At 36.2% G+C, this 144,179-nt stretch overlaps 2 protein-coding genes across 2 annotated transcripts in view; both read right to left on the bottom strand.

Annotated features, from left to right (window-relative positions):
* The window catches only part of RNF128 (ring finger protein 128), a 95,067-nt gene extending 86,671 nt beyond the window's left edge, over positions 1 to 8,396 (bottom strand). The window contains exon 1 of the mRNA XM_033201497.1: positions 7,976 to 8,396. Within this exon, the coding sequence (XP_033057388.1) occupies positions 7,976 to 8,381 (406 nt within the window). The 5' untranslated portion in view covers positions 8,382 to 8,396. The remainder of the gene's footprint in view (positions 1 to 7,975) is intronic.
* A 16,701-nt stretch (positions 8,397 to 25,097) lies between these two features.
* On the bottom strand, positions 25,098 to 105,150 carry RADX (RPA1 related single stranded DNA binding protein, X-linked). Its single transcript, XM_033201373.1, is given in 19 exon segments — positions 25,098 to 26,377; positions 35,066 to 35,233; positions 42,024 to 42,313; positions 62,036 to 62,113; positions 68,537 to 68,660; positions 75,993 to 76,075; positions 76,077 to 76,156; positions 77,025 to 77,185; positions 78,482 to 78,646; positions 79,762 to 79,866; positions 83,155 to 83,277; positions 83,384 to 83,475; positions 83,676 to 83,784; positions 91,407 to 91,599; positions 92,845 to 92,860; positions 94,314 to 94,440; positions 104,395 to 104,496; positions 104,499 to 104,906; positions 104,909 to 105,150. Coding segments are annotated over 19 exon segments (2,682 nt in total). The 5' UTR covers positions 105,036 to 105,150; the 3' UTR covers positions 25,098 to 26,246.
* Between the last annotated feature and the right edge of the window lie 39,029 nt (positions 105,151 to 144,179).

The raw sequence follows: 144,179 nt of genomic DNA on the forward strand, positions 1-144,179 counted from the left end.
GCCAAGAGTTAAGCAAAGGATATGTTAATGAACAAATAGCACATGTTGAGATGCTTTCAAAATGTTCTTTGATTTTAAAATTGAGAAAAGGGAGACGAAATGTACTTGAAAGGGCTCACAGTAAATTTACTCATTTTGTTTTTATCTGGCAACTGGTGCCCAGAGGTACTATATCTTGATTTCCTTATAAACATACATTTTTATGCATTTATGTTTGTATGTGCCTATACCCAGGGGAGGGGGGGACCTGGGCATTTGTGTGAAAGCATAAAAGAGGTACTAAAATCATTTGTTATTGTAAGTCAGGTAAAAAAAGAAAAAAAAAACTTACGATGTTTTCAGAGATTCATGAATTCCAAGCATAGCTGAGTTATTTTCCAGGCCTAACATGTTATATACTGACTAATACATCCCGTGATCATGTCAATTTTTAAAATAACTCTGTAATTCTTTAGTTGACTTGTGGTACAATGTAGTTGTCAAATATTTTGCTTACAAACCTGTCTTTTTTGCCCATATATTTCTATTTTATGTCTGTCTCTACATTTATTATTCTTTACTATTCACCATGGTACTTCATCTTGTTTTTAATAAATAATTTTCCTAATTTGTCAAGATGCTTTTACTGTTTGTTTGTGTCTTACAACTTGACACTCAACTTGGAATTATATGTAAACGCAATGAAATTTCTTTTTCAATTGTCCAGGGCACTAATAAAATTATATTTGGAAAATAACCCCAAATTGTCCCTTTTACCTATTGTTTCTTCTTTCCATACCTAATTTATGGAGATCATCTATTGTTTCTGTATATCACTTTATTATTTCTCCCAAGCTAACAGTAAACTATTGGAATTCCTTTTGGGCATATCCTACAATGGTGACTATATCTCTATCTACACACAAACATATATTCATATATACATATATTCACATTCTAGTTTACCCATAAGAATAACAAAATTCAAAAATCTTACTGAAGTCCTGAACCTTGATAAAGACTGTCTCCCAGAAGCTTCTATCAAATAACATACTCAGTGATAGAGCACCTTTTAGTAAAGTCAAGAACAAGTCAAGAATGTATACTGTTACCACTATTGTAGCCCTAGACAATGGAATAAGACCACTGGAAAAATTAAGAGGTAGAATTAGTATAAAAGAAGAAGTCAAACTTTCTAGAGAAAATGATCACTTATCTTGAAAATTCAAGAGAATCAATGGATGAATTATTAAAATTAATAGGAGTTCAACAAGGTGGTCAGATGCAAGGCCGACAATAGTGATACAAGATCAATATCAATAGCTTTCTTATGTAGCAGCAATAATTATGTTAACTGAAGTATTGTTTGTAAAAGAGCAGCACTGAAAACAACCCAAATGGCCACTACTAGGGAACTGGTTAAATAAATTATGTTTGCATATGCAATATTAATATAATGCAATAGTTAAAAGAATGAATTTGATTTAAATACAAATTTAATGACATGAACATAACTCCAGTTCCTATTGTTGAGTAGCTAAAGCAAGCTACAGAATAACTTTGTTAATATTAAAAATAAAACACAAATTGACTATGTGTTTTCTGTACGTATATGTGGAAAAATGAATAGAAAAAGTCTGAAAGGTTACATACTGAATGAATAGCAATAGTTATCTCTTGGAAGGGTGCTGGAATTGGGGGTGGTAGTCAAGGGGAGACTTTAATTATATTGTTAGTATTTTTTATAGGAGAAACTACTCATTTATTATTTGTATCAGTAAAAATAAAAACAATTTTAAAAATGCAATAGTTTGCCGAATTTACCAAACTTCATTTAAACTTCTCCATCTTTTCATATATAAAAGATAATTGCTTTGTAGTTTCTTAAACTTTTATTCATTGAGCAAATAGTGAAGGCCATGCACTATGCTCAGTACAATGGATACAATGGCAAACATGACAGACGCAGTCTCTGTCCTCCTGGAACTTAAAATCTAGTGGGAGACACAAATAATAAACAAGTAAGAAAATAATTAGGCCAAGTGTGATGGCTCACGACTATAATCCCAGTACTTTGGGATGTCAAGGCAGAAGGATTGCTTGAGACTAGGAGTTCGAGACCAGCCTGGGCAACACAGTGAGACCCCTGTATCTAAAAAAATAAAATAAAATTGTCTGGTGTGATGACACATGCCTGGGGTCCCAGCTACTTGGGAGGCTGAGATGGGAGGACTGCTTGAACCCAGGGAGTTTGAGGCTTCAGTGAGCTTTGTTTGTGTCACTGCACTCCAGCCTGGGTAACAGAGCAAGACCCGTCTCAAAAAGAAAAAAAAAAAATTAAATTAAATAAATAAATTTTAAAAATAGATTTAAAAAGAAAATACACATTAAAATAAATTTAAACAAGAAAGAGCTGAAGGTTTTGATAGAAAATATTATGAATAGGGTCAAGGGAGACCCGTTAGAAGAAACATTTAAACTGGAATATGGAGTACCTGTTATGTGTGATAATGATGGTGGTGAGAGAGATCAAAGCAAGTAAAAAGCATCCCACGTGGAAAAAGCTCCACATGTTGGAGAAAATGTCCAAAGATCAGAGTGGTTGAAGTATTGTGAGGGAGAGGGAAAGAGTAGACTGTTACGTTGGAGAGATAGGCAGAGACCAGATCATGCAACTCCTTTTAGGCCTGATAAAATTTAGACTTTATTTGAAGAACAATGGAAAGTCACTGGGGAGCTTTGAGAAGAGGAGTGATGTGATCGACCTGTATTTTTAGATCACTCTGGCTTCTGTGTAGAGGATATATGGGGTAGGTTGAGCAGAAGCAGGGAGCCCAGTTTGGAGGCTATTTGCAGTAGTCAGTATGAGAGCTGGCAGTAGCCTGCACTAGACCAGTGGTAGTAGATAGACATGGTTATATTTTGGAGGCAGTGTTATGTGAAAAAAAAAAAAAAATGAAGGAGAAGTGACTCAGGCAGAGAAGGCAGCAAGTACAAAAGTTTGCGCTTATTTCTCTTAGCTAAAAAAGAGAGAGAATATCAGAGTGGCTGAGGCATGGTAATACAGGGGGAAGGGCATAGGATAAGGTCTGGTTGTACATGATTAGCATCAAACCTTGTAGGTCTAGGCTCAAGGCCTGGATTTCATTCTAACTGAGGTGGAATTACATTTTCCACATGATCACTCTGGCTGCTATGTGCTACAGAGGGACGAGAATAGCAAGGGAGAACACTTAAGAAGCTATTGCAGTGGTCCAGGTGAGAGATGATTTTGGCCTGGGCTTAGATGGAGGCAGCAGAGGAGAAAAAGTGAATGGACTTAAGAAATGCTTGGAGGTAGGATCAAGAGAACTTTATGTTTAATGAGATGTGGGAGCAAAGATGAGGGAGGTATCAAGGCTTACTTTCGGGTTGTCTGGCAGGGAAATGTTTAGTGGAATTGAGGCATTGAAAGGAGTCCAGTGTGGCAAGAGTTCAGGGAGTAGGAGAGGAGGGAATGAGAGGAAATGAAGTCACAGCAGTAGGCCATATGACTCAGAGCTGGATAAAGTCTTGGAAAGAAGTTTGAATTTACCCTGTGTGTCATGGGAAGCCACGGAAGGATTTTAAACAGAGTGAGATTTATTTTCTCTAAAAAGCCACTTTGGCTTACAGTCTGGGGATTTGGCTTGGAAGGGGACAAGAGTGGCAGGGAAATCAATTAGAAAGCTATTGTAGAGGTCTAAGATAGAGTGAGTGGTGTCTTGGAGATGCACAGAACTAGACAGATTTGTGGCTCACTTGAAATGGAACTGATTAGTTTTCTTGAATTAAGCTCTTCTTTATGTACATATCTGAGTTAGTCTTACTGAAGGTTTTATCATCTTCTCACTTCATTTATATACCAGGCTTTTATTTCCCCTTTTACTTCTAGAAAAACATTTTTATAAAGGATGTGAGTTTGCTGCTATAATTAAACCCTTCCTTTTCATGCACTTCACTACTCTGGAATTGGTGAGTTTGGGGGATTCTGAATGCTGTACACTTCACTCTAATCCACTTCCCTGGACACAGCTGAAATGATAAAATGTAAAAACCATTTCATTCCTCCCAAATTACTGACCTTGTTGATATAAACTACATCCAAATCTAAGCATTTCTCAAGACATTTTACCTAAAAATAGCATATTTAATTTCCAAAGCTGTCTGCTCAGCAAGCAAGTACTTAACATGTTATGCATCTTCTGCTTGGATAACTCAGGAATCCTGAATTTTCTCGCATCTCTAGAATAGAACTGAAAGGCCATGTCTGCAGTGTTTGGAAAAGATTGTTAGGAAGTTACATACTTACTTAAGAACATGGTAAGCATATCTTTTTATTTCCCACCTCATCAAAATGCCAAGTCAAAATCCCATTCTTCTTTCTGGTAAGCTAGAATATGAAAATATATGTATATATACATATATGTTTGTGTGTAGATAGATACAGATATATTTACCAATGTAGAAAATAACCCAAAGAGAAATCCAAGAGCAAATTAGGAAACTGCTACTGGACACAGCACAATGGGAAACTGAGTTTGAAGTTTACCCCCAAGTATTAGGCTATACACTATTCTTCCTCAGTGGAAGCTATTCTCAGACTGAAATGATCCCCTTCAGAAAAAGAACACTCTTAGTAGGGAGGCTGTAAATAGCCTGGACTCAGGAGTAAGGACATTCTGCATTTAAATCATGAAACCATGCGAGGCAAAGGGTGTGGAAGCATCCCTTAGACTTACCGCGTCCCTTGAAGGCAACCTATAGGGGATGGGGAGGCACAGAAATGTGAAAGGACATGGGGGAAGAGAATATATTTGCACAACAGTACGAGGGTGGATGAAGTAGACTGTCAGTGAGAAAGAGACAAATTGCCCCTGATATTTAGGACTTAGCCTGGCACTCTCAATTAAGCCTTGATATTTTCTTGTTGAACATAAACCATCTCACAGAACATCAACATTAGAGAAGGTCAATCTGTGACTATGAAGGATCAAAACAAACAAAAAAACAAACAAACAAACAAAAAACCACTCCATAATCAGGTCTGAACACAGACAAAATATGGACAGTGTCCACACCACAAAAATTACCAAATATCCCTCTATTCTGGCTAAAAAGGGTAACTACCAAATATCTCTCTATTCTGGCTAATAAGGGTAACTATTTCTTCTTTACCAATTACAGCTTTAGCCATGGGCTAGTCTTCCCCACTTATAAAAAAGGTTTGTTTAGAAACCTAAACACAGAATTACCTCAACTTACTGGCAGCCTCCAAGTTCAGAACAAAGCCAGCTAGGGTGGCCAACTTGTCACAGTTTTCCCAGGAGTTTCCTGGTTTAACATTGAGAGTCCCACATCCCAAGAAACCTTCAATCTCAAGCAAACTAGAATGGTTGGTTAACAGCCACATTCCTTCAACTCTCCCCCAAAACACCTAAAGCAAGCCCAAATCCTGCAAGTCCTTTTTAACACCTTCTTACTAGAATGCCCCATGGTTTTCCATGGTGTGTGCTCTTCCAGTTGCTGCAACAAGTAATAAATCTAGCTTTTTAAACTATGGGTCTATTGCTAGTGGTCTTTGGCTGGAGAGCATTGACATTAGAAAGAAGTAAAGAGACACAACATTGTGGAAGTGCTTAGTAAGACCTAGTACAGGAAAATGGGACTGAAGGAATGAAGAGGTAGGGGGAGCCAGGGAAGAGTAGAAGGGTATAAGGGCCTGAGGGGGCTACAGTGTGATTTTCTGAAAAGGTGGTTTTTAGAGGGTAATACAAGATGAGATGACAGAAGGTGAAACTGTGAGTTTTATTATGGGAGGATTTCCCCCACCCTCTGTGTCAAAATAAAACAAAACACGAATGAAAAGACAGGAAGAACAAACAAAATGTTGGCATAAAATAAGGACAGTCTTTAATGATCTAGTGTCTGGTCATCTAGTGTTCATATTCACACTTGATTCCCTGTGTTTGTCAACAGCATCACTGAATAGTTTTTATATAAGGGAAATTTCTAGGAAGGAAAAAATCCAACGGCACACTAGTTGGCAGGTCTTAAAAAGGCAAAATTCCACTAAATTTAGTTTTACTTCTTTGGGGTTGATATCATCATATGTTATAAAACAATGTTCATTAAATAAAATAAACATGCTATAACAGTGCCTGAAACATAATAAATGCCAATAAATGTTAACCGACACAGCTATGATCATTATGCTATCTTTTTCAATGTGTTTATTTTAAAACAGGTGCAATACTGTAGCTTTAAAAATATTTTTGATCATGTGTCTTTGGCTATATTGGAGGTATATATTGAATGATAAGTCTAGCTGCCTCCTTTTTAAAACTCTGTTCAGAGTCACATATTCAAATGATTATGCACATGTTTCTTTTGGAGAGATTTACTGTGAGTGATCTTTGGTAAATATTTCAAATTTACTGGCAGGGTACCTACATTCTACTAGATATTGGTCCCTAATGCAGATTGCAAAGAAAGTTTTGAAAACAGGACTACTGTTTAGTTTGATACCGTTTGTATTTTAAAAATAGCAGGAGAGTGAATAAGTAGAATGTGTGCATGCAAAAGGAAACCCAGAGTATTCAGGATCTCTAAGTTTAAATGTATAGCAAGTTGGTTCCTTAGGACAGATTTAATTCCTAAGTTTTATCAGAAAATGGCATTGGTTTCTTTCTACAAAAATGAAAGTCACTCGTAAAAACATAGGACCAGGCAGGGAATGCTTATGAAATGCTCTTAGCTAGAAAATAATATAAAATGTGAATGCCCGAGCTCTTGCAATGTCCAGGATGTGTCACAAAAGGTAGTACATGGAGTTTTGTTACATCTACAATAACTTTATACTGCTGAAGTTCATCTTACCTGTTTCTTTGATGCTCAGCGAAATAAGCAGTTTGGTTTTCAAATGTTAGTACTAAACTGCCATATTGTATGTGTAAAACTTGGAACGTTCCAAGCACCATATTATTCTTAAGTTTGATTTTCTCCTTTTCATAATTCTAAAATCTATTTAATTTAATTTGCATTAATTTTCTTAGAGGCTAAATTTGGCAGTGATAACACCAATTATCAAAATTTTGTATTCATTTACTGTCAGCTCTTGCCTTGATTGAAATTATTCCTTTTTTTAAAGACCAAGTCTGATCTGGGAAAAAACACACATACCTATCCACAGTGAACAAAATGGGATTCAGAAGTTTACTTCTTCATTGGTTTAAAACTCTATTTACTTGGAAACTTTTCTTTTTTAAAAATAAATAAAATAAAAACCAGTAATTTTCAGAAGTAACTCCTTAAAAAGTTAATAAATTAGAAGATTCTATTTACTTAAGAAGCCATTAGTAACTATTTCTAAGGGAAATCTTTATTTTCTTTGTGAATTACAGTGTTATCCTATTTCTGCCATACAATTTTCAATGGATAACATTTTTTGCAGAGTAGTTTCATATGTATTAGTCCTGCAAAAAGATTCAAATCTTACAAGCATGCAGTAGAGTCAAGTTCTCATTTCTATAACATTTTACACACTTACAATACGCTATTGTTTAATCATAATGAGAGTGTTTTGCATTTTAACATACTTGAAAACATACAATCCCTTTTGCAGGATAAAATAAACTGAAAAGTACAAATTAATAATGAAATTAAATTTTTTAATGTTTAGAGGTAAAGGTACAGTTTATTAAAAAGCAATTCATGATATAATGCCCACTGAGGAAACTTACATTGCTAAGAAAACATGAAAGAAAATAGGAATCACTTCATGAATTGCTACTGTCTTTGGAACAAATTAATTAAAATATTAACTAATAATAAAGTAATTGCAAGTCTTGCCAGGCAAGAAAATTTAAAGTAAAATTATTTTACAACCTTGTTGCCAGATCCTAGAGCAGTTCTAGATGGAAATACCATTCTAAGATAAACAGACACTAATGCTCTTTGTGAATCAATTATTACTTACCAAAATTTGCCATCTGTATCGTCTGATTGCCAGTATCTGGAGCATTGTAAATCACAACAGCATCAGCATTTCTTCTGCCCGCTGTTTGAATTTTTTCTGAAAATGTACAATTACCTCTTTCTATCAGCGCAATCCAGGGCTTCTTAGTATTACTAAACTCAGTGTTGTGGTCACAAGCTTGGTAGTCATTATTCTTAGGGATGCCTACCACCCCCATAGCATTAGCCACTGGTGAAGCTAATCCATAAACACCACATTCACATGTCTCTATTGCAGTGTAGTTGCTGGTTTCATTGTAATAAGTCACAGTCACATAGGCGTTCATTGAAAAAGATGCTGCAATTTTAAGTAAAAAGGTAAAAATTACAAGGAGCCAAAAAAAACTGGACCTATTCTCCTGGTTCATTGCTCATTCATTTGAGCATAAAATTTAAGATGTTTGCTGATATTTCCAACTGTCAGTCACCATTGTCCACTCACGTCCCTGCTAAACAGAAGTTTGAAATTTCAGTTGCACGTAGGTAACTGATCTCACCTCTAGCAACATAACCTCTGAATACATCAGCTCTATTTCACTTTAGTTATCTACATTCCCCTTTGCCTGCCCCTCCTCCAACTGTACACACATGTAACCCTTAACCAGGACTACCTTAGTAATAAATAACACCATCAACTTTATTCTACATGTCAACTTATTAGGACTGGACGACTTCCTGCAGTACATATTTTTTTCTTCTTACTGTTCCAGCTAATGCACTTTCATAAACATGGAGTGGATTGGAATGAGGAACTGGACTCTGGGGAATCCCACGTGACAAGGCTGAAAGTTACCTCTCTCAGAATATCTAAAACACTAAACTGGTTTTCCAAGCCCTGCTGAGACATGCTATCAACTAGTTCAGCAGCGAGTAAGTTAAGATCCATAAGTTTAATTGCTATGGCATTAGTAGAATGAATTTTACTGCTTTTTTCTCTTCTAATTTCTGTGTGTGTGTGTGTGTATGTGTGTGTGTGTGTGTGTGTGTGTGTGTGTGTGTGTGTTTTCTTAGCAGGCTCCCCAAGGGATATCCTCTGTTACCTTGTTTATTCTTTGGAAAGCAAACATATTTCGGTGGCTAGAAATCCTTTCCTTTCAAGTATAGTGCCTTGCCCATGGCAGGCACTCAAATATTTGTTGATTGATACCTGTGAGTTGCTGCATTCCATTAATTTTTGTGCCCCATGTGTTATACTCTAAAAAAGATGGTTTAAGGTTTAATTTTTAACATTTATAGTTTTTAAATTTTTAGTTCTCCCAGATGTATAGACAACTTTATTTATTTCATTGCTTCCTTTAGTTCAAGCTCTGTTTTTGTTCAGGAGCACACTGGACACTAACAGCATTAGGACACACACACTACGGGGTCAACTGGTCTGTGAAAATTGCTGGGATGGGCAGATTGCAGCGTGTGCCAAGGATTGGTGAAGGAATAGATGAACGAACAAGACAAACAGATATATCAGGAGTCTGACTGGGCCAAGAGTCAGCAAACTAGACAAACAGGCATCAGGCTGCCAGGGAAGCAAAAAGCTACCAGGTCAAAAGGAAGGTAGGCACAATGGTAGTCCAAGGTACAAGTCAGGTAATCTAGAATCAGGAAGGTTTACTAGAGTCAAGGGGACAGGACAACCGAAAATAAAAAAAAAATAGGAGACGTTGTTGATGGAGGCGGTCAATGAAGTTGTTTCTTCTCCCTATTGCTTGTCTGCTTTTAAACATCTGAAATATCAGTGTTGGAGTGGACCCTGCAGGTGAGAATTAACAGTTCACACCATCCAGCAGAGGGAAGGAGTTCAGGGAATCAGCAGCAGAACTTGCTGAACAAATCCCAGCAGATGTATAACACAAATATGAACCCTGCTATTATGTCATACCTGCCAATTACTCATTAGCATACCCTCCCATAGTACTTGGGATTACTAGCATCATACACATATTAATAACCTGGTAATTCATATAATTGAACTGAAAAGATTAAAGGTCTTGTGTATTAGCTTATGGTCAATTTAAGAGTAAATACAGGCCGGGCGCGGTGGCTCAAGCCTGTAATCCCAGCACTTTGGGAGGCCGAGACGGGTGGATCACGAGGTCAGGAGATCGAGACCATCCTGGCTAACACTGTGAAACCCCGTCTCTACTAAAAAAAAATACAAAAAATTAGCCGGGCGAGATGGCGGGCGCCTGTAGTCCCAGCTACTCGGGAGGCTGAGGCGAGAGAATGGCGTAAACCCAGGAGGCGGAGCTTGCAATGAGCTGAGATCCGGCCACTGCACTCCAGCCTGGGCGACAGAGCGAGACTCCGTCTCAAAAAAAAAAAAAAAAAAAAAAAAAAGAGTAAATACAAATAGTTCATTATTTTGCTACTAGCCCTATCATTTTGATGTGTTTTTAAGATCACAATAAAGCCTGTATTCAGCAGAGAAAATTATCAGACTAAAAACAGAAATGCTATTATTGTTATTACAAATGTTGTCAAAACCATTAGCTTAGAGATTGCTGATGGACGGCCTTTTGTGATAAATTCAACATCAACATTCAACGTTTAAATAATTAGTAAAATCCCAGAAATTTGATTTATCCTTTTCTGCCAGTTATTGAATTACTCCTTAAAAAAACTTCTCACGAAAAAATTTAAAAGCGGATTAGTGAGAAGTTACCTAAATCCATTAGAAGTTAAATGTTTAAAAAAATTTCTTTGTTTATCTTAACATTTATTTTCATTATTTTGTGTAGGGATTTTTTTCTTAGTTACATAATCATATTTATATATTTTTAATTTAGTTTTTCATTTAATATCTCGGTCATTATACATTTTATCCTATAATCTTTGTAGATGATGCTTTGTTGGATAAATGATATTCCATTAATGGAAATACCTCAGTTTACAGAGTCATCCCATTTTTGTTTGGTCAAAATTTTAAATAATGTTTTTGCTATTATCATTTTGTTATAATAGCTTTTACTCTATTTAAGATTATATCCTAACGGATTGATTCTCAGTGGATTTAATAGGTTGAAGTTTTGAACATTTAAAAAATCTTAACACATTTTACATATTCAGGAAACAATTCAGGATAAAAATATACTAAGGAAAAGCTCTCCTGCCTCATTCCTCCTCCCATGTCTCCAAAGTAGTTACCAGAGGCTGGGAAGGAAGGAGGAGGGAGGGATGAAGAGAAGTTGGTTAATGGGTACAAGAATACAGTTAGCTAGAGGAAGAAGTTCTAGTATTTGATAGTACAGAAGGGTGAATATAGTTAGCAACAGTGTATGGTATATGTAAAAACAGCTAGAAGAGAAAAATTGTAATGATTCCAACATAAAGAAAAGATAAATGTTTGGGGTGATGGATATCCCAATTACCCTGATTTTATCAATATACATTGTATGCATCAATATATCACATGTACCCCATAAATATGCACAACTATAATCTATCAATACAAATACAAAAAGGCCAGGCGCTGTGGCTCATGCTTGTAATCTCAGCATTTTGGGAGGCAGAGGCGGGCAGATTGCTTCAACTCTGGAGTTTGAGACCACCCTGGGCAACATGGTGAAACCCCATCTCTACCAAAAAAAAAAAAAAAAAAGCCGGTGTGGTGGTGTGCATCTGTGGTCCCAGCTACTTGGGAGGCTGAGGCAGGAGGATCGCTTGAGCCTGGGCGGTCGAGGCTGCAGTGAGCTGAGATTGCGCCACTGCACTTCAGCCTGGGTGACAGAGTGACTGTCTCAAAAAACAAAACAAGACAAAACAAAACAACCCAAAAAGGCACCATTCAATAAAGGGTGATGGGACAATTGGCTAGTCAGTTAAAGAAGGAAAGTCATCAGTTTGCTCCTCATTTCCTCCTCACGAAGCACCCAAATAAATTACAGTTGGATTAAGTAGTAATGTTTTTTGAAAAATTAAGAATTTTTTAAAACCAGCATACAGAGACCTGGGTATTTATTAAACCTTGTGAAAGGGAAAAGACTGTCATATCAGTGGAAAAAATTAAAGTGGAACATCTGCCCACTCAACAATGTTAAAACTATTTTAAATGGGCAGTGATACATTGGGGAAATATTTGTAGCAAATGCCCCACAGGTATTTTATTACATGTTATTAAAGATCTTATACCCATGGAAAGTAAAGCAAATTAAAGAATAATATGCATGCTATGAATTTCTTTTGGTACTAAAACCAAGCCTTCTTTGTATCTTTAAAAAGAAGTGCAATTGTATGCACAAACAAGGAGAAAGGTAGGAAGGCACAACCAGGCCCTTACCACTGACTCCTTGTTAAATAATCTGAACATACTAGTTTCAAATCTTGACATATTTTTGCACAAGTTAAATCATTAAGTTCTGAAAACAGGACAACTTGGCTGGGTGCAGTGGCTCACGCCTGTAATCCCAGCACTTTGGGAAACTGAGGCTGGCGGATTGCTTGAGCTCAGGAGTTCGAGACCAGCCTGGGCAACATGACAAAACCCCGTCTCTCTATATATATTAAAAAAATAAATACAAATAAAATAAATTTTAAACAGTGACAACTTTCCCATAACATATTGTGCCAGTTTGATGTAATAAGAGAACATTCCTAAACTATTTTGTTAAATTGCACTGGAGGTTGAAGTACATAACTTAAACTTAAAAAAATTTATTTGTGTGTGTAGGTAGGAGTATATAATTATGGGGAGCATGAGATATTTGAATACAGGCATGCAATGTATAGTAATCACATCAGGGCAAATGGGATATCCATCACCTCAAGCATTTATCTTCACTTTGTGTTATAAACAACCCAATTATACTCTTCTGGTTATTTGTAAATGTACAACAAATTGTTCCTCTGTTGTGCCATCAAATACTAGATCTTGTTCATTCTATCTAACTATATTTTTGTACCCAACAACCATCCCTGCTTCTCCCCTCCACACTCCTCTTCCAGGCCTTGTAACCATCCTTTTTCTTTCTATATCCATGAATTCAATTGTTTTAATTTTTATCTTCCACAAATAAGTGAGAACATGCAAAATGTATCTTTTTGTGCCTGGCTTATTTCACTTAACGTGATGATCTCCAGTTCTACCTATGTTGTTGCAAATGACAGAATCTTATTCTTTTTTATGGCCAAATAGTGCTCTATTATGTATATGTACCACATTTTCTTTATTCATTCGTCTGTTAATGGACGCTTAAGTTACTTCCAAATCATAGTTATTGTGAATAGTGATGCAATAAACATAGGGGTAAAGATATATCTTCGATATATTGAGTTTCTTTCTTTTGTATATAGACCTAACAGTGGGATTGCTGGATCATATGGCAGTTCTATTTTAGTTTTTTGAGGAACCTCCAAACTGTTCTCAATAGTAGTTGTACTAGTTTACATTTCCAACAACATTATATGAGAGTTCTCTTCTCTCCACCTCCTCACCAGTATTAATTATTGCCTGTCTTTTGGGTAAAAGCCATTTTAACTGGGGTAAGATGACATCTCATTGTAGTTTTGATTTGCATTTCTCTGATGATCAGTAACGTTGATTACATTTATCATGAATCTGCCATTCGTATGTCTTCTTTTGAGAAATTTTTTATCAGATCTTTTGCCCATTTTGATTGGATAATTAGATTTTGTCCTATAAGTTGCTTGTGTTCCTTATATATTTTGGTTATTAATTCCTTGTCAGACGAATAGTTGCAAATATTTTCTCCCATTTTGTGAACTGTCTCTTCACTTTGTTGACTGTTTCCTTCACTGTGTGGAAGATTTTTAACTTGATGTGAACTCATTTGTCCATTTTTGATTTGATTGCCTGTGCTTGTAGAGTATTACTCAAGAAATCTTTGCCCCGTCCAATGACCTGGAGAGTTTCCTCAATGCTTTCTTGTAGTAGTTTCAGAGTTTAGAAGTCTTAGATTTAAGTCTTCAATTGATTTTGATTTGATTTTTGTATATGGTGAGAGATAGGGTCTAGTTTTATTCCTCTGCATATGGATATACAGTTTTCCCATCACCATTTATTGAAGATGCTGTCCATTCCCCAATGTATGTTCTTGGCATATTAGTTGAAAATGAGTTCACTTTAGATGTATGGACCTATTTCTGATTTCTCTATTCTGTTCCATTGGTCTCTGTGTCTGTTTTCATCCAGTCCCGCATGCTCTTCTGGTTACTAGAGATGTGTAGTACAATTTGAAGTCAGGTAATGTGATTCCACCAGTTTTGTTCTTTTTGTTCAGGATCACTTTGGCTATTCTGAATCTTTTGGGGTTTTTACATAGATATTAGGAATTTTCATTTTCTCTTTGTGAAGAATGTCATTGGTATTTTAGTAGGGATTGTGTTGAATCCCATAGATTGCTTTGGGTATTGTGGACATTTTAACAATATTGGTTCTTCCAATCCATAAACATGGACTATCTTTTCTTTTTGTTTTTCTTTTTTTTTTTTTTTGTTTGTTTCTTCAATTTCTTTTTTTTTTTTGTTTCTTCAATTTCTTAAGTCAATGTTTTATAGTTTTCATTTTAGAGGTATTTTATTTCTTTGATTAAGTTTACTCCTCTGTATTTTATTTTGTTTTTAGCTTTGGTAAGTGGAATTAAGTTTTTGATCTCCTTTTCAGATTGTTTGCTATCAGCATATAGAAATGCTGCTAACGTTTTTTATGTTGATTTCGTATCCTGCAACTTTACTGAATTTATTTATCTGTTCTAATAGTTTTCGGTGGAATCTTTAGATTTTCCTACTACAAGATCATATCATCAGCAAAGAAGGATAATTTGACTTTTTCCTTGCCAATTTAAATGTCCTTTATTTCTTTCTCTTGTCTGAGTGTTCTAGGTAGGATTCTCAGTACAATGTTGAATAATAGTGGTGAAAGTGGGCATCCTTGTCATGTTCCAGATCTTAGAGGAAATACTCTCAGTTTTTTCCCATTCAACATGATACTTGCAATGAGTCTGTTACATACAGCTTTTATTGTGTTGAGGTATGTTCTTTCTATACTCAGTTTTTTGAGGGTTTTTATCATGAAGGGGTGTTGAACTCTATCATAATGCTTTTTCAGCATCAGTTGAAATGATCGTTTGGTTTTTGTCCTTTATTCTGTTGATATGATGTAGCACATTGATTGACTTTTGTATGTTGAGTCATCCTTGCATCCTTGGGATAAATCCCACTTAGTCATGATGAGTGAACTTTTTAATGTGTTGTTGAATTTGGTTTGCTAGTATTTTGTTGAGGATTTTTGCATCAACGTATATCAGGGATATGGCCTGTAGTTTTCTTTTTGTTGAGTTATCTTTTTCTGGTTTTGGTATCAAGGTAATACTGGTCTCATAGGAGTTTGGAAGTCTTCCCTCCTTCTCTGTTTTATGGAATAATTTGAGTAGAATTGGTATTAGTTCTTCTTAAATATTTGGTAGAACTCAGCAGTGAAAACATTTGGTCTCCTGTTTTCCTTTACTGGGAAACTTTTTATTATGACTTAGATCTTGTTACTTGTTATTGGCCTGTTCAGATTTTGGATTTCTTCATGGTTCAATCTTGGAAGGTTGTATGAGTCTAGGAATTTATCCATTTCTTCTAAGTTTTTCAATTTATTGACATATAGCTGCTCATAGCAGCCTTAAATGATCCTTCAGATTCTGTAGTATCAGTTGAAACATCTTTTTCACCTCTGATTTTATTTATTTGTATCTTCCCTCTTTTTTGTCCTTAGCTAGTTTAGCTAAAGGTTTGTCAATTTTATTTATCTTTTGAAAAAAACGAGGTTTTGTTTCATTGATGTTTTGTATTTTTTAAAAATTTCAATTTCATTTATTTCTGCTCTGATCTTTATTACTTTTCTTGTACCAATTTCAGATTTTGTTTGCTCTTGCTTTTCTAGTTCTTTAAGATGTGTTGTTAGGTTGTTTATTTGAAGTTTTTCTACTTTTAAAATGTAGGTGCTTATTGCTATAAACTTTCATTTTAGCACTGCTTTTGCTGTATCTGATACATTTTGATATGTTGTATATCCATTATCATTTGTTTCAATAAATTTTGTAGTTTTGTTCTTAGTTTCTTCATTGACCCACGGGTCATTTAGGGGCATATTATTTAATTTCTATATGATTGTATAGTTTCAAAAATTCCTCTTGTTATTGATATCTAGTTTTATTCCATTGTGGGCAGAAAAGGTATTTGATATAATTTCATTATTTTTTGAACTTTAAAAACTTGTTTTGTGGACTAATATATGGTCTATCATTGAGAATGATCCATGTGGTGAGGAGAATAATGTGTATTCTGCAGCCATTGGATGAAATGTCCTGCAAGTATCTATTAAGTCCATTTGGTCTATAGTGCAGATTAAGTTCAATGGTTTTTTGTTGATTTTCTGTCTGGAATATCTGTCTAATGCTGAATGTAGGGTGTTGAGGCCTCCAGCTATTACTTTTTGGGGTCTCTCTGTCTGTCTCTAGCTCTAATAATATTTACTTTATATATTTAGATACTCCAGTGTTGGGTGCATATATGTTTACGATTGTTATATCCTCTTGCTGAATTGACCCCTTTGTCATTATGTAACGATCTCTGTCTCTTCTTATAACTTTTGTCTTGAAATATGTTTTGTCTAATGTAAGGATAGCTACTCCTGCTCTTTTTTGATTTCCTTTGGCATGGAATATCTTTTTCTATCCCTTTATTTTCAGTCTATATGTGTCTTTATAGGTAAAGTGTGTTTTTCATAGACAGCAAGTAGTTGGGTCTCGTTTTTTGTTTCTTCCATTCAGCCATTGTCTATCTCTTGATTGGAAAGTTCAGTTCGTTTATATTCAGTCTTATTATTGATAAGTAAGGGCTTACTCTTGACACTTAGTTATTTGTTTTCTGATTGTTTTGTGATTTTCTCTTCCTTTTTTCCTTCATTGCTGTCTTCCCTTTAGTAAAGGTGATTTTCTCTGGTGTTATGGTTTCTTGATTTTTATTTTTTTGTGTGTGTATTTGTTGTAGGTTTTTTGATTTGAGGTTCCCATGAGGCTTGCAAATATTTTATAACTGATTATTTTAAACTGATAACTACTTAACACTGATTGCATAAATAAACCAGCAAACAAGCAAAGAGAAAACTAATAAAACTCTGTACTTTAACTTCATCCTCCCATGTTTAACTTTTTTGTTTTTTCTATTTATATTTTATTATACTATCTTTCTTGAAAAGTTGTAGTTTTTATTTTTGATAGGTTCATTTCTTAGTCTTTCTACTTAAGAGATATGTAGTTTAGATACCACAAATACAGTGTTATAATATTTTGTGTTTTTCTGTGTACTTACTATTACCAGTGAGTTTTGTCTCTTCAGATGATTTCTTATGACTCATTAACATCCTTTTCTTTTGGATTGAAGAACTCCCTGTAGCATTTTTCATAGGACAAGTCTGGTGTCGATGAAGTCCCTTAGCTTCTGTTTGTTTGGGAAAGTCTTTATTTCTCCTTCATACTTTGAGAATATTGGCCGGGCGCGGTGGCTCAAGCCTGTAATCCCAGCACTTTGGGAGGCCGAGACGGGCGGATCACGAGGTCAGGAGATTGAGACCATCCTGGCTAACACAGTGAAACCCCATCTCTGCTAAAAAATACAAAAAACTAGCCGGCGCGCGGGGGCGGGTGCCTGTAGTCCCAGCTACTCAGGAGGCTGAGGCAGGAGAATGGCGTGAACCCGGGAGGCGGAGCTTGCAGTGAGCTGAGATCCGGCCACTGCACTCCAGCCTGGGCGGCAGAGTGAGACTCCCTCTCAAAAAAAAAAAAAAAAAAGAATATTTCATCTGGATAGTCTATTCTAGGATGAAAGCTTCTTTCCTTCAATACTTTCAATACGTCACGCTACTCTCTCCTGGCCTGTAAGGTTTCCACTGAAAAGTCTGCTGCCAGGCATATTGGAGCTCCTTGGTAAGTTAGTTGTTTATTTTCTCTTGCTGCTTGTAGGATCCTTTCTTTATCCTTGGCCTTTGGAAATTTATTATTTAATGCCTTGAAGTCTTCTTTGGGTTAAATCTGGTTGGTGTTCTATAACTTTCTTGTACTTGAATATTCATATCTTTCTCTAGGTATGGGAAGTTCTCTGTTATTATTCCTTTGAACAAACTTTCTACCCTGATCTCTCTACTTCCTTTTTAAGACCTATAACTCTTAGATTTGCCCTTCTGATGCTATTTTCTAGATCTTGTAGGTGTTTCTCACTCTTTTTTATTCTTTCTTTCTTTTCTATTCTCTTTGTATTTTCAAATAGGCTGTCTTCAAGCTCACTAATTCTTTCTTTTGCTTGGTCTTTTTTTTGTTGTTGAGAGACTCTGACGCATCCTTCAGTATGTCAGTTGGATTTTTCAGCTCCAGAATTTCAGCTTCTTTTAAAATTATTTCAATCTCTTTGTTAAATTTATCTTACAGGATTCTGAAATCCTTCTCCATGTTACTTTGAATTTCATTGAGCTTCCTCAAAACAGCTCATTTGAGTTCTTTGCTTGAAATATTACATATCTCTGTCTCTTCAGGATTGATCACTGGTGCCTTGTTTAGTTCATTTGGTGAGGTCATATTTGCTTGGATGGCCTTGATGCTTGTGGACTTTGGACATTGAAGGGATAGGTACTTATTATAGTCTTCACTGTCTCGGCTTGTTTGTACCCATGCTGCTTAAGGAAGCTTTCCAAGTTTTTGAAGGGACTTAGGTATTATGGTCTAAGTCTTTGGTCACTACAGCCATATCTTCATTAGGGGACACTCCAAACCCAGTAATTCTGTGTCTCTTGTAGACACACAGAATAACTGCCTTGGTGGTCTTGGGTAAGATCTAAAAGAATTCCCTGGATTACCAGGCAGAGACTCTTGTTGTCTGCCCTTACTTTCCCCCAAAACAAACAGAATCTCTCTCTCTGTGCTGAACTTCCTGGAGCTGAGTGAGGGTTGATACAAGTACCCCTGTTCCCACCACCATTGCAACTATGCTGGGTCAGATCTGAAGCAAACACAGCACTGGATTTTGCCCAAGACCCATGGTGACCATTCCTGGCAACCACCTATGTTTACTCAAGGCCCTAGGGCTTTATAATTAACAAGTGGCAAATGCAGCCAGGCTTATGTCCTTCCCTTCCAAGTGGCAAGTTCTTCACCCAATCCTGGGAGGGTCCAGAGATGCTATCCAGGAACCAAGGGCTGGGGTTGGGACCTTAGGAGTCTACCTGGTGCTCTATTCTACTGAAGCTGATGTGGTACCCAAGTTGCAAGACCAAATATTTTTTACCCTTTCCTCCTCTTTTCTCAAACCGAGGAGTCTTTTCCTGTAGCCATCACCACCCCAGGCTGTGGCAAGTACTGCCTGGCTATCACTAATGGTTAACAGCCAAGGACTCTTCTGTCAGCCTGTGGTGAATGCTTCCAGGTCTGGATCTCTCCCTTAAGGGCACTGGCTCCCCTCTGGTCCAGGGAAGGTCCAGAAATACTATCCAGGAGCAAAGGCCTGGTATCAGGAACTCTAGGAGCCTGCTTGGTGCTCTACCCCAATGTGACTGAGCTGGTGCCCAAGCTGCAAGACAAAGTCCCTTTACTCTTCCCTCTCCTTTCCTCAAGCAGAGTCTCTCCCTGTAGCCACCACAGCTGGGAACGTGCTGGGTCACACCTGAAGCCAGCATGTCTCTGAGTCTCACCCATGACCCACAGTGAGTACTGCCTGGCTACCACTGCTGATTATTCAGGACCCAAGGCCTCTTTAGTCAGCAGGTGATAAATCCTGCTAGTACAGTGTCTTTTCCTTCTAGGCAGCAGGTTACCTTCTGGCCCAGAGTGTGTCTAGAGATGTCATCTGGTAGCTGAGACCTGGAATGGAAGCGTCAACACTCTGCCCGGTGCCTTATGCTACTGTGACTGAACTAGTATCAAAGTTGCAAGACAAAGTCCTCTTTACTCTCCCCTCTCCTATCCTCAAGCAGAAGGAAGGGGTCTCTCCTGGAGCTGTAAGCAGCACTGCCTAAGGTTGGGGAAGGGGTGATGCAAGCACTCCCTTGGCTGCCTTTGCCAGTGTCTCACTGCCTGTGAGCCCTGCACAGCACTGTTGCTTGCCCAGGAATTGCAGTCCTTGTGGCGTAGACTGCCTTTCGTTTATTTAGGACTCCAGAGAACTTCAGCCTGTGGTGGTGGAGCCTGCTGGAACTCAGGTTCTTACCACTGGGATGGAGGATTCGCCCTGACTAGGGCTGTTCTAAATGCTCCCTCTGTGAGCACTGGCTGAATTCTGCCCTGTGTTGCTTTCTTCTGTGACAGGGCAGCACTGAGTTCCGATGCAAAGTCCCACAATCACTGCACTCTCCCTCCCCCATGCACACAGATTCTCTGTCCACACCACGTGGTTGCTGCTGGTGGATGGGTGGTGCAGACAATTCAAGACTGTCTTTTCTACCCTCTTCAGTGTCTCCTTCCTTAATATGTTAAAATCAGGTACTGTGATCACTCGCCTGATTTTTGGTTCCTATAAAGGTGTTTTTGTGTGGATAGTTGTTCAATTTTTGTGTTACTGTTGTGCGTACAACTGGTGGAGTCTTCTTTTTGACCATCATCCTATGCTTCCCCCTGAAGTACATGACGTTATGGTAACCATCATCATATATGGTGCACACAAGTGCTTTTACATTTTCCTTTTATGGTTTTCAGAGAGTCATAACTTGCAAATATAATTTTAAATTGTTTTTAAAAATTTGTGGTTGAGTAGAATTAGTCCTAAAATAATAAACACCCATCAATATAATTTTCTCTCTTTTTTTTAACTCTTAAGGTAATTTGCTGGAAGGAGAATGGTCTAAATTCTTATTCAGTGTTTTTGGTTTGTCTGTGGAACACCTACATTAGGATCCCTTGGAAGCTTACTAAAATGAAGGTTCTTAGGTCCCACCCTCCATCATCTTGAATCAAAATCTGAGGGGAAACCTAGGAACTTGCTTTTTAAATAAGCTCTCCAGGTAATTTCTATGCACTTTAAGAACTATAGATCATACAACTTCTACATGATGTATAGTAACTGGATCTAGTTCTGGTTTTGACAAATGAGTTGCTGTCATTTCATTTTATTTATTTATTTATTTATTTATGTTTTATTATACTTTATGTTCTAGGGTACATGTGCACAATGTGCAGGTTTGTTACATATGTATACATGTGCCATGTTGGTGTGCTGCACCCGTTAACTCATCATTTACATTAGGTATATCTCCTAATGCTATCCCTCCCCACTTCTCCCACCCCACAGCAGGCCTCGGTGTGTGATGTTCCCTTTCCTGTGTCCAAGTGTTCTCATTGTTCAATTCCCAGCTATGAGTGAGAACATGCAGCGTTTGGTTTTCTGTTCTTGCGATAGTTTGCTAAGAATGATGGTTTCCAGCTGCATCCATGTCCCTATAAAGGACATGAACTCATCCTTGCACCTCAACTCCCAATCTATAAATGTTTGATGTTTATTTTTACTTTAGGTGGTACTCTGAACATTTATGGAGCATCTCACAACCCAAAACTTTCCACAAGTGCCAACTGTGCAATAACTAGTATCATATCCTTGGGAAAATAAAAATCTGTCTGGGTTGTTTTCTTCATTTGCACAATAAGCAAGGTTAGACTAGGATTTATCTATAAGGTCTTTTCCAAATGAAACACACTAGAACTCTGTGAAAAAGTTGTTTACAAATGACCAATTTCTAATGTTTTCCTTCCCAGCAGCACAATTCATAAGAAAGCTGCATTAAGAGTACATGAAATTACAGCGCCTAAATAGGAGGTCAGTTCAAAGCATTGTGTGATGCTTGAGCTCTAATAAAACTAACAAATACTTGAAACGGTACTATATACCAATGGTTTGCAAAGTTATTTGCACATTAAAATCACCTGGGGATCTTTTAACTACTCCAGTGCCCAGGCCACACCCCAATTAGAGGTGCATCTCAGGCACAGTAATTATGAAGTTTTCCAGGTGATACCAATATGCAGCTAAGTTTTAGAACCACTATTATATATTGCTGTCAAAATTTAACATTACTAGACTTTTTCAACCACGTGTACTTAATATTAAGTACCTTAATGAAAGTACTTATTACTTTTAAAATCTGTATTTTAACTGTAGCAATAAAATCTTCATTTAATGTTACCTTTAAAATTTATATTGAATAGATCTACCTCTCTCAATATTATTTGTTACCTAGCTGGTCTCCTTGCTTTCACCTTTGCCTCCTGCATTTGTAGAATACAGGCTTAACTTCTGTTCAGATATTCAAAATAGTAGTGCCTTAAAGAGAATAGAGGTTTATTTTTTGTCTCATGTAACAGCCAAAACTGTGGTAAGCAGTGTACAAAGCTGGTATGGCAGCTCCACAATGACAGGGACCTCGGCTCCTAATAGCTGGTTGCTCTGCCATCCCTAGGGTGTTGCTCTTCTCTGCATGATCCACAATGTCTCATGATTTTGCTCACTTTATAGCTAGCAGGAAGTGGGGGGCGGATGGAAATAAAGCATTCCCTGTTAACCTTTGAGGGAAAGGTTCCAAAACTATACATATCACATATGCTCACTCCCATTGGTCAGGACTTGGTCATATGGCCTACTTAGCTTCAAAGGAAGCAGAGAAAGGTATTCTTTATTCTAGGTAGCTTTGTTCCCAGATAAATATTGGGAGATCTAGAAGAAGAGAACAGGTATTAGGGTACATCTATTATAGCAGTCTCTGCCAACCTCCTTATAATCCGTTCTCCTTCCAGCAGACAGTGATCATTCTAAAACAGGAATTGAATCATGGCATATACTAGCCACAAATCTTTCAATGGCTTCCCAGTGCTTTAAAGATACAAACCCTAGAAGAAAACCTAGGTAGTACCATTCAGGACATAGGCATGGGCAAGGACTTCATGTCTAAAACACCAAAAGCAACAGCAGCAAAAGCCAAAATTGACAAATGGGATCTAATTAAACTAAAGAGCTTCTGCACAGCAAAAGAAACTACCATCAGAGTGAACAGGCAACCTACAGAATGGGAGAAAATTTTTGCAATCTACTCATCTGACAAAGGGCTAATATCCAGATCTACAAAGAACTCAAACAAATTTACAAGAAAAAAACAAACAACCCCATCAAAAAGTGGGCAAAGGATATGAACAGACATTTCTCAAAAGAAGACATTCATACAGCCAACAGACACATGAAAAAATGCTCATCATCACTGGCCATCAGAGAAATGCAAGTCAAAACCACAATGAGATACCATCTCACACCAGTTAGAATGGCAATCATTCAAAAGTCAGGAAACAACAGGTGTTGGAGAGGATGTGGAGAAATAGGAACACTTTTACACTGTTGGTGGGATTGTAAACTAGTTCAACCATTATGGAAAACAGTATGGCAATTCCTCAAGGATCTAGAACTAGATGTACCATATGACCCAGCCATCCCACTACTGGGTATATGCCCAAAGGATTATAAATCACGCTGCTATAAAGACACATGCACACGTATGTTTATTGCGGCACTATTCGCAATAGAAAGACTTGGAATCAACCCAAATGTCCATCTGTGACAGACTGGATTAAGAAAATGTGGCACATATACACCATGGAATACTATGCAGCCATAAAAAAGGATGAGTTTGTGTCCTTTGTAGGGACATGGATGCAGCTGGAAACCATCATTCTCAGTAAACTATCACAAGAACAGAAAACCAACACCGCATGTTCTCACTCATAGGTGGGAACTGAACAATGAGATCACTGGACTCGGGAAGGGGAACATCACACATCGGGGCCTATCATGGGGAGGGGGGAGAGGGGAGGGATTGCGTTGGGAGTTATACCTGATATAAATGATGAATTGATGGGTGCTGACGAGTTGATGGGTGCAGCACACCAACATGGCACAAGTATACATATGTAACAAACCTGCACGTTATGCACATGTACCCTAGAACTTAAAGTATAATAAAAAATAAAAATAAAAAAAAATAAATAAAGATACAAACTTAAACTCAAGTCTTTGCCATGGCCTATAAGACGGTATAGTCTGTAAAAGCCCTTATCTATCTGCTTGTCTCATCTTGTATCTCACTTTCTGCACTCCAGCCATATCAGTCATTATTCAATTCTCAAACATATCTTTTGCTGCATGTCCTTTATACCTCAAGTTCACTTCCTCAGGAAAAACTTTCCTAGTGCCCCCCACTTTGTTAAAAAGCTCTAATACAAATCACATGTTTCCATTGACACATTTGTCTCACTTATTTGTGCAATTATTTGGATGTGTTTCTCCTCCATGAGACTTTCAAGTTCCATGAGAATAGGTGCCTTGTTTATTTTTGCTTGTATTGTATTGTGTTCAGTGCTAGGCATGGAGTGGACACTCAAAGATTTCAATATAAGCTGCAATAATTTAGCTCATTATTTCATGAGCCCCATGGCATAGAATTTATCGTGTAGTGATCTAATATACTAATAGAAATTGTATTATTATTTAAACATTTTACTTTTTCTATTTTCTAGATACAGGGGTCTTACCATGTTGTCCAGGCTGGTCTCGAACTTCTAAGCTCAAGCAATCCACTCATCTTGGCCTCCCAAAGTGCTGGGATTACAAGCGTGAGCCACCATGCCCAGCCTCAAACATTTTACTTTTTGCTCGAATTAGAATTTAAAGAAATAGACTTTGGAATATAATCTTGACCTTACCATTAAATTGTCTTTACTAATTTACATTAAGTCATTTAGTCTTTTTCTCTTTCAGTTTCCCATCTACAAAACAGATATTAAAACCTTGTTAGGGGCAACTTCTAGATCTGAAGCTACTAGAAGTCAGGTACAATAACCTTAGAATAACATCAGAGGTACTTGAGTTCTTTTAGGGATATTGCTTGATTTTCAAAAATATGCATATATTTTTTCGAAAAACTAATATAGTTCAGATTTGTTTGACAACAGTCTTTAAACCCATATGGAAGAATCATCTTGGCTCATTTACTAAGTATATATTTTGGCCAAAAATATGAAGGAAACACATCAAATTCATTCAAAATGAGACAGAAGACCAAAAAGTTATTGCATTTTAACTTCTTTAATAATTCACTCAAAACTGTAACACGAGAGGAATCCACTATTTTAATTAACATTATACAGAATTATAAAGAATAAAAGACTGAACACATTTATGAACAAACTGCAGTATGTCTTTAGGTTCATAGGCTGCCCAACACATTTAAAGCATATAGCAAATGAAGTCACAGAACTATAGGGCTACAAGGAAATTCCACAAGTTTATAGCTTAACTGGAATCAGATTTATCTTGATACAGAATAATCTATAAACTCATTTAGTGGTCATTTTGTCTCATCTAACAAATCACACAGATGTCAACCACAGGGCCTTGCAAATGCAGAGTGGCCATTTACCTTTAAAATAAAGTATTATAGACAACCAGAATAAAATATTTACTATTTTCCATTTTCAATATGAGCATTTGGAATTTCACTATTTAAACTCGCATTACATATACTGAAACTACAAATGAATACAGCAAGAATATAGACATACTGCAGCCTTTGACTTTGACATCAACACGCTGGTTAAAATACTGAGAAATTCGAACCACACAAAGTCACAAAATGAAGTGGAAAAACCTTAAGACAATTTAATTTAGCACGCTTATTTTGCAGCTGAGCAAGCTAAGGACCAGGGGCAACTAGATCCTAATAATGTGTACTTTTGAAAATGATACAAATACCTTGGTTGTGAGAAGTGCAGGTTGACCACTTTAGGAGAATAGTCTTCAAACTGACAATTCAAAATTTCCCATTACATGTGAATAAAATTGGAAGGATGTTAAATCTCCATGGAAAGTTACTCTTGTAAGTTAGGATGCCTTATACTGAGGCTTTAGAATGAAAGTACACTTCACAGATGGAATAGTGAACATAAATTATTACAAGTCAAGATAATAGTCATATTAGTAAGTAAGCAAGGTAAATTTCCTTATACACAAAAATTATTTTGATGACCTTTTTCAATAATGAATCTAAAATGAAGTGTTTTAGCTCCCTAAACACAAGACGAACATAAAACTGCTTAATAACTTTAGAGCTCATGTAATATTCTTGCTGAAAACTGTTACTGAAATTACCAGCAAAATGACAGAATATCTTTAAAGCAGTACACTTGCATAATCTGTAATAATTCCTTCGCTAACTTTTAAGAAGTATTCTCTGGACTATAAATTTTGTGCAAATAGACTTCCACTTTATTATTACCCAAATTACAGATATCCAAGATACCGACAATATGCACTCTATCCAGTTCAGTTGCCGCTTTTATAATATCACCTAAAAGTAAAAAGCAGATGGTAAGTACTGTAAAGTAGTTAAATATTTACTTGACTTTAGTATCACATAAGCTGTTAATTTTTTCTTATAATATTAACACCGTGCCTCATCCTTTCCCTCTTCCCTCCAATTTATTACATGCATTTACCAAAATTATATGGCAACTTCTGCAGATAAAGGTGAACACATCAAACAGATATAGCAACAATGTCAAGGGATGAACTGGTATTCAAAAGCCATATTTAGTTTTTGGGTTTTTGTTTTGTTCTTGGTGAAGCAAAATAAATCCACATATCTTCAAGGTCATTTATAAGGTTCCAAATAAATAGCTTATTGGTATACTTCAAATAAATGCAAAGACAAAGTTTTCTATTTTGAAATTCAATTATAAATATTTTTGTAAATCTATAAGCCATAAAGCAAAACTGTATTTACATTATATATTTTAATTGCGTAAATATATGTGTAACTGATGCATCTTTTAAAGTGTATTTCCTTTAAAATGGCTTTATTAATTAAAACTTAACTTTGGATACCCTTGAGAAACTCTATGAAAAATGGATCAGGTCTCCAGTAAGACAATTCGCTTCTCAGAAAAAAAAAAAAGAAAAATGGATCAGGTGAGTGACATGGCAGAGTAACGAGTTCCAGGGCTCTGTCCTTCTGTAAAGCATCTTATAAACTGACAAAAACTCTTAGAATCAATTTTTGCAGAACTCTAGAATCTAGACAAAAATTTAGAGCAACTAGGGAAAAATTAATAAAGAAAGAAACTGCTACATGGTGGGTAGAGGGTGCTGTGGTGTTTTAAATTGCCTGCCTACCACTCCTCACTCCGCAGATAAGGGGCAGCCATGAAAATGGCTGCTTGCACTTCTGCCGCAGGTTGCTAGTACCAAAGGGGGCAATGAAGACCTTATTCTCCAAGATGTGGTCATGTGTTCTCATCTTTACAGTAGCTCCCTCAAGGACAGATGCAAGGGTCTACTTTTGTTTTACCCAGTTTGGAGCATTCCCACAGCTGGGATGGCTTTTCTGGTGGTGACATTGCTGAACACATTTAAAGACAAAAATACTAGCCAGTGCAGCTGGGCAGGTTATAAAGTTGGAACAAGCAATAAGCAAACCAAAAAATTCTGGGCAGGAAGAAGCTGAGAAACGATGTATATGGTAGAATGTGGGCTTTAAAAGCTCCTGTGTACAATGGAAAATCAAGAAGGCCACATGCATACCCAGGGTAGATATATGGTCAAAAAAAGGCCGAGAATACTCATCATTCATCTGTGGCTGACCTTCATGCTCTGAGCGAGCAGGAAGTGAAGGCTAAGGCAGAATTGTAAATGGCCTGGCTAAATGTCGAAGGAGTGCCACCACTCCGGGTCAATCTGCAAAAACTGGGAGAACATATTTTTTCTTTTTCATTTCTTGGCTCCAGGTGTTTAAGAAAACTGTCAAAACACTAGCTGACTACCACTAAGATAATGCATAACAGACTTTAGTGGCTACACATAAAAATACTTTATTTTCAATACAAGAAAATGAAAACATTTGGAGGTTAAGTAACAAGCAAAGCCACATGGTGATTCTTATCCAGACAAGCTGGCATGAAGGTATATGCTTTTAACCTTTTATGCTAGAGCTACATCTCTAAAATACTGTGCTAAAATATAGTAGTAGATCCAGGTTTTGTGAGAACCCAAGGGTATACTATTTGGGGGCACTTTTTAATGAAAAAATACAAGATATGTAAGAATGCCAAATGGGTTATATAAGGGATTTGTGCAAATTTAGGCTACATTAGCATCACAGTAAATTCATCTCTGCTAGACTTATCAAAAGATCTAATTAATGATTTAAAATTGTGTAAGTTCACTTAATCATAATGATTACAACTGATAGTACTATATAATTTTCTTTTGCCTTGAATGGGGTGGACTTTAATCCAGATGCTTTGGAAAGATTTCAAGATCTTGAGATCTGATGCTAACAGTAACAACCTAAACCTTGATCATTCTAACTGTTACCATATTTTGACTTTTATGAACAATGACTTACTCCTATCCACAACATGAAATATAAATAAGTCTTCTGTTCAGGTAATTCTGCCTAGTTGTGTATGACAACTTCTAGTTGTGAATGACAACTTCTCTATGCCTCAATTTGCTTATCTAGTACCTACATCATAGGGTGTTTTGAGGATTAAATACACATAAAGCATTTAGAATGGTAGTTGACAAATAGCAAGCATTCAATTAAATATTAGCAGTGATCATTTTTACTTAAGGAAACCTATTATGAAATTAGGATAGTATTTATATCATAAAAATTCTTTAAAAAGGGCTATAGATTTTACCTATAAAATGAGCTTCTCTTCAGTTCATTTTAATTGCTAGAATTACAAAAACTGTACATTTTAGGAACTTTACAAATGCATAAGGTAAGTGTGACAAAGGCAACACTATGTGTTCTCCACTCCGTTTCCTCTCTTTGGTCACAGGAAAAAAACAAAGTGTCCTGGCTTCCCTTATAGCTAGGCTGGGATCATGTAACTTAGTTCATGCAAATGAGAATGCAAGTAGAAGTAATGTGTCAATTCTGGTCCAGTGTAATTAAAAGCCTTCATCTTTTTCTTCTGCCCTGACAACCCTAGAAGCCATTTCTTCCTGCTTGGGCAGCAACAAGATGGAAGCAGACTGGATTCCTGAATTGCTGCTGGGAAGAGAGCTGATGACTGATTGCATCAGACTTGAGCAAGAAATAAACTTCTTGAGTTAAAGTCCCTGTGACTTTAGAGTTTCTTTGTAATTGAGCATAGTCCAATAGATATTGTAATACAGTGTGGTATTCCTGTCTCTGAAACTAATAAGGGAAACCTTGATTACCTAGAGAATAATAAAATTGTTTTCTTTGATGTGTTAAAACACTTCCATATTATGCTGTATTTCTAAAATGATATCCTTGGACTTCAAAGTTAAAGATGACACCAAGTAGGATATCACATCAGTAATCAGTATTCAATAAATGACTTGGGATAAATGGCTATTTGGAAAAAAAAATATGAAGCTGGATCCCTATCTCATTTATTTATTTATTTATTTATTTATTTATTTATTTATTTGAGATGGAGTCACGCTCTGTTGCCAGGCTGGAGTGCAGCGGTGAGATCTTGGCTCACTGCAACCTCCACCTCCTGGGTTCAAGCGATTCTCCTGCCTCAGCCTCCCGAGTAGCTGGGACTACAGGCATGCACCCCCACTCCTGGCTAAATTTGTATTTTTAGTAGAGATGGGGCTTCACCATGTTGGCCAGGATGGTCTTGATCTCTTGACCTTGTGATCCGCCCAACTCGGCCTCCCAAAGTGCTGGGACTACAGGCGTGAGCCACCACACCTGGCCAAGGATCCCTATCTCATTCTTTACACAAAAATAAATTCCAAATGGATTAAAAGTTTAAGTTGTAAAGATGAAGCCATATCAACACCCCCCAAATTGAATTCAGAAATGGGCAAAGCATTTGAATAGATATTTCTCCAAAGAAGACAAACGAATGACCAATAAGCACATGAAAAGATGCTTAACACATCATTAGTAATTAGGGAAAAACAAATCAAAACCACAATGAGATACCATTTCACATCCATTAGGATCACTGTTGTCAAAACAACAACAACAACAACAAAACAAAACAAAACAAAACAAGTGCTGGTGAAGATGTGGAGAAATTGGAATCCTCATGCATTGCTGATGGGAATGTAAAATAGTGCAGCTGCTATGGGAAAGCTTGGCAGTTCCTCAAAAAGTTAAACATAGAATAACTGTTTAATCCAGCAATTCCTTTACTGGGTATGTATCCAAAGGAAATGAAATCAAGTTGAGGGATTGGAGGCAGAGAAGGAGGGTGGAATAGAAGACTCCACCAATTGTCCCCTACCCCTCCCCTGGCAAGGACATTAATTTAACAATTATCTACACACACAAACAAGCACCTTCATGTGAATCAAAAATCAGGTGAGCACTCACAGTACCTGGTTTTAACCTCATATCACTGAAAGAGTCACTTAAGAGGTAGAAAAAACACTCCTGAATCACTAATACCTACAGCAGAAAGCAAAACTGGACCAAAATCAGCTGATGCCTGCTCATGGATGGAGCATTGAAACCAGCTCTAGCCAGAGGGGAATCACTAATCCCAGCGGTCCACAAGCCTCACCACCATGGCCTAAAGTATTCTGAGGTCCTAAATAAACCGGGAAGGCAGTTTAGGCTACAAGGACTGCAACTACTAGGAGAGTCCTAGTGCTGAACTGGGCTCAGAGATAGTGTACCAGGGGTGGGGTGTGTGTGTGTGTGTGTGCGCTGGGGGGCGGAGAGGGGAGACACAACCTACTGAGACATCAGCCAGGGTGGCTAAGGAAGTGCTGGCATCACCCCTCCCTTAGCCCCAGGCTGCACAGCTCATGGCTCCAAAAGAGGCCCCTTCCTTCTGCTTGAGGAGATGAGAGGGAAGAAATGGGCAAAGCATTTGACAGATATTTCTCCAAAGAAGACACAGCAAGATAGGGTACAGCAGGATAGGGCACCAGTAAGAGTAGTAAGAGTCATGAAGACCTCATTTCGGGCCTTAGCTCCCAGATGTTATTTCTAGACACACTCTAGGCCAGGAGGGAACCCAATGGCTTGAAGGAAAGGATCCAATCTTGGCAGTATTCATCACCTGCTAACTGAAGAGCCCTGGGCCCTGAATAACCTGCAGTGATACCTCAAGTACTATGTCAGGGATCTTGGGTGAGACTCTGAGACTGGCTGGCTTCAGGTGAGACTCAGCACATTCTCAGTTGTGGTGGCTTTGGGTTGAGACTCCATTTACTTGCGAAAAGCGGAGGGAAAAGTAAAGGGGACTTTGTCTTGCATGTTAGATACCAGCGCGGCCACAGGGAGGTACTTGGGGTTCCTGATTCCAGGACTTGGCTCTTAGATGGTACTTTTGGACCTGCCCTGGGCCAGAGGGGAGCCCACTGCCCTGAAGGGTGAGTCCCAGGCCAGGCAGCATTCACCGCAAGCTGACTGAAGAGCTTATAGGTCTTAAGCAAATATTGGTGGAGGTCTGGCAGTGCTCCCCATAGGCCTGTGGTGGTGATAGCCATGGATAAGGTACCTCCTGCCTTTGGAAAGGGAAGCGAAGAGTGGGAAGGACTGTGTCTTGTTTGAAAGTCAGCTCAGCTACAGTACAATACAATACCATGTAGACGTCTAAGATTTTTGACTCTAGTCACTGGCTCCTGGATGTCACCTCTGGACCTGCTTGTGAACTAGAGGAACTAGCTGCACTGAAGGGATTGTCACAGGCCTGTCTGGCTTTGCCACCACCTGACTATAGAGCCCTAGGGCATGAGGCAAACATAGGTGGTAGCCAGGGAGTGGTTACAGCGGGCCTTGGGCCAGACCCAGAGTGGTGCTGGCTTCAGGTCTGACCCAGTGCAGTCATAGTGGTGGTGGCTACAGGGCAGCTTGTGTCACTCCAGTCCCAGCTTCAAGTGGCTCAGAAAAGAGAGAGAGACTATCTTTGGGAGAAAGTCAGGAAGAAAACAAGAGTTTCTGCCTGGTAGTTCAGATAATTCTCCTGGATCTTGTCCAAGACCATCACTCAGCCATAGCCATAAAAAGGAATGAAAAACAGGCAAATTTCTAAAGACAGAAAGTGGAATAGCTGTTACCCAGGGATCAGGAGAGGGGAGAATAAGGAGTTACTGTTTAATGGGTGCAGAGTTTCTGTTTGGGATGATTAAAACGTTTTGGAAATGAATAGTGGTGATGGTTGCACAACATTGTAAATGTACTTAGTGTCATTGAATAGTAAATATAAAATGGTTAAAATAGTAAATTTTGATCTGTATGCTTTATCACAATAAAAATGTATCAGTATATATGGGTGAAGCTCTAAAAGTGCTGGAAAAAGACAGTGAATTTAAAAAACGTAGTCTTGACCAGAGTGATGCCTGAGTATGACATAAAACCAGCAGCCACAAGATAAAAAATCTAGTGTATTTGAGTACATATGAGTAAAATTACTTAAACAACCAAAACATCCCATTGAAACAATGTCAAACTGGGTAAAAGTCTTTGTAACACACGATAAAAGGTTAATTTCTTTAATAAGCAAAGAGAAGTTACAAATTATTAAGGAAAAATAGAGACAAATGAAAGGTAAAATTAGCATAGAAAGTATATAGAAAGAAAAAAATATAAATGGCCAACAAATGTATTAAGATTTTAAAGCTCAGAAATAATTGATAAATGCAAATCAAAATAATAATATATATTTTTGCCTATCTATCTGCCATAGATTAGTAAGACCAATATCTAGTTTTTACAAGGGCATTAGTAAAGTGGCACTCTTGCTTTTGGTTCTAGTGTAAATTAGTATAACCACTTTAGAGAACCATTTGACAGTATCTACCAAAATTACATATCTCTTGTATAAGTATGCCCTGTGGAATACTATTTAGCCATAAAAAGAATGAAATTATGTCTTTTTTAGGAACATGGGTGGAACATTATCTTAAGTGAAACAAGTGTAAAGATTTTATTGACACACACACATACACATAATGGATGTTCATGCAGTACTGTTTGTTAATAGCAAAAACATTTGGAAACAATCTAAATGTCTACCAGTAGGAGACTGGTCAAATAAATTTTGGCACATCCACATAGTGGAATACTTTGTAGTTATTGAAAAGAACGAGGTAGCTTTCTATATACTAATATGAAATATGTCAAAGATATACTGTCAAAGGGAAAAAGCTGGCTATAGAACCATATGTTTACTAATTCCATTTTTGTGTATTTATTTGAGAAAGAGAGCAATAGAATACATACTTTCATATGCAAAAATCATTTCTTAAAGAGTTCAAATAATACTGGTTATCTCCTGAGAATAGGTGAGTGAGCTGGTGGAAAGGGCTGGACCTGGGAAGGCAAGGAGGGGAGCTTTCATTTTTACCTGGTAGCTTTCTGTACTATTTGAATTTTTAAATTATTAATGTGTATAGCTTTTGTAATAAAAAAGAAACTACTTTATAAAGAATGTTTGAAAGATGACACTAGTATTATACCATGAGACACTGCATTATATCATTTTGTAACTATTTTTATCTTTCAGTTTAGAATAATGAAAGGAAAGAAAAAGTTTGGAATTGGATCAGGTTTCAAAATCTAGCTTACTCATGCTAGTGAATCTCTCTGATTTTCAGTCCAGTTATCTATAAATAGGGGATAATAAGGTTCACCTTGTGAGATTCTTATTAGGATTAGTTGTACCATATAAAATGCCCAGGCACAGTGCTTGGTACAGAATTTAATGGACACTATTATTATTATTATTATTATTATTATTATACATATTACTAATGCTATGTCATGAAAAACATGGTATTCCTCTCAAAATGAACCACTTTGTTTGTGATTACCAATTAATTTTTCTTCCCTAGTGATTCGTGTCCTTCACATCTCAAATATTACCTGCGTTAGCAGAAGGGTACCAGGTATTTTTCATATAACCATGTTAGTGACTACTGGAAGAATACTGGCACTAGCACCAAGCAGTTAGCTGAGAATGCTGAACTGGCATTTTATATCAATAATAGTGTAGACATATAGCAGAAGACATGTGACATAAGACATGAAACATGAGCATACATGAGTGCACAAATATTTAAGCTGCATGTTAGGGCACTAATTAAGAAATGTGAAGTTACTGAAAGTCTAAGGAGCTCCAATGTAGAAAGTAATACTGCAAGTGTACATCATCTCTAAAATGGACTGTGGGAAAAATTTTTAAAAAATCAGCTCTTATAAAATTAGGTACCCAAGTTCAATTTGTAGCAACTGTTACTGCCTCAAATTACTTTGTCATCAGGCACAGCTCATAAGACTTGTTCAAAAACAACATACACTCAAGAGTTTCATCAGCTTAGAAAGACCCGCCAGAAAATCCCAAGATAATAAGGCCTTTCTTAAAAGCCATTTTAAATGTAATATCCCGATAAGCTCAATGAAAACTGCTAGAAACTTTACCACATGCTTAGGAATTAGAAATACAGAAAAACATGAATGGGGTAATTATAACTGGACAGATAATTTTATAGGTATGTAGAAACAATTTAGAGTTCAGTATATTATGCAGCAACCTAAACAATTAGCTGGTTGAAGAGTTTCACTATTGGGAATACATATGCTCCTAGCAGTTCTCAAGAAATTTATTGCATAGCACTGGAATAACTACACATTTATAAGAGAGAACAATTTTACTGTATTATACTACAGAGGTATTGTAATTTCAGGCAATTACAAGGTGAAAGGACAAATCGTGTCGCCTGAGAAAAAGGAAGAGGAGAGTAGCATTTGTGCTGTTCCATGTGCATACTACTTATGTCTGATGAAATAATTATACTTGGAATTGTATTATAAGATAATATTCTTAATGCTTGCCTAGAGTAGAAACAGCTATTCAATTTATTTAAAAGACATTCTCATTTATGAGTCTTGGGGAACATTTACCAAATAACCCTTTAATTAAAACTACATTAAATTTTAAGGCTAGAACTGTTTACATAATAAAATCTTAAGGTTAGGGCTGTTTATAATTTTTTTTTTTTCTGAATGAAAAGAACACTGAGATTGTTTTACCTGCAACTGCTCTTGGACCTGGCAATCGGTCATTTCCAGTTGTGTCCTGTGGATATGCACAGCTGTAATTCATGGAGGTCAACAGTGTGTCTATTTGAGATGTTCGAATATCTTCTGGACAATACATGGGTAGGAATGCAACATCGATTGCTATCTCATGGTTCAGACCTGTTAAAGAAAATTCATATGTTATTAAAAGTTCAGTGGGTTAGCATGTGGTACTGATGCCAAGTTTGCTGGTTTGATCCCAAAATGTTCCAGAGAGCTTTAGATCTGAAAAAAAAATGTGTTTGAAAACTGGAGACTAAACTCTTAGTATTGCAATTTATGAATACATGGTATTTGTTGAAAGAGTAGACACTCCAGTGCAACCTTTCACCACTGCTGGAAATAACAGTTCAAAAGGTTTCCCCTACTGATGGAAGATTGGAATCTACTATCCAGAGGACAGCATGGTCACATAAATGACATATAGAGTGTTTCCTTGGTCATTTAGGACAGGTGCTATTCCGGGGCAGGGGAATTTGGAGATGACTATTGGTTCCCTTATTGCCATTTGGACTCAAGGATATCTGACTAATGCAAGGTCAGGGATGACATAGTAGCTACATCTCATCTGTCCTCAAATATACAAGACATGGTTCACACACTCACCATTAGGGCCATGAAAGGTTGTGCTAGAAAAAGGGCTAAGGGGGAACAACTAAAGTGAATTCTGACCTTTGACTGTCATCTTTTTATGTGGGTCAATGTCAGTTGGGGTAGATAAAAAAGACTTCCTAGAGGACGAAAAGAATTCTAGCTACGTACTAAAGGATGGATAGCATTTAAATAAACAGAGAAGAGGGCATTTTAGGCATGGCAGGGAACAGCACAAGCCAAAGGTGTAGACCAGAGTAAAAGACCATCTTGGCTAGAGTAAGGGTAAACAATCACACAGAGCACAGCTTTGAAACTGTGAATTCCATTTAGTGACACAAATCAGAAACCTGAGAGTTATCCTTAACTCCTCCTTTTCGGTCTTTCCCAGATATTTAGTCAGCTAGATTATATGACCTTAATATTTATCTGATTCATCCCTTATAGTGATTCTTAAGTACTGAGTACAGGCAATGATGGGTAACCAAATCCTTCTCGTTAAGCTGCAAACCAATCCAGAAATGCAAGTTCTTTGCTTTTGATGGGGAGATGACATTAAATCTCATATATTTAACTTAACATACAGCTAAAGGCCACTTAGAGCTTTCTAAGGATTACTAAAATTTGATAGCCATAAATTGAAATAATCGCGTTATCTAGAATTTTCCAAGAATTCTAATTTAGTATTATAAGGAGCATAGCCATGTTACAGCTCCTAGCAATGCTGCAAGACTCATATGAATGTGCACATGCTGGTATCTTATATCCTTGATTCTAAGACTAAATTTAACTCATATATATATCATTAATCTTATTTTTTAATAAAAAGAAAACACTGCATTAAATGTACCGTTGACTATTTCAACTTGCAAACAAAAAAGGAAGGATGCCTTAAAACTGAGAAACTATCAGAATTTGGAAATCTTGATATTTTCAAGAAAGTAGACATATTAGTGTGTTATTGATATTATTTTGAGTTGCTTTCTAAATTATAAAATATTGGGAGTAGAGCTTCAGCATTATCAGTGAATTTTTTACTGAGCTGTTTGATTAAAACTAGAGTTCTGGTCAGGTGTGGTGGCTCATGCCTGTAATTCCAGCACTTTGGGAGGCCGAGGTGGGCGGATTGATTGAGTCCAGGAGTTCGAGACCAGCCTGGGCAACATGGTGATACCCCGTCTCTACCAAAAATACAATAATAATAATAATAATAAACTGGGTGTGGTGGTGTGCGCCTGTGGTCCCAGCTACTTGGGCAGAGGTTGCAGTGAGCCAAGATTGTACCACTGTACTCCAGCCTGGGCAACAGAGTGATACCCTGTTTCAAAAACAAACAAACAATCTACTAGAGTTCAAAGTACAGACGTTTAAGTCAATAGGCCTCAGGGCTTTTGTGCTTGCTGCCTTTGTGCCTAGAATGTTTTTTCCCCAGATAACCACATCTCTACCAGGTTTCTGAAATGTTCCTTACTCCAGGAGACCTCTGCTATTTAAAATTTAACCCTTTCCTACTACAACACTCTCCAGCAACTGTTTTTTCTTAGCACTTATCACCATCTCACTCTACTACAAGCTCTCATAGGGCAGGGTTTTTATCTGTTGTGTTCACTAATGTGACTTTAGCACTTAGAAGAGTGCTAGGCACACAGTAGATGCCCAATAAATATTTCTTAAATTGAGTAAATAAATATACATGTGTGCATTTTACCTATAATTTTTCAATAATAGAATTTAAGACATTTGTGCAAGAGTATTCAAATATAAATTCATCCATATTCCCATTACCAATAAGTGAACACAAATACCCTGTACAAACCCCAAGAAAAATGGCTATGATGTAAGGAGAGCGGTTAAAATAATCTTTTCTAGATTTTTTTGTCAAAGTATTTTTTGGAAAAATTTGTCACGTGGTTTGTTCTTTTCCTTTACTGTAAAATGCATTTAAAAGATAATTTCAAATTTTAATAACATTGTGACATCAAGGTAATTTAATATACTACAGTTACACTGAAATACTAAGGCTTCACTCATCTTTATATTTTCTTTTATTAAAGCAGCCAAACAGACCAATATAATTTTTCCCTCCTTGGTATTAGCCTGTGGGCTCAGGATCAATTATTTGTACCTCTAGGGTATGCCACCTTCCTTGCTGAAAGCCTATTTGAAAGATTAGCTGAGTAGCACTGGGTTCCCTCAATGTTGATTCCCTCACCAATTAATACTATTATTGGGGTTTATATCTTTTGACTTTTAAAAGACAAATAGGCAGCCTTCAGCAACTTGGAAAGGCTAGCTGGATTATGTTCCTAATTATCTAAGTCAAATGAAAATTGAGGAGATGACTTTTAAACTTTGACTCATCAGATTTCATGGGTAAACAAATTAGTGTTAGTAGAGCCAAAGATACACTATAACACCTGTAAGTTCAATTAAAACTTTTGAAAGCTGTGTTCTTATATTTAAGGTGAGAAATAATTCTTAAAATTGAGAAAGACTGACTAACATATTTTACATTTTGTACTTGGGCTAAGGGCACTGAAAATCTAATTTGTTACTTCATCTCAGCATATTCTATTTAAAGTGTGTGATCTTACATGGTAGGCAATGGGCTGAGGTTTTAATGGTTATAATCTATTGATTTGAGACAGGTGAGATGGCCCAGCAAGAATTTAAAGACAAGAACCAGTGCTTCTAGGATAGGTTTCTGACATTGCCATGGTACCAAGCTGGTGGTTGCTGAGAGCCATCAGAACTGTGGGAAAGAAGGAAGACTAATAATTCTATTCAATGTTTTCAATAACAATTCACCCTTCCAGTCAGAGGTAATGACCAAGTAACAGGGTTGTGGTACAAATAACATTTTTGGCTCCAAGAATAAGACACTTCAAAATTACGAGGTCTTCTATAGACTTGCAAGATATTGCAGAGGTATAATAAACTACTAGAAGATAGTATCACTGAATGAGACAATCTTCGTGCTTAGAGAACCTTAAACATCATACAGATTTATCTGCTGGATTGGTTTAGGCAGTCTTAACTGAGACTTAACTAAGGAGTCTAGAACAGGGTAAATTATGACTGGGGGACGCAAATCCAGCCTGCCCCTGGTTTTGTACATTCCATGAGCTAAGAATAGCTTTCACATTTTTAAATAGTTAAAAAAAAACAAAAGAACAATATTTTATGATACATGAAAATATGAAATTCAAATTTTAGTGTACATACAGTTTTTTTCAAACAACCATGTGCATTCATTTACATATTGTCAATGGTTGCTTTCACATTAATACAGCAGAGCTGAGTAGTTGCAAAAGAAATTGTATGGCCTGTAAAACCTCAAACATTTACTACTTGTCCCTTTACTGACCAAGTGTGCCGCCTTGTATAAGATACACTTAAAGTCATCTTTCAGTTTTAGGATTCTACCTTTTAACAAACAGCACAGTAATAACAGATTTATTCCTCTCTTCTGGGTTTATTGCTCATGTCCATGCTAAAATATATACAAACCATTTTTCTGGTCTTATAATACAACTTGGGCTCATACTTTCCTAAAAGATATGACAAATTCAGCACTTTCACATCCGATATTTAGCTCTCATTCTAAGTGGTGCTTGAAGTATAGATGTAGATAGTACTTGAATGAATGAAGATATGAATATAGATAGTACTAGATAGTACTAGAATATAGATATTGTCTATACTTCAAGTACTACTTAAAGCATAGTAGTTTTCAACCTTTAATCTACTCCTTTATACCTGATGGACAGGATGTGTTCTTGGCAGTGGCATTCTCTCTGTGGCAATAAGTCTCTCTTATGAATGGAGCAGACTGAATGGGCTGCTTCTCTAGTGTGTATCAGAATTCTAAGAAGTATGAGTAGGCCTCTTGCAGATGACTTTGATAAGCTACCCCCTCCCAACAAGACTGTATGAGAATCACTGGATCCAGTACCATTTATCTCAGCTCTCTAAGTTTTATCCCTTTATTAAGTTAAACTATTAGAGCATGAAGTACTTGGATTACATAATAATAAAGTGAAAATATATTCCTTTATAGAAATGTTTATTCAGATATGACTAATGATTATACTGATTAGGTATATTAAAATGTTGATGCACGAAGCAACTATCTGAAGATCATTTACATACCTTTAAAAAAAAAACTATAGTTGAAGATAACCCATTTGTTATCCTGTGCTACTTATACAATAATTCATAGTTAATTCAGACTTGAATTTTGTTTGAGAAAAAAAAGCAGGGTTCCTATATATAACTGTTTTCTCTGCAACAGATGATACGTTTAGAGACTCAGGAGATCTGATTTCTAATCATGGTCTGGCTTTTACCTAGCCAAGGGTAAGACTAGAAGATATCCAAGGTTTATTTTGGCTTTAAAATTAAATATCTCATCAGAAAAAAGAAATAACTACTAAAAACAAAGCCTTCTCCCTTCCTGCCAGAAAGCACAGAAAATTATTGCCAATGGTAGAAATTTGGTTATTTGCAAGTACCTAGTAATACCTACTTTTTGTGCTTCCTTTAAAATGTTCTGTTTTGTTTCATTCATAAATGGTTTATTTTACACTGTCTTTTAACTATGTAAACCATCCTTGGAAAAATGTAGGATATAAAATTTATATAGAAACAGCATACTTCTAACATGGATTAAAGCTAGTGGGAGGAATGATGAAATTTCCTTCTTCACATTTGATTCCTGCTTTTAGCTGACTCATAGCCAAAGCTACACAAGTTTATAATTACATGTAATACAGCTGAGAAGTCTTAGTCAAACTGTTTTAATAGAGCAGTAACATTTTAAAAGTGAGAAAAAAATTCAAGTTCTAGTTTCTAGATGAACTCATCATTTCCATGGTTACCTTTTTAAATTTTTAATTTTTGTGGGTATATAGGTGTATATATTTATGGGGTACATGAGATATTTTGATATAGACATGCAATATGTGAAAATCACATCAGGGTAAATGGGGTATCCATCCCCTCAAACATTTATCCTTTGAGTTACAAATGATGCAATTATACTCTTTTAGTTATTTTTAAATGTACAATTAAATTATTATTGGCCATAGTCACCTTACTGTGCTACCAAATTGTAGGTCTTATGCATTCTTTCTAATTTTTGTGTCCATTAACCATGATTATTTTTGATGGATGGGAAATTTTGCTATAATTTTTGTTTCCTAGATACAAAACTAAAGTTGATGAACTAGTTGAAGAGACCAAGTAATGCAGTCTAGTGAAAAAGCATTTGAAACTTAGGTCTGTGATTTTCTAATGGAGTCAGTGAGAATTCAGACTTTTCATAGATTACATACATACTCACATGTCTGTACATATTTATATGTGAGGAGGTAGGGAAGAGGGGTTGGGAGAGAATAAAAGGGAAAAGAGAATCTTGATAAAGGTCAAGGCAATTCATCCAAGGACTGCAAATGTTAGCACCACGCTCTCACCAACTGAGCTAACTGGCCAAGATGTCCAGTACTACAAATGTAAAAATCCATGAACTACATTATTCGGTCATTAAGTTAATTTGCTTATAATTTTTTCCTCATTCCTTCATTTTAAGGTAATAAGACCTGGTACTAAGATCTTCCTGTGAAACACAAATGCATTGTTTTCCTTGACTCTGAGTCATTTTAGCTAGGATTTTGTTTTAGAATTTTTTTGTGTGTAATTTTTCATCTTTCAGAAACAAAAAAAATCTAAGTTTTAAAATGTTTTGACTTCTTTACATTTCTGTAAGTTCCATAGCTACCTCTCAATTTTGAAAAACCTGGGTAAATCAGCTTATTTCCTCTTATCAGACAAGGAAAGTTTTTTTCAATAACTTTTTTCCAGTCAACTTTAGTTACTGATTATTTTATTATCTTGAGGGTCTAAACAGACCTTTTTTTGTAGGGCTTCTTTTGATTAGTATTCTTTATTCTCTTTAACTTACACTTTACCCTTCAGCGGTTCCAATGAATGAAGAAGCAGAGAACATAGGCAAGAAAGTGGTGGCTAAGGGAGAACAGGAGCTGCCTTAGAAGTAGTCAGATAGTCAGGAATGAGGAAAATTCCCTTAGTTCTCCCATTCTTCTCTCCCCAGATACTTTCCAAGGACTTACCAATGTTTAGAAGCACACAATTAGGGCTTCATTTATTCCACAATTAGTGCTCCATTCCTTTTGTTTGAGCCAAACAAGAACTTCCTTGGGCTTAATGTTTTTGTGGAAGGGCTTAAATTTTTAAAGCAAAATAGTAGGCATATTTAAAATATGTTAATTAATGATATTCAAAAGAACAGTGGACTTACCTAGTATGGTTACTTCAAAATGTCCAAGGCTTCGGGCACTCTTAAAATCATCAAGTTTTGGGGGCCTTCCTTCTGGTGGTACATATTTCGCAGGCTGAGAATTATACTGCTCACTAAGAAACTTTCTGTGTTCAAACATAAACTTCCGTGGAATACTTTCAGGATAAACATGGCTGTAGTGTAGGTGATCTACTAAGCCAAACTTTTTCTCCCTCCACAGCTGACTCTCCCACCTATCACTTATGGTTTTTCTGGCTTTCCCTTGCAGACTAGCGTTGTATTTGCTCGACCTGTTAAAGACACAATGAGATAGACACAATTGATCTATAACTAATCAAATAAAGTCATTCACTGCAAAAAAAAAAAAAAAAAAAAACCACAGATTAATGAGGAAGAGTTTAAGTAACATTAAAAATCAAACAACTACCTACAAAATATAAAATGAATATACAAAAGAAAATTCTTATTAAAGTGAAGAACTAAATTCACTTTCAAAATAAATTTTACTGTAAAATACTAAAGTGACATTGTTTCTCTGTTGTTGGAATTATGTAGATTTGTAGTTACCTTCTTTCTACTTTTTATAAATGTTCTAAATGCTCTTAAACATATGTTCTTTTATATTCAGTGACAAATTCAAATTAAATCAAATTCATGATTAGAGATCACTCACTCTTGGTGGAAATTTGAGCCTAAAATAAAATTTTGTTAATCTCTGCTAAAAGTAACCTGAACAAATACAGTCTCATTCTTCAATACTTCTCTCCTTCAGAGGGGCCATTTAGGGGTTGGGCATGGTGGCTCATGCCTGTAATCTCAGCATTTTTGGAAGCTGAGGCAGGAGGATCACTTGAAGCCAGGAGTTCAACATCAGCCTAGTTAACATAGAGAGACCTGTCTCTAAAAAAAAATTAAAACAAAACAAAAACCAAAAAACAAAGGGGCCATTTATTTATTATATGACATTCCTTTCAGATATAAATAAAATATGGAAAACAAAAAGGGAATGAAATTGAGATGAAAGACCCCCTCAATTTTTGTTGTTCTCTATTATGAAATCAAATTATCATTTATTTATGATTAAAATCTAACAAATTAAGTTTCTAATGCAGAATATAATTTATCCCTTATTGATATAGTTAGGCTTTGTATTCCTACCCAAATCTCATCTTGAGTTGTAATCCCCAGGTGTTGAGGGAGAGACCTAGTGAGAGGTGATTGGATCATGGGGGGTGGTTCTCCCATGCTGTTCTCATGATGAGATAGTTCTCACAAGATCTGATGGTTTTATAAGTGTTTGACCTTTCCTCCTGCACACACTCTCTCTCTTGCCTGCTGCCATATAAGACGTGCCTGGCATGATTGTAGGTTCCCAGCCATGTGGAACTGTGAGCCAATTAAACCTCTTTTCTTTATAAATTACTCAGTCTCAGGCAGTCATTTATAGCAGTGTGAGAACAGACAATACACATATACATTATGACATTCGTTCAGCAAACAATTACAAAGCACCTATTATGTGCCAGACATTGTGTTAAGGAATTTGGTACAAGTAATATTTTGAATAAATAATGTACCACGGTAGAATCAGAAACACAGTAAAATCAGGAAAAAAATTAATTTTGGAACAACATTTCTGCTAGCTGAGACAGGCTGACAGCTTCAGAGTTTACCAAAGTTGCTGACTTGCTTTCTTGCCTATGTCCTGGTATTCTTATCCTAGCATAAAAAGCCTTGCTGAGGCAGAAGGTGGCTGCAATAGCAAGGTTTCAGTATGGTTAATATACTACTTCTGATTATCAGACTTTATTACATATTCCCAGAGTACTTGCTTGGTTTCTTAAGCCTAGTTGGAGACTTATTGAAAACTTATTACAAGGTAAAGTATTAGTCTGAGTTGTAAGGGAAAATGAAGAAGTTGAACACATACTTCTTACTCATCAGGAATTTAAAATATTGCAATACTACAAAAGAGTTTTTTGAACTAAAAATTCAGTTGATGAACACACAAATTCCCATAATAATGATTGATAACAAAAGGGCTAAAAAACTTAGTCACACATGGAAAGATCAAAAGGAATAAATCAAAGCTGAGAAAAAGAGTTAGTAGGACTAAATTGATGATTGGGAAATGACTTCATCTTTTGTATCTCCTAGAAGTAAATCTCTTCTCAAACTAATAAAAGTACATAATCAGAACAACAATTAGTAGGTATTACAGTGATCTAACCCATATGAAACATTCCTGCTTGACTTATTTTAGAATACAGCATGCAAAAGAAAAAGTGATATGCTATCTAATTTTTAAAAAGTAAGTACTTACATCTACCTTATAGAAAACAATTATATGATTGACCTGTTCGGAAGAAGTCAGAATATTTTCTATGCATATTTTCTTATTTGAGTGTTAATATTAAGGACTGCCAAGGTACAAATGTTTATATGAAAAATTCCTCTAAAGAAACATGCTTTATTTTTTAATTTTAGTAACTGGGGACTACAATTACCTACCTCAATTATATCTTCATAATTAACTAATACAAATAGGTATGAAATCAATACAGGAGACACTGGCAGGTATTGGTTGTGAATAGTAACAAATAAAAGGCAATAAACAGGAAAGAGATAAAATATATCTAGAGGTCAGGTTTTTCTAAAAATAAGATGGAAAATCATGAACTAGTTTTTTTGAATGTTAATAAAATTACTATATGAACATGTTATATTTTAAACTTAATGCATAGGTAAAATATATGTTAATTACTTAGCAAAATTATATTTTTATATTTTACAATTATAATTTTCATTCTATTATTTCAGTTATCTATTTTACTCATTTCTGGTGAGATTGGTTCAATGTTTTAATGAGGAACATTTACATTTAAGTCATAAGGTTAAAAAAAGAATGCAATTCAAATGTATGTACGTAGGCATGGTGAATTTTTAAAAAAAATCTACTCCAAGCATTTCATTATGTGGATAAGAGTGGTAGGTTGATAGAGGCAGGCTCACACCTGTAATTCCAGCACTTTAGAAGCCTGAGGCAGGAGGACTGCTTGAGGCCCGGAGTTCAAGACCAGCTTAGGCAACATAGGGAGACCCTGTCTGTACAAAATAAATAATAATAATAATAATAATAATAATAATAATAAGCAGGCATTGTGGCACACACCTATGTTCCCATCTACTGGAGTAGCTGAGGTGGGAGGAACACTTGAGCCTGGTAGGTCGAGGCTGCAGTGAGCCATGATCGTGCCATTGCACTCCTGCCTGGGTGACAGAGCAAGACTCTGTCCCCCCCCAAAAAAAATGTGATGGGGTGTATGGAGACATGGGGGAGGAAAAGGAGCTATTTTCTCTGCCTCTCCTTCTTGCCTCCACTGATCCCTCCCTGATGCAAGATCTACAAGGCTGAAAAATAACAGGGTATTCCAGTCAGTATGTTTAGTAGCAGGTATATAACAGATTTTTAAAGACTAGTGAAAGCCAGAGGCTACCTGTAATGCCTTGTGTTACTGTTAACTTTTCAAATGTATGTCTGAGTTACTAGATATAAGCACAAACCACACAAACATATTAATTGTATATTCACAGAATGAATGACTTTTGAATTTACAAGCATAGAAAAAGCCAAAGCTATCATGAAACTACCTGGGAATACATTAGTGACCATGTTGACACATATAGATCTAATTCATTCATTAAAACTGCAATATAGTATTACAGTATACTAATACGTTATATTTACAATCTCTGTTAATTAAAATTTAGCTTTCAATATTCCCTATTATAAATAATGTTCCAAAAAACATCTTGGAATATGTCTCCCTATATGGCCAAAGACATAAATGGAATTTCTAGGTCACAGAGTATAACACATTCCCAACAAATTAGGTATTGTCAAATTATTCTCAAATGGTAGTTGCAGCATATTTATTCTAAGAAAGGGGGGAGGTGCATGAGTCTCTCCCTAATACAAATACCTACTCCAGCTGGAATACTGAGTTTGTTAAAAAGAGACAAGGAGTAGGTAATTGAGGGATCCTTGACTCTTCTCATTTCTCTACTTTAAATTTTTATCAATATCCAGTTATAGTTGATTGTATCAGAAATCTACTTTTCTGATGTAAGTATAGACACTCCAGCTTTCTTTTGTATGGTATGTACTTTTCCATCTTTTTATATCATATCTTTACATTTAAATTGGTTTTCTTTTAGATGGTATATGATTGGGTCTTATTTTTGTATCCAATATGATAATCTCCACTTTTTACTTGGGATATTTATACTATTTATTTTAATATACAGGCATACTTTGTTTTAATGCACTTTATTGTGCTTCACAGATATTGCATTTTTTGCAAATTGAAGGTCTGTGGGAACCCTGTGTTGAGCAAGTCTACTGGTGACATTTTTTTAACAGCATATGTTCATTTTGAGTCTCTGTGTCCACGTTTTGGTAATTATCACAATATTTCAAACTTTTAAATTATTATATCTATTATGGTGACCTGTGATTACTGATCTTTGATGCTACTATTGTAATTGTTTTGAGGCCCCACAAACCACACCCATATAAGATAGCAAACTTAATTGAAAAATACTGTGTGTGTTCTAACTGCCCCAGCTACTGGCCATTTCCCTGTCTATCCTCTTTTCCTCAAGTCTCCCTACTCCCTAAGACAAAATAATATTGAAATTAGGCCAATTAATAACCTTATAATGTTTTCTAAGTGTTCAAGTGAAAGGAGAGTCACACATCTCTCATTTTAAATCAAAACCTAGAAACAATTTAGTTTAGTGAGGAAGGCATGTCAAAAACCAAGATAGGCTGAAAACTAAGGCCTTCTGAGCCAAACAATTAGCCAAGTTGAGAATGCAAAGGAAAAGTTCTTGAAGGAAAGTAATGCTATTCTAGTGAACACATGCATGATAACAAGGTGAAACAGCCTTATTGCTGATCTGGATAAAGTTTTGGTGGTCTGAATAGAAGATCATGCTAGCCACAATACTCCCTAAGGCCAAAGCCTAATTACTAGCAAGGCCCTAACTCTCTCAATTCTATGAAGGCTAAGAGAAGTGACAAAGCTGGAGAAGAAAAGTTGGAAGCTAGCCGAGATTGGTTCATGAGGTTTAAGAAAGAAGCTATCTCCATAACATAAAAGTGCAAGGTGAAGCAGCAAGTTCTGATGTAGAAGCTGCAAGTTATCCAGAAAATCCAGCTAAGATAACTGATGGCTATACTGAACAACAGATTTTCAATGGAGATAAAATAGCTTTGTATTGGAAGAAGATGCCATCTGAGACTTTCATAGTTAGAGAGGAAAAGTTAATGCCTGGCTTTAAATCTTCAAAGGACAGGCTGACTCTCTTCTTAGGGGCTAATGCAACTTTAAGTTGAAACTAATGCTCATTTACCAAAAATCCTAGGGCCCTTAAGAATTATGCTAAATCTACTCTGCCTGTGCTCTAGAAATGGAACAAAGCCTCAATGACAGCACATCTGTCTATGGTATAGTTTACTCAATATTTTAAGCTCACTATTGAGACCTACTGCTCAGATAAAAAGATTCCCCTCAAAATATTACTGCTCACTGACAATGCACCTGGTCACTCAGGAGCTCTGATGGAGATGTACAAAGAGTTCAATGTTGTTTTCGTGCCTGCAAACACAACAACCATTCAGAAGCCCATGGATCAAGGAGTAATTCTGACTTTCAAGTCTTAATTCTTAAGAAATGCATTTCATAAGGCTACAGCTACCATAGTGATTCCTTTGATGTATCTGGGCAAAAGTGAAAACTGAAAACCTCCTGGAAATTTGAACACCTTGTGGAAAGGATTCACCATTCTAGATGCCATTTAAAGTTATTTGTGATTTATGAAAGGAGGTCAAAATATCAACATTAACAGGAGTTTAGAAGAAATTGATTCCAACCCCCATAGATGACTTTGAGGGGTTCAACACTTTAGGGTAGGAAGTAACTGCAGAAGTGGTGGAAATGGCAGGAGAACTAGCATTAGAAGTGGAGTCTGAAGATGTTACTAAATTGCTGCAATCTCTTTATAAAACTTGAATGGATGAAGAGATGCTTCTTACAAATGAACAAAGATGTTTTTTTTTTTTTTGAGATTGAATCTATTCCTGATGAAGATGTTGTGAACATTTGTTAAAATGCAAATAAAGAATTTAGAATATTACATAAGCTTAGCATAATAGATAAAGCAGTGGTAAGGTTTGAAAGGAGTGACTCCAATTTTGAAAGAAGTTCTACTGTGGGTAAAATGCTGTCAAATAGCATCACACACTAAAGAGAAATCTTTTCTGAAAGGAAAAGTCGACTGATGTGGCAAAATTTATTGCTGTCTTATTTTAAGAAACTGCCACAGCCGATTCCTCAAGGCTCTAGAACTAGAAATACCATTTGATCCAGTCATCCCATTACTGGGTATATACCCAAAGGATTATAAATCATGCTGCTATAAAGACATATGCACATGTATGTTTATTGTGGCACTATTCACAATAGCAAAGACTTGTAACCACCCAATGTCCATCAATGATAGACTGGATTAAGAAAATGTGGCACATATACACCATGGAATACTATGCAGCCATAAAAATGATGAGCTTGAATTAAAAACACATAGTTGGGGTAGGCAGGTGCACCCAAGATGGTCAAATAGGAACAGCTCCAGCCTGAAGTTCCCGGCGTGAGCGACACAGAAGATGGGTGATTTCTGCATTTTCAACTGAGGTACCGGGTTCATCTCACTGGGGCGTGTCGGACAGTTGGTGCTGGTCCGCCGGTGTAGCCTGAGCAGTGAGAGCTGAAGCAGGGCAAGGCATCGCCTCACCTGGGAAGTGCAAGGGGGAAGGGAATTCCCTTTCTTAGCCAAAGGAAATTGAGACACACAACACCTGGAAAATCGGGTAACTCCCCCCTAATGCTGCGCTTTACCAAGGGTCCCAGCAAATGGCACACCAGGAGATTATATCCCACACCTGACCTGGAGGTTCCCACACCCACAGAGCCTCCCTCATTGCTAGCACAGCAGTCTGAGATCTAACTGCAAGGTGGCAGCGAGGCTGGGGGAGGGGGTCCCGCCATTGCTGAGGCTTAAGTAGGTAAACAAAGTCACTGGAAAGCTCGAATTGGGTGGAGCCCACCACAGCTCAAGAAGGCCGGCCTGCCTCTGTAGACTCCAACTCTGGGGACAGAGCATAGCTAAACAAAAAGCAGCAGAAACCTCGGCAGAGGTAAATATCCCTGTCTGACAGCTTTGAAGAGAGCAGTGAATCTCCTAGGACAGAGACTGAGATCTGAGAACGGACAGACTGCCCGCTCAAGTGGGTCCCTGACCCCTGAGGAGCCTAACTGGGAGACATCCCCCACTAGGTGCAGACTGACACCTCACACCTCATATGGCTGGGTACACCCCTGAGACGAAGCTTCCAGAGCAAGAATTAGACAGCAACACTCGCTGTTCAGCAAGATTCTATCTTCTGCATCCTCTGCTGCTGATACCCAGGCAAACAGGGTCTGGAGTGGACCTCAAGCAAACTCCAACAGACCTGCAGCTGAGGGTCCTGTCTGTTAGAAGGAAAACTAACAAACAGGAAGGACACCCACACCAAAACCCCATCAGTACGTCACCACCATCAAAGAGCAAAGGCAGATAAAACCACAGAGATGGGGAAAAAGCAGTGCAGAAAAGCTGGACATTCAAAAAATCAGAGCGCATCTCCCCCTCCAAAGGAATACAGCTCATCGCCTGCAATGGAACAAAGCTGAACGGAGAATGACTTTGACAAGTTGAGAGAAGAAGGCTTCAGTCCATCAAACTTCTCAGAGCTAAAGGAAGAACTATGTAACCAGCGCAAAGAAACTAAAAACCTTGAAAAAAGATTTGACGAATGGCTAACTAGAATAACCAAAGTAGAGAAGTCCTTAAAAGAACTGATAGAGATGAAAACCATAACACGAGAACTACGTGACAAATGAACAAGCTTCAGTAACCAACTCAATCAACTGGAAGAAAGAGTATCAGTGATTTAAGATCAAATGAATGAAATGAAGCAAGAAGAGAAGTGTAGAGAAAAAAGAATAAAAAGAAATGAACAAAGCCTCCAAGAAATATGGGATTATGTGAAAAGACCAAATCTATGTCTGATTGGTGTGCCTGAAAGTGAGGGGGAAAATGGAACCAAGTTGGAAAACACTCTGTGGGATATCATCCAGGAGAACTTCCCCAACCTAGTAAGGCAGGCCAACATTCAAATTCAGGAAATACAGAGAATGCCACAAAGATACTCCTCAAGAAGAGCAACTCCAAGACACATAATTGCCAGATTCACCAAAGTTGAAATGAAGGAAAAAATGTTAAGGGCAGCCAGAGAGAAAGGTCGGGTTACCCACAAATGGAAGCCCATCAGACTAACCGCAGATCTCTTGGCAGAAACTCTACAAGCCATAAGAGAGTGGGGGCCAATATTCAACATTCTTAAGAAAATAATTTTAAACCCAGAATTTCATATCCAGCCAAACTAAGTTTCATAAGTGAAGGAGAAATAAAATCCTTTACAGACAAGCAAATGCTGAGAGATTTTGTCACCACCAGGCCTGAACTACAAGAGATCCTGAAGGAAGCTCTAAACATGGAAAGGAACAACAGGTACCAGCCATTGCAAAAACATGCCAAAATGTAAAGTCCATCGATGCTAGGAAGAAACTGCATCAACTAACGAGCAAAATAACCAGCTAATATCACAATGACAGGATCAAGTTCACACATAACAATATTAACCTTAAATGTAAATGGACTAAATCGTCCAATTAAAAGACACAAACAGGCAAACTGGATAAAGAGTCAAGACCCATCAGTTTGCTGTATTCCGGAGACCCATTTCACATGCAGAGACACACATAGGCTCAAAATAAAGGGATGGAGGAAGATCTACCAAGCAAATGGAAAACAAAAAAAGCAGAGGTTGCAATCCTAGTTTCTGATAAAACAGACTTTAAACCAACAAAGATCAAAAGAGACAAAGAAGGCCATTACATAATGGTAAAGAGATTAATTCATCAGGAAGAGCTAACTATCCTAAATATATATGCACCCAATACAGGAGCACCCAGACTCATAAAGCATGTCCTTAGAGACTTACAAAGACTTAGACTCCCATACAATAATAATGGGAGACTTTAACACCCCACTGTCAACATTAGACAGATCAATGTGACAGAAAGTTAACAAGGATATCCAGGAATCGAACTCAACTCTGCACCAAGCACCTAATAGACATCTACAGAACTCTCCACCCCAAAGCAACAGAATATACATTCTTCTCAGCACCACATCACACTTATTCCAAAATTGACCACATAGTTGAAGTAAAGCACTCCTCAGCAAATGTACAAGAACAGAAATTATAACAAACTGTCTCTCAGACCACAGTGCAATCAAACTAGAACTCAGGACTAAGAAACTCAATCAAAATCGCTCAACTACATGGAAACTGAACAACCTGCTCCGAATGACTACTGGGTACATAACGAAATGAAGGCAGAAATAAAGATGTTATTTGAAACCAATGAGAACAAAGATACAACATACCAGAATCTCTGGGACACATTTAAAGCAGTGTGTAGAGGGAAATTTATAGCACTAAATGCCCACAAGAGAAAGCTGGAAAGATCTAAAATTGACACTCTAACATCACAATTAAAAGAACTGAGAAGCAAGAGCAAACACATTCAAAAGCTAGCAGAGACAAGAAATAACTAAGATCAGAGTAGAACTGAAGGAGATAGAGACAAAAAAAACCCTCCAAAAAATCAATGAATCCAGGAGCTGGTTTTTCAAAAAGATCAACAAAATTGATAGACCAGTAGCAAGACTAATAGAGAAGAAAAGAGAGAAGAATCAAATAGATGCAATAAAAAATGATAAAGGGGATATCACCACCGACCTCACAGAAATACAAATTACCATCAGAGAATACTATAAACACCTCTATGCAAATAAACTAGAAAATCTAGAAAAAATGAATAATTTCCTGGACACTTACACTCTTCCAAGACTACACCAGGAAGAAGTTGAATCCCTGAATAGCCAATAGCAGGCTCTGAATTGAGGCAATAATTAATAGCCTACCAACCAAAAAAGTCCAGGACCAGATGGATTCACAGCCGAATTCTACCAGAGGTACAAGGAGGAGTTGGTACCATTCCTTCTGAAAGTATTCCAATCAACAGAAAAAGAGGGAATCCTCCCTAACTCATTTTATGAGGCCAACATCATCCTGATACCAAAGCCTGACAGAGATACAACAACAAAAAAAGGAGAATTTTCGACCAATATCCCTGATGAACATTGATGCAAAAATCCTCAATAAAATACTGGCCAACCGAAGCCAGCAGCACATCAAAAAGCTTATCCACCATGATCAAGTGGGCTTCATCCCTGGGAGGCAAGACTGGTTCAACATATGCAAATCAATAAACGTAATCCAGCATATAAACAGAACCAAAGACAAAAACCACATGATTATCTCAATAGATGCAGAAAAGGCTGTTGACAAAATTCAACAGCCCTTCATGCTAAAAACTCTCAATAAATTCGATATTGATGGAATGTATCTCAAAATAATAAGAGCTATTTATGAGAAACCCACAACCAGTATCATACTGAATGGGCAAAAACTGGAAGCATTCACTTTGAAAACTGGCACAAGACAGGGATGCCCTCTTTCACCACTCCTATTCAACATAGTGTTGGAAGTTCTGGCCAGGGCAATCAGGCAAGAGAAAGAAAGAGAGGGTATTCAGTTAGGAAAAGAAGAAGTCAAATTGTCCCTGTTTGCAGATGACATGATCGTATATTTAGAAAATCCCGCTGTCTCAGCCCAAAATCTCCTTAAGCTGATAAGCAACTTCAGCAAAGTCTCAGGATACAAAATCAATGTGCAAAAATCAAAAGCATTCTTATACACCAGTAACAGACAAACAGAGAGCCAAATCATGAGTGAACTCCCATTCACAATTGCTTCAAAGAGAATAAAATACCTAGGAATCCAACTTACAAGGATGTAAAGGACCTCTTCAAGGAGAACTACAAACCACTGCTCAGTGAAATAAAGAGGACACAAACAAATGGAAGAACCTACCATGCTCATGGATAGGAAGAATCAATATAGTGAAAATGGCCATACTGCTCAAGGTAATTTATAGATTCAATGCCATCCCCATCAAGCTACCAATGAATTTCTTCACAGAATTGGAAAAAACTGCTTTAAAGTTCATATGCAACTGAAAAAGAGCCCGCATTGCCAAGACAATCCTAAGCCAAAAGAACAAAGCTGGAGGCATCACGCTACCTGACTTCAAACTGTACTACAAGGCTACAGTAACCAAAACAGCATGGTACTGGTACCAAAACAGAGATATAGACCAATGGAACAGAACAGAGTCCTCAGAAATAATACCACACATCTACAGCCATCTGATCTTTGACAAACCTGAGAGAAACAAGAAATGGGGAAAGGATTCCCTATTTAATAAATGGTGCTGGGAAAATTGGCTAGCCACAGGTAGAAAGCTGAAACTGGATTCTTTCCTTACTCCTCTACGAAAATTAATTCAAGATGGATTAGAGACTTAAATATTAGACCTAAAATCATAAAAGCCCTAGAAGAAAACCTAGGTAATACCATTGAGGACATAGGCATGGGCAAGGACTTCACGTCTAAAACACCAAAAATAAAATTGACAAATGAGATCTAATTAAACTAAAGAGCTTCTGCACAGGAAAAGAAACTATCATCAGAGTGAACAGGCAACCTACAGAATGGGAGAAAATTTTTGCAATCTGCTCATTGGACAAAGGGCTAATATCCAGAACCTACAAGGAACTCAATCAAATTTACAAGAAAAAAACAAACAACCCCATCAAAAAGTGGGCAAAGGATATGAATAGACATTTCTCAAAAGAAGACATGCATACAGACAACAGACACATGAAGAAATGCTCATCATCACTCGTCATCAGAGAAATGCAAGTCAAAACCACAATGAGATACCATCTCACACCAGTTAGAATGGCAATCATTGAAAAATCAGGAAACAACAGGTGCTGGAGAAGATGTGGAGAAATAGGAACACTTACACTGTTGGTGGGACTGTAAACTAGTTCAACTATTGTGGAAAACAGTGTGGCAATTCCTCAAGGATCTAGAACTAGAAATACCATTTGAGACCCAGCCATCCAATTATTGGGCATGTACCCGATGGATTATAAGTTATGATGTTATAAAGACACATGCACACGTATGTTTATTGTGGCACTATTCGCAATAGCAAAGATTTGGAATCAACCCAAATGTCCATCAGTGACAGACTGGATTAAGAAAATGTGGCACATATACACCATGGAATACTATGCAGCCATAAAAAAGGATAAATGTGTGTCCTTTGTAGGGACATGGATGCAGCTGGAAACCATCATTCTCAGCAAACTATCGCAAGAACAGAAAACCAAATACCACATGTTCTCACTCATAGGTGGGAATTGAACAATGAGATCACTTGGACACAGGAAGGGGAACATTACACACCAGGTCCTATTGTGGGGAGGGGGTAGAGGGGAGGGATAGCATTAGGAGAAATACCTAATGTGAATGATGAGTTAATGGGTGCAGCACACCAACATGACACATGTATATGTATGTAACAAACCTGCATGTTGTGCACAGGTACCCTAGAACTTAAAGTATAAAAAAAAAGGATGAGCTCATGTCCTTTGTAGGGACATGGATGAAGCTGGAAACCATCATTCTGAGCAAACTATCGCAAGGACAAAAAAGCAAACACCGCATGTTCTCACTCATAGGTGGGAATTGAACAATGATAACACTTGGACACAGGGTGGGGAACATCACACACCGGGGCCTGTCATGGGCTGGGGAGTGGGGGAAGGGATAGCATTAGGAGATACACCTAATGTAAATGATGAGTTAACAGGTGCAGCACACCAACGTGGCACATGTATACATTTGTAACAAACCTGCACATTGTGCACATGTACCCTAGAACTTAAAGTATAATAAAAAAAAGAAAATCTGGAAAAAATAAGCTGGTAACAACTTAAAAAAAAAAAGAAAGTAACTGCCACAGCCATTAACATAAGGCAAGACCCTCCACCAGCAGAAAGACTATGACTCACTGAAGGCTCAGATGATGGTTAACATTTATAGCAATAGAGTATTTTTAAATTAAGGTATGTACATTTTTGGATTTAATGATATTGCATACTTACTAGAATGTAAACATAATTTTATATGTCCTGAAAAACTTAAAAATTTGTGTGATTCGCTCTACTGTAATTTTCACTTTATTCTAATGGTTTGGCACTAAACCCACAGTATCTCTGAGGTATGCGTGCAATTAACCATGGAAGGGCTTAAATTTACTACTTTTCTATTGTTTCTCCTTGAGTCATCTATTCCTTAGATTGATTTTCTCTTTTCCTGCCTTCTCTTGGATTGAATGTTTTAAAAAATGATCCCTTGGTAGATTCTGGATACTAGCCTTTCATCAGATGGACAGATTGCAAAACTTTTCTCCCATTCTGTAGGTTGCCTGTTCATTCTGGTGATAGTTTCTTTTGCTGTGCAGAAGCTCTTTAGTTTAATTAGATCCCATTTGTCAATTTTGGCTTTTGTTGCCATTGCTTCTGGTGTTTTAGTCATAAAGTCTTTGCCCATACCTATGTCCTCAGTGATATTGCCTAGGTTTTTTTCTAGGGTTGTTATGGATTTAGGTCTGACGTTTAAGTCTTTACTCCATCTTGAATTAATTTTTGTATAAGGTGTAAGGAAGGGGTTCCAGTGTCAGTTTTCTGCATGTGGCTAGTCAGTTTTCCCAACACCACTTATTAAATGGGGAATCCTTTCCCCATTGCTTGTTTTTGTCAAGTTTGTCAAAGATCAGATGGTTGTTGATGTGTGTTGTTATTTCTGAGGCTTCTATTCTCTTCCATTGGTCACTTAAACAAATTTACAAGAAAAAAAAACCCTCAAGAAGTGGGTGAAGGATATGAACAGACACTTCTCAAAAGAAGACATTTATGCATCCAACAAACATATGAAAAAAAGCTCATCATCACTGGTCATTAGAGAAATGCAAATCAAAACCACAATAAGATACCGTCTCATGCCAGTTAGAACGGCGATCATTATAAAGTCAGGAAACAACAGATGCGGGAGAGGATGTGGAGAAAGAGAAATACATTTACACTGTTGGTGGAAGTGTAAATTAGTTCAACCATTGTGGAAGACAGTGTGGTGATTCCTCAAGGATCTAGAACCAGAAATACCATTTGACCCAGCAATCCCATTACTGGGTATATACTCAAAGGACTGTAAATTATTCTGCTATAAAGACACATGCACATGTATATGTATTGAGGCACTGTTCACAATAGCAAAGACTTGGAACCATCCCAAATGCCCATCAATGATAGACTGGATAAAGAAAATGTGGCACATATACACCATGGAATACTATTCAGCCATAAAAACGGATGAGTTCATGTCATTTGCAAGGATATGGATGAAGCTGGAAATCATCATTCTCAGCAAATTAACACAAGAACAGAAAACCAAACACCGCATGTTCTCACTAATAAGTGGGAGTTGAACAATGAGCACACATGGACACAGGGAGGGGAATATCACACACTGGGTGCCTGTCAGCAAGTTGGGGGCTAGGAGAGGGATAGCATTAGGAGAAATACCTAATGTAGATGATGGGTTGATGGGTGCAGCAAACCACCATGGCACGTATATACCTATGTAACAAACCTGCACATTCTGCAAATGTATCCCAGAACTTAAACGTATAATAAAATAAAATAAAATGAAAAATAATCCCATTAAGCGCTGCTATTGATTAGCTACACTTTTTTTTTAGTGTTTTCTCTAAGGTCTATAATATACAACATTAACTTACTACAATCTACCTTCAAATGATGCTATGCATCTTCATGCATGTAGTGTAAGAATTTTAGAACAGTGTATTCCATATCCCCTTCAGTCATCATGCTATTTTTTCATAACACTTTACTTCTATATAAACTATAAACTCTACAATATATTTTCACTATTTCTGATCTAAAAGAAAAATGAGAAAATATATTTTATTTTACCCACCTATTTACTATTTCTAGTGCTTTATCTTCCTTTATTTAGATCAAAATTTCTATCAGGTGTTACACGTTTTCTGCCTGAAGAACTTCCTTTAATATTTTCCATTGTGTAGGTCTGGTGGTGATGAAATCTCTCAGCTTTTGTCTTTATTTTGCCTTTATTTTTAAAAGTTATATTCACTGTGTATAGAATTCTAAGTTTACAGGATTTTTTTTTTTTGACAGAATCTCACTCTGTCACCTAGGCTGGAGTGCAGTGGTGTAATTTTGGCTCACTGCAACCTCCGCCTCCTGAGTTCAAGCAATTCTCCTGCCTCAGCCTCCCAAGTCACTGGTAATACAGGCATGCTCCGTGATTATATAATTTCTTAAGAGACATCTGCTGTAATGCTTGTCTTTGCTCCTTTGTGACTTATGTGTATTTTTTTCTTTTCTCTTCCGCTTCTTTTAAGATTTCATTTATCCTGGTTTTCAGTGGTGTGTGTGTGCGTGTGTGTGTGTGTGCATTTAATGATGTTTTGTCTCCTTGTTCTATTATTTTAAGAGGAGTACACCATGATTGTTAAGTGCATCAACTGCTCTTTTAAAATCTACCAGGTATTTACCTTTTTAATATTATATTATATGTTATATACATTCATGATTGTTATTGTATTCTTAGTGGAATGTCCACTTATCATCCTATATATTCTATATTGTCCCTATTTACCTTTACTTATAGTTTTTACCTTAAATTCTATTTACTTCATATGAATATTGCTCTACCACTTTTTTCTTGGTTAGTATATATCAGGTATACATTTTGCCATTCCTTATTTTTAACCTTTCATATAATTTTGCTTAAGTATGTCTCTCTCTTAAAAAAATTTTTTTGAGATGGGTTCTCACTCTGTTGCCCAGGCTAAAGTGCAGTGGCTATTCACAGACATGATCATAGCACACTACAGTCTCAAACTCCTGGGCTCAAGTGATCCTCCTGCCTCAGCTTCCTGAGTAGCTAGGACTATAGGTGCATGCCACTGTACCAGGCTGAAGTGTGTCTCTTATATGTAGGATGTAACTGGATTAATTTTTAAGATTGAAATATGAAAGTTTAATACGTTTACATTTATTGAAATTGTTGATAATTCAGAATTATCTCAGCTATATTATTTGTGTATTATCTTAAAAAGAAGAGAGAGATGGAGTCCCATTATGTTGCCCAGATGGTCTTGAAATCCTGACCTCAAGTAATCTTCCTGTCTCAGACTCCCAAGTGCAGGAATCACAGACATAAGCCACCATGTCCAGCCCATGTTTATCTCAATCAAGCCTTTTCTTTGCTTTTTCTCCCTTTTTTCTCTTTTACTGCCCTGAAAAATTTTTCATAATTCCTCCTCATTTTTTCTGTGCTGCTTCAGAAGTTATACATTCTATCCTATTCTTTCAGCTTGATCTTAAATTTTTTAACTCACATGTTTAAATTTACAAAGTCTGCAGTATATAAATCTCTACTATTTTCCATAAAGATACAATGATCTTAGAATGCTTTAATTCTCATCTTTCCATCCATTTGACCTTAAATAGTATTTTCATTCTACTTTGTTTCAAATCCCATGAAATAATGCATTATCATCGTTATTAATTTCTACTGAACATATTTATTTATATTTACCAATATTTTACTAACTTCTTTGCTTACCATTGCTTCTTACATTCTGATATTTCCTTTTGGTTTGATTTTCCATCTCTCAGAATTCTTTAGTAATTCATTCATTGAGACTCTACAAGTAATAACTCTTTTAGTCTCTGACTATCTGAAAATATCTGTATTTCACCCTCACTCTTGCTTGATTTTTTAGGTAGACATAAAATTCCAGGTTAGGAATTATCTTAACACTTTGAAGACATTTCACTGTCTAAAGCATTATTATTTTGGGAAATTTTTCCATCTAATTTTGTTTTCTTTGTTGATGAATCTGTCTTTTATCTCTGCTAGTTTTAAGGATGTTTATCTTTGATGCTCTACGGTTCACTATCATGGTCTGTATCATTTATCACATATCATATGTCTAGATACAGATTATTTTTATTCTACTTGGAATTCACTGTGATCCTTCAATTTAAAAAATTCATATATGTATATGTATATATATATATATATATATAATTTTGAAAAAATACTCTCTTCAAATACTGCTTCTTCCTATCTCTGTTCTGCCCTCCTGAACCTTTATTGATATAAATTGAACTTTCTCATCCTATCCACCATGTCTCTCAACTTATATTTTACCTTTCTAAACTCTTTACCACTCTCTGGTGTGATTTCCTCAGTATCTCCAAACACATTAAATTATTTCTTTAGCTGCATTTATCTATTATTCTACTCATCATCTACTGATCAGTGTGTGCATGGATACCTTTTTCACATGTCAGTTTTTTCTTCATATTGATCTGTTTCCGACTTACTGATTTTTATTCATTCCTTTAACTTTTTAAATGTGTTTATTTTAGAGCTGGCTGTGGTGGCTCAAACCTGTAATCCAGCACTTTGGGAGGCTGAGGCTGGAGGATCACTTGAGGCCAGGAGTTTGAGATCAACTTGGGAAACATAGTGAGACACTATCTCTATAAAAAAATTATAAAAATAATAAAAATACGTTTAAAAGCCTCTTTCTGATTGGCCTAGTATTTCTAGTTCCGGGGCATAAATTCTTCCACGTGTTACATCTGATCATATTGCCCTTCAGTAGTAGCTCATTTCCTTTGGAAGTTTGTAATTTTTAACCATGAATCCATTTTCTGTAGACATTGTTTTCCAAGGGAATCCCAAGCACCCTAGGTTACAAGAAATCTCTCTTTTAGGAAATTTCACAACTGCCTTAGGGTCTTGATTTCACTGATTTTGGACCAGATGTTAGTGTTAACTCCTTAGTTCAGTAGCCTCACCATTTTAATCATGTGAACTGCAGCCACACTTCCATGCTGCACAGGTCTGGGATTCCACTTTCTCTCAGATGACTTTTTCTCACCCATTGCCCAGGAGATACAGGAAGCTCTTTGATACCTCTCCACATTGATGGTCACAATTTTTCTGCCCTTCTGTAAACTTCCAACTTTACATTAGTTTTACTTCTTCACAAGTAGGAGGCCTGTGGTCTAGACTGTCCTTCCCATGTGGTTATTACACCCCAGCCCATGAAAATTAAGGCCTCTATCTAGTTCTGAGATGTCAATGAACATTTTTTAATTTTGGTTCCTACTCACTATTAAATTTAAATTCTTTTTTGTTTCTGGCACCTGGTGATTTTTCATTCTTGTTTAGAGCTTGATTAGACACTTATATTATAATGTTTTTCTTTTGTGGGTTTTCAATTGGCCAGTTTTACCATAAGGCAATCCCTCCTTTTGCTACTGGTCTGTCAGGCTATTCTTGGATTTATTTCTTTCTCTAGCCTAAGACTCAATCAATTATATCTTTCAATTTTAGTTAGCAAGTGAATGATTAACTACATCTAAACAAGAGCTTTCTCCAAAACAGCATGGAATAGGAAGGAAAACATCAGATTAATTTCAAATAACCACTCCCTGTGGGATAAACAAAATGTGTCCATAAAGTCCAGCACAGTGCCTGACACATAAATGCTCAATAAATGGCTGGTACTATTATTATATAATTGTGAGAAGTACCATATTATCTTCTACAGGTAAAAGAGAGGGGATAATCTTAGCAGATGCTAATATAGAAATCTTTATGAAGTTTAATCACCAAGTTGACAAGCTGAAGAATAGAATTTAATTGCTTTCTTGGATATTAAAAGAGAATCACAAAACCTGGAACAATTATGGTTTTCTCCTTCATTTTTACAATTTAGAGTCCAGGCAAGATCCATTGTCTGAGGAACATTTTTTAATTTCAAATTATGCTTAGCTGGGAAAAAATAATATTTTCTCCCTAAGTCCCCAAATTACATTTTTTACTGAAATCATCTAAAGTGCTCATTGAAACTTTTGGACAAAGTATTCAGCCTTATAGAGAATAATCAATCTAGAATATGACATGAGAAATGAATAAAAATTATTATTAACTAACCCACATAAATCTAATAGGTAAGCACAGATGGGTATTATGTTTCTAAAAAGACTTAAAATGTTTAGAATGGACTTGTTCACAATGCCCCAATTTTATATCATGTAACAATCAACAAAAGTAATATTTAAATACTTTGGAAAAGTTCATTGAGACATTAAATTTAACAAGGCAGTATTCAATAAAATGACAGTATCACTTTTGTCTAGGTGGAGGATGAAAACAAAATAACACCAAAAGCAAAGCAAGGAAATAAGGTGCTAAAAAGTCTAATCCAGAGAGATGATACCTAAGATATGACTTAAACCAAACCACCCTATGGACACCCCACCAGAAAAAAATTGTATTACGAAATCACCTCGGAAATGAGGCCAAAGTTCAAACCAGTGAACCCAATAGCAAAGAAAGAAGATACAATTTACTTTTAAGAGATATCCATATTTGTTGTCAATTAAAAATTAAACTTCCTATTCATTCTTCTATTAAAAATAGTACATTTGAAGAGATATGCTATTACTAATGAAACAACTGATAAGTATAAGTTTGTTTATAATTACTTTCACTTTTGGGATGATACCAAATTGATCAGTACATTTTTGACAGTGACCTAAGCTAATATTACTATATGCAAAGTATACATTCTAAGCTCGTATTACTTGTGCTTAGTAATTAAATAGTAATCTTCATAGAATAATGTTTCATAAAGTTTTCATAAATAATGATAACAAACAGTAACATACGGTTGAAGATGCTTGGCATGCCAGGTTTAATTCCCTTTGTTTGTACAGAAGCTCCTGGTTGAGGTACAGCAACTCTATGAAGGATAAGAAGAGTATAACCAATCATTATAAAAAGAGCCTCAAATGAAAAACAAATCAATTGGTTCTATTCAGAATTTATTCTAATTCAATAAATTTAGAAAATATACAGGTAAAGTTTGTTGAATAATACATTAAAATACACTAATAATATGAAAAATATCCATATATAAAACAACTCAAATACTGCAATAGATTGAAATTTTAAGGATTATTCCATAAAATGGAGCATTAATTTTATTAAATATTAACTGAAGATAATATTTTTATTCTTTATGACAGAAATTTAAAATTTACTGCATGCACGGCAAACGAATAATCAAAGTGAAGAGACAACCCACAGAATGGGAGAAAATATTTGCAAACTACTCATCTGACAAGGGATTAATAAACAGAATATATAAGGAGCTCAAACAAAACTGTAAGGAAAAAAGCTAATAATTGATGAAAAATGGGGAAAAGATTTGACATTTTTATGAGAAATGAAATTTCTCTAATAGACATTTCTCAAAAAAGACAAACAAATGACAAACAGGTATATGAAAAGGTGCTCACATCACTGATCATCAGAGAAATCCAAATCAAAACTATAGTGAGGTATCATCTCATCCCAGTAAAAATGGTTTAAATCCAAAAGACAGGCAAATAACAAATGCTGACAAGAATGTGGAGAAAGAGAAAACCCTGTATAATGTTGGTAGGAATGTAAGTTAGTATATCCAGTATGGAGAAAAGTTTGGAGGTTTCTACAAAAATTAAAAATTGAGCTACCATATAATTGAGCATCCCCCCCTGCTTGGTATATACCCAAAAGAAAGAAAATCAGTATATCAAAGAGATAGCTGTACTTCCATATTTGTTGCAGCAGCTTTTACAATACCTAAGGTTTGGAAGCAACCTAAGAGTCCATCAACAGATGAATGGACAAAGAAAATGTGGTACATATACACAATGGAGTACTATTAGGCATAAAATGAATAAGATCCTGTCATTTGCAATGACATGGATGGAACTGGAGATCATTGTGTTAAGTGGAAATAAGATAGGCACAGAAACATAAACATTGCACGTTCTCACTTATTTGTGAGAGCTAAAAATTAAAACAGCCCAACTCATGGAGATAGAGAATAGAAGAAGAATGGTTACCAGAGGCTGGGAAGGGGAGTGGGGGAGTTTGGGAGAGGTATGGATGGTAATAGGTACAAAAATATAGAAAGATTGAATAAGTCCTACTATTTGATAGCACAACAGGGTGACTATAGTCCATAATAACTTCACTGTACATTTTAAAATAACTAAAAGACTGTGTAATTTAATTGTTTGTAACACAAAGGATAAATGCTTGAGGGGATGGATACCCCATTCTCCATGATGTGATTATTATGCATTGTATGCCTGTATCAAAACATCTCATGTACTTCATGAATATGTGTACCTAACATATACTTACAAAAATTAAAAATAAATAAGTAAAAATAAAATAAATGCAATGGCCTAGTTTTTATGTTTTCTTTGTTCAAAAATTATGGAAAACAATCTGGCCTGCCTTTCCAATTTCGGTTCATAGTTTTTTAATAGCCCCATGGTGCTTTAAACCTTCATGCTTTTCTTTCTGCCTGGAACAATCCTATGTCCCTTTCATTTGCCTGGTTAACTCTTACTTATCCTTCAAGATTTAGCTCCAGCATAATTTCCTACAAGAAGCTTCCCCTGATCTCTTGCCAAGGCTAACTGCCCCTTGTATATGCTATTATAGTACTGTGAATAAACTTCTATCATGGCATTCACCATATCATACTGAAATTACAGGTTTAAAAGTCTGTCTCTTTCACCAGACTTAGCTCTCTATGAAAGTATGAACTCATCCTTATCAGTTACATCTGCTATGACCCTATTTCCAAATAAGGTCATATTCAGAAGTCCTGAGGGTTAGGACTTCATCATATGAATTTTGTGGGGACACAATCCAACCCATAAGTCTGCCCTCTGGTCCCACAAAATTCCTGTCCTTCTCATATGCAAAATAGGTTCACCCCATCACAACATCCCCAAAAGTCTTATCCCATAGCAACAAAATCCATTGATCTGTTGTTTATAAGAAACATACTTTACCTATAAAGATATATGTAAACTGAAAATAAAAGGATGGGAAAAGATATTCCATGTCAATGGAAACCAAAGAAACCACAGGAGTAGCTATCTTTATATCAGACAAAATCAATTTTGAGACAAAAACAATAAGAAGAGACAAAGAAGGTCACTATATAATGATAAAGGAGTCAATCCAGCAAGACAATATAACAATTTTAAATACGTATGCACTCAACACTGGAGCACCCAGATATATAAACCAAATATTATTAGAGCTAAAGGGACAGATAGGCTGCAGTACAATAATAGCTAGAGACTTCAACACCCCACTTTCAGCACTGGACAAATCTTCTAGATAGAAAATCAACAAAGAAATATTGGACTTAATCTGCACTGTAGATCAAATGGATCTAATAGATATTTACAGAACATGTAATCCAACAGCTGCAGAATACACATTCTTTTCCTCAGCACGTGGATCATTCTCAAGGATAGATTATATGTTAGGTCACAAAACAAGTCTTAAAACATCCAAATAAACAATATCTAGCATCTTTTCTGTCCACAATGGAAGAAAACTAGAAATTAATAACAAGAATGATTTTGGAAGCTATACAAATAAATAGAAATTAAACAGCATGTTCTTCAATTACCAATGTGTCAATGAAGAAATTAAGAAGAAAATTGAAAAATTTCTCGAAGCAAATGAAAATAGAAACAAAACATAACAAAACCTAAGGGATACAGCAAAAGCAGTAGTAAGAGGGACGTTTACAGCTATAAGTGCCTCCAACAAAAAAGAAGAAAAAAGTCAAATAAGCAACCTAATGATGCATCTTAAAGAATTAAAAAGGCAAGAGCAAAACAAACCCAAATTAGTGGAAGAAAACAAGACCAGAGCATAAATAAATAAAATTGAAATGAGAAAATCAATACAAAAGATCAATGAAGCAAAAAGTTGCTTTCTTGAAAAGTTAAACTTACATTTCACCAGACTATGAAAAAAAGAGAAAGGATCCAAATAAATAAAATTAGAAATGCAAAAGGAGCTTTTACAACTAATACTGCAGAAATTCAGAGGTTCATTAGTGGCTACTATGTACAACTACATGCCAATGAAATGGAAAATTTAGAAGAAATGGACAAATTCCTAGACACATACAACCTACCAAGATTGAACCAGGAAGAAATCCAAAACCTGAACAGACCAATAACAAGTAATGAGATGGAAGTTGTAATAAAAAGTCTCCCAGTAAAGAAAAGCTTGGGATCCAATGGCTACACTGATGAATTCTACCAAACATTTCAGGAAGAGCTAATAGCAATCCTACTCAAACTATTCAAAAAAATGGAGGAGGAAGGAATACTTCCAAACTCATTCTGCAAGGCCAGTATTACCTTATAACAAAACCAGACAAAGACACATCCATAAAAGAAAACTACAGGCCAATATCTCTGATGAATTTTGATGCAAAAATCCTCAACAAAATACTAGCAAACTAAATTCAACAATATATTAGAATGATCTCTCATCATGACCAAGTGAGATTTATCCCTGGGATACCAAGATGGTTCAACATATCAACAGAATAAAGGATCAAAACCATACAATCATTTCAATTGATGCTGAAAAAACATTTGATAAAATTCAATATCCTTTCATGATAAAAACCCTCAAAAAGCTGTGGATAGAAGGAATGTACTTCAACATAATAAAAACCATATATGAAAGACCCACAACTGGCATCATACTGAATGGGGAAAAACTGATAGCCTTTCCTCAGATTTGGAAGACAACAAGGATGCACACTTTCACCCCTCTTATTAAACACAGTACTGGAAGTCCTAGCTAAAGCAATCAGACAAGAGAAAGAAATAAAGGGCATCCAACTTAGAAAGGAAGAAGTCAAATAATCCTTGTTTGCAAAGGATATGATTTTATATTTGGAAAAACTTAAAGACTCCACAAGAAAACTATCAGAACTCGTAAACTCACTAAAGTTGCAGGATACAAAATCAACATACAAAAATCAGTAGCATTTCTTTATGCCAAAAGTGAAAAATGTGAAAAAGAAATAAAAAAGTAATCCCATTTACAACAGCCACACACAAAATTAAATACCTAGGAATGAACATAACCAAACAAGTGAAAGATGTCTATAATGAAAACTATAAAACACTGATGAAAGAAATTGAAGAGGACATTCAAAAATGGAAAAATACTGTATGATCATGTATTAGAAGAATCAATTTATTACAATGTCTATACTGCTGAAAGCAATTTACTATTCAATGCAATCCCTGTCAAAATACCAATGACATTCTTCACAGAAATAGAAAATACCATCCTAAAATTTAGATGGAACCACAAAAGACCCAGAATAGCCAAAGCTATCCTAACCAACATATGCAAATCAATGTGATATATCATATCAACAGAATAAAGGACCAAAACCATACAATCATTTCAATTGATCAACACACATATCCATACACCTAAAGTGAACTCATTTTTAACAAAGGTGTCAAGAACATACACTGGGGTAAAGACAGTCTTTCCAATAAATGGTGCTGGGAAAGCTGGATATCCATATTCAGAAGAATGAAACTATACCCCTGTCTCTCGCCATATACAAAAATCAACTCAAAATGGATTAAAGACCTAAATCTAATACATCAAGATATGAAACTGCTACAAGAAAACATTGGGGAAAATCTACAAGACATTGGTCTGGGCAAATATTTCTTGAGTAATACCCCATAAGAACAGGCAACCAAAGCAAAAATGGACAAATAGAATGACATCAAGGTAAAAAGCTTCTGCACAGCAAAGGAAACAATCAACAAAGTGAAGAGACAACCCACAGAATGGGTGGAAATACTTGCAAACTACCCATCTGACAAGGGATTATTAATAACCAGAATGTACAAGGAGCTCAAACAACTTTACAGTAATAAATCAAATAATCCAATAAAAAATGGACAAAAGATTTGAATAGACGTTTCTCAAAAGAAGATATACAAATGGCAAACAGGCACATGAAAAGGTGCTCAACATCACTGATCATCAGAGAAATGCAAATGAAAATCACACAAGCATTTCATTTGATGCTGAAAAAGACGTTTGATAAAATTCAACATCCCTTCATGACAAAAACCCTCAAAAAGCTGTGGATAGATACCATTTTACCTCAGTTAAAATGGCTTAAATCCAAAATACAGGCAATAACAAATGCTGGTGATGATGTGGAGAAAAGGAACTCTGTACACTGTTGGTGGGAATGTAAATTAGTGCAACCACTATGGAGAACAGTTTGGAGGTTCCTCAAAGAAACTGAAAATTGAAATACAATGTGATCCAGCAATCCCACTGTTGGGTACATACCCAGGAGAAAGGAAATCAGTATACCAAAGAGATATTTGCACTCCTATGTTGTTGCCGCACTGTTTATGATAGCTAAGATTTGGAAGCAACCTACATGTCCATCAACAGATGAATGGATAAAGAAAATGTGATACATATACCCAATGGAGTACTATTTAGCCATAACAAATGAGATCCAGTGATTTGCAACAACATGGATGGAACTGGAGATCATTATGTTAAGTGAAATAAGCCAAGCATAGAAATATGAACATTCCATGTTCTCACCTATTTATAGGATCTAAAAATCAAACATTTGAACTCATAAAGGTAGAGTTTAGAAGGACTGTTACCAGAGTCTGGGAAGGGTAGTAGGGGGGTGCGGGGAAGTGAAGATGTTTAATAGGTACAAATAAACAGAAAGAATGAATAAGACCTACTACTTGATAGCACATCAGAGTGACTATAGTCCATAATAACTTAATTGTACATTTAAATGTAACTAAAAGAGTGTAGTTTGATTGTAATACAAAGGATAAATGCTTGATGGGATGGATACCCGATTGTCCATGACATTCTTATTTCACATTGTATTCCTGTATCAAAACATCTCATGTACCCCATAAATATATATATACCTGCTATGCACCCACAAAAATTAAAAGTTAAAAAAATTTTAAAAATAAATTAAAAATTTTACCTATTACTTATTCACAACCAAAAACTGCTGTGCACCTGGGCACACTCTAAAAGATTGGAATTTTTAAAATTTTAAAATCCAAAGTGATTCTGCACTCTGCTTTAGGAGTGTTTGGGCTTTCCTGACACTTTAAAGAAACAAAAACTTCCAATCATGTACAATTCATAATGTATGGATGTTTTGTAGTAAAGACCCATGCTTAAAAAACTGGTGAGCAAATATAAGCTATAATGTTCTTGTTGTTCAAGAAAATGGAAGAATGACCTTGAGAGTGACACTACCTCCTTGGTTTCAGAGGACAAGGGCTCCCTTTTCAATTCCAAAGGTGTGTTCATTTCCTTGGTTCCAGAGTGCAGGGCCATCACCCAGGGTTGTAGGAGTGGGGATGCTACCCAAGTGGGCCCAGGGGACATAAGACTGTGACAAAAAGAATAATTCTGAAGCCTTAAAGACGAATGCAATTTATTTGCCTTGCTAGATTTTGGAGTTGTTTGTGACCCATGATCCCCCTTTTCCTTCCAATTTCTCCCTTTCAGAATGGGAGTGTCTATCCTATACCTATCTCATCACTGTATTCTGGACAGATAACTTGTTTGATTTTATAGGTATACAGATGAGGAAGAATTTTTGCCCCAGGATAAATCACCCTGATCATGGATGGATGAATTACATCCATATGAGATTTAGATGAGATTTTGGATTAGAATTGATGCTGCTGTGGGATAAGACTTTTGGGAATGTTGTGATGGGGTGAACCTATTTTGTATATGAGAAGGACAGGAATCTTGTGGGACCAGAGGGCAGACTTATGGGTTGAGTCGCGTCCCCACAAAATTCATATGATGAAGTCCTAACCCTCAAGTCTTCTGAATATGACCTTATTTGGAAATAGGGTCATAGCAGATGTTACTGATAAAGATGAGGTCATACTGGATTAGGGTGGTCCCCTAATCCAATATGACTGGTATCCTTATGAAAAAGGTGAAATTTGGACACAGACACTACACAGAGAGAACTCCATGTGAATATGAAGGCAGAGATTGGGGTGATGCTTCTACAAGTCAAGGAATGTCAAAGATTGCCAGCACACTAAGAGGCTAGGAGAGAGGCATTGAACAGATTCTCTCTCGCATCCCTGAGAGCAGCAATGCTGTTGACATCTTGATCTTGAACTCTATCCTCCAGAATTTTTTTTTTTCTTTGAGACGGAGTCTCGCTCTGTTGCCCACGCTGGAGCGCCAGTGGGGCGATCTCGGCTCACCGCAAGCTCCGCCTCCCGGGTTCACGTCATTCTCCTGACTCAGCCTTCTGAGTAGCTGGGACTACAGGCGCCTGCCACCACGCCCGGCTAATTTTTTGTATTTTTAGTAGGGACGGGTTTCACCGTGTTAGCCAGGATGGTCTTGATCTTCCGACTCGTGATCCGCCCGCCTCGGCCTCCCAAAGTGCTGGGATTACAGGCGTGAGCCACCGTGCCCGGCGCCTCCAGAACTTTGAGACAACAAATTTCTGTGTTTAAGCCACTCAGTTGTGGTATTTTGTTATGGGGGTCCTAACAAATTAATACAGCTGAGAAGATGGCCGAATAGGAGCAGCTCCAGTCTCCAACTCCCAGCGCGAGCGACACAGAAGACCGGTGATTTCTGCGTTTTCAACTGAGGTACTGGGGTCATCTCGCTAGGGAGTGCCGGACAATCGGTGCTGGTCAGCTCTGCAGCCTGACCAGCGTGAGCTGAAGCAGGGCGAGGCATTGCCTCACCTGGAAGCGCAAGGGGGAAAGGAATCCCTTTTTCCTAGCCAGGGGAACTGAGACACACAAAACCTGGAAAATCGGGTAACTCCCACCCCAATACTGCGCTTTAGGAAACAGGCACACCAGGAGAATATATCCCACACCTGGCCGGGAGGGTCCCACGCCCACGGAGCCTCCCTCACTGCTAACACAGCCGTCTGCGGCGATCTATCCGCAAGGCAGCAGCGAGGCTGGGGGAGGGGCGCCCGCCATTGCTGAGGCTTAAGTAGGTAAACAAAGCCGCTGGGAAGCTCGAACTGGGTGGAGCTCACAGCAGCTCAAGGAAGCCTGCCTGTCTCTGTAGACTCTACCTCTGCGGACAGCGCACAGCTGCAGTCCATAGGGGAAAGAGCGGGGCGGTGCAGACCGAACGACTCTGTCTGACAGCTTGGGGAGAGCCGTGGATCTCCTAACGAGGAGGTTGAGATCCGAGAACGGACAGACTGCCTGCTCAGGTGGGTCCCTGACCCCTGAGTACCCTAGCTGGGAGACATCCCCCACTAGGGGCAGTCTGACACCCCACACCTCACAGGGTGGCGTCACCCCTGAGAGGAAACTTCCAAAGAAAGAATCAGACAGGTACACTCGCTGTTCAGCAATATTCTATCTTCGGCAACCTCTGCTGCTGATACCCAGGCAAACAGGGTCTGGAGTGGACCTCACGCAATCTCCACAGACCACACAGACAGTCCTTCTGACTGTCAGACGAAAACTATCAAACAGGAAGGACACCTATACCAAACCCCCATCTGTACGTCACCATCATCAAAGTCCAGAGACAGATAAAACCACAAAGATGGGGAGAAGCAGGGCAGAAAAGCTGGAAATTCAAAAAATAAGAGCGCATCTCCCCCTGCAAAGGAGCGCAGCCCATCGCCAGCAACGGATCAAAGCTGGTCAGAGAATGACTTTGACGAGATGAGAGAAGAAGGCTTCAGTCCATCAAACCTCTCAGAGCTAAAGGAGGAATTACGTACCCAGCGCAAAGAAACTAAAAATCTTGAAAAAAAAGTGGAAGAATTGACAGCTAGATTAATTAATGCAGAGAAGATCATAAACGAAATGACAGAGATGAAAACCATGACACGAGAAATACGTGACAAATGCACAAGCTTCAGTAACCGACTCGATCAACTGGAAGAAAGAGTATCAGCGATTGAGGATCAAATGAATGAATGAAGCGAGAAGAGAAACCAAAAGAAAAAAGAAGAAAAAGAAATGAACAAAGCCTGCAAGAAGTATGGGATTATGTAAAAAGACCAAATCTACGTCTGATTGGGGTGCCGAAAGTGAGGGGGAAAATGGAACCAAGTTGGAAAACACTCTTCAGGATATCATCCAGGAGAACTTCCCCAACCTAGTAGGGCAGGCCAACATTCAAATTCAGGAAATACAGAGAACGCCACAAAGATACTCCTCCAGAAGAGCAACTCCAAGACACATAATTGCCAGATTCACCAAAGTTGAAATGAAGGAAAAAATCTTAAGGGCAGCCAGAGAGAAAGGTCGGGTTACCCACAAAGGGAAGCCCATCAGAATAACAGCAGACCTCTCGGCAGAAACTCTCCAAGCCAGAAGAGAGTGGGGGCCAATATTCAACGTTCTTAAAGAAAAGAATTTTCAACCCAGAATTTCATAAGCCAAACTAAGCTTCATCAGTGAAGGAGAAATAAAATCCTTTACAGATAAGCAAATGCTTAGAGATTTTGTCACCACCAGGCCTGCCTTACAAGAGACCCTGAAGGAAGCCCTAAACATGGAAAGGAACAAGCGGTACCAGCCATTGCAAAAACATGCCAAAATGTAAAGACCATCGAGGTAGGAAGAAACTGCATCAACTAACGAGCAAAATAACCAGTTATATCATAATGACAGGATCAAGTTCACACATAACAATATTAACCTTCAATGTCAATGGACTAAATGCTCCAATTAAAAGACACAGACTGGCAAACTGGATCAAGAGTCAAGACCCATCAGTGCTGTATTCAGGAGACCCATCTCACATGCAGAGACATACATAGGCTCAAAATAAGGGATGGAGGAAGATCTACCAAGCAAATGGAGAACAAAAAAAAGCAGGGGTGCAATCCTAGTCTCTGATAAAACAGACTTTAAACCATCAAAGATCAAAAGAGAGAAAGAAGGCCATTACATCATGGTAAAGGATCAATTCAACAGGAAGAGCTAACTCTCCTAAATATATATGCACCCAATACAGGAGCACCCAGATTCATAAAGCAAGTCCTTAGACACTTACAAAGAGACTTAGACTCCCATACAATAATAATGGGAGACTTCAACACTCCACTGTCAACATTAGACAGATCAACGAGACAGAAAGTTAACAAGGATATCCAGGAATTGAACTCATCTCTGCACCAAGCAGACCTAATAGACATCTATAGAACTCTCCACCACAAATCAACAGAATATACATTCTTCTCAGCACCACATCGCACTTATTCCAAAATTGACCACATAATTGGAAGTAAAGCACTCCTCAGCAAATGTACAAGAACAGAAATTATAACAAACTGTCTCTCAGACCACAGTGCAATCAAACTAGAACTCAGGACTAAGAAACTCAATCCAAACCGCTCAACTACATGGAAACTGAACAACCTGCTCCTGAATGACTACTGGGTACATAACGAAATGAAAGCAGAAATAAAGATGTTCTTTGAAACCAATGAGAACAAAGATACAACATACCAGAATCTCTGGGACACATTTAAAGCAGTGTGTAGAGGGAAATTTATAGCACTAAATGCCCACAAGAGAAAGCAGGAGAGATCTAAAATGACACTCTAACATCACAATTAAAAGAACTAGAGAGGCAAGAGCAAACACATTCAAAAGCTAGCAGAAGGCAAGAAATAACTAAGATCAGAGCAGAACTGAAGGAGATGAGACACAAAAAAACCCTCCAAAAAATCAATGAATCCAGGAGTTGGTTTTTGAAAAGATCAACAAAATTGACAGACCGCTAGCAAGACTAATAAAGAAGAAAAGAGAAAGGAATCAAATAGACGCAATAAAAAATGATAAAGGGGATATCACCACCGACCCCACAGAAATACAAACAACCATCAGAGAATACTATAAACACCTCTACGCAAATCAACTAGAAAATCTAGAAGAAATGGATAATTTCCTGGACACTTACACTCTCCCAAGACTAACCAGGAAGAAGTTGAATCCCTGAATAGACCAATAGCAGGCTCTGAAATTGAGGCAACAATTAATAGCCTACCCACCAAAAAAGTCCAGGACCAGATGGATTCACAGCTGAATTCTACCAGAGGTACAAGGAGGAGCTGGTACCATTCCTTCTGAAACTATTTCAATCAATAGAAAAAGAGGGAATCCTCCCTAACTCTTTTTATGAGGCAACATCATCCTGATACCAAAGCCTGGCAGAGACACAACAAAAAAAGAGAATTTTAGACCAATATCCCTGATGAACATCGATGCAAAAATCCTCAATAAAATACTGGCAAACCGGATTCAGCAGCACATCAAAAAGCTTATCCACCATGATCAAGTGGGCTTCATCCCTGGGATGCAAGGCTGGTTCAACATTCGCAAATCAATAAACGTAATCCAGCATATAACAGAACCAAAGACAGAAACACATGATTATCTCAATAGATGCAGAAAAGGCTTTTGACAAAATTCAACAGCCCTTTATGCTAAAAACGCTCAATAAATTTGGTATTGATGGAATGTACCTCAAAATAATAAGAGCTATTTATGACAAACCCACAGCTAATATCATACTGAATGGGCAAAAACTGGAAAAATTCCCTTTGAAAACTGGCACAAGACAGGGATGCCCTCTCTCACCACTCCTATTCAACATAGTGTTGGAAGTTCTGGCTAGGGCAATCAGGCAAGAGAAAGAAATCAAGGGTATCCAGTTAGGAAAAGAAGAAGTCAAATTGTCCCTGTTTGCAGATGACATGATTGTATATTTAGAAAACCCCATTGTCTCAGCCCAAATCTCCTTAAGCTGATAAGCACTTCAGCAAAGTCTCAGGATACAAAATTAATGTGCAAAAATCACAAGCATTCTTATACACAGTAACAGACAAGCAGAGAGCCAAATCAGGAATGAAATTCCATTCACAATTGCTTCAAAGAGAATCAAATACCTAGGAATCCAGCTTACAAGGGATGTCAAGGACCTCTTCAAGGAGAACTACAAACCACTGCTCAGTGAAATCAAAGAGGACACAAACAAATGGAAGAACATACCATGCTCATGGATAGGAAGAATCAATATCGTGAAAATGGCCATACTGCCCAAGGTGATTTATAGATTCAATGCCATCCCCATCAAGCTACCAATGACTTTCTTCACAGAATTGGAAAAAACTGCTTTAAAGTTCATATGGAACCAAAAAGAGCCCGCATTGCCAAGACAATCCTAAGTCAAAAGGACAAAGCTGGAGGCGTCACGCTACCTGACTTCAAACTATACTACAAGGCTACAGTAACCAAAACAGCATGGTACTGGTACCAAAACAGAGATATAGACCAATGGAACAGAACAGAGTCCTCAGAAATAATACCACACATCTACAGCCATCTGATCTTTGACAAACCTGAGAGAAACAAGAAATGGGGAAAGGATTCCCTATTTAATAAATGGTGCTGGGAAATTGGCTAGCCATAAGTAGAAAGCTGAAACTGGATCCTTTCCTTACCCCTTATACGAAAGATTAATTCAAGATGGATTAGAGACTTAAATGTTAGACCTAATACCATAAAAACCTAGAAGAAAACCTAGGTAGTACCATTCAGGACATAGGCATGGGCAAGGACTTCATGTCTAAAACACAAAAGCAACGGCAGCAAAAGCAAAATTGACACATGGGATCTATTAAACTAAAGAGCTTTTGCACAGCTAAAGAAACTACCATCAGAGTGAACAGGCAACCTACAGAATGGGGAAAATTTTTGCAACCTACTCATCTGACAAAGGGCTAATATCCAGAATCTACAAGAACTCAAACAAATATACAAGAAAAAAACAAAAACCCCATCAAAAAGTGGGGAAAGGATATGAACAGACATTTCTCAAAAGAAGACATCCATACAGCCAACAGACACATGAAAAAATGCTCATCATCACTTGCCATCAGAGAAATGCAAATCAAAACCACAATGAGATACCATCTCACACCAGTTAGAATGGCAATCATTAAGAAGTCAGGAAACAACAGGTGTTGGAGAGGATGTGGAGAAATAGGAACACTTTTACACTGTTGGTGGATTGTAAACTAGTTCAACCATTATGGAAAACAGTATGGCGATTCCTCAAGGATCTAGAACTAGATGTACCATATGACCCAGCCATCCCACTACTGGGTATATACCCAAGGATTATAAATTACTCTACTACAAAGAGTACATGCACACGGTTTATTGCGGCACTATTCACAATAGCAAGACTTGAATCAACCCAAATGTCCATCTGTGACAGACTGGATTAAGAAAATGTGGCACATATACACCATGGAATACTATGCAGCCATAAAAAAGGATGAGTTTGCGTCCTTTGTAGGGACATGGATGCAGCTGGAAACCATCATTCTTAGCAAACTATCACAAGAAGAGAAAACCAAACACCGCATGTTCTCACTCATAGGTGGGAACTGAACAATGAGATCACTTGGACTCGGGAAGGGGAACATCACACACTGGGGCCTATCATGGGGAGGGGGGGAGGGAGGGATTGCATTGGGGAGTTATACATGATATAAACGTCATGCACATGTACCCTAGAACTTAAAGTATAATAAAAATAAAATAAAATAAAATAAAAAATTAATACAGCTTCTACGATAATTGCTTATTTTACAGGGTAGAGATAAACAAAAGAAAAAATATACTTTACATATATTAATACAAATGACTTACGGATTACATGTGGGCCTTGAAAATTCTTATTATTGCTGAGACTCAAATTTGTAGATGTAGTTTGGAAATACTGAGAATTCACAGTCATCATCTTGATGCCGTTTACCATTTCTTTCTTGAATTTCTACTCTAGCTGCTTGAGATGTTGAGGGTCTGTTAGCATTCTAAAACCAATAATTTAAAGAAAACATTTTATGCTAATTCACAAGCATTAATCTCATAAAAGACTACAATTTTAGTTTATTCATTTTCATAATCAAGAGTTCTGGCAAAACTTTTCAATCATAACAGTGCTTTTATAAAAATGATTAAATCTAATCCATCTGCTAATAAAATATTTTTTAAAAGGAAGACAAACATAAGTCCTTCTTATACTACTATCTGAAAAGCTGGATTAAATACTTATTTCCATATAAATAGGAATAGTCCTAGACATAGTTTTTAAAAAGATAAACTCATGGGAAAAGTTAACTTGTTTGTCTTGATTGCGCCGAGATTCCAGAACTGGCGTCTTCTATAATAGTAAACTATTTATTCTAGAAGAGTTATAGAACCTGGGTAAGACTACTATGCCAGATATAGAGAAAATTCCCATGAAAGCTTTCCTGTAGTACTGGCCTGGACAAAAGGTAGGAAATTAATATAGTCATAGATATCACCTAGAAAATTAAAACACCCACGAAAGCCTCAAATTACACAGAATGCAAAAACAGGATACCAAGTTTTGAGGGCCTTGGGAAATGTCAGAGTCTGTAATCATTACTGGCCTAATCTGCCCCCAAATAAATGACACAAAAAGGAAACAAACAAAAAACTAAAAATATTAGGTTGGTGCAAAAGGAATTGCGGTTTTTGCCATTACTTTTATAGGCAAAAACCACAAATCCTTTTGCACCAGCCTAATGTTTTCTCTTAGGCTTAACATTATTAAGAGTCAGTACACGTGAGTTCTGAATAAAATGTAAAAGGTACCAATTGCAATCATGATCACAGTGCTTTCAGAGAAATACTATTAATTCTCTGGCACCATACCCGAAGTGTTTCTGATGCTGAGGCACTTTCAGTCGCACTGCTATGGGGGATATACTTTATAGCAGTAATTATCCCCTGAATTGCAATGCGCTTTTGTTCCCTATACTGCAAGTCTTCAATCTCCTTCCTGACTTCACTTATAGCTGTCAAGAGCGACTCAACTGCAAAAGAGTAAGTCCAAGAAAATTGTAAGTTTTAAAGAACTGAAATGATAAAAATAAGAATTAGATTTGCAATGTAATTTCACAACACAAACTTATAAACTTACTACATTAACTTAACTGTGAGACACTGTGTTTATATCTGGCATCCTTTTATATAATTTTGTGAAATAGGCAAAATACTTTTATCAGTTAAATTTGAATACAGGCTTCCACTCTGTATCCTTCATTTGCAAAATAAATTTTGCATATTAAGTGCAATTTACATATTATATTTCAAACTATAAAGTGTTGTCTAGTCACTGCATAGAAAAACACATTTTAATTATTTCAAACACTATTACATATTGCTAGCATTATGATGTATAAGAGGATGCCAATATTTAGATGATGATAGGTCGGCATTTAAAGTTCTCTTTTTTTTTCCAAAATCGTGAAATTATGTCATAGCTTTTTAAAAAAGAACATGCTTGTGTTAAACTTTTCAACTGTCATATATTAATTCTACTAAAAAGTATATTAATAGTAGGCTTCTCATCAGTACTTCAATTCCAAATTCAGCATCTCATTTATTTTGGCATCATTTTATATTTAAAGGTAGCACTCAATTTTGTTAAACACAATATATATCATTCCACAGTAGCACAATACAGTTGTCAGTATCTGAATATCAAATTACCCAGTGTCTCCTTTAGATATGTTTAGTCTTTCTGTAGAACATCATAGTAATTGAGATCTACACCAAGGTCAGATGTGTTCTCAATGACATTAAATCAAGATATTTATAGGCTGATCATCCCTTCTCTGATATATAGGACCAGAATACTTCAGATTTTTGATTTTTTTAAATTTTGGAATATTTGTATTATACTTATCAATTCAGCTTCCCTAATGCAAAATTCCAAAATCTGAACTGCTCCAATGAGTAGTTCTTTGAGTGTCACTTCAGTACTCAAAAAGGTTCAGGTTTCAGAACATTTCAGATTTCGGACTTTTGGATTAGGAATACTTAACCTATATCTCCAGTTGGTTATCTTCTATGTTTTCTCTTTCTTCCAGTCTGATAAAATCAAAATATTATCTTTAGATTACCATGCGAGATATACGGAAAACTATATAGAAAATACGTGACATGTATTTTTAGATCTGCATTAAGACAAAGCTATTATCGGTGAATGTTGTTAAACTTTAGTTCACTCCCATAAAACAAAAAAATAAAGATGACTAATTGAAATAGCATAAGCCATATGTATAAAATGTAAACATATTTAGAAGGACTGGCAATTACATTAGTACCTTTAATAGAACTACTATACTTGGAAAATGTCTCTGGCACTGGTGGATAGGGGTAATATCCACCAATAACCATATTCTTCTGTTCCCCGGAATCGGACTTTGTTCTAATCCATTGAATAAAGTTTTTTACCTTGGCATCATATGTATAGGGCTGGCCTCTATGACCTTCTCGCGGGAAGGGTAAATCATAAAAAAGAGAAATAAAAATGTCACTGTAACAATCTGCATGAATATTTTTGTGTAAAAACGGTTTACTATTAAAACAATCCCTCTTTTATCACCAAGAAAAAACAGTCAAATTCACTTATTTGCTATGTAGCATATAATTATCCAAAGACAGTAAATAAATCCTAGGAAGGAAATCAGACACACTGTGTATTCGAGTTTAAGTGGACTAAACTGTAGCTAGCTATAGGATGCTAAAAATCACAGGAAGAAGAAAAACTAACAATTTGAATTTTCTAACTATCCAAATCGTTGACATCTTCTGAAATAATCAATTTTTAAACTACGAATTAACCTGAAATTATGGCATCATGTATGAATGAAACGTCCTATGAATACGGCTCAGTATTTAAATTTATGTTCTTAGAGCATACTTAAAAGTGCCATATTCACATCTGATAGTATTTATAAAATAAGATATGCATTGACAAAGATGTATGTTACACCTTTCCTAGGATTCTTCTTTTAACAAATTTCTTAATTACCAACATGGTAACAATCTGGCAAATATCCCATTCCACACTATTTCCTCACTCTCTCATTGGAAACGTTTTTCTTTAATGGTTTGATCCTATTATTGGAGGAAATAGGGAAAAAATAATATACTTGCAGACAAGTAATGAGACCTCTCTTGTTATATAAATAAAACATAAGATCTTGGGGCTGAAAATCGACACTCATTTTTGTTTTCATTTAGAATTTTAAAATATTGTTAACAGAATCCATATTATGATACCAGGCCTAACCAGGTCTTCAATCTATCAAGCAATTTATGATTATCTACATTCTATGCCAAGTGGGAATTAAAGTTGACTGAAGGATATAAATGCAATTTTCCACTGAGTCACAAAATCATTTCCTCATTTGTAAGTAATCCATAAGCAATGTATTTCACAGGCCAAAAATTCTTTGCTAAAACACTCTTATAGTAATAAAGGAAGTCAAAATAAAACTATCTTGTAGTTGAATGTTATTATGTAAAAGTTAATATGTACTGAAGGATTCTAGGGAAGGGAAAATATATTTATAATAATATACACAAAGAAATTACTCACCAGTAATAAACACTCCACTCTCATTTGTCGTGGTGAGGTAAAGCAGTTTAGGTACTTGATTGTCATTTCTGACAACTTTCAACTGTGTACACACAAAATATGCCACTAGAAAACAAAAATATTTATGAAATTGCTTTTCCATTTCAAATAGGACACAACAAGATTAGGATCTAACACAATGCTTCTCAAACTTTAATGCACAAAGAAATCACATGGTACCATTGTTAAAATGCAAATTCAGATTCAGTAGGTCTAGGGTGGGGCCTGAGATTCTGTATTTCTAATCATCTCCTAGGCAATTATTAGTGCTCCCAGTCCTGGGACCACACTAGGAACAACAAGGATTTAACACTAGTCTGCTTTTTGTGAGAAGCCCCTTTTTTTTTCAGAAAGTACAACAGTTGCAAGTAACTAAAGTCATTTGTTTGTTGCACAGATAAAGAGTGCAAGTCATTTTAACTGGGCACACAACTGAGTGTGAACAGCGATTTCTAACAGAGAGAAAAAAAAGCTTAGTTTCTCCGTGATTAACCCTATCTAACACTAAACTCTGAATTACTCTAACTCCTTCCACCAGATAGGGCTTACACATTATTGATTCGTATTTGCTTATGCAAGTGTTTTTTATCTTTTATGTATTTATCTTAATTAGATTTTAAGGCCAATGGCAGGGCTTACATCATCTGTTTATTTTCTTTTCACCTTGCTATGATTATAGGCTAAAAAGAATATCTAAAAATGAGAGTATAATATCTTCAGATTTCAACTACTTTCAACAATTATCAGTTGTTTTTATCTAGCAGACTATTTAATTATTATAGTTTCATTAATCCAACATTATTTTTCATTTTAACACATTATATGTCAAAACACTTATGGTTTTACAAACTAGGAAATGAAGAAATAAACGTAAATTCTTATAATCACACAAAAGTAAGTTCTCATGTGAGAATAAAAATTTCTCCAGAACACAACTGTAAATCCATTTGCTACATCTCATATTTACTAAGTTCTTTATTCTGTAGCAATGAAAAGGAAGAAAATCTGTTCAAATGCTAAGAAGTATCTTAATTTATATAAGAATTATCTTAATTTTTCCTTTATTTCAAAAACTACAAACATATGAATATTAATGGCTAAAGGTGTTGATATAGGAATATTAAAGAAACCTCTAAAATATGTCAAGCCAGTAGATCTCATGTTACGTGTTCTTACAACAATAAAATAAATTTAGAAAAAAATAAAGAAACCTCTAATTCTAAATTCATGGCCACTAAAAATTTGAGAGTCAGATCTAACGCTTTCTAGCTATACAAAATCCAGGAAATTACTTAACCCCTCTGGATGTTTGCTTTCTCACCTGAAAATTTATAACAACATCAACTCTTCAAAAGGTAACTGAGAACACAAAATGAGATAATATCTATAAGCATCTGGTACACAGTAAACACACATATTACTTCCCCTTAGTTCTTCACTTTTCTTATGAAAAAAAAACAGTCATACTACCAAAGAATTTTGGTATTATTCCAGAAGACTCTTGGCCATGCTCTTCTTTATAGGCCTGAAGCCCCCTAATACTCACCATTAATTTAATGATTTTTTCCTTCACTCTTGGTCAAAAGATAAAAATAAGTTGTGACTCTTGTCAACTATTATACTAGAATAAATCTCACCAAGATCCGTATATATGTTTCTTAGAAGGATGCATTTCACATTATCACAAGAAATAGAATATGTGTGCTTGGCAAAGTTTCTGTGAGAAATCTTTATCCAAAATTCTTGTTAGCTTGTTGTTTAAAGTGGTCACAAACAAACAAAAAGGAAGCTGGCAATAAAACCCACCTAAATTGAGGCAATAGGATTATCACCAGAAGTCATCACTGCCAATTACTTATGCCCTAAAATAAGTTATATCAGAGTTTATAGCCCATCACCTTGGAAGTCCATGCCTTGGTTTGGCCAAAGCTCTCTTTCTGTTTCATCCCCCATAAAGTGGGGTGAGGTTTGGTTCTATTCAGATATATTTTTCAAATTTAATCTCACAAGCCTAGGGTGGAATCTAACAAAGCAGAAGTGTATAATACTGTTTTGTATAGAGAATAAAGGGGCAACAGAACAGCCCTATATACAATGCCTAGGTCTCTTGGTGTTCCACAATGTCTATCTTATTGCTGGATAAAAAAAGTAGTAATAATAATAGATGTAGGCCAGGTGCAGTGGCTCACGCCTGTAATCCCAGCACTTTGGGAGGCCGAGGTGGGCAGATCATCTGAGGTCGAGTTTGAGACCAGCCCAACATGGTGAAATCCCATCTCTACTGAAAATATAAAAATTAGCCAGGCATGGTGGTGTGCTCCAGTAGTCCCAGGAACTCAGGAGGCTGAGGCAAGAGAACCATTTGAACCTGGGAGGCGGAGGTTGTAGTGAGCCAAGATCGTGCCACTGCACTCTAGCCTGGGCGACAGAGTGAGACACCATCTCAAAAAAAAAAAAAAAATATATATATATATATATATATGTGTGTGTGTGTGTGTGTATATATATATGTAGTAAATATTGGGAATTTCTTCAATGTTGGCCAAGCATTTAACACAGGTAGCAATTAGTGTTTATTTATGTAATCATTTGGAAAATAATAAAATGTCATACCCTATCTAAAATAGCTTTATATTCTAAATTAAATAAGGAAATATTCACTGAAACTATTGAAAAGTATTATACTTTTTTCCTTATCATAATAGATCCAAAGACTAGACTGTTACATGTAAAATGTAATAGGACAAACCTAAAATAATTTCAAATAAATGAAACTAGTGGAAAAAATACTTTTATATCTGAATGAATCCAGGGAAGAAAGTCAATGCCAAAGTAAGCCAAAGTAAAATATTGACCAGCCAGTATAAATAACACCACCAACTTAATATTAACTTAATATTCAACCGGAATCATACTTACCATTGTCATTATGTAATTACATAGTCCACCAATCATCTACCAATTAATGCTATATAAGTCTTCAATGTCTTTAACGGGGTCTACATAATCAATTTCCAAATGTATACAAAGGGAATTGACTGCCTATGTTTTAGTCTCACTGAAATTTAAGGCTTTTTTAACGTGTGGAATTTTTACAATGAGAATTGATAAGAGGTCCTGTTTTCTGAAAAACTGGTTTCAATCCCAAGTTAATTCTGAATAGACAATCAACGGGTGGTTAATGTCTATAATACCAAATACGATATTAATATAGAAAAGATTTAAACATGCTGTCAGACTGCTTGAATTTGCCAACTGAATGTCACACTACTTCTGTAAGTCAGTTTACTCTATTTTTTAAAAGTTAATTCTCCTACTTCCAAACATAGAATAAAAATATTAAATATTGCTTACTTGGGTAAATATTTTCAAAGATTTCTGGCTGCGATGTTGAAAACAGTTCCACTATAAATGGTTGCTCTGAAGTACCATCAGCAATGTGAATCCAGCGATATGACCAAAAATCTTCACGGTTTTCTATATGGATAGAATATTAAAATAAATGAAGGTAACTGTTATATACATATGAACACAAAATTATTCACTGAAATACTTTTTATGATTTTCAATTTTAAAAGCTTACCTTTCTTTTTTGACCGCTGGACCCTTCCTACAAAAACTAAAAGGCCAATAACATCACAGATGCAATTTTCTGGCATATCATCCAGTTCTGACCTAAAAAAGTAAATCACTAAATTAATATTTTATTTTTAAACAGTGAAAAAGCATTCTACAATTATTATTTTGAAAATGTATATCTACATAATTGCTATAGCCTAATTCTGGGTACATTTTGAGCACATTATAATGCATTGTTTTTCAGTAACCAAGACTGAAGATTAATATTTAAGACATTTTGCAAGAAACTATTTTACCTTGTGGTAAATCGGTGATTTAACTTTGGCAGTCTCCATTCTGGTTTCACCTGCTTTTCTGGAATGATAATTATATTTGTTGGGGGATCTCGAAGATTCAGGCAGATTTCTGAAAAACAAATATATTACTTTAATATGCTATTTAATACATACTGAAGAATATACATGTATATATATTAAACAGCAAAATAGTAGACTGAACATTTTGAACTCACCACTAAACTCAAGAACTAGATTATTATCAATGTTCTTCTACCTCCATTATCACATCCACTTATCTTTCCACCACAGTTTAAAAAGTTTAATCACACTTTGAGAACTTTGTGTTCTATCATTTCTTTAACTTAAAAAGAGTTTTATCACTTACATGTTTTTGCCCAGACAAAATGCTATTTGGCTTTGTTTTTGAACTTTATATGAATGAAATTATGTTTGGTATTTTATGATTACTTTTTTCACTCAGCATTATATTAATAAAATTCATAGCAGTTTTCTTGTCATTTCCACAGCTGAATAATGTTCCAATGTGTTAATATACTACAATTTATTAACTAAAATTTATTTATCCATTATTGTGTAATGAACATCTGGATTATTTCCAGGTTTTTACTATTATACATACAGTTGTTAAAAAATTTTTTATATGCCTCCCTGTGCACACAGGCAGTATTTTTCTAAGGTATTATATGTAGGTATAGAAATGCTGGATTATATGATATGTAAATGTTCAGCTCTATAGCATAATCCCTAATCATTTTAAGTAATAAGCCTATTTGTGTTTCTACCAGCAATGTGTAAAAATTCCCATTGATACACATCCTCTCCAAACCTTGGTATTGTCAGCTTTCTTTCTCTTTCTTTTCTTTCTTTCTTCTTTCTCTTTCTCTTTCTTTCTTTCTTTCTTTCTTTCTTTCTTTCTTTCTTTCTTTCTTTCTTTCTTTCTTTCTTTCTCTCCTTCCTTCCTTCTCTCTCTTTCTCTTTCTTTCTTTCTCCTTCCTTCCTTCCTTCCTTCCTTCCTTCCTTCTTTCCTTCCTCCTTCCCCTCCCTCCCTCCTTTACTCCATCCCTCCTCCCCTCCTCTCTCCTCCTTCCCCTCCCCTTTTCTTTCTTTCTTTCTTGCTTTCCTTTCTTTCTTTCCTTTTTTCTTTCTTTCTTTTTTTTTTTGACAGGGTCTTACTCTGTTGCCCAGGCTGGAGTGTAGTGGCACAATCATACAATCATGGCTCACTGCAGCCTTGAACTCCTGGGCTCAAGCAGTCCTCCTGCCTTAGCCTCCTGAGTAGCTAGAATCATCATGTCAGCTAATTTTTTTTTTAATTTTGGTAGAGATGCGGGGGGGTCTCATTATGTTGCCCAGGCTGATCTTGAACTCCTGGCCTCAAGGCATCCTCCAGAATCAGTCTCCCAGAGCACTTGGGTTTCAGGTGTGAGCCACTGCACATGGTCAAATTTAGTACTTTTGGTCAATCTAGTGATATGACAATTTGTTGTGATCCTATTTTGTACTTCCCTTATTACTAATCGTATTGAACAACATTTCATGTACTTACGGTTCATATATGCATTCTCTTCTGTGAAATGCCTTGGTCTTTTGCCCATTGTTCTACTGAATTGTTGAATTGTCTTTTAAAAATTTATTTGCAAGAGTTGTTTATATGTTGGATATTAATTCTTCATTGATTATGTAGTGGCAAATACAATCTTTACCCAGTTTATTTATCTCTACTTATTTATTTAAGGCTTTCTTAATGTCTTCCAATAATATGTCATAATCATCTTCACACAGGTCTTACACATCTTCTCTTATATTTATTTCTAGACATCTTATAGTTATTGTTGACAATGTCAATGATGTTTTCAAATTACAATTTCTAACTCTTTATTATTGGAGTATACAAAATCAGTTGACTTCTTTTATAGCTTTGCCAATATTTTATTATTTTTAAAAATTATTATTTTAGGTTCAGGGGCATATGTGCAGGTTTATTATATAGTTAAACTCATGTCGCAGGGGTTTGGTGTACAGATTATTTTGTCACCCAGGTACTAAGCCTAGTACTCGATAGTTATTTTTTCTGATCCTCTCCCTCCTCCCACCCTCCACTTTCAAGTAGGCCACAGTGTGTGCTGTTCCCCTCTTTGTGTTCTCATCATTTAGCTCCCACTTGTAAGTGAGAACATGTGGAATTTGGTTTTCTGTTCCTGCATTAGTTTGGTAAGGATAATAAATCCTATTATTTTTAATACTTTGTGTTACTTTGGTTTTCTCTGTAGAAAATTTAATTTGTGAGTAATAAGAATCTTGTGTTTTTCTTTAAAACCTTTATACCTTTAATTCATTTTGTCTTCTCACACTGGCTAGGACAGCCAGTACAGCATTAAATAGAAATAGTAATAATAGGAGACATCCATTTTCCCCATTTTATAAAGGAATGTATCTAACTTTTCCCCATTAAGAATTGTGTTTGCCGTTTGGTTTGGTTTTGATTTTGTAAATACCCATTATTAGGTTTTTTTTTTTTTAAAGATAGTATTGCTCTGTTGCCCAGGCTGGAATGCAGTGGTGCAATCATGGCTCATTGAAGCCTCAATCCTGGGCTCAAGCAATCCTCTCTCCTCAGCCTCCTGAGTAGCTAGGACTACAGGTGCATGCCACCACATCCGGCTAATTTTTTATTTTTATTTGTAGAGACAGGGTCTCACTATGTTGCACAGATTGGTCTCAAACTCCTGGCTTCAAGTGATCTTCCTGCCTTGGCCTCCCAAAGTGTTGGAATTACAGGCATGAGCCACCATGCTTAGCCCCCTTACTTAGTTTAAGGAAGGTTGCTTCTCTTGCTATTTTCTTTTTTGAATTAATGAATGGTTGTAAAATTTTAACAAAAGTTTTTTGTATATCTATTACAATGCTCATTATCTAATTTGTAAAAATGGTAGGTGACACAGATTTTTATATGTAAAACCAATTTTGCATTGCTGAGGAAAAATGCAACCTAGTTACAGTATGTGAACTTAATTTTTTTAACACATGATGCAGTTGCCAATATTACATTCAGAATATCTCTATATATGTTTATATGTTAGTGGCTGAAGTTGGCATATAATTTTTCTCCTTCATACTATTTTTGTTTGTTTTGATTATCACGGTTATATTGGCAGCAAAAAATGAGTTTGAGAATATACTTTCTAGTCTAGTCTCTGGAATATGTTTAGAATGATATATTCCCTAAATGTTTGGTAGAATTTCTCTATAATATGATGTGTGCCTGATATTTTCTTTGTGGGAAAATTTTAAACCTCTGATTTAATTCCTTTAATAGTTATAAAGCTATTTGGGCTTTTCTCTTCTTGGTTAGTTACATTTTTCTAAGAACTTTCTGTGTAGCAAACAAAGCTTAAACCAGGATAAATATATTTGATTTCTATTTCTGCCTATTACTAGTCATGTGAAAGGAAATATTCACTTACCTTTATGAGTTTCAGTCTATTCATATATAAGCAAGCAAAGTTTGTATTACATAATATTACCTTGCATCATAGTTTGCATATTCCAAAGTACTTTCATTGTCATAGTATCACTTAATTATATTCAAGGTCCCTTCCAGCTCTAAAATGCTAGGGTTCCTAATTAAAGAAATAGCCCCTGCCCGCCAAAATAAAAAATGCTTGTTGCTATCATCCAATCAATATGCATTGTGTAATACAGTCTGAAAGTTTCAAGATTTTAAAGGGTGTATTATTTGTGTATGCCAGCTACATACTATTTTGTAAAAGGTACACAGAATAATACACAAAATGTCAATATACAAAGCCATACACATCCAGCAAATAATACATTCTTTGTTTTGCAATAGAATTTCTATCTTTATAGATTTCCTTTATTCAGTCTTTTAAAAAAATTACATTGGCCAGGTGCAGTGGCTTACGCCTATATTACCAGCACTTTGGGAGACCGAGGCAGGTGCACCACTTGAGGTCAGGAGTTCAAGACCTGTCCGGCCAATATGGCAAAAACCTGTCTTTACTAAAAATACAAAAATTAGCCTGGCATGGTGGTGGGCGCCTGTAATCCCAGCTACTTGGGCAGGAGAATCACTTGAACCCAGGAGGTGGAGGTTGCAGTGAGCCGAGATTGTGCCGTGGCACTCCAGCCTGGGTGACATAGCGAGACTCTGTCTCAAAAAAAAAAAAAAAAAAAAAATCACATCTTAGTTCTTCTAACTTGGAACTATGTGTGGGAAATATGAAAAATAAACCAAGATAAATGATCCCAGTAGTTTTCTTCCAACATGAACACCTAGAAGGCAGTGACGGTACCACCTTTACTGACCAACTCTCCTCCACTATATACTGTTTCTCATTTATAATGCTCAGAACATTTAAACTACACTGGTATTTTTCCTAACCTCTGCTTAACACTTTTCCCATGCAACACATTCCCTACTTTACTGTCCATTCTTTCTTCAATTACATTTTTATTCATTTCCTTATCCTTTTTGTCTATTACATTTTTAATGTCATTTATGTCATTAGTCTTTCGTTTTACTATAATTTGTTTATCTTACATAGTTATCACCCCATTAGACTAATTTTTAAGGGTAGAACTGTATATTACTTACTTTTGCTTCTCCTGTGCCTAACATGATTTACAGAACTGCTTTTTTTTTTCTCTTTAAAAGATAATTAATCACCTCCCGGCCAGGCGCGGTGGCTCACACGTGTAATCCTAGCATTTTCAGAGGCCGAGGCAGGTAGATCACTTGAGGTCAGGAGTTCAAGTCCAGTCTGGCCAACATGGTGAAACCCCATCTCTACCAAAAATACAAAAACTAGCTGGGCTTGATGGTGTGTGCCTGTAATCCCAGCTACCTGAGAGGCTGAGGCAGGAGAATCTCTGGAACTCAGGAGGTAGAGGTTGCAGTGAGCCGAGATTGTGCCACTGCACTCCAGCCTGGTGACAAAGTGAGACTCTGTACAATAAACAAGATAGTCACCTTTCTACTCTGTTTCTATGGGATCAGCTTTGCGGATTCCACTTATGAGTTAGATCTTATAGTATTTGTCTTTCTGTGCCTAGCTTTTTTTTTTTTTTTTTTGAGACAGAGTTTCGCTCTGTCGCCCAGGCTAGAGTGCAGTGGCGTGATCTTGGCTCACTGCAAACTCTGCCTCCCGAGTTCATGCCATTCTCCTGCCTCAGCCTCCTGAGTAGCTGGGACTACAGGCACCCGCCACCATGCCTGGCTTATTTTTTGTATTTTTTGTAGAGATGGGGTTTCACCATGTTAGCCAGGATGGTCTCGATCTCCTGACCTTGTGATCTGCCCGCCTCGACCTCCCAAAGTTCTGGGATTATAGGCATGAGCCACTGCGCCCAGCCTATGCCTGGCTTATTTCAATTAGCATAATGTTCTCCAAGAATCTAAAAAAGTCAATCTCATAGAAACAGAGAGTAGAAAGATGGTTACCAGACGCTGGGGAGCGAGTGGGGAGGGATAGAGAAAAGCGAGATGTTGATCACAGGGTACAAAATTTCAGTCAGACTGCAGGAATGTCTTAGGGATCTATCGCATTGGATAGTGACTACAGTTAATAATAATGTATTATATATTTCAAAATTGCTAATAGATTTTTAATGTTCTCACCACAAAACAGTGATAATTTGGTAAGGTGATGGATATGTTGATTGAGTCTTTCTACAATGTATATACACAGATCAAAACATCACACTACACCCCCTAAATATATTTAATCATTATTTGTCAATTAAAAATAAAGAAAATGCTCGGATAAAAAGATCATTAGTTAGTTTCATGCAGGTAATTTTTAAAGATCATAAAGCCGTAGTTCCCAACCTTGACTGTACCTTTGGGATCAGCTGAGGAGATTTAAACCCAGAGCAATGCCATGGTCCCATTCTCAGAGTAATTAAATCAGAATCTCTGAGGAGGGGACCAGTGGCTCTTTAAAGCTCCCCAAGTGATTCCAATATACAGCCAGAGTTGTAATCTACTTATACATGTAGGCTAGGCAAACTACAGGCTGCAGATGGCTGGAAGCTTTTGTAAATAAATATTTATTGGAATATTGCCATATCCATTCCTTTACATACATATGGCTGCCTTCAGTCTACAAAGGCAGAGCTGAGAAGCTGAAACAGAGACCATATGGCCTGCAAAGCCTAAAATATTTACTATTTGGCGCCTTACAGAAATAGTCTATTGCTTCCTAAAAAAAGAGGGCACAAGTCTTGTTACTTATCAAAAATATAAGGGAGAAAATAGAGACTGCTGCTAACATTAATAAGAAGTAAAACTGTTTTAAAGACCAAAAGGTACATTTTAAATATATTATCACCAAGGCTATCATTAAAAAAATAATTTCTGTATCTGCAATCACTTACTTGAAAGCATAGTTTCTCATACCTTAGAGAGTTTCCATTATGAAAATCTGGTCCTATAATTCTATATAGCAGAGGCAGCATGCTGTAAATCAGCGTCCTCTTGCCAACTTTTATTGTGTTTTCTTAGTAAGTCACAATATCTCTCTCAGTTTAGTTCCTCACCTTTCTATAGCAAAAATTAATGAGGTAATAGACTATGTGTACCAGACTACCTAGGTAATAACTTCTTCATCTAACAAGATCTGACCAATGTCTGCAAGATGCTTAAGATTTTAATAAATAATCATATAAGGTTTTTGCAAAAAACAAGTTTAAGAAAACAATGAACAACTGCTACCTTTACCTGAATATTCTCTAAGTAATTAAGCTTAATGGATTAGCTGGGGAATTTAGAATACACAGAAATTCAGGTTCAGAATAAAGGTATTATAAACCAAAAACAATATTTAATCTACAATTCTTACAAATGAAAGTGAAAAAAATCACAGTCATATCTAAAAACAATTATTTAATACATTAATTTTAATGGTCCAAAAATATTTGTGACGTCAATATATCAATACTAGTTAGGAAAAGCCCTTTCAAGATTGCAGCAATTGGCAAAATTTGAATACTGACTATAGGTTAGATATTAGTATTGTATCACTTTTAAATTTCTTGATTTTGGTAATTGTACTCAGATTATGTAATAGAATGCACTTGTTATTAGAAAATACACGCTGAAATACTAGTGAAGTGTTTAGGCTTAAAGGGATATGTATGATGGCTGTCACTTTCTCTTACTGGATCACAAGGAATATGTATACATACATACATACATGTGTATGTGTGTGTGTGTGTAAAGATATGTATATGTATGAAAAGAGATATATAATGATAAGGCAAAGGTAAATGTTGGTAATTGTTGAGATGGATAAAGGGTATATGGGAGTTCTCTATACCATTCTTTCAACTGTTATGTAAGTCTGAAATTATTTCAAAAAGTTAACAGAAGTCCTTTTTAGATAGCACCTACTAGTAACTACAAAATATATTCAACATTAACTTAATATTTTATGACCAAAATTAAAATAAAACAAAATAAGTACAACCCAAGTGGAGCTCATTCTTCAATCAACAATAAATATCTCAGGTAATTTCTCTTAATAAATGAAATAATAAATAGTATATTTATTAGGTTATGTGACTGCTTGAAAATTTTATGGACAAGAAATGTAAAGGTTTCATAGGTTCTAACAGCTTCAGTAATTTTATGATCTTTTTTCCTAATACAGTACATTGCCAATTTATATAAAAAATAGTGATAAGACAACAAATCATTGAATACTTAACCCATTGTAGAAATTAGTTTGATCTGTGGATCCACGGGGACAGGCTGTATTCTGAATGGATAACTCTTTTTAACAGAATAGTCTTGAAGCAGAAGAACTAAACCAACCCGCAAACTTTTATACCACTCAGGACACAGGGCATTCCACATAATCACTGACACTGTGCCTGAACTGTCAGCAACTTCCAAAAAGGTCTAGAAAGAAAATGATTAAAGTACATACATATTTGTCACTTTTATCTATACAGATATACATAACATATTATTTGTGATCATTTAGAGTGATAAAAAACATTAAATTTTAATTATTTATTAATAATGATTCAGTTGTCAATTCTGTTAATATCGATAATCTAAAGAGAGTGCCACAGACCCATGGAAGTACTAAATGTACTACTAACTTACTGTGAGACTGTAAACTCTGAGGGCACAGGCCAAACCTTATTTATATTTGATTCTTCCATAATATTTAGCATGGTGCCTTACACAGAGTGATCCCACAATACATTTGACAAATGAATGAGACAAATCACATATTAGAAGTTTCACATGAAAATTTTGACATCATTCTTGATTATCTGAACTGTTGGACGGCCTTGATATTCATATTTGAGAACTTTAGATAGACATATAATTGAGTGGGCACGATGCCATCAATGCCTGGTTGGTTACATAATTATATAGCAATATCTGAGACTGGAACATAAGACAGGAAAATCATTTCCGAGATACTACTTGAGAAATTATGCTAGCAGAAGGGGGAATGTTAAAACAAGTATGCATTCTTGCTGACTCTGAGTATAGTTAAAATAGAGAAATCTATTGAGGTAGAAAAGTATTTGATGGAGTATTTCTCAGTATTAAAATACAGTGACAGACAACTTCAGTTCTGCCTAAAAGGCAGTCTGTAAAGTGTTTTCTAATTCTTAATTTCTTCTTAAATAATGATGTTATATTCTCAGACCCTTTCTCTAAATGATGAATATACATTTTGGGTGATTCATTCCTTTATTCATTAAACATTTACTGAATCCATATTCCAGACATTATGTTAGGCCCTGGAATGAAGAGATGAATCAACACTGCCCCTAATAATAATAGCTAAAATATATATATAGGACTTTCTATGTGCCTGGAACATAGGTAAATCCTTTACTTATATACTAATTCAATCCTCACATCAACCCTGTAAGGTAAGTACAATTAGTATCCCTATTTTACAGATGAGTAAACTGAGGCTTTAAAAGGATAAATAATTTTCCCTACATCATAAAGTTAAGAAGTGGTAAACAGAGCTGAAACTTGAATTCAGTTCATATGACTACAAGGCATGCACTCTTAAGCACTATTAGATACTTCTTCCTACAGTCAGGGAGCTCACAGTAGAGTAAGATTAGCAAAACAGGTATGTGTAACTGGGTTATGCATGCTCTGATAGACTATGTAAGGGCATATAGTGGGGTCCTAAGTAGCATGTAGTTGATTCTCCCAGTGACTAGGCGTATGGGTATACATGGAAGACTTAAATCAGAGGTAAGCACTGAACTGAATCTTAAAGATGCTTGCCAATCTGATGAGAATTGAGAGGAAGAGGATTCTAGGCAGAAGAAGAAACAACATAAGCAGAGGCATGAAAGGTAGAAAACAATTGGCTACCATTAGAAAATTCCAGGTAGGGCAATTTGGTTAGTATGAGGCATAGAGAGCTCAGGAAGAGATGAGACTGGAGAGGCAAGCAAGGACGAAATGATGGAGACACAAGGAGGTAGGAAGGCAACAAACAAGGGAGGAAAGTATTGCAACAATGAGAAGGCAAAAAACTATCGGGGAATTGCTGAATAATTTATGATATAATGTGCTAAAAATATATAACTGTAAAATATTATGAATGAAGAATTTTTAGTGATATGAGAAAATATTTAAGAAAATGTTAATAATACAAAATTGTATGCACAATACGGTACCCATTTTGTAAGATAATTTAATGTGATATATGACGTCACATGAATATATAACATATATACATATGCACATACATGTGATATATAGATTAAATAGAATATAATAGATATGTGTATGTATATGTATGAGATGCTTATATATGTGTATATATGTGATTACACACACACAAGAAAGGGAATAAAACACATCATGTTAACAGTGGCTCTCTCTGAATGGTAAGATCTTCAAACAGCTTTCTACATTTTCCAAATTCCCTACAATAAGCATGTATAACTTTTATCATAAAAGTTAAATGAAACATCTAAAATAGTTCTTGATATCATAGGAAAATACAATATAATATTAAGTAAGAAAAATATAGAACACAAGCATATCAAGAAAGTAGAGCTCATAAGCATTATACGGCACAGAGAGTAAAGACAATAAAGAAGTATCACACAGATTTGACAATTAGAGTCACTAGTGAATGATAAGCTAAGGAAAAAAGCCAAGATAATTGTGTTGAGAAATGGGAGGCGAGACAGTAAAAACATCTAGTGTAGACTACTTCTTCAAGAAGCTTACCTGAAGAGAAAGATAGGGAATAGAAGAGTCATAAGGCCAAGGGAGACTATTTTCTTTTCTTTTTTAAATGGGAGACTAGAGTATGTTTATATGTTGGTGCAGAAAGCATAGATGAGAAGAAAAGGTTGAAGGAAAATAAAAAGGTGGAAGGAGACACCTGATCAGGGAAATAAAGGGCACCATACAGAAATAATTTCTTTGCACAATAAACTATGCAGAAAAATACTTTATAATATACATTTATGTACAATTAAAATAATTACATTGAACTTACGAAATGTTATTTAAATGAGCAGGTTATATATGGAGTTAGGTGTGTAAGTTATAATTTATAACTTTAAATTAGCATATGATATCTTATACTTGTACCTGATATGTTCAATATCTTTTTATCAGGTTTTCCATAGTATCGCAGTTTTGATTTATGTAAGATCCTTACAAGCAATGCAGGAAAATTTCTTCTGTTAGTCCAGGTCATTTCAAGGTGAGAAAGGGAAATTATTTTGGTATCTAGAATATAAAAAAGAGGAAAGAAATCCTGTTTAACATGTAATGGTAACTTCAAAGATCTATTTTAATGGTTAAAAATAATAGGTTGATCACACCTAAAGTGACTCCTTCTTGCCAGCTAAACCTTGCCAGCTAAGTCTATATACCTCTCCCACATAAACTAAATTTGATCCCTAATATTAACAGCTGAAATATATATAGGGCTTACTATGTGCCTGGAACATAGGTAAACACCTATATTAACCAACAAGTTGTTCCACCTAGAATGCCCTCCATCTTACCAAACCATGTAATAACTTCCTGGAAAACCTGGATCTAAACTCACCTCTCTTAAGATATTTTGTGAAAAAACAAACAAACAAACAAAAAAACAAAACTCAATGTCATGGAATATGTTTCCCATTATTAAGCACTTATATATTTAATATATAGAAACGGGCCAGGTGCAGTGGCTAATGCCTATAATCTCAGCACTTCGGGAGGCCGAGACCAGCAGCTTGCTTGAGCCCAGGAGTTCGAGACCAGCCTGAGCAACATGGCGAAATCCCCCATGTCTCTCCAAAAAGACAAAAATTTGCTGGGCATGGTGGCATGTGCCTAAAGCTCTAGCTACTCAAGAGGCTGAAGTGGGAGGATCACCTGAGCCCAGGCAGCTGAGCTCACTGCAGCCAGGCTGCAGTGAACTGTGATCACACCACTGCATTCCAGCCTGAGCAATTGAGAGCCCATCTCAAAAAAAAACAAAAAAACAAAAAAAAAATTGTTTTATTACACATTTTTGTATTGCCTTCATCTCAGTTTCATATGTATAAATTCTATCTCCCCTAAACATGACAGACATGGTCCTGTATCAGAACCTTTGCAATTGCTGTCTTCCCTTTAGATATCCAAGTGTCTTTCTCCCTCCTCTCTTCAAGCTTTGCTCAAATATCACCTTCTCAGTGATACTATCCCTAACCATCCTATTAAAAACTGACTGTTTTACTTATCCTCCATTCCACTTATTTTTCTACATTGCACTTACTATCTTCTCATATGCCATACAATTTACTTAGAAACGTTTTTATCTGCAAGCTTGCTGGCAAGTTCAAAAACTGCTTAAAAGCTATTCATCATCTTAAAGAATTAATTTGTCATACTGATGTATTCTTCCTTGGATTAAGAGAGGTTCCATCTGCAATTGTCTCCACATTTTTCTCTCTCACAGCCCACAGTCCCAACTATTAAGACCTGAATTTGCATTAGTACCAGTATTTCTTTTCCTAAGGCTCCCTTCATTTCTAGCTGTGTTTACATAATGTTTTACCTAGTCAACATTTTGACACAAAAATCACACTTGTAATTTCTTTTTATAAGGGATTAAATGGTATTATATAATTATGCCTACACTATAAAACACATACACAATTTTTAGTATTAGGATACTCTGTAATTTTCCTTCCAGATTCTCCCAATAGATTACTATCCTAGGATCACAGGTCCTAACATTTGATCTGATATAATTAAGTGATTTCATTTTAACGTCAGATGAATCTCGGATCAGTTTTGAATTGTCTGGGATGTACGTGGAATACTCTTGATCAATGAAGGCACATATAGCTCCTTTACTGTCTGGAATAAATTCAAGAGCTACCTAGTTGCATAAAACCAGAGTTCTAAGAGCCTCTGTTCTGTTATAATTAGGTCCAGAGAGTTAGCTGTAATCAGACATCTTTCTGGTTAACATTTTTCCCAGTTTGGGTTTTTAACTCACAAACTTCATAGAATACACATTTTATCTCTCAAATCTATAAAAGAATTAGAGGCTGTTTACAGACAATGAAGAATTTGTGTAAATTCATAGCAATAAATGTGTTCATTATCAAAAATAATGAAATAAATTGGTTATTCAATATGCAATAGAACAGTGATTCTCAAAACGTTTTGGTCTCAGGATCCCTATACATTCTTAAAAAATATTGAAGATCTTGAATAGCTATTTTTTTTCTTTTGTTGAGATGCAGTCTCACTCTGTTGCCCAGGCTGGAGTGCTGTAGTGTGATCTCGGCTCACTGCAAACTCCACCTCCCGGGTTCAAGCGATTCTCCTGCCTCAGCCTCCTGAGTAGCTGGGACTACAAGTGTGCACCACAATGCCCAGCTAACTTTTGTATTTTTTAGAAGAGACGGGGTTTCACCATGTTGGCCAGGCTGGTCTCCAACTCCCGACCTCAAATGATCTGCCCACCTCAGCCTCCCAAAGTGCTGAGATTACAGGCATGAGCCACTGTGCCCATCCTGAAGAGATTTTTACTGTACTATAAAGTAGACTAAGAATTTGTAAATGATCAATTCATTAAAAATAACAATAAACTAATATGTATAATTACAAATAACATATTTTTTTGAAAAATGACTGTATTTTCCAAAACCAAAAAATAATGTAGTGAGAAGTGTGGCATTGTTTTGCATTTCTGCAAATCTTGTTAGAATCTAGCTTAATAAATGACAGGTGGATATTCATATCTTCTTTGATATTCAGTTTGCTTTTATGTCACATGTCATTTAGCCTCTGGAAAACTACACTGTACAACTTGCGAGAGCATAAGAGTGAAAAAAGGTAAGTAAAGCCTTAGTATTGTGAAAATAGCTTTGACCTCCTGAATCCTCTGAAAATGTCTTGGGGCACCACTAGAGGTCCCTGGACCATACTGTAAAAATCATAGCAGAAGAATAAATCTAAGGAATGCAGAAGGAATAAAAATTAAAGCTAAAAATAATGAATCGGAAAACACCATACCACAATAAAAAAGAATTGATAAATTCAATTCTCTAGAAAAATTAATGAAAATGTAAATCTTTGGCAAGTCTAATCATGAAAAAGAAAACAAAAATGCAATGCTCAGAATGTAAACAACTATACACACAAAGAAAAATTGTTAAAAGATTATTATGTATGATTTTATATCAATAAATTTGAAAAGATCAGTGAAATGGATAATTTCTTAGAAAAATATGAATTACCACTATTGCCATAAGAAATAAAAGAAAACCAAACTAGGTCTTTACCCATGGAATAAAATGAAAAAAGTTTATGAATGATGGCTTCCAAAACCGGCAGCAGGTTCACATGGTTTTACAAGAAAATTCTAACAAATTTCAAAGAACAGCTCTTTCTTTGAGCTATAAATTGTCCCAGAGCCTAATAAAATATAGAAATTGTACCACTTCATTTTATAAACTTTGAATAATCCTGAAAAATTCCAACAGAAATAGTACAAGAAAGAAAACTATAAACCAAAAATCAGTTATGATGGCAAAAATCCTAAATACAATACTTATTTAGAAGCATGCACAAAGACAACTGTGCCGTGATCAAGTGGAGTTCTAAATATCTTCTCTTATTTAGTAGGGGTATATTATATATTTTGAATAATTCTGGAGACTGAAACAGAGATGTAAGTTTAAATAATTTTGTTAAAACATTAATACATGTACCATATATATATATATATTTATACACACACATACCTACTAGGTACCCATAAAATTTTTTTAAAAAACAACTAGGAGACTAGGAGAATACAAATATAATGTATAATTTCCAAACTACCAGAAGAAAATTTTAATCCTGCAAAAGTAAAAAAAAATAAGGTGGGATATGGTAAACATAAAGTAGAATTTCAAGAACAGGTACAAACATCATTATTCACATTAAATTTAGATAAATTAAATTGATCTCTTAAAAGAAAAATAATTGGTTTGGGTCAAAAGGCAGTCTTAGCTATATACTTTTTAAAAGAGACAACCCTAAAACGAAATGGAAATAAAGGGATGGAGAAGCATACACTAAGGCCAGTGGTTCTCTTTCTTTATTTTTTGAGACAGTGTCTCACTCTTTTGGTCCAGGCTGGAGTGCAGTGGCACAATCAAGGCTCACTGCAGTCTCAACTTCCTGGACTCAGGCTCCCCCCACGACACCCCCGCACCAAGTAGATGGGATTACCACACAAATCACCATGCCCGGGCTAAGGTATTTTTTTAAAGACGGGTTTTCGCCGTGTTGCCTCGGCTGGTCTAGGCTGGTCTGGACCTAGGCTGGTCTCAGCATGGACTCTGAACTCAAGCAATCCGCTCGCCTGGGTCTCCCAAAATGCTAGGATTACAGGCATGAGCCACCGCAACCGGCTTGCCAGTGTTTCTCAAAGTGTGGTCTCTGTACCAACAGCATTGTTACCAGCAGTGAATATGTTAGAAATGTAAATTCTAGGGCCCTACCCCAGACCTAATGAATCATACACTGGGAACGGTGGTCAGCAATCTGTATTTTATCTTGTTTTATTTTTGTATTTTTACATTATTGAATTACTGTAGTCATTTTTGAAATAATTACACTTCAGCATAACGGCCTTTCTTTAGTGTTTTCCATCTTTCAAATCCATTAAAAATACGACAAAACTGATTTAAAAAATCATGTTGGAAACTAGATGTTGTGATAACTTATTGTGCATAAATTCATTTTGATTATATACTTTCATGTATTCTGTTTAGCTTTTTGGAGTCTTCTCTGCCATTTCAAGTGAGAATTTTACTGAGACGGTAATATCTTTAAACCCCTCTCTTTTATTTTCATGGCATGCAATTGGCATTTCTTTTTTGCTTCGACATTTGAAACATACTGCCTTAATAATTTCTTTAAGTTTTGGTGTATTCTTTATCTTTGCAACCTTTTCCAAATCTTTTTTTCTGCTTAAATGTTTTTTCTCTGATTTTTGTAAGTGTAATTTGAACTTGTCAGTACCTGGATGCTTATTTCTCTCCAATTCCCATTGCTCATTTTTGCATTTTTGCCCCATCCATTCTTTTGCAGTGTTTCTTGATATTATTTGTGAATCTGTAGAGTTAAGAATCACTTAAGTTATTTTTCTGACTGGCACTCTTGAGGTGATATGCATGCCTACTCACATTTGGGTATCATTGTCCTAATATGCTACCAAAAAGACTGTGGAAATGGCAAACATTACTATCAGGAAAAATAGAACTCAAGGCAAAAGGGAAAAAGAGGCAAATTCCACATTGATAAGTGTAAAACTCAACAATAATATATTAATCAGTTACGAAACTGCACACGTTATAGTAACATCTAAAGCAAAACCTTTTAGAAATATAAGGAGAAATAAATGCAACTATCCTCATAGAGAGAAGCCAATATTCCTCTGAGAAACGGGCAAATAAAGTAGATTAAAATAAGGATATGGAATATGTGAATTACATTTTTAAAACCTGGTATAATAATAAACTTTAAACCTAATAAACAAGCTTTTTCTGAACTTTCAGAGATTAAAGAAGCAAAAAAGAGCCGGGCACAGTTGGTCACGGCTGTAATCCCAGCACTTTGGAAAGCTGAGGTGGGTGGATCAACTGAGGTCAGGAGTTCGAGACCAGCCTGGCCAACATGGTGAAACTTAGCCAGGTGTGGTGGTGTGTGCCTGTAGTCCCAGCTACTCAGGTGGCTGAAGCAGGAGAGTCGCTGCTGGAGAACCTGGGAGGCGAAGGTTGCAGTGAGCCGAGATCACGCCAGTGATCCAGCCTGGGCAACACAATGAGACTGTCAAAAAAACAAAAGCAAAAACAAAAAACAAACAACAACAACAAAAAAAAAAAAAAAAAAAGAAAAAGAAAAACAGAAATGCCAATTGCATGTCAAGAAAATAAAAGAGAGGGGTTTAAAGATATTACTGTCTCTGTAAAACTATCACTTGAAATTGCAGAGAAGACCCCCAAAATTGGAAAATATCAGTGAAATTTAGACTCCAAAAGGCTAAACAGAATACAGGAAGGTAATGAAAGTATATAATCAAAATGAATTGATGCACATTAAGTTATCACAACATCTAGTTTCCAACATGATTGTTTAAATCAGTTTTGTCATTTTTTAAATGGATTTGAAAGATGGAAAACACTAAAGAAAAACCATTGGGCTGGAGTGTAATTATTTCAGAAACGACTACAATAATTCAATAATTCAAAAATACAAAAATAAAACAAGATAAAATAAGAAAATATAAATAACAAGTAACAATAAAATCTCTATACTTCCAAATCTGGGGGATGCAGCCTAAGCAATATCCATGGGAAATTTCAGAATTTTAAATGCTTTTGGAAGAAATAAACAAGCAAATATATGAACCAAGCATTTAACTCAAGAAAGTAGTATAAGAAAAATATGAACAAAGGAAGTATGTAAAAGAAATTAAGATGATAGCAGAAATTAAGTAGAAAACATCTCCTCACTATAAATTTTGTTATTAGTAAAACCAAGTGTCTTAAAAGAAATACCAACAATAAGACTGATAAACTTCTGGCAAGGCTCACCATAAGAAAAGGTGAACATACAAACATGAGATTTGTGAAAAGAGTTGTAATTGACAAGATAGGTCAAAAAACATAGATTACTACGTACAACTTTCAGATCTAGGTGAAATGAGATTTCCTAGTGAATTACCAACTCTTAAAATGGGCTCTTGAAAAACCATTATTGGTTTAATCATTTTATCTAAAAGAAATTGAAAAAGAGGCATCCCCCCCACAACCCCCAATCCTGGCCCAAGACAACAGGTTCAGATAGTTTTAGAGAGGAATTTTACTAAACCTTAAGGAACATACAATTTCTGTAAGCACAGAAAGACGGGCAAGCTTTCCAACTCATTCTACTAGGCTAATATTAACTCCATATAAAAATTGCATTGAAAAAGTACTCTCCCTGCAAAAAACAAAAACAAAACCTATAGACCAAATTCACTTAAATAAGCAGATGTAAAAATAATCATGACCAAGTGGGAAATCAAAAGTGGCTCAACATTAGTAAAACCATCAATTTATTTCATTCATTTTTTATTCAACAAATACTGAATGCCTACTATTGCCAGACATTGTTCTAGCTATAAGATATGGCCCACAGAGATGAAAAAAAAAAAAAAAAAAGAGTCGTGGATCTTATAAAAATGTAAGAGGAGAAAGAAAAACAGCTAAAGAAAATAATTTCAGAATGCTATGATTCTAGGAAGATCATTTGCAGGGTGGTGTAATAAGAATAAATGGGGAAAGAAATATTTATTAAAAGGCTCTTTTAATATGTTTTTATCTGAGTTGAAACTGGAAGGTGGGAAGAAACTTTCCAGAAAGAGGAAAAAGCAGGTGCAGGAAAAAGACTGGAGGTTTGAGGATCAAAAAGAAGGCTGATTGCTAGAACAAAATGGTGGAGGAGAGGGGTTAGAGATTAGAGAGGTGCGTAAGGGATTCTGTAGGGCAAGAGTCAGCAAACTATACAGCCCACAAGCCAAATCCTGCCTGTTGCTTGTTTTTGTAAATGAAGTTCTATTGCAACATGGCCAGACCCATTTATTTACATACTGCTTGTGACTGCTTTCCATATACAATGGCAAAAGTGAATGGTTGTGACAGAGATCATGTCTGGAAAGACAAAAAGATTTACTGTTTGGCTCTTTATGGAAAATTCGCCATCCTCTGGAGTACGGCCTGCCTTCCAGACCCCGGTAGAGTTTGGGTTGCTGCCTAAATGCAGTGGGGAGCCATCTGAGAGATTTAGGCAGGATGATGTGGCACAGGCTAACTTCTATTTTTAAAAGCTATTTTTGAGGTCACAATATGTGCTACCTTTCAGATAGGCTACTGATCAGGAGGGGGCATGAGGGAGACTTTTGAGGTAATAAGATACAGAAATGTTCTATATCTTGAAGGAAGGGAGGTGATGGTTACACAGGTATATATATATGAAAATTTATCAAGCTGTATTTTTAAAACTTTTTTTTTACTGTGTACAAAGTAAACCGTAATGCAAAGTTTCAAAAGCACAAACGTGTGCCATAAACAAAGTTAAGAGAAAAAGAACAGAATGCAAAAAAATAATTTGCAGTATATAGCAGACAAAATTGTAATACCCATTAGCAAAGGAATCCTATAAATTAATTAGAAAAATATCAAAAGATATATTTGAAAATAGTAAGATATGGGGAAATGGGCATTCTCATATGTATGTTGGTGAATGTAAATTAGTACAGTCTTTTCAGAAGATGATCTGTCTATATCCACAAAATTAAAAAAAAATTAAATACCTTTTAAGCCAGCAGTTTCACCAGAGGAAGCCATTCAACAGCAATACTTGAACATAGTAAACAAAAATATGTGTATATTCTAATGATGCTTAGCATTGTATTTAATACTAAAACAGTAATAAGTGCCTAAAACTACAAATTACCTATTCACATGGGCATGATTATAGAAATTACGGCACACCCATGCTATGGTATATTGTATGTACAGATGCACATGAAAGATGCCTGAAATATGTTTAGTGGAAATAGCAAATCACACAATGTGACATTGATTTCTTTAAAAAAAAAAAAAGAGAGAGAGATACACAACAAACTGCTGACAGTTTGGGATTTTTAGAAGAAAGGTGAAGGCACCAGGGAAGGTGAAAGAGGTCTTTCACTTCTCCCTAATATTTTATTATTAACAATTTGAAACATATAGCAAAACTGAACAAATTTTACAGTGAACATCAATATGCCCACTTCCTAGATTTTATCACTAACATTTTACTATACTTGGGTGGTATATTTCTAACACAATATACTTTTAAATATACAGATTGGGTTTTATTTTGGCACACATACATTGCCTTTTGTATTATAAATATGGTTTTAATGAATGGATATTATGACAAAATACATTTTACAAAGTATTAATCCCCTCAACTTTTCTTGTAGGGCACCAGTTTTTCATTTACACATTCAATTCTAAAAATTAAAGTGATTAACATTTTGAGTAGTAATGCACTACTGCCTTATTTCACGCTTGAGATAAAATAACTCCATTTTGTCATACCAGAAATAAATAGCTATCTTGCTTTTTAAAATTTAGTTATTTAAAACATCCTTGCCTACACATTTCTATAACATATTTTTTCCTTACAACTGGATGTGACTATAATTGCATGGTTTTTGAGCTAGTTATCCTTTTACTTTCAAGTTTGTTGCTCTCACACGTCACAGTAAGATTATCCGTGATTTAGCATTGTGACAACAACATTGCAAAAGGGACTGAAAAGCAGTAATGTAGAAAATTATAGTCTTTCTCCTTCCAGTACTTTATCTTATTTTATTTTTTGCATTTTATTTCTTTCTCCATTTCAAACGTGTTCATGCCTACAGTACTATCATTCCCCTTAATTTCATCTGTTAGAGAAAAAAACGTATTTTAGAGCGGTTGCTGATGGCAAGCTAGTGTTTTCAAGCTAACTTCCTAATTCTGATACAGAAAAATTGAAGTTCCCAGATCAGTACTCTTTGTGGTGAGTAATAAGAAACAAGAAAATGGGAATGTCAAGCCTTCCATAAAAATCACACGGTTAAAAGGTGATATTTACATAACTGTTACACGGCGTTTCAATCAATGTAAAGTATTAAGGCATACATCACGAAACATCCTTTTTGAATGAAGATTAAAACATGCAAACCCGCAAATTTTTACAACCTTTATGCTAACTTCAAATCTATAAGCTCTTCAACCACAACGTAGTATCTCCACAACTGGACTGGGGGTAAAACTAAGATTAATTCCACCACAATCAAACATGTAACGAACGTATGAGGAATACTGACTCCCACATCAGTACATTTGCCAGACTGAATTTTAAGATGTAGTCAGACACGCTTCCTGAATTGGCCACTTTTGCAATCAAAGAAACAAACAAACAAACAAAAAACACCAACAAAAACCACGGGCTGTGCAAATTTCATTGAGCATCCCTTGGTCATTTAAGAAAACTTGTCTACCTACCACTCCTGGCTTGCAATTAACAATACAAAAGCATTTTCATTTCCTTTCCCATTCACGCAAGCTCCTGAAAACTATTTTTTAAAACCCTCTGCCATTCTTTCCACACACTTACCGCTAAAGTTGTGTTCCTCAGGTTGCTTGTCTGTTAACCAGATATCACCATAGGGATCTTCGTTATTCCACAGCGCCAGGTAATGACTCTTCCCGCCTCTTAAGGCCTCTCTGGTTTCTCCTGGTGCGCTCTATTTCTGAAGGGAGTTTCTAAAGAAATACTGTCTGAAGTCTCCCCACAGTGGACGTTATCTATGCACAGGATCCCCTGGCCTATCCTTTTCTCATTGTAAAGACATGAGACTCTGGAAATTCTCATTTGTATGCCAACTTTAAGAATATTTTGATATACGAGAGAGTTCAAGCTGGGGTCCAGGTAGCACTTCTCCTGGTACACCCCGTCTGAGATCGTCACATCATAGCAATAAAGGGGAGGCTTGGGCACCGTGTCCCGTGGCTCATCCTCTAACAGGTACCTTTGGACGGCCAACACAGTTACAGGCACCACCTCCGAGGGGGTGACACACTGGCGAGGTGAGTCCATAATCTGCTCAAGAACCTTTTGGATCCAGACCTGGGCCCTTGGGCACCAGCTCTTCGGATCACCCCTCCAGGGACCCCAGCCCGATTCCTCTCAGGATTCGGCCAATCTAGCCCTGCATGTGAGGGACCAGCCTCAGGCTGTCCTGACTCACCAGACATTGTTGGATAACTGCGTACCCGCTTCACTCCCAAAAGCTAGTTTGCCCCTTCCAAAGCGGAGAGAAATAAAACCGCGCGCTTTGGCGACGATCGCTACTCTGCCCCTGCTGACAGGCAAGGCTCCGCCCCGTAGCGAGGCTGCAAAGACTTTACGCTTGCGCGCGCCAGCTCTCCCACCCCGCCCCTCGCTCTGTGCGCTTCCGACTCGAGACACTGTTACTAGGCAGTCACACGCGCGAGTTACGTAGCAGGTCCTCGGACCTTGTGCCCGCCGGGTTGCCGTCTGGGGGAGGGATGACAGGGGGCGGGGAGGGGGAATCGGTGGTTGTCATGGTTCTCAAAGAGGTAAGGGGAGGAGCGCTTGTGGCTACCCTGGAAAGGAGGATGCCTAGAGGCAAGGGAAAAGAGAAAGTGGCAAGAACCAGGGTGCAGAGTCAAAGCTCAGGGTTTTGGGGGTTTGGGCTTTGGGCCAGGAACAGAAAGTAATTTAGAGTTGGTTAATATACATTAATGTAATAACATGGGTTTCCTGTAGTATGAACAAAACCAGATAATTTATGCACAGCCTCCAGGACAGACCGTAGCACAAAAAGTCCTCAATAAACATTAGCAGCTATTGCGATTAGCATTAGCATAATTATCTGTAGTGGCTCCCTGAGTGCAGGGTGGGTGAATTAGTGTTTAAGTGCAAATGAAAATAGAAAACTAGAACTGGCTTGTAAAGGGCTGCCTGTAGATTAGACTTCTTAAAATGCACGTAATTTTAATATAATACGTGGCCGAATGTACATCTAGGGTATAGATTTCAGAAACTTCGTTTGTTTAATGCAAGGCATATATCAGGAATTAATGTAAAGTGAAAAAGCTGATAAGAATAGTAAAAATTAAGGATAAAATATTTATCAGATGTACTTAGATGTACCAGTATACACAGAGGTAGTAATTGTTCTAAGAATACTTTTTAAGATGGTTATGAGCTAATTTTGTTTATATTAATTTCCTTTGACTCTCTATTTTATCATTCTTTATTCACTATTTATGAAGTCTCTATATGAGGTAGGCACTGTTTTAGGCCACTGGGGATAACTGTAGTCAGGGTCCTTCCCTCAAGTTTCTTCTCATTGCTTGGGCTAAAGAACCCTGCTGTTACTAATACTTAACTAATTACTCATTCTATACAGATTTCTTGAGTGTCTGGTCTCGGCCAGTTATAGCCTTGCTAGGGAGACCAGAAAACATAGTAAGGGGAAAGAAGTGGAGGCAACAGGAGTTAATCTTTTGTAAAAAGTCTGATTACAGAAAGGCTCGCTAGTAAGAGACTGAACAGAACAGAGATGTGCAGGAAGTGAGGAAGTGAGCTATGTGGATATCTAGGGGAATGGCACTTGAATCAGAGAAAACAAGAAGACTAAATTCCATGAGACAGAAGCATACTTGATATTTTCAAGGATATGCCTAAGCCAGTCAGCTGCAGGGGAAGGGCGAGGGGGAGAGTGGTAGGAGGTGAGGTCAGAGAGGTAGCAGGATTTCTTCTGTACTTAGTCTTGAATCTCACTTCCTTCATGATGCCTCCCCTAACCAAATCAGTCTAGGATAACCTTTCTCTTCTCTGTATCACCTTTTATCACTCATTTGATATTTATCATCTAATACCTGTTAAAAAAGAAACTTAATGTATGCATAACTCAGAGTTTCTCAGCATGGGCACTCTTGATTCTTTGGGCCAGAAAGTTTTTTTGTTGTGGGCTGTCTTGTGCACTGTAGGATGCTGAGCAGCATCTCTGGCCTCTACCCGTTAGATGCCTGTAGCACCTCCCTCTCCAGTTGTGAGAATCAGAAATATCTCCAGACATTGCCAAATGTCCCCTGGGGTGGCAGAGTCGCTCCAAGTTGGAACATCCGATTACAATCTGCGTTAACTAGATCTTAAACTTTCCGAAAGCAGAAACTGATTTGTTCTTTTCTGCTTCCTGTAGTTCTTTCACTACTGTTATGCATAAAAGACACTCAAATATTTTAAATAAGTAAAACATATAATTCCCAGTGCCTCTCTACCGAAGGGAATATACAAGTGTGGCTTTCCATAAACAAACAAGTACAATATACAAAAATCCAAACTTGCTAAACATAAAATAAGTTGCCTGAGTGTAGGTACTTTGTTATGTTAACTGCAGAATCTCCAGTGGCAAAATCAGTATCTAGCATATAGTAGGTACTCAATAGTACTGCTGAATGAATAAATGAAATTATGGATTTGTATTGCATTTACTGTAGGGGTCATTAAATGTCAACTATCTCTGTTGTTTATCAAAGGAGAATGTGTTTGAAATATTTCAAATCTATTCCATCAGCAGCCCCTAAACTATATATGCTCAGTGAAATTTATGAATAATAGTATTGTCTCATCACATTCTGGGTCCTTCCAGCTAATTCATGAAAGATGGATATTGGCAGTGGTGCTTAGTATTTGGATAATCACTGGAATTGGGAAGAAATAGCACTAATGTTTAGTTTTACACTACTACTAACAAAGATGTATGGTGACTGTGGGCACACATTTGGAGACTTATATTGCTCTACTGACAATCTGCTGATAGTGTGCATCTCCCCAATAATTAACGTGCCTACTTGAGCAGTAGTCACACCTATGAAAGTATGAATGCTCTCTGATTTGGCATTACTAAGCACCTGTTTTAGGATCGATTTCACAATAATAGAAAAAGTAAAGGATATCACCTTCAAAGCCAGTAATGAGTATTATTAAGGTTATTGATCTTTTTCTCCTCTGAGATCTGGAAGGTTTATTACAGTGCCTTCCAGAGTTTAAAATGGTAAAAATAGGCAAGACAAAATTTTATAAAATGGAATGTTCTAAGGTATTCAAAACACCTTAAATATGTTATGAAATTTATTTTGGTTGTCTACTAAATTTGGTGCAGCTATAAGCCACATTGATTTTCTTCATCTTTAAAATTGAACCAATAAAAGTAGTCATAGTTGTTGAAAAATTAAGTTAGTTCATATGGGCAAAGTGCTTAAAACAATGCCTGCACATAGTAAGAGCTCAATAATTGCTATCTATTTTTACTATTATTCTAAAAGGAAGATAAGGCATAACATAAAATCATAGAATTCTAGATATAGGGAGCCATTAGATGCCCACAGTTCAGTGTTCTTCAGACTGTGGATTGTGAAACATTAATGAGGCTATGAAGTCAATTTATTGGGTCGCAAACAGCAATTAAAAATATATGAAAATAACGGCACAGAAAATATCAGGGTGCATCACACATAGTAAGGGTACGAATTGCTTTGTAAAATTTTTGTGTTAGATTTGATGTATGTATATGTGTATACTGGGTTGTGATGTAAAATGTATTTCTTACTATAGTTTTGGCCAAAATGTTTAAAAACAACTTCTATAGTTCAACTATCTTTTATTATAAATGAAGAACTCAGGCCTAGAAAGGGGGACAAACATGAACAAGATAACAGTGTGATAAGTGGCAGAGCATAAGAACTGCTAGCCAAGACTTCTGATCACTAACCCTTAAAAAAGGCTTTCCATGATGCTTTCCATGATGTCCATGTAGGACAGATCCTGCATTATCTTCCAAATATAATCAATTTTTTTGTGTGTGTGAAGAACCTTGTTTTTTTCTATCCTCACATTCATTAACAATCCTTTCATTCATTTGCCTGGATAGGCAAATTAGCATCATTCTCCAGCCTTGGACATTGGAGGTACACATATGGGTTCATCAAATTCATAAGATTATGAGAGTGTGGTGGAGTTGTGGGGGAGGAAGAAAAAGAAGTGGCATGACTAGTTGGTGCTAAAAGGATGTGGAGAGTTCGGCTGCTATCTCAAAGAGTATTTAGGTAAGCTCTCCAAACATCACCACGGTAACAAGAGAGGGCCTGAGGGTGGCTGCCTGGCAACCAGAGCACTACAACCTCCAGCGCAGTGCTGCCCTTTTCCAACATCTTTCCCTTTTAAGGCTGCTCTTGATGATTTTATTAACTAAATTGCCGCTATATACAAGGATAGATCTGTATAGCCTGTAATACCCCATAGCTCATCGGAATCAAGGTTGCTCCTATGTTATCTTTCTATCAGATGCCAAATGAGGTTTGATTGATATATTTGAAGCACGTAAACAGAAGTCTTTAACACAGATTTACCGTTAAAGTGGTTCTGGACTCTTTTGCCCTTCAGTATCTCAAACAAATGTTCATATTTTTTCCCTGCCTTTGCTCAACCTGAGCACATATTAAACATACTATGAATGGTGATTGATATTGTTCCCCCTTCCTTTCTTCCATCCAAATCCTACTTCTATTTTTAGTAAAGACTTAAGCATGTTAGATTTTCTTCTGAGTCTTAATATTATATCACTGTAAAAGACTTGGATTTTAGAGTGTAGATTTGCTGTTTTCAATTTATTAAGTCTTTCTTTTCTCTGACTATTAGAGAAAGTGGGATTGCCAGTAAACTCCTGGGATTCTACAGATTAACTTAGTCCTTCTTATACTCCCTTATCATTTTCCTTTGTCATGATGTGTCTAACACCCTTCGTGCTTATATTGTTTCTTTCAAGATTTTGTTTGTTAAAATGTGTGGCTAAAATTTGATAACATTTTGGAAATCTGAACTCCAGTGTCTACCCTGGGTTGCTGTACTTGAAATAGAACTGGACTGGAAGTTGGTTCAAAATAGGCTATTTCTCTGAAGATGTCTTTGTTAGTTTTTTTGTTTTGTTTTGTTTTTATACAACAGCCTTATTAAAATATAATTCACAGACCATACAATTTACCCATTTGAAGTGGAAAATTCAGTTGTTTGTAGTATAAAGACTTGTGCAACCATCACCACAATCTAATTTTAGAATATTTTATTATCCTATAAAGGAACCTATACACATTAGCAGCCTTTCCAATTCCAACTGGCCACTGGCAACTGCTAATCCAATTTCTGTCACTATGGATCTGCCTATTTCAGATATTTCATATAAGTGGAAACATACATTGTACTTGACTTCTTTCACTTAGCGAAATAATTATTTATTTATTTATTTATTTATTTTTTATTATACTTTAAGTTCTAGGGTACATGTGCATAACGTGCAGGTTTGTTACATATGTATACTTGTGCCATGTTGGTGTGCTGCACCCATCAACTCGTCAGCACCCATCAATTCATCATTTATATCATGTATAACTCCCAATGCAATCCCTCCCCCCTCCCCCCTCCCCATGATAGATTAAGAAAATGTGGCACATATGCACCATGGAATACTATGCAGCCATATAAAAGGATGAGTTTGCGTCCTTTGTAGGGACATGGATGCAGCTGAAACCATCATTCTTAGCAAACTATCACAAGAACAGAAAACCAAACACCGCATGTTCTCACTCATAGGTGGGAACTGAACAATGAGATCACTTGGACTCGGGAAGGGGAACATCACACACTGGGGTGTAATAATTTTAAGGTTCATCCGTGTTGTAGTATACTTCATTCCTTTTTATGACTGAATAATATTTCATTGTATGGATACACCACATTATGTTTATCCATTCGTCAGCTGATGGACATTTGGGTTGTTTCCACTTTTGACTATTATGAATAAAGCTGCTATGAATATTAGTGTATAAGATTTTGTGTGCACATATGTTTTCTAATCTCTTTGATAGTTACCTAAGAGTGAAATTGCTGGCTCATACGACAAGTCTATGTTTAACTTTTTGAGGGACTGCCAAACTGTATGACAAAGGGTTGCATCATTTTACATTCCTACTGGCAATGTATAATTTCTACTTTCTCCCACATTCTTGCCAACACTTGTTATTTTTCCTTTTTTATTATTATAACCATCATTGTGTGTGTGAAGTGGAATATTTTGTAAAATATTGCAAATATATTCTCCTAGTCTGTAGCTTGTCTTTTTATCCTCTTAACAGTGTCTTTCACAGAGCAAAAGTTTTTCAGTTTTTAATTTTGATGAAGTCCAATTTATTAATATATATTTTTAAATTTTTAATTTTTGTGGGTACATAGGTGTATATATTTATGTGGTACATAAGATGTTTTGATACAGGTATGGAATACATAATAATCACATCAGAGTAAATGTGGTGTCCATCACCTCAAGCATTTTTCCTTTGTATTACAAATAATCCAATTATGCTCTTTTAGTTATTTTAAGATATATAATTAAATTATTATTGACTATATTCACTCTGTTGTGCTATCAAATACTAGCTCTTATTATTATCATTATTATTATTATTAATTTTTTTCTTTTTTTGAGACAAGTTCTCACTGTGTCGCCTAGTCTGGAATGCAGTGGAGTGATCTGGGCTCACTGCAACCTCCACCTCCAGGGCTCAATCTCCCCACCTGCCTCAGCCTCCTGAGTAGCTGGGATTAAAGGTTCATGCTGCTGTGCCTGGTTAATTTTGTATTTTTAGTAGAACCTGGGTTTTGCCATGTTGCCCAGGCTGGTCTTGAACTCCTGGGCTCAAGTGATCTGCCCACCTTGGCCTCCCAAAGAGCTGGGATTACAGGCGTGAGCCACCGTGCCTGGCCCATTCTTTCTAACTATATTTTTTGTATGCATTAATCATCACCATTTCCTCCTAACCCCTTATCAGGGGATCGAATATTTCCTTTCAGTATCAACTCTGGAAACCCTTTGCCTTGCACTAGATTTCAAAAATAAGTATCAAGTCTGAGAACCCTTTGCCTTGCACTGGATTTCAAAAACAGTCTTTTTTTTTTTTTTTTCCTGGAAGTTGTATCCTTTCACATTTTATATTTAAGTCCATGGTCCATTTTGAGTTTGTTTTTGTATAAGATGGGAGACTTAGGTCAAGATTCATTTTCTTACCTATGGATATCCAATTATTCCAGCACCATTTGTTGAAGACCAACCTTCCACCGTTGAATTGCACCTTAGTCAAAAAATCACTGGCCAGTTCTTGTGTGAGGGTATTTCCAGGTTCTCAATTTTATTCCATTGATGTATGTGTATATTCCTCCAGAAGTACCACACAGTCTTTATTATTGTAGGTGGTCAAGTCTTGAGATTAGATTTCTTCTTCCTCCTTTTATCAAATTTATTTTAGCTATTCAAATTTATTTACCTTTCCGTAGAAATTACAGACATATTTTGTCCATATCCACAAAAATCTTGGTAGGATTTTGATAGTAATGGCTTTAAACCTGTATATAAATTTGGGGAGATTGACAATTTTACTACATTGAGCCTTTCATGTATGAACTCTGTTTACTTTGATTTTCTTATCAGCATTTCATAGTTTTTAACATGTAAGTTTTGTGCGTGTATTGTGAGATTTACACCTATTTCAGTTTTGAGCAATTGTAAATGATACTGTGTTTTAAATTTCAGTGTCCGTGTCTTCATTGTTAATATGTAGAAAGAAATTGATTTTTGTATGTCGAAATTGTATCTTGCAAACTTGCTGAACTCATGTATTAGTTCTAGAATTGTTTGGTACCTTCTTTGGCATATTTTACGTAGACCACCATGTAATATGCAAATAGGGAAAATTTTATTTATTCCTTTCTGAGTTGTATAACTCTTACTTATTTTCTTGTTGTGATGATTAGGATCTCCAATATAATGTTGAATAGCAGTGCTGAGACTGGACATATTTACCTTGTTCCCAATCTTGGGAAGAAAGCATTCAGTCTTTCACCATTAAGCATGATGTTAACTTTACGGTTTTTGTAGATGTCCATTATTGAATCGAGATAGTTACCTTCTATTTTTATTTTGCTGTAATTTTATAAAGCATCATGAATGGATTTTAGATTTCACCAAATGCATTTTCTGCATCAATTGGTATGGTCATGTGATTTTTCTTATTTAGCTCATTGATATGGTGGATTACATTGGGTGACTTCTGAATATTGAACAAGTCTTGCATACCTAGAATAAATTTTGCTTGGTCATGATGTATAATTATTTTTATACATTGCTGAACTTGCTTGGCTAATATTTTGTTGAGAAGATTTATGTCTACATTTATGAAGAAAATTGGTCTGTAATTTTCTTTCTTTCTTTTCTTTTCTTTTCTTTTTTTCTTTTTTTCTTTTTTTTTTTGACAGAGTTTTGCTCTTGTTGCTCAGGCTGGAGTGCAATGGCGCGATCTCGGCTCACTGCAACCTCTACCTCTCAGGTTCAAGGGATTCTCCTGCTTCAGCCTCCCAAGTAGCTGGGATTACAGGTGCCTGCCACCACGTCCAGCTAATTTTTTGTATTTTTGGTAGAGACAGGGTTTCACCATGTTGGCCAGACTGGTCTTAAACTCCTGACCACAGGTGATCCGCCCGCCTCGGCCTCATTGTAAGCTGGGATTACAGGCGTGAGCCACCATGCCTGGCCAATTTTCTTTTTTTGTACTGTCTGTCTGGTGGTGGCATTACAGTGACAGTGCCTTCATGAACCGAATTAAGCAATTTCACTCTTTTATTTTCTGGAAGAGATTGTGTAGAATTGTTATCTTAAAAAAAATTGGTAGAGGTCTCCAGTGAAACCGTTGGAGCCTGGAGATTTCTCTTTCAGGACCTTTTAAAAATTATAAATTCAACTTTCTCAGTAGATATAATAGGCAAATAGTGTAGTTAGTATACATGAATTGAACCCAATGTACCTCCTAACTTACATTTTACCTCACAAGAACAGAGTTTGTCCCACCAGTTTCAGCATGTAGTTGAAAGAATAGAGCAGAATGTACCATTGGCAGCTGGCAGAGATCACAGAAACCAGAGGATGAGGCTAAGCTGTGTGTGCTGAGATCATTACCCCAAACTCATCCGTTTCATTATTCCTCCTGTGGGGAGGAGCAATTAAGGGATGGGAGGAGAGGTCAAGAGTGTTAATCTAATGGGGGGGGCTCTTCAGTCAAAAATATTAATTTAAGAGAAAGATGAGATACTCCCCAAATAGCTACATGACATCAAGATGTCAGAACCAAAATATCTTACAATGAGTGAACATACTTTAGAGAATTTTCTGCAACTGACATGTAACAGAAAAGGATATTATTACATTTCTTTAAAAAACAAAATTATTTTAAGTCCATTTTTAAAATTAAAAAACCATAACTCTAGCAAGAAAAAAAAGTTCTAAGTAAAATAGTAAGGTATTTAGACTATTTTCAATATAGATTAGCCTTAAGATGCATACACCGTGATTACTGTGAATTGCATTCTCTTGGTTTGGATCCTGTTTGGTTATCCTCCTCCTACTTCTCCTCTTCTTACTTCTTAATTTGACTCATCTAGTTCTTTGCTATCTTCATTAGGATCTTGAACCTCTTCATCAGAGGCATCATTATCTTCTATGACACCTCTTGAGTGATGTCATATTGATCCTGGGAGTCATGGAAAAAGTGCTCCACTTTATCTGCAGCAAGGATTGTTTCAGCAGCATCATCTAGAGATCATCCCCCAAGAACTTCAAGGGGACAAAAGCAATTGAATAAAGAATCATTATATACGTGTTAGATTGGCAATAAAAAGGACATGAACCAATAAACAGCTAGTGGGAATGTAAATTGTTTCAACTAATTGTTAAATGGAACACATGCATACGCTATGATCCACAAATTTTGTGTGTGCATGTGTGTGTGTATCTCCAAGAATAGTGTTTTTCAAAGTGGAGGGTGATACTAACATTTCATGGGGAAATGATTTTTCCTTGTGCTGGAAAGTACCAAACATTTTAGGGTGTTTAACATCCCTGGTTCTAACCCTCTGAATGGCAGTTGTACTCCCCAATCACTGTGAAAAATCAACCCTTCCCAGGTGAGACCTATTGGCCTAAAGAAACCCAAATAGCTGCACTAATAGATGTGTAAAAGAATGTTCACAATAGCTCTTAACTGGAAATAGCCCACATGTCCATAATGGAAGACTGAATAAGTAAATTGTGATGTAATCACACAATGGAATAACTTGATGCCTTCATGGTATCAGCATACCAGCCCTCACTTGCCTGTGGTCAGGATTTATAATGTTAGAGCAAAATAATCTGTCTTATTTAGCTACTTTTCCAGTCTGTAAAAAAAAAAAAAACACAAAAAACTAGTTTTAAAATTACTGTGATTTGGAAATGAGCTCTGTCCTTTAGTAGGGACCCTGCCAAAAAAAAATATGTGGTATTCTAATGAGATTTTGCCCCTTTAATCACCACACCAGATTATCCCCTAAAATGTGTGAAACCCGTAGGGCTTAGATATAATGCTGGTTGATGCAAGTTGATTATGATACAGCATTCTGAATTGAGGCACCGATAGTTTTGAAATGAAAGCATGTGGTTGGCTTTTAGCTATATGATTTTTAAGGCCGACTACTATGCCTGAGCAACCCAGTCTCTGAATGTCTGACCACCTTTGATGTAATTAAGGTTCATCAGACTCTGGATATCTGATGGTCCTCCATGTGATTGGATAGCTTAAATCTTGAATGTTTGCTAATTTTCATAAAAATCAGTACTTAGATGGCTTCATAAGATAGAAGGCCTAAGGTTTTAATTTTTTAAACAGCCTGGAAACAATTCATATCACTAGTTTGTGTTGGTGTTATTATAACCTCTGACACATACTTTAAAATGTACTATTCCTTTTTTGACTAGACACAATTTTCTGGATGGCTAGGTTTCTTTGGGGGTACCCTTAGGCTCTTGAAATAATTTTTTCCATCCTTCTCCTCTATCAGTGTACTTTATACTCTGAAGAATGTTGAGACATTTTAACTCATAATTTCTCTTTAGTTGAGAATCTTCCACTTTATTCCTCACTGGATCACAGGAGACAGGCATTGGCAACAACATATTTGAGTGTTTTATTCACAGTTTGCTTCTATTTTCACTACGAGAACTGGATAGCCTAACTTTTAATTCAACTAGTACAAATATGAATTCTTATTATTCCACATACTAGTTGTTTGACCTTGTGTAAGTTACCTAAACTCTCTAGGCCTGTTTCCTCCTTTTAAAAGTGGAGTGGATCACCTACCTCACAAGGTTGTTATGAGATTTGAATTATGCTGTAACTAGAAGGTCTAGAACCTGGCCTGTTTGAAAGTTAACACAATTTACAGGGTTAAAATAGCAATTCCTAAAGAGCAGTAGTCAGTAAAAAGATGTTTCATAATGTAAGGTATAGTATATAAGTCAGAGATGTGGTAAGAAATACATGACTTTGAATTTTGTGTGTGTATGAAATCCAAATGGCCAATAAACATAGGAAAAGTATCCTAACCTCTTTAGTAGTCAGGTAAATGCCATTTAAAATTGTATACCAAATTGGCCAGGCGCGGTGGCTCACGCCCGTAATCCCAGCATTTTGGGAGGCCAAGGCGGGCGGATCTCGAGGTCAGGAGATGGAGACCATCCTGGCTAACATGGTGAAACCCCGTCTCTACTAAAAATACGAAAACAAAAAATTAGGCGGGCGTGGTGGTGGGCGCCTGCAGTTCCAGCTACTTGGAAGGCTGAGGCAGGAGAATAGCGTGAACCTGTCAACCTGGGAGGTAGAGCTTGCAGTGAGCTGAGATCACGCCACTGCACTCCAGCCTGGGCGACAGAATGAGACTCTGTCTCAAAAATAAAATAAAATAAAATAAAATAATAAAAACAAAATTATATATCAAATTGCCAGAAAATTTGATATTAAAGATATTTAAATTATTAAATTAATTTAAATTAAATTGATTAATTTAATTTAATAATAATTAAACTGATATTAAATTAAAGCGTGATAATGAGTCATTGTGAAGTAGCCATTTTGTCTCATCTCCAAGCGGTTGGACCTTAGTAGGTGAGAGTAACAAGGAGAAGAAGGACTTGTTAACCAAACTGTAGGGAAGGCACTTGGGCTGCTTATGGATCTTTCATGCTTTTTCTCCTTTCATACTATGGACTTATCCAACTCTAGACATCACGTTAAGGCCAGAAGCCATCTCTTTTCTTCCCTGCAGAGGTGCCTCTAAGGCAGAGATATATTTTAGAATATAAAAATTATAGCTTGAAAATTATGCGTTGGGCTTTTACTTTCAGCTAGGATGAAGCAGCTAATATCAAACTAGCTCAACTATTGACAATAATTATAAATGCTTGACAAATATTTTACAAAGCTGTTTGAAGACACTAGAGACCAATCAAGGCAGATAGGACATGGCAGGAGAGGTTATAGTGAAGGGAAAAACATTGAGATGAGTTTTATATTTGCTGCTGCTTTCTCCCCTGGAAGAATTGTCCAATTCACAGAGTGTTTGATATAAAGACCAAACAGAAAGCAGCAATTAGAGATTATAGCACTCTTACTGGGCCAGGAAGACCAAAACCGAAGGTCACACCTATCAAGTGGCTGGGACTTGAATGTCCAAGGTCTCCAGGGGAAAAAAGGAGGCTGTTATGGACTGAATGTTTATGTTGCTCCAAAATTCATATATTGACATCCTAACCCCTAAAAAGATAATATTAGAAGACAGAGTGTTTGGCAGGTCATTAGTTCATGAAGGTGGAGCCCTCATGAATGGAAATAGTAGATTTGTAAGAGACATAAGAGAGATACTCTCTCTCTCTCCACTATGTGGAGATCTAAGAAGACGGCTGCCTGTAAACCAGAAAGAGGGCCTCCACTAGGACCTGACCACACTGGCACCTTGATTTTTTACTTCCCAGCCTCTAGCTCTTTGAGAAATAAATTTCTTTTTAAAGCCATCCAGCCTATAATAATTTGTCATAGCAGCCTGAGCAGATTAAGGCACAGCTACAGAGAAATGTGATCAACATTCTGCATTAAATTTCTTCTTGACCAGATCAGTAGAGAAAAAGATGGAAGGATACAGAAAAGAGAATAAGAAACATAGATAACATGATGAAAATAATAAAGAAAAGAGAATAAGAAACATAGACAACATGATAAAAAGGTATGACATATGTGGAATTGGAATCTGGTAAGAGAACAGAGAGAAAAGAGGGCAAAAGCAATATATATATATATATATATTTTTTTTCTTTTGAATTTTTTAAAACATTATTTTATTTTTTATTTTATTTGTTTTTTATTTTTATTTTTATTTTTTTATTATACTTTAAGTTCTAGGGTACATGTGCATAACGTGCAGGTTTGTTACATATGTATACTTATACCATGTTGGTGTGCTGCACCCATCAACTCGTCAGCACCCATCAATTCATCATTTATATCATGTATAACTCCCCAATGCAATCCCTCCCTCCTCCCCCCTCCCCATGATAGGCCCCAGTGTGTGATGTTCCCCTTCCTGAGTCCAAGTGATCTCATTGTTCAGTTCCCACTTATGAGTGAGAACATGCGGTGTTTGGTTTTCTGTTCTTGTGATAGTTTGCTAAGAATGATGGTTTCCAGCTGCATCCATGTCCCTACAAAGGACGCAAACTCATCCTTTTTTATGGCTGCGGGTACATGTGCAGGATGTGCAGGTTTGTTACACAGGTAAACTCCTCACCTAGGTATTAAGCCCAGCATGCATTAGCTCTTTTCCCTAATGCTCTCCCCCTACTGTCCTCCTCCGACAGGCTCCAATGAATGTTGTTCCCCTCCCTGTGTCCATGTGTTCTCATTGTTCAGATCACACTTATAAGTGAAAACATGCGGTGTTTGGTTTTCTGTTCTTGCATTAGTTTGCTGAGGATAATGGCAAAGCAATATTTAAACAAATACTTGCTGAGGATTTTCCACAAATTGAGGGAAGGCATCAAGCTACATGTTCAAAAGGTTATGTAACTAACTATGAAGGAGCGTAATGACCCTAATTCGAAGAATCTGTGAATATGTTATGTTACATAGCAAAGGGGATTTAAGGTTTCAGATGGAATTAAGGTTGTTAATTAGATGACTTTCAGATAAGGAGATTATCCTGGATTAGTTAAGATGTGCCCTTAAACATGGACAAGGAAGGTAGCAGTATTGGTTAGGGAAAGACGTCACATGAGAAGAATTTGATCAACCATTGCTGGCTTTAAAGAAGGAAGAAGGGGGCCATGAGTCAGGGAATGCAGGTGACCTCTGGAAGAAGGAAATGCTGATACTTATACCTAGCAAGAAAACTGGGAATTCAGTCATACAAGTGCAAAGAACTGAGTTCTGTTAGCAATCTGAATAAGCAAGGAAATGAACTTTCCTTTAGAGCCTACGGAAAGGAACTTATCCCTGCTGATACCTTAATTTTAGCCCAGTAGGACATTTTCTGGACTTTTGGCCTATGAAATAGTAAGACAATACATTTGCATTGTTTTAAGTCACTAAATTTGTAGAAACTTGTTATGACAATAGAAAACTAATGTAGTGAGAAAGAAAACCAGACTTGGGTATATCAAAGTGAAGATGATGGATATCAGAAACAAAGATAAAATTTTAAGAGTAAGTAGACAACATAGGTCCATTATCCTTAAAGGGGCAACAGTAAGCTTGACAAATAAAATTTTCAACAGAAATAGTGAAAGAAGTCAAAGTTGTGACATCTTCAAGTGCTGGAAAAAAATTAATGCCAACCTAGTAAATATTCTTTCAAAATGAAAGTGAATCAAATGTGTTTTAAGATAAACAAAAATTGAGAGAATTTATAAGATGTGCACTAAAAGAAATACTAAAGGGAGTTATTTAGGCAAAAGGGAAGTGATTGCAGATGGAAGCAAAGCAATTCAAGAAGGAATAAAGAACACTAGAAAGGATTAATATGAGTAAATCTTTATTAATATTAGCGATTTAAAACAACAGCAATAATATCTTTTGGGATTTAAAATATATGTGCAATTGAAATACATGATTACGGCACAAAAGGTAGGAGACTATAAATGGAATTGAAGTGTTTTAAGGTTCTTACCCAATATGGGAAGTAGTAAAAACACTATCTTAAGATAGGTTTTATTTTTATTTATTTTTTAGTTGAAATGTGAACATTTATTTTTGATTTTTAAAAATTTTAACTTTTAGTTTAGATACATGGGGTACATAGTTTGTTACATGGGAATACTGTGTGATGCTGAGGTTTGAGGTATGGATCCCATCACCCAGATAGTGAGCATAGTAGCTGGTAGGTAGTTTTTCAGCCCATCCCCCCTCTACCCCCTAATAATCCAGTGTCTGTTGTTCCCATATTTATGTCCATGTGTCTTTGATATTTAACTCCCATTTTTGTTTTCTGTTCCTGCATTAATTCACTTGGGATTATGGCTTCCAGCTCCAACCATGTTGCTGCCAAGGACATGCTTTCATTCTTTTATGGCTGTGTAGTATTCCATGGTGTATATGTACCACATTTTCTTTATCCAGTCTATCATTGATGGGCACCTGGGTTGTTTCTATGTCTTTGCTCTTGTGAATACTGCAATGATGAACATATGAGTGCATATGTATTTTTGATATAATTATTTATTTTCCTTTGGGTATATACCCCGTAGGACTGCTGAGTCGAATGGTAGTTCTGTTTTAAGTTCTTTGAGAAATCGCCAGACTGCTGTCCACAGTGACTGAACTAATTTACACTCCTACTAATGGTACGTAAGTGTTCCCTTTTCTCTGTAGCCTCAACATAGATTTTCATAAGCCAAGGAGGAATGGTGTAATCGTGGTAACTAAACTATTGATAAACAATATATCACAGACAAGGTATAGAAGTGTTAAAATGAAATGAAAAACAACTTGATTAATTAAAAAGAAGGCAGTAAAGTTGAAAAAGGAATAAAGAAGAGAGAGCAAATAGAAAGCAAATAGTAAAATTGAAGATGGAAGCAAAGCAATTCAAGGAATCACATTAAATATGAATAGATTAAGTACTCTAACTAAAAAATGAAGATTGTCAGACTGGATAAAAATACTAATTACAACTATGTGCTGCTTATAAGAGACATACTTTAAATAAAACAGAATATTTGAAAGTAAATGTAATAAAAAAAGATATACCATACAAACATGAACCAAAGTAAAGCTGCTGTAGTTATAGCGATATCAGGCAAATCAGACTTCAGGACAGGAAGCATTGTGAGACATATTAGTGAGACATTTCACAATGATTAAAGGATCAATTTAACAAGTTTTTTTTAAAAACTTAATTGGTATGCATATATGAAGTAGATCAAAAATACAAAAAGTGAAAACTGACAGAACTCTAAATATAAATAGATAAACCTACAAGTATGGTAGAAAATTTTGGCACATTTCCTCCAGTAACTGGTAAAAGAATCAGATAAAGAAAAGTGTGAATGTGGAAGAATGAATAAGAAGACTAACAGGTGGGTCCTAGCTAACATATTTAGGACAATGCATGCAATAAATGTAGAATGCACATTCAAGTGTACATAAGTTATTTATCAAAACTGACCATGTGTTGGGCCACAAAGCAAGTCTCAATAAATTTTGACTGGCTGAATTCACAGAATATGTTTTGACTACAGTGGAATTAAGTCAGAAATAATATCAAAAAGATAGAAATCCCCAAATATTGGAAAATTAAGCAATATATTTCTAAATAAACCAAGTCAAAAAGGACTCAAAATGGAAATTATAAAATATTTTGTGCTGAATTACAATAAAAGTATGACATCACAACTTGTATTTAGAGCTTTAAACCTTATATGCATACATTAGAAAAGAAGAAATGCAAAATTATGTAACACTCACACCAAAAGGGTTAAACAGGCAACCAGTTAAATTCCAAGAAAGGAGAGAAATAGTAAGAACTGAAACCAAGAAGTACAACAGAGACAATAAAGAAGATCAACAAAGCCAAAAGTTGTTTTTTTGAGAAGAATAATTAAATTGATAAATCTGTATTAATATCAATGAAGAAAAACCGAAGGCATAAATTGTAAGTATCAATAATGGAAAAGGGACATCAGTATAGAATCTATAAATATTGAAAAGATGAGAAGATATAATGAACAACAAATCTGATAATTTGCATAAAATGCACACATTACTTGAAATACATTTTACCAAAACTGATTTCAAGAAGATATACAAAATCCAATAATCTCATAAACATTAATGAAATAGATTCCATAGTAAATATCATTCTGCAAAGAAAATACTGAATCTAGGTGCTTTCATAGTGAATCTCCCTAATATCTACAGGAAAAAAAAATACCAGTCTTACATGAACTCTTCCAGAAACTAGAAAAAGAGGGAGCGACACATTTCCATACTTGTTTTGTGATATATTATAACCTTGATACTAAAAAATCTATGAAGCACCTTATAAGAAAGGAAAACCATAGACTAATATCTCTTGTGAATATAGATGCAAAAATCTTACATAAAATATTAACACATTTAATCCAGGGATTTATAAGGTTAATACATCACAGTCAAGTTGAATTTATTCCAGGAATGAAAGAACGGTTTAACATTTATAAAGCAATAATATAATTCATCACATTAACAGAAAAAAGAATATATGATTATTACAATAGAGGCAAAAAAGCCTTTGATAAAACTCAACACTCGTTCATATGAAAAATTTTAGAAAACTAGGAATAGAAGGAAAGTTTCTGAATTTGATAGAGAATCTTCAAAAACTATAATACATCAATACATGGCATATTAATGGTGAAATACTGGAAGCTTTCCTCCTGAGATCAGAAATAGACCTGCTTTGTCTGCATCACCATTTCTAATCACTGCATATTTTAGCCAGTAAAATAAGGTAAGAAAGATGAATCAACTTTACAAAGACTGGAAAAGAAGAAGTAAATCTTTCATTATTCACAGATGACATAATTATGTTTAGAAATTTCAAAAGTATTTACAAATAACTTAGAAATAATAAGTAAATTTTTCAAGTTTGCCAGATATAAGGTCAGTATACAAAAATTAATTGTATTTCTATATATTAGTAGAAAGCAGAAAGTGCAATAAAAAGCAATACCATTTGCATTCGTTTCAGAATAATCAAATATTGAGGATTAAAATTAGCAAAATATGTCCAAGATCTTTACACAGAAAACTTCAAAACATCGAAAGTAATTAACACAGACTTAAATAGAGAATTATACATTGATTGTGAATTGGAAGACTTTATATTTTAAAGATATTATTTTTTCCTAATTTGATCTCTGATTCAAAATAATAATTCCAGTAGGCTTATTTTTCAAGGAAATTGGCAAATGAATTCTAAATCTTAAATAGAATTGCAAATGTCAAGAGTAGCATTGAAATATTGAAGAAAAACAAAGTTTAATGATTTACAGAAATCAAGATATTTTACAAAGCCACAATAGTTAAACCAATATATTGTTGTTATGATATAGAAAAATGACACAATGGACTAGAATAGTCTAAAAAGAGAACTATACATATTTTCTTATGACAAAGAATTTGTAACAATGCAATGGGGAAAAGAATGGTCATTTTAATAAGTAGATCTTGATCAAGTGGGTATCCAAATGGATCCAAATGAACCTTTGCACCTATTTCAAACTGCATACGACATTTAATTCCAAATGAATTGCAGAGTAAATGTCAAAGGTGAAACAAATAAAAGTTACTGGAGATAACATAGGAAAATGCCTTAATGGTCTTGATGTAGTCAAGCATTCCTTTAAAAGGACACAAAAAGCACTAACTCTAAACAAAAATAAAATAAATTCGGCTTCATTAAAATTAATACACTATTAAGGGAGTTAAAAGACAAGTCACAGAGTAGGAGAAAATATTTGCAATACTTATATCTGAGAAATGACTTGTATTCAGAATACACAAAGAACTATAATCAATAAATAAAAAGCAACCCAATTGTTGTTTTAAAATGACAAGTCTTGAACAGCCAGATCAAAAACAGGATATCCAAATGGTCAATGCAACAATAAAAAGGTGCTCAATTTTATTAGTTGAGTAAATATAATTAAAATCAGTATCTGGTAATACTATATATCCATCACAAATGCTAATTTAAAAAAAAAAGCAAGCAGACAGGTGTCACCAATGATGTGGAATGTAAGAATTCTAATACATTGTTGGATGGCATGTTAATTGTTACAACTACTTTGGAAAATTATGGGCTGTATATCTTAGAGCTTATGGTGTTACCCAGCAATTCTAAGTATATAAGTACAATAGAAATGCCTATATATGTGTACCAAGAGAAATGCATGAGAACATTGATAGCAACATTATTGTAATAGACAAAACCAGTAAATAACCCAAATGTCCATCAACAACAGAATGAATAAATTGTGTTATATTCATACAATGGGATTTTAGCAACAATGGAAAAGAGTAAACCACAATTACAAATAACAAGGATACATTTCACAAAAAGAATATTGAGCAGAAGAAGGTAGATACAAAGAATATGCACATATTATTCCATTTATACAACATTTAAAAATAGTCAAAACTCATATATGGTAATAAAAGTCAGAATAGTCAGAATAGTGGTTTATATCATGATGCTGATGACTGAGCAGTATGGAGGAGGCTTCTGGGGTGGGAATGATGTTATAGATCTAGATCTGGATGTTGGTTCCATAGGTGTGCTCATTTTGTAGAAAAAAAAATGCCATCAAGCTGTTGGAAATAGATACTCTTGCACATTTTTTACTAAAATTTGACCATATTCCTTTGGAATATTGAAAATTGTACTTATGAAAAATTAAAATATACTTATCATTTACCAAACAATTCCACTTCTGAGAATCTATCTGTGGTAGTCAATATTGTTTGCGTAATATTCTGGTTTCTACTCTAGGTGTGTGGTAGGCTAGCTCTTCCCAGCTCCCTTGGATTTGGGTATTGCCATAGACTAGCTTTGGCCAATAAAATTTGAGTGGAAGTGACATATCCACAAACAAAATAGAAATGACCAATGACTAGGTAAATAAACAATAAACAAAACAATTAAGTAAATTCAAATATAAATAGTACTGAGAATTGATTTTTTGCCTATTTGGATATAAAAATTAGAAAAAGACCAAACACCATGTTGACAATAGGGAAAGGAAAGGGGCATTTTTGGGCCCCAGGTCACACATCTGGGAAGTGGGAAAGCTTAAATCAGAATGCAGGACTGTCTATATCCATAGCTCTCTCGTTGGAAAGCATAGACATACCAGTATCAGCTGCTGACTAGAGTTAGTCATCTATACAGGGAGATGACAAGGAAAATACACCCAGGGTATTTGGGCAAGTAGAGATAGTAGATTTATGGGCTGCACTGTTTAGCCAGGGAAAATTCCATTCTTAACTAAAGACAAGGATGTATGTGTATGTGTTCATATGTGACAGGTTGTGATGTGTAACACAATGAGATATGTCATTTCAAGCTTATTTTTTCTCTGATTATAATACTGTGACCCAAAGAGTGAGATGAAAAGAGAAACACACTCTAAGCAAGTCAGGCAACTCTCGACATCAAGTACATATGCAGGACTCTACTCTCCAGCTCCATGGAGAATTCCATTCTCACTGAAAGATAAGTCACGTGTGCGTGTTTAACAAAATAGGATAGGCCAGTTTCCACTTCAATTTTTATTCTGATTTTATAAATGTCCCTTAAAAATCGAATAAGATGCTGAAAATTATAAAGGAGGACCTATATATTATCAGCAATTTCTCCACCCAGAAATATTTGTTATTAACATTTAGGTCTGTAAACTTTCAGACTTTTATCCTGCTTGTTGTGAGTTGAATGTGTCCCCGTAAATGATACGTTGAAATCCTAATCTCTGTTACCTATGAATGTGATCTTATGTGAAAATCAGGTATTTGCAGATGTAATCAAACTTAAGATGAGATCACACTGAATTAGGGTGGGCCCTAATCCAATACTGGAAGAAGAGACAGAGAGAAAGAGAGAAGAATGCCATGGGAAGAGACAGACGTATGAGGAGATGGCCATGTGAAGACTGAAGCAGGGTTTGGAGTCATGTATCTGCCAGCCAAGGAGCAGCAACCACTAGAAGCCAGAAGAGGCAAGAATTCTCCCCCTAGAGCCTTTAGAGAGAGCATGGGCCTGCCAAAACCTTGATTTTTGACTTCTAGCTTTCATAATTGTGAGAAAATAAATTTATCTTGTTTTAAGCTACTTAGTTTGTGTTATTTTGTTATAGCACCCCCAGGAAACTGATTCCTAAGGGTCCCCTATCATACATTTAAATAAACTATTTGAAAATCATTTAACAAAAACAACAGCATATTTGACAACTTTCCATGTCCATACTATCTACATCATTACTTTGTGAATCACTTGCAGAAGGAATAATTTCTTCATAGCTTCAAAATCGTTTACTTCTTTTACTTTTCTGACTACAAGGATAGCATATGTTTTAGATAAACAAATGGTAGGGAAAATCTGTAAAGTAAGATTTAATTGCCCTATGACCCCACACCTAGGCTCCTTTCCAAGATATTCTCTATAAGCAGGTTTCTAAATTACATTATTCCAGATTTGGTACCAAGAGAAATGTAACTGTCTTTTACTTTTGCTTACTCTCTCAATGAGAACTGCATATGTTTTATTGATGTACTCTATTAGCATAAGAATGCTTATCTGAAGAACTGTCTATAATGGCAAAATACTGGAAACTAATTGTATGTACACCAATAGCTGGATGCTTGAATAAATTGTGCTACATTCATAATAGACTATTTTATTCAGCAATTAGAGAAAGAATGAGTTATAACTATATTAATTACTAGAAGGATATTCATGATGTATTGATAAGTGAAATGTACACACACTCAATGAATATTGAGAAAAGTGTAAGATAACACAGAGTAGGTTATCTGGAGCTTGGAGCTGAGGAAGGACCAGGTTTATGTGTATGTGAAATTTTATTTCTTTTTTAAGAAGATCATTATATTATTCCATTCCATTGCTTGCAGTGAATACATATTAATTTTATAATTCTGGAAGAACATTCGATTACAGAATGAAAAAATGCACAAATTTGAAAACCTTTTGTTTAATACGGATATATCAGTTGAAGAATACATTTCAAACATTATCATTTATTATGTTTTAAACTTATAATAAACACATTACATAAAAGTAGAAAAAATAACACATTGCATAAGCCCTTGGTATTTAGGGTCATAAACATAATAAATACATTTAATTTAGGAGTTCTCTTACAAAAACTTACTTGTAACATACACTTCCTTCATCAAAAGAACCTAATCATCATTCAATAACATAAATTGTAAAATTTTGTTTATTCAAAAATCCTCATTGATGACAGATAAAGATAGGGTAAAATTACTTATCAGGAGGTTTTGTAATAGCTTAGGGTACAATTACTTATCAGGAGATTTTGTAATAGCATTTGCAGAAACCAAATAAAAGGATGTTACACAGAGCTCTTTTGAGAGGCTCTTCAGGGTCATTTACTTGTTCTTCCTGTGTGTTTCCTTTTCAGATTTCTATTTCAGCATGTAATTTTGAAGTAAGTCCTGATTATAGAAAATGGTCATTGTTTCACAAAATTTATGACATTTTAGCAAATAAAATAGCCTCTGTCACAGTAATTTTCTTCCTGTCAACACATTGCTATCATCACAGTCTTCACTTTAATTTACCATGGAGACTATAACAGTGTCAATATTTTTCCAGTCTGTTAAAGACTTAGTAAATGATTGAGAACTGTCATAATGTATATGTTACAAGTGGTGCTGCCATGATATCCATAAGATTGTCTGAGGTAGCTTTCTCACTGGTCATGATCACAGCTTAGCGAGTCACAATGTTTTTCTGTACCACACATCATTTCAAATAATTAAATATTTCTTGTGTGCCAGGAACTGTGTTAAGCATTTTACAAGCATATTATTACTCACACTTTAAACCATGGCTCAGGGTTTAAACTATTTGTCAGGTAGCAAATGGAAGAGCTAGGGCTAAAATTTAGTTTGTGACTCCAGGTGTACTCTTTAACTACAAGCTATACTACATCCAGTAGTATCTGAGGTATAAACACTGGAGTTCAACAAGTATCTGGTTCTCCTCCATTTAACGGGTACTGGAAAGCTATAATTCCTAGCCCTTTTGTAATTAGTCAGAGTCATATAACTGGTTCTGGCCAAAGGTCTGTGAACAGAAATGATGTATTTAGTTTCCAGGTTGCAACATTTAATTGATAATGTGAAACTCTCTTAGCATCTCTCTTTCCTAGTTGCAGCTGCGGAGGAGGCCCTGTGTTGAGATGCTGGAGCTTTAAATTTGAAGTAGCCTTATTACTTAATCACCATCTAGGGGGCAGACACTCAGGAGAGTTGCCTGAATGCACAGTGTAATTCGTATGAATCAGAAACATGATTTTGTTGTGTTAAACCACTGAGATTGTAGGACTGTTTGTTACCATAGGGTAGCTTAGCCTATTCTGATTAATTCAGAAATTGATACTGAAAGTGGAGTATTTTAACAAAACCCTGAAATGTGACATTGGCTAAGTGGTTTTGTGGCAGGATTTTGCAGTGGCAAAAATTTGGTATAACAGTCACCTGCAATGAACTCAACATAAAATTAAGAAATTGTAACTCTAGAAGAAAAAATTGTGAAAAAAGTGTTAGTAGAAAAGAGCCTGGAAAACAAAATGTTAGTAGTGTTAATAGGAGTGATAGTAGTGCTTGTTGATTGCTGCTGGCTTTGATTGGCAAGACAGTATAAGAATGAGGTGAGATCAGAAAGAATTAGCTGGTTTGCATACATAAATAAAGGGGAATAGAGAATACAGAAATTTCAGACCTTGTGTGTTGAGAAAGCCAACTGAGTTTCAACTTCAAACTGCAAAAAAAAAAAAAAAAAAGATTTAGAGAACTTTTAGGAAAAAATTAGACTAATGGTGTGACACCCTGTAAAACCTTTTAGTTAAATAAAATTACTCCAGGCAAAGATTATCTTAAGGATATAGTCTTCTCATAGAAGACTAACAGTCTCAGGTTAATCCACATTGAAGGTACAGGAAGATATGGGGGGGGGCAAGAAAGCAAACAAATGAAAAAACGGGCTACAAATCTGAGAGTTTTGCCTGCAAAAGAATTCTTGGTGTGGTTATTTGCACATGGAGCTGACTGAAACCAAGCCTATTAAGTTTTTGAGACAATTGAACTGTTAAATCATGAGCCTAAACTAAGAAAGCCTGTGACAAAGACTTAAAATAATCTTTGGGTTACCAGGATTAAAACAATTTAGGCCATGAGACACAAAGTAGGCCATCAGACTTAAAACAATCCTTAGTCCATCAAAATTCTGTAGGCAAGAAGCAGGCTGAGAGAAATAGATACCCCAGAAGAGGACATATATTCCATAATGCTCAATTTAGTTACAGCTGAGGAAGATAATGGAAAAGGAAGAACTTACCGAGAGAGTGAATCATGGGTCCACAGAGAACAATGAACAAGAGAACTATTACAGAGAAAAGAATCAAGACCTAATAAATGAATCTCTCTAACCTCCATGGATAAGAGATATTCACAATGCCAGCTACAATTTGCCTCTGTGAATGAGAGTGTTCATTGTGGTTACTCCATCCTTGTTTCACCACTGCATATTGGGTGAGTGGGGGACAGATGACCTATCTTTTTAGTTTATAGGTCTCAGGACCAATGGGAATCACAATTTGACCTGATGGAGAGTACCGTTAATCCACCTGGGGATTCTGGACTTTTAAATTGTGACTGAATGGAGTTTGTGGTATCTTCCTCGGAGAAAAGGTGAGTGAGTTTTCCCTGTGGGAAGAATGAAGCAAATATTTTGTGGACTATGATAGAGATAACTGTGTTCACCAATATCTATTTCTCCTTTACTTCCTGAGTATATAGAACATCACATTTATCATCTCTTTTAGAGCCATGTGACCAGTGTGACATTCACTACTTGGCAGGAGGATTTAATTGCTTTTGTGTTCTCTCTTCCTTTTTTGTGGCAAAAAGATGAGGTCTTGGATTGAGATAGCAGTGCCAAAACCCAAAGCAGCTTAGCTTGTGAGTCACCATTTGGAGGAGAACTGCCCTACAGAGCCAATTGAATGAGCTGAGAATATTGGGTTGTTTGTTACTACGACTTGTTTTATTATTTTTCTCAACAGATATGAAATAATTGTTTTTTAAAAAATAAAAAATTAGGTATAAAAACAAATGGAAAAGATTGTTAAATATTTCCTAAACAACTTCTAAGGATAGGTATCTCCTATGCTCTACAAACTAACCCAGGCACACACAGAAATGTATACAGATATTCAATTATTCTTATAACGTAGTATAACCTTAACACAAACCTGACAAAGATAACTCAGAAAAGCAGACTAATTGCATTTATGAATAGAGGTACATAAACCCTTAATAAATGTAGCAAATATTGTGAATTGACCAACCTAACCCTCCATTCTACCCTTCTAATTATAGTTAGGGTTCTGATAGCAAATGAGTTTCTGTCAATTAGATAGACTTGTCTTATATTTGTGAGGTGAAAGTGAGATGGAAGACATCTTTCTGCAACTATTGCTGTTGGCAAGGTCATGGATAGAGAATGACAGCTGTGGCTGGACCCAGTATTCCAGAGTCTGATCACCAGTTTTATGAGTATGTAAAGGCAATTACAGAGGCCAGTTTAGCATCCTATTGTTTAGTTCCTAGCTTCATGGGCATAGGAAGTAGTTGTGGGTGGTAACAGTAGTGGCTTGAATTTAATGATACAGTGGCAGCGCTCTGATTTCCACCCTCTAGCTATTACAATAATTTTATAAGCACCTAAATTCCCTTATTAAGTTTCTTTCTTCTTGAACTATGTAGAGTGGCCTCTATTTCTACTTTGATTTGGTAGTATGTGTTCTTGAACTGCAGAGATTTGCATCAGCTCAGAATCAGTGTCCAGTGATACTCTTAATGTTTGGCTATTTCCCTATTCTCCTGTGTACACTTGGCCCATTAAATAGTCATAGATTGATAGGCTAGGGGAATATTTATTGTATATACTTATGGCAGTATTACAGGATCCTACTTCCAGGGTACTTGGCCTTCCCTTCATTCAGTGGGCTCTGGGTTTTAAAATGGCCTAGGTTTGGGAACTGTGAAAGGGCCTGACTTTCTATTTTGGTGACCTAAGTCATGCCTCTGTTTACCAGACTTGAGTTAATTTTTTTTTTTTTTTTTTTTTGGTATGCAGACCAAACAGAACTTTAGCATGCTGCCCATCTATTTTAGTCTTAGGGTTACCATAATCAATTAGCCATTGCAAAAGGTCAGCAAAGGTTCTGTCACTTGTTCTCTACTGGTTCAGGATCCTATGATACCCATTGAAATTCAGAAGCCTATTTCTGTGGCAGCAGTTACCTAGCCTCCCAGAGGGCAGCCACTATAGTGATATTACAGTACTCTCCTCTCCAAATAATTTCTCAATTTTTGGTGAAGAAAGTGTCATTTGGGTCCTTTTGGGGGACATAGTTGGCAAGTTAGTGGGTTATACACGATAAACCCATTTTGCCATTCTTATCTTTCTAATTCTTTGGCTTACTTCCTCTACATTGTATCAAGGAATTTAGTGGTGTACACCTTTGAGTACGGGTGTGGCAGGCACATTCAGCACTCCAAATCACAATTGCACAACCTTATCTCTGACTTGTCCTATGCATGTCAGCCAGCCTCTGTCCTTGGCTACTCCAGTGTTTGCACAATGGCCTAGAAATGGAAAAGCCACAATGGTAAGAATTGAGGCTATACATGGGCTGGAAAGCATGGACTACTCACCATGGCCCTCCAGCATCTTGATGGCAGGTTGATTACTTCAGACCTTCCTACCACGAAAAATACAATGATTTGTCCTCAACAGCATTGATACTTTCTCCATATATGGGTTTAGTTTCCTTTCCCTGCCGTCAATATTTCTGTTGGCATCATAATTTGAAGCTTACAAAATGCTTGATTTGTGACAGGGGATCCTGCATAACATTGTAGTGAAAGGACCCATTTTACACTGAAGGAACTGTGCACCTAATCATAGGATCTACTAGTCCTATAATTTAACATATAACTTAGCACCGAGTGATCAAATAAATCAACGGAATGGCCTGTTAATGGCTCAGCTAAGGCATCAGATGGAGGATAACACCTTGCAGAGTTGGAATACTGTCCTCCAGGATGAGGGATATGTACTCATATACTAATAACGGATATGCAGTGCTGTGTTTCTAATAACTAGACTCCATAGGTCTGGGAATTGATCCAATAACCTACTTATACAATTTGTGCTTTTTGTTTCTACATACTCAGGCTCTGCTAAATTAGAGGTTCTGCTTTTCAAGGAGAAATGCTTCCATCAGGGGGCACTTTAAGAGTTCTACGAAACCTGAAGCTACAATTACCTCTTGAGCAGTTTCTGCTCCTCATTTTGGCAGACCAGGAGGCAAAGAAAGGAGTTACTCTGCTAGTAGAGATAATTGTCTCTGATTATCATTAGGATTAGGGTTGCTGCTACATAATGAAGGCAAGGGTCACAACAAATGTGTAGAAAAGTTGTGTTGTAGAGAAAATAGTAATTTTAACATAACCATTGAAATAAGAAAATAATTTATAATTAGATATTTAATAATCTCCCACTACATAACTACATATCGCTTCCACATACCATTCCGTTTTTAACCAGTGATATTCCTGGTGGATATCTTTCAACATTTGTCAGGACAAAATCCATGTGATACTGAAATATCTGTGGTGTAAGGGTTGGTTTATTTTTTCATATAAAAATATGGAACATATGCAGCTTATCAATATGTACATATTTACTTTCCAGATCACTTCATGAGCATCCATGCCAAAATAAATATGCATTTGTTTATGTTCAATTCAAGCTCTAAGCCTCAGGGAATGCATCATGGTGAGCATAAATGGGTGACATTGACAATCTTTCTAAATTCTTCCATTAAGTCCTTCACTATAGGATTATACGGGGTTTCTAGAAGCTGAAAAGCTTGCTAATATCCCTTGCCAAACTCTCATAGTTTTAATAATGGTATTGCAGATTGTAAATATTTTGTTGGATGTTATCACTAATGTTTCTTATGAGTTCACTATTTTGAGCTTGTTCTAGGTACTGAGCTATCCCTGCATATGAGGCTCGACTTGAAGTTGTCAAATAGCAAAATGATGATTTATGGTAACTGGAGCAACTTTGCTACCTGTTGATACAGTTGGACCTTAGTAACCCACTTGGACTTCCTTCAGAAAATTGAGAGAAACCTGGAATCTAAACATAGCCAAATGAAATAGTGTTAATCTTTACTAATGATAGTAACATTTTCAAGATTAATATCTTGTGTTTTTATAAGTAGTTTCTAATTTGGAAACAACTACAGCATTAAACTTTTGCCTTGATAGCTGTAATAATGGACATTTTATTATTTTTTATTATACTTTAAATTCTAGGGTACATGTACACAACGTGCAGGGTTGTTACATAGGTATACAATTATAAACCATGCTACTATATTGTTCCTGTCTTTACACTCGTGTGTATTCAATGTTTAGTTCCCACTTATCAGTGAAAATATACAGTACTTGGTTTTCTGTTATTGTGTTAGTTCACTTAGGATAATGGCCTACAGTTCCATCTATGTTGCTTCAGAGGACATGATTTTGTTCTTTTTTATGGCTGTGTGGTATTCTATGATGTATATGTACCACATTTTCTTTATCCAGTCCACTGTTGATGGGAACCTGGGTTGATTCCATGTCTTTGTTATTGCGAAAGTGCTGCATTGAACATATGGGTGCATGTGTCTTTTTGACAGAACAAATTATTTTCCTTTGGATACGTACCCAGTAGTGGGATTGCCGTGTTGAATGATAGTTCTATTTTAAGTTCTTTGAGAAATCTCCAAACTGCTTTCCACAATGGCTGAACTAGTTTGTATTCCTACCAACAGCATATTAGTGTTCCTTTTTGTCTACAGCCTTGCCAGGATCTGTTGTTTTTTGAATTTTTGATAATAGCAATTCTGACTGGTGTGAGATGGTGTCTTGTTCTGGTTTTGATTTGCATTTCTCTGATGATTAGTGATGTTGAGCTTTTGTATATGATTGTTGGCCACTTGTATGTCTTCTTTTGAGAAGTATCTGTTCATGTCCTTTGCCCATTTTTTAATTAGATTTTTTGGGGTTTTGCTTGTTGATTTGTTTAACCTCTTAGTAGATTCTGGATTTTAGACTTCTGTCAGGTGCATAGTTTGCAAATATTTTCTCCCATTGTGTGGGCTGTTTACTCTGTTGGTAATTTCTTTTGCTGTGCAGAAGCTCTTTAGTCTAATTAGGCCCCACTTGTCAATTTTTATTTTTGTTGTAATTGATTCTGGGGACTTAGCTACAAATTCTTTGCCAAAGCCTATGTTAAGAAGGGTACTTCCTAGGTTTTCTACTAGGATTTTTATAGTGTGAGGTCTTACATTTAAATCTTTAATCCATTTTGAGTTAATTTTTATTTATGGTGTGGGGTCCAGTTTCATTCTTCTGCATATGGCTAGCCAGTTATCCCCATCCAATTTATTGAATAGGGAGTCCTTTTCCTATTGCTTGAAGTAACACACTTTTAATGTATTGTTTATAATACAGCATTTCATAATTTCTCACTCCATAGCTTTCTACATATATCCCATTTTACTCCTAGTTTCAACTGCATGGGTATCATTCAAATACATTTGTCATATACACAGAAAAATACACATACATTAAGATTCTACTGAAATGCAAGGTATGGGGTGGTTTGTTTTATTAATTTTGTCATATTAATTTATTTTCATATTTCATCATTAGAACATTCTTTGTCCATAACTATGAAACCAGTTTACTCTTCAGTACACTTTACAGACAGCCACCCATGCCAATATGTATATATTGCTAGACAAATATATAGATATATAGATATAGGTAGTTGATTTTAAAATGAACGTCTGGAAACCATAAATAATGACTTGTGGGAAGAATTAATTGCTGCTAACTGGAATCTTGATTTTTTAATGTGAGATTCAAATTTATCTAACAGTATTTTATGTGTTCATTTTACTCCATTGTATTCTTCATCATAGTTTTAGCCAATGCCATATTTAAAAAAAAAAATGTATGACAGACCAACTGTGTACTGTGGTGCCTGCTACTGCTAGTATTCCTTAGTAGACACCTTTGATCAGTAAATATCTAGGTGGTTAAAAGTGGTAGTTCATGTTGAGTCTAACTAAATATTGCCTAGGTAGGCAAATATCAGTTGCAGTAACTGGAGCAACTTTGCTGCCAGTTGATACAATTGGTTTGTGGCAGCCTCATATATTCCACTCAATCACTGGGTATTAAGCTTGGGTTATAGAATAGTGATTTTTAAATATTTTAAAACTAGACTTTATTTTTAAGAGCAATTTAAGATTTACAGAAAAATTTAGTGGAAGTTGCAGAAGTTCTCCACACATGTATAACCTCCCCGATTATCAACATCCTCCACCAGAGTGGTACATCTGTTAAATTGACAAATCTACATTAATGCATCATTATTGTCCAGAGCCCATAGTTTACATCAGGGCTCTCTCCATACATTCTATGGGCTTGGACAAATGTATAATGACATATTTATCATTATAATATCATACAGAGTATTTTTACTGCCATAAAATTCTTGTGTACTCCACCTATACACCCCTTTCTGTAGTTTAACCTGGCAACCACTGATTTTTTACTATCTCCATAGTTCTGCCTTATGTAGAACATCATATAAATGAAATCATATACTACGTAGCCTTTCCATATTGGCTTATTTCCCTTGCATATGAATTTAAGCTTCTTCCACGTCTTTTCATGGCTTCATAGCTCACTTCGTTTTAACACTGACTAATAATCCCTTGTCTGGATGTGTCACAATTTGTCTTTTCACCTATTGAAAACCATCTTGGTTACTTTCAAGTTTTGGCAACTATGAATAAGCTGGCTATGAACATCCATGGGCAGGTTTTTGTGTGGACATAAGATTTCAACTCCTTTGGATAAATACCAAGGAGCATGATTGCTGAATTGTATGCTAAGAGTATGTTGAGTTTTATAAGAAACTGCTAAACTATTTTCCAAAGTGGCTATACCATTTTGCATTCCTGCCAACAGTATATGAAAGTTTCTGTTGCTCCACATCCTCACCAGCATTTGGTGTTTCAGTGTTCTGGATTTTGGCTATACTATTACATATATGGTAATATTGCATTGTTGTTTTAATTGGGATTTTAAAAATTGGGATGACATGTCATGGGGAGTGGCTTTTCATATACTTATTTCCATTTGTATAGCTTCTTTGGTAAGGTGTCTGTGTAAGTCTTTAGCCAATTTTTAAATTGGGCTGTTCATTTTCTTATTGTTGAGTTTTAAGGGTTCTTTGAATATTTTGGAGAACAGCCTTTTCCCAGATGTCTTTTGCAAATATTTTTTTCCCAGCATCTGGCTTGATTTTCATTCTCTTGACAGTATCATTCACAGAGCAGAAATTTTTAATTTTAATACATTCTAGCTTATCAATTCTTTCTTTCATGGATTGTATCTTTGGTTATGGAACAGTGGTGTTTAGATTTTTAAAAATTAAACTATTTTTAAGAGCAGCTAAAGATTAACAGAAAAACTGAGTGGAAGGTACAGAAGATTCCCAAGTACTCCCTTCCCCATACATGCATAACCTCCCTTATTATCAACATCTTTCACCAGAGTGGTACATTTGTTAAACTGACAAACTTACATTAATGCATAATTATTGCCCAGATACTTTGTGTTAGAGCTCTCCAAATCCAAAAAGCCATTGCCAAACCTAAGGTTCTCTTGATTTTTTCCTATACCTTTTTAGGAATTTTATAGTTTTGATTTTGTATTTAGCTCTGTGATCCATTTTGAGTTAGTTTTTGTGAAGGTTTAAGGTCTGTGTCTGAATTTACTTGTTTATTTATTTAGTATTTGAGTATCCAGTTCTTCCAGCATTATTTGTTGAAAATCCTATCTTTTCTCCCTATATTTGTAGTGCCTTTGCTCCTTTGTGAAAGATCAGTTTACTATTAATATATCTATGACAGTCTATTTCTGGGCTCTCTATTCTGCTCCATTGGTCTGTTTGTTTATTCTTCCACCAATACCACACTTTGTTGATTGCTGCAGCTTTATAATGAATCTTGAAGTTGGTTAGTGTCAGTTCTCCAACTTTGTTCTTCTCTTTTAATATTGTGTTGGCTACCCTGGATCTTTTGCTTCTCTCTATAAATATTAGAATCAGTCTGTCAAAATATACAAAATAACTTCCTAGAATCTTGACTGTGATTGCATTAAATCTGTAGATCAAGTTGGGAAAACCCGACATCATAACAATATTGAGTGTTCCTATCCATGAACATAGAATATCACTCCATTTATTTAGTTCTTTAAATTATTTTAGTAGTTTTCCTCATACAGAAGTTATACATATTTTGTTAGTTTTATTTCATTTTGGGGTTGCTAATGTGAGTAGTATTGTATTTTTAATTTCAAATTCCACTTGTTTATTGCTGGTATATAGGAAACTGATTTACTTTTTTGTATTATATATTAACTCTGTGCCTTGGAACTTCACTATAATTACTTGTTAGTTCCAGGAGTTTTTTGCTGAGCATTTTGGGTTTTAATCGTAGACAATAATGTCATCTATGAATAATATAGTTTTATTTCTTACTTCCCAATCAGCATATTTTAATGTCCTTTTCTTGTCTTATTGCATTGGCCAGAGCTTCCAGTATGATGTTGACAAGGAATGGTGAAAGGAGCTACCCTTGCCTTGTTCCTGAACTTAGTGGGAAACCTTCTAGTTTTTTACCATTAAGTATGATGTTAGCTGTAGGTTTCTGTTGATATTCTTTATCAAGTTGAGAAAGTTCCTCTCTGTTCCTAGTTTAGTGAGAGTTTTTATCGTGAAAAACATTTGTCAAATGCTTTTACTGTGCCTGTTGATATGATCATGTGATTTTTCCTCTTTGTCTTATTGATGTGATAGATTATATTGAAGTGATTTTCAAATGTTGAACCAGCCTTGCATACCTAGGATAAATTCTACTTGGTGGTGGTGTATACTTCTTTTTACACATTATTGGATTTAATTGACTAATATTTTGTTGAGGATTTTGCAACAGTGTCTAAGAGAGATGTTTGTGTGAAGTCGTTTTCTTAGATTGTCTGTGTCTGCCTTGGTGTTAGGATGATATTGGCTTTGTAGAATGAGTTAAGAAGTATGCCCCCTGCTTTTATCTTTTAAAGGAGATTGTAAAGAATTGGTATAATTGTTCCTTAAATGTTTGGTAGAATTCTCTAGTGAACCCATCTGGGCCTGGTGCTTCTGTTTTAGATGATTATTATTGATTCAATTTCTTTAATAGATATAAACCTATTCATATTGTCGATTTATTCTTGTGTGAGTTTTGGCAGATTGTGTCTTTCATGGAATTGACCCACTTCATCTGTTATGAAATTTGACCTATTTATCATTACGTTATGCCCATCTTTATCCCTGATAATTTTCTTTAGTCTAAAGTCAGCTCTAATACAGTTTCTTTTGTTTTCTTTTGATTAGTGTTGGCATGGTATATCTTTCTCCATCTATGTACTTTTAATCTATATGTATTTTTATATTAAAAATCAGTTTCTTGTAGACTACATATAGTCTACAAGTGTCTTATTTCTTGTCTACTCTTTCTTTTTAAAAACCCTTATATTTTAGGTTCAGAGGTACATGTGCAGGTTTGTTATATAGATAAACATACGTCGTAGGGGTTTGTTGTACAGATAATTTCATCACCCAGGTATTAAACCTAGTACCCAATAGTTATTTTTACTGCTCCTCTCCCTTCTCCTACCCTCTACCCTCAGGTAGGCCCCAATGTCTGTTGTTTCCCTCTTTGTGTCTACGTGTTCTCATCTTTTAGCTCCCACTTATAAGTGAGAACATGCAGTATTTGATTTTCTGTTCCTGTATTAGTTTGCTAAGGATAATGGCCTCCAGCTCCATTCATGTTCCTGCAAAGAATATGATCTTGTTCTTTAAATGTCCGCACAGTATTCCATAGTGTATATGTACCACATTTTTTTCCCATTCCCCATTGCTTATTTCTGTTGCTTGTTTTTGTTGAAGATCAGATGGTTGTAGGTGTGCGTCCTTATTTCTGGGTTCTGGTCTCTTTATTCTGTTCCGTTAGTCTACATGTCTGTTTTTGTATCAGTATCATACTGTTTTGGTTACTGTACCCCTGTGGTATAGTTCAAAGTTAGGTAGCGTGATGCCTCCAGCGTTGTTTTTTTTTTTCTTAGGATTGCCTTGGCTATTCAGGGTCTTTTTTGGTTCCATATGAATTTTAAAATAGTTTTTCTAGTTCTGTGAAGAATATCATAGGTAGTTAAATAGGAATAGCACTGAATCTATAAATTGCTTTGGGCAGTATGGCCATTTTAATATTGATTCTTCTTATCCCTGAGCATGGGATGTTTTTCCATGTTCTTGTGTTACCTCTGATTTCTTTATGCGGTGTTTTGCAGTTCTCCTTGCAGAGATCTTTCACTTCCCTGGTTAGCTGAATTCCTTGGTATTTTATTCTGTTTTTAGCATGAGATTCTTTTGTGAATGGGATTGCATTTCTGATGTGGCTCTTGGCTTGACTGTTGTTGTTATACAGGAATGCTAGTGATTTTTGTATGTTTATTTTGTATCCTGAAACTTTGCTGCAGTTCTTTATCAGCTTAAGGAGCTTTAGAGCCAAAACAATGGGGTTTTCTAGATATAGGATCATGTCACCTACAAACAGGGAGAGCTTGAGTTCCTCTCTTTTTATTTGGATGCTCTTTATTTCTTTCTCTTGCCTGATTTCTCTGGCCAGGACTTCCAATACTGCCTTTAACAGGAGTAGTGAGAGATGGCATCCTTGCCTTGTGCCAGGTTTCAAGGGGAATTCTTCCAGCTTTTTCCCATTCGATATGATGTTGGCTATGGGTTTGCCATAGAAAGCTCTTATTATTTTGAGGTACCTTCCTTCAATACGTAGTTTACTGAGAGTTTTTTTTAACATGAAATGATGTTGAATTTTATCAAAAGCCTTTTCTGCATCTATTGAGATAATCATGTGGTTTTTGTCTCTAGTTCTGTTTATGTGATGAATCACATCTATTGATTTGTATATGTTGAACTGACCCTGCACCCCAGGAATAAAGCCTGCTTGATTATGGTGGGTAAGCTTTTTGATGTGCTCCTGGATTCAGTTTGTGTTGAGGATTTGTGCATCAATGTTCATCAAGGATATTGGCCTGAGGTTTTCTTTTTTTGTTGTGTCTCTGCCAGGTTTTGTTATCAGGATGATGCTGGCCTCATAGAATGAGATGGAGAGGGAGGGGCTCCCTCCTCCTCAATTTCTTGGAATAGTTTCAGTAGAAATGGTACAAGTTCTTCTGTGTACATCTGGTAGAATTCGGATGTGAATCCTTCCAGTCCTGGACTTTTTTGTTGGTGAGCTATTTATTACTGATTCAGCTTCAGAGCTCATTATTGGTCTGTTCAGGGATTAAATTTTTTCCTAAGTTTCAATCTTCAGAGGGTGTATGTGTCCAGAAATTTATCCATTTATTCTAAATCTTCTAGGTGTCAGCATGGGAACAGGGTGCTTGTGGGCATAGGACTGTGTGCACCCTCTATGCTCATTCATGCAGGCAGCAGTGGCCACTTAGGAGGAGGGAGGATCCATTGTTCTCTGTGTCTTGTTTCTCAGTGGAGGCAGTGTTGGCACAGGGCTGGGCTCTGGCAGGGGCGAGACTGACAGGCTCCAGATGACAATGATGGTGTGGTCAGGAAGGAGGTACAGGGTGCAATCACTCTGGTTACAGTGGCAAGGCAAGGTGCATATGCACATGCGCACTATCAGGGAAGGGAAGGCAAGGTCCAACTGTGCACACACTTGCTGGCAAAGTTATGTGGGGAGTGGCTGTGGGTAAGCACATTCAGGTAAGGTAGCACAGGGGAGGCTGAAGTAAGCGGAGGGCAGGGGTGGACTGGTGCATATCTGCAGAGGCCACTTTGCTGGAGCACTCTGCCAGTCAGGCATAGTCTTCCAGTGGAAGAGCTATAATCTAGGATCCCAGCAGGGTCTTGAGGGCTTCGCTGTAGGCAAATATGGCCAGGCTTGTGCCCCAACAGAGGCCAGCAGTCCGAGGTGTGCTCAGGTTAGACTGGCACCATCTCATGGGCAAGAATGCCCTGCAGAATTCAGGACCAATAGTTCCCCTAGGATTGAAGTCTGCTATGGGAGAAAGTTGAGCCTAGTCAGATGGGCATCTCTGGATGTGCTGTACTACAGACGCTCTGGCATCAAACACTCTGGACTTTTGCACTGGCTGGAGTTCTGCCCCTATTATTTCTCTAACCATCTCTCCCTGCCAACTCAAGTGTCTGTGGTGGTCAATGGTTCTGCCAGGATTCTCGAGGCCTGTGGCAAGAGTAGGTTTCTCCTTGCCTGTTCAACTCTTCCCTTCCACAAGAGTTGTTTGGGGCCAGGAATGAGGCCCTGTGCACAGTAGCCCCATGCAGAGTTCCCAGCTTTCTCCCACTTCAGTCCAGCATTTGTGTCTTCCCACCATCTGCTCATAATGTCTTCCCTCTGAAAATCTGCTAGGAGTGTGCCAGTTTTCCCGATGTCCCAGTCTCTTAGTGGCCAATGTTCCTCCTTGCTGTGTCTAGTCAACCATTTTGGAGAGACTCAGAGAGATAAGGTTTCTGTAGTTCCCCAACATGGCATCCATATACAAATTCTGCTGAGCAGCATCGAGGCATTGCCACTCCTCCAGAGAGAATTCTATGGCCACATCCCTGAACATCTACAGTCCCTGCAGGTCACAGGGTCACAGAGGCTAGACCTCTAGGAGCAGAAGACACAGAGTAGTGAAGATGAGACCTGGAGCTCTGGCTGCAGTGAGAAACCCATATATATTCTTAATGTAGTATTGAAGCTGGCAGTGTTTGAAATCAAATGCTTCACAAAATGCCATGCACATGGTAAATATTCAAATGCAGGAATTGCTGTTACTACTTCTACTACTGCTGCTCCTACTGCTACTCCTATTACTACTCCTGCTACTACTACTACTAGAGCTAGAAACTGCTGGAGGCAAGGTTGAACTCATGTCTCCTGACTGAGCTCAGTTCTCTTTGTTTCCATTGCTGCTTTGCATATAATAAGAACACAATTAATAGTGGACAGTGGAATATTTGATTCCACTTTCTTTTCCTCCTTCTGCATCCTCTTTTGGAGTCATGTGGCCAGGAGAGGGCATAGGGGATTTTAGTGAGCAGAAGATAGGACTGGTTTTTCCCCCTGAGCAGACATATATGTGTGCAGCACCAGAAGTCTAGTGTTGGAAGCTACCTTTGACATCATTTCCTCTGCAAATAATTTCTACAGCACCATTAGGAGGTTCACCAGCTCTGCCTGTCTACACCCTTCTTCAAAAAGCTGCCAGTCCCAGCACTGTTTAGCCCAGTAGTGAGAACTTTCTTCTGATGCTTTTTGGTACTTTTGCCTTATTCTCCCTGACGAAAAGACAGTTTTTCTAGCAGGAACAGGGAGCATTCCAGCTCTGACAATCCTCTTTCTCTCTTGTTTTACATGAGGGATCTGGCAGCCAAAGCAATCACCCAAATTTCCATGCTTATCACTTTTCACTGTGTTCCTTTTGGCTTTGGTTTTGGGTACTGGCTTTGAAAATATCATTTTGCCATTAATGCTGGAGTTAATGAGTAACTAAGAGTAGCTAGTTTTACAATACAGAATATGTTATAGAGATGAAAAGGTTTTTCTTTCTGAGACATGCAAATGGCTTCTTGGACATGCTTTATAAGTACTTTTTTTTTTTTTTCCTTTTTGGAAACTTTTAACATCTCTATCAGCAAGTCAAGAGTTCCAAATCACTATGAGGTCTGAACTGCTAGCTCCAGGATCCAAGGCTTAAGTGTAACCATCTGATCATTGGCTTCCTACCCGTCTCAGCAACTTTTACAGAAAGAGAACTATGGTTACAATACGGGGACTGGATAAAGTGTGAAGGAAATGAAGATGAAGATGAGAAGGAGGAGATAGAAGACAATGTGGTCTGTTTGGAGCTGATGCAGTAATTCAGGCCTTGGACTTGATGCAGTGGCAGCAGGAATGGAAAGAAGGGAGTTTTAAGGTATTTAGAAAGTAATATTCACAGGGCATCATGACTCATTAAATAAGAATGAAGAAAACCTCTAACACAATGCCTAGATTTTTGGCATGGGGGTTTCAGCAGACAGTGATATGATTGCCTGAAAATGTGGAACAAAGGAGAAGGAGAAGGAGAAGGAGAAGGCTTGAGGGTATGATGAGTTTACTTTCGGAAACTTTGAGATTGAGATATGTGTGGACCATCCTGGTGGATATATCTAATAGGCAGCTGGATAAATGTCTAGGAACACAGGAGAGCAATCTGAGTTAGAGATATGTAGTTTTGTGAGGTAGTAGTTGAGTTTCTGGGAGTGGATTATATCACCCAGTAAGAGGATAGAGGTCTAAGGAAGGAGCCCTGTCCTGACTCCATGGATCTCTTCACTCTGACCACTCATGTCCATGGTTGTTGGTGATTTCACAACTGACCCCCTTACTCCATTGCCTCGTACACTTCCAAGTTCAGAGCATGTAACACCGTATCTTTCTGGCTTCCTCACTAGCAATTTAGAATTAATGTACATGGATATTAAGAGTAATAGTGTTAAATGCCTTGCAACTTAAAATGACTCTTTAGATGATAACGATGATAAGAGAAATCTAAAATGTAGACAGTTACATCTTTATCTTCTTCTTGTTCAAAAGTACTTCTGTGGCTTCCATGCATTGCACAAATGCATGGATTTCAACATGTGACCTTGCACATGGCTCCACAAACTCCCACCCTTCCTTCCCAACAAAACACATATTGTGAAAATTGTTCTCCTTTTTCTTTCAGTTGAAGAAAGTATGAATCTTCTCTCATCTCATCTCTTACAGATTTTATCTTATGAAAAAGCTAAATTAAAGAAAAACACAATCCAAAATTCTAATCTACAGATAA

Source organism: Trachypithecus francoisi, unplaced genomic scaffold (genome assembly GCF_009764315.1).
Source record: "Trachypithecus francoisi isolate TF-2019V2 unplaced genomic scaffold, Tfra_2.0 Lachesis_group6, whole genome shotgun sequence".
Classification (NCBI taxonomy): domain Eukaryota; kingdom Metazoa; phylum Chordata; class Mammalia; order Primates; family Cercopithecidae; genus Trachypithecus; species Trachypithecus francoisi.